Genomic DNA, 107500 nt, shown 5'->3' with positions numbered 1-107500 from the left:
CTCGCTGATGTTGAGGAGGACCTTGCTCTAAGTGATGATAATGTTGAAGAACATCTGCTTACACAGGAACATTGGCCACGACTTGTCTCTACTAAATCTCATAAGTTGATCCCTGCTGGTGCAGCTCCTAGTCTCATGGACCATACCTACACCTCCAACAAACGATGTATGGAGCATGATTCAGATAGCAGTAACGAGCCATCATCCCCTGCTGCTAAAACTACAAAGTGTGATGCTTCCTCTCAAAATAAAGTTCTAAATAATTCCCTGCCTAGACCTGCTTTTCAGATTATACCTACCATGGCTACAAAAACTGTTCTCCCTGCCTTTGCTCCACGTGCTGAATACATAAAGCTCTTATTTAGAGAGAATCCGGGGGTTAATGTGAAGCTTTGCTGGCTATCGGAGGTTACCAGATGTTCAGCCTCGATCGGGAATTGGCTGAAGTTAAAATGTCTGCGGTCACTTCTCGATTTGTATACATTTCGAGGCATCGCCTGGATATCATAAACAGGGTCAAGGGTGGTGAGGTTCTGTCACTTGTGTTAGATGTTCAGGATGATGTAAACAGACCCCGTAAGTTCCCTACATATCTCATCACTCGATATCCTGTGGATGTAGACCCTTCATTAGCTAAGGAACTGGAAGGGGTGCACACTGTACGTCGTTTCCTACAGGATGGGAAGTCCATCAATCGTATTGTCATTACTTGGAGCCACCCAGATCCAACCCCGCCTTTTGTTAACTTCTCCTTCCTCCCTTGTCTACCATCATGTGAACTACGCAGAATGCCAGACGAAAAGCCGTGGTGCTTCAAATGCTGGGGTATCGGTCACATCTCACGATACTGTGCTGCCCCTGAAAAGTGTGCATTTTGTGCTGCTGAGCATGACAGTCGGACCTGCCCTCATCGGTCCCCCTGTACCACCCACAGTGGTTGACAGTTCTTCGGCATCAACATCAAGCTCATTACCTCTACCTACACCGGACTCCTCGCATTGGAAATGCCCGAGATGTAATGAGCCTGGAGTCAATGTGTGGCATGGCTGTACCAGGCGTTCAGGCTCTGCATCGAACCAGCTTATTGCACAACAGCTTCCAGTGCCATCAATCAAACCCACTGTTACTGCCTCCTCACAAGTGACTACACTTCGTAATGCTGTAGATGTCCTCAAGTCTCGGTGTGACTCCCTTACATCACGTTTTGAAGCCATTGAATCTCGTTTAGAGAGCATGGACACTCGCATCGACAGTCTCGTAACCTCCTTTGACAATCTAACTTCTAAATTTGCTACTAATGATAACACACTACAATCTCTTGTTGAAGCTCAGCAGGTTGTTATCACATCAGTTACTACACTCACTGAGAAACTTGACTCACTTGCTACACGTCTGGAGAGTGTTACTAATCCCCATACAGGACCATTGCCACGTGATACACCACCAATTCATACCGGTGTTACCACTGCCTCTTTATCTAGTCGCCGTTCTTCCAAGGGACATGTTCGATAACCAAGTAAAGCTTAATATCATCTCATGGAATGCCTGTGGTATTACAAACTGGGCAAAACTTTCTGCACTTAAGGGAATTGTACATAGTCACCACCCAGATGTTATTCTAATTCAGGAAGCTTTTGTTGGTAATGCTCAGCCAAGGGAAGAAGCTCCCTCGCTCACTGGCTATGTGTCCTACGTCCATTTAGTAAGACATGGCCTCATCACCTATATACGCACTTCAATTCAGCATAGACCTCTCCCAAACTCTGAGGATGAAGATACAACATTTCAATTATTTGAGATTACTGTTGGCGGAGGCACCATACGACTGTGCAATGTATATGCAGCACCAGGTAGGATAAATACAACCAAGCTTCCAGCCCCAACCCTTCGTGGTATGGTTTACATGGGAGATTTTAATGCCCGTCATCCAGACTTGGGAGATCTTGCTGGCACTGTGAACCGCAACGGGAACCTACTTCTAGGATACATTCGTCGAAATCAACTGACCCGTTGGGACACTGGTGGATCTACGCATGCACGAGGTGGTACTTTGGATCACATCTTGACCTGTGGACTTGTACCTTCCCGAGTCAATTGTGTAACGGTTCCTACGCTCTTCTCTGATCACATTGGTCTCAGCATCCAATATTCCCTTCCCGCTACACCTACTCCAATGCACAATCGCACTTGCATCACAATTCCGCCTAAGTACCAGCCTACGTACATTTCATATATGACTAACCTTCGACCCACATTTGACCTCCACTGTCCGGAGAAACTTTACTCCTTACTTGTTAGTACCACACATGCTTTCCACACACAATATATCAGAAAGCCTCATATCAGGCATCGTGTTGGTGCTATGACACTGGATAATCGAATTTCTCAGGCAGAAAAGAAGGCGATGGATGATGGCCTTGCCTTTATGAGACAACCAAGTCCTGAGACTCTGCACCAGTATCAACTATCGAGAGATGATCTAGTTGCTCTACAGCAATGTGTTCAAACAGATTCCTGGCACAAATTAACAGACAGCATCAACCATCAAACAAGCATCGGTTCCATGTGGCACCTCATCAACAGGATTGTGAAGAAGAAACTCCCAAGTGTCCTCCACCACAGCCCTGCTCAGTATGCACAGGACCTTATTGATGAGTGGTCAGCACAGTCACGAACCATCAACCTTCCAGCTCATATACAAGACTCTCTCTCTTCACATAAAAACCATCGTGCCTTACGTCTCAGTTCCGCCTTACTAAGCAGTGATGAAGAGGACGATGTACCCATAACTAAGGGAGAGCTACGACGTGCCTTAGCAAGGAGTAAGAAGTCAGCTCCTGGTGATGATGGCATCTCCTATGCAGTCCTTTGCACACTCATAAAAAAAAAAATACCTGGCAACCCTCTCCTCCGGCTCTACAACCTCTGCCTCTGCCTGGGATATGTGCCCCTAGCATGGACTCATAGTACAATTATACCCGTTCCCAAGCCTGGCACTGACAAATTTCGTCCTATCTCCCTCACCTCCTGTTTCTGCAAAGTATTTGAACGTATCCTCCTCTCACGCCTTATGTTCCGGCTGCAAGATAAGCTTTCATCTAGAATATAGGCGCGATTCCTACCCCAACTGAGGAACACATCATTGTCTCATGGAGCTCTACACTCGTCTCTCCCCAACCAGTGTTGTAGCCTTCATTGATTTGAAAAGTGCATTTGATGTTGCAAATAGAGACATTATTTTAGACCAGCTTATTGATTTTGGAATCAAGGGAAACCTTTTGAGGTGGATACGTGGATATCTTCGAAATAGAGTCTCTCGTGTGCTGTTTAAGGGAGCATTGAGCACTGCAAAGGAACTTGAACTTGGTACTCCACAAGGGGGGGTACTTAGTCCGTTTTTATTTAATATCCTCCTACATCGCCTTCTTTCCTTACTTCCTAATACTGATAACACAACCATCACTTGCTACGCAGACGATATTTGCATTCATTCAACCTCCCCGGATCACTTGCAACGCTTCCTTTCTTCCTTCTACGAATCAGCATCCTCCTGTGGTCTTATCATCTCCCCAGGAAAAAGTAGAATCTTCTCCCCAAGGCCAGCAAGGAATTTACCAGAATTTACTGTGGGGAACAATGTTGTACCTTTATGCGCACAGTATATTTATTTGGGAGCGCCAGTGCGAATTACACCATCCATTCCAGCAAGACAGAGAGTACATCCCATTGTTCAAGATCTGCTGGCCCGGTTACAGCGACGCCTGACTCCTCTCAAGTGGCTTACTAATTATTCTGCAGGAGTATCTATCCAGTTGCCAGAAACATATATTGCTTTCATCCGCTCAGTGATAGATTATCTTTCCCCTGCACTATGTCAACTCTCCAGATCAACTCTACAGCCGCTTGAAAAATTCCAGAACCAAGCAATGAGATTCATTCTAGGTTGTCCAGCATCCACTAGAATTGTAAACATGCAACACGAACTCCGTCTCCCTCCACTCGTTGAGCGAATATACTCCAATGTCACCTACTTCAGTATCAAATTCCTGCCTATTACCCTCACCTGTCTCCTCACTATTCAAACATCATCAGAACTTCTCTGGATCTAGATGCACCTCGTCCACAACTACGCCAGGGGGGACGTACACTAGTTAGTACTGTCTGTTCAAGCATTCGGGGGCTTGACATCAACATCGTGGCAGAGAACGTGGATCATGGCCTTGCACCCTGGCAGACTCCTGTGCCAGCAATCTCTTACACTCCAGTCTCTAAGACTGACTTGCCTCAACTTCAACAACAACGTGCATTGGAGACCATCGACAGACTATCCTCATCCCTCAGTGTAGCCCATCACCTCTACACAGACGGCTCCCTACAGCAGGATGGCAGTGCTGGATGTGCTGTATTCTCCCCCACTTTGGAACCCCCGCCAGGGGGCTGGATAGGCCGTCGCCTCCCAGAGTCATCAAGCTCCACGTATTGTGAACTACATGGACTTCTAGATGCAGTTATTTTAATCACACGGACCAGAAACAACGGCTTGATCATCTGCAACTCGCAACCAGCACTCCAAGCCCTTTCATCACATAAGCCAGCATACCAGCCCCTGGTTACACAAATACATAGGCAACTAGACATGGCCAACATGAGCTCACTGGTAGTGCACTTCCTATGGATTCCCTCTCACGTGGGTCTTCTGGCTAACAACACCGTTGACCATCTCGCAAAGGCTGCCTGTCAGCTGGATCCTCCAGATGCTGATGCTCCCAGTCCATCTCTCCTGTGCTGCAGAAAAATGGTGCGCCAAGCTGCTCGCTCACCTACTCATCATCGTAGTAATGCCGAGAGAGCCACCAGTGTATCAATACAGCATTATGATCACTTCTTTCCAACACAAGTATCGCCGCAGAGGACTCATGGTTCGTCAAAATAACGTTGTTTGTGCGCGTCTTCGGCTGGGTTGGCGACCAGTTTGGCAGGTGGCTGAGCAAGATGGAGTTCCTCACTTCTCCTCCTGTAGGTTATGTGACGCACCCAAAGCCAACACCCTGGAACACTATTGCCTGGAATGTCCACTTGTTAGTGACATATTACCCCAAAGACTCACAGTAGTTGATATATGTAAAAAATTATTGATAGATAATAATTTGCTCGATGAGATCCTCATGCGCCATCCTCACTTTGGTGGATACTGAATAATCAGCTGTTATGTAATACTGATTAAAGATAGGTACACCTACCTACGAAATCAAACTAAATTTAATTTGTATTCCATATGAATTCATTTGTAAAACCTTAAGATATATAGAAATGAGCAATATTATTTTAATATGTACTAAATATCTGTCTATACTTTATTTTGTATTCCTTTGAGTAACCCTCATTATGTGCTGTAGATGTAAACAATACTGTTTTGATATGTACTTAAATGTCTGTATATACTTTATTTTTTTACTATTTTTTTTCTTTAGGCATAACTTAATTACAATGTAGATGTAAACAATATTACTGTATTACCATGTACTCAAATGTCTGACGCCAATGGGCGCAATAAATTGATTAAAACAAAAATCTCTCTCTCTCTCTCTCTCTCTCTCTCTCTCTCTCTCTCTCTCTCTCTCTCTCTCTCTCCTGAATCATTTGTTTTCCATTTACAATGACGCATGCATGAATGATATTAATGTGTATATACTGATATCGACCCCAGTGACCCAGACAGACGTCGATTCTGATAAGATTAAATTACGATGCGCAGTCTACACGGTGGTTACTTTAAACTTCATAATTTATGTATTTATCAGCACTAATTTGGTGAATAGCTTGCACGCGTCCTAATATTTAACTTCTTAATTAATACTATTATTAAATATTAATCATGATGTATGAAGCGCTCACAAAGGGGATAATGATATATTATGTAATGTTAATAATAATCTAAACATTCAACGGTATCAGGAACGCGGCTGATACCCCTGACCCACCCAGTGGTAAATATTAGCTCGACTGCACCCTGGTTTCGGCAAATACTGTCTAGATGAGTAAGTTTAATTATTCACACGTACGCAAACGCGCGGGCGCGCGCATACACACACACACACACGCCGTATATTATAAACTTTGGAAACCTGTCTTAACGGTTGCCACAAACTTGACCTTTTTCTGTGGCTGGTCAGTGAAATGGAGGCAAGAAAAGATGAGGAAAAATGGAAGAAGAAGAAGAAAAAAAGAATGAAGTAAATGGCTGGGAGAGTAGTACGCTCGTGACTTGCAGTTTAGAGGAATCCGCGGAAGATCTGCGAGGGTAAATGACCAGCTGGAGTCTTCCGTTAAACCCAGTATTGTTTTTTTCGAGGCAAACTTCTCTTATTATAAGCCTATGCTAGTTGGTGTTTAGTGCCTTCGCTTCATGATAGAAAGTTTAATTTATTTTTCTATTGGGTATTGACAGTATTTCCCGTGGCGGATTTAAGGAGGGGACCCCTGGTTACGTGCCTCACCACCACCATGGCTATGAATGATAGAACATTGTTTTCTTTCGATAAATCATTACTAGCAGCAAAAATTTGCTTAGTCAATTATTATTTTAGCAACAACAACTATGTGTGTGTGCATACATATATAAATATTGATATATTTACGTGCCATACTTATGTGCTACATATTTATATGATAATCTTATCTGTGATCCTAAGTGCCCCGCAATGGAAGATGTCTAGATCCGCCACCGAGATTATTTCCATAATGAATGCATTGCAACGCATCGAAAATCCCTAACGTCGAGTGTTCAGTTTTCGGTACAATGTTCAATAGATAATGCGAGTATGAAGGCACCGAAATATCAGTTGGTCTTTAATTAAATATTTGCTTTCGTTAGTTACATTCAGCTTGACATTTTTCTCCAGCAAATGTCGTTTAGGTTATCCTTAAGGCCTTCCACGTACTAAACGTTCAGTTATGCCTGTATAGTTATAACTGCGCAGGCATAACTAAACGTTAGTGGCGGTTGCAGCCCCATGGCCGATTCCCGCCCATTTAGCAGTCAACGCATACCCGGTGGAATTGTGTTGCTAAGGTAACCTAGAACAATGTCGAATGCTCCTTTGACCTTTAGGCTAATACGTTAAATCATTCTCGTGTCCGAACATTGAGGTTTTGTATATTTTTGGTGCCGGGAGGGGGGGGGGGGGATTTAATAACGCAGCTCACATACGAACAGATTGTCACGTTACAGTTATTACTAACTCACTGCTTATTTTTGTGATTTATATACATAGACATAATTTTTCTTATACCAGAATTAATCAGCGGCTATATAAACATTTTTTTTTTTTAATTTCATCCCCATACAGTCGTAAGGTTGAATTTCCGTAGTCTTCGCCCAAATTCTCCAAACATGGTCATGATCGCCATTATCTTTCAACCAGTGTTTCTTGAAGTGTGGTCCGCGAACCCCAAGGGGTCCGCGGAATGTTCGAAGGGGTCCTCAGGATAATGTGAGGAGGAAGCGTTGCTGTTAAGTTCACTAAAATTTGTGTGCAAAATTGCAAAATTAATAATGTTGTGAAAGTTATATTAAGTAAAATGTAAACATTGATGTTAAAGATAAGCCATTAATAAATAATTCAGTAGCAGTTTTAGTACTATATGTTATACCCTGAAAACACTTTTACTAAAACCAAGAGGGAAATTATCATAATAAGGGGTCCGCTACACTAGTCATTTTAATAAAAGGGGTCAGCAGCACAAGAAAGTTTAAGAAACACTATTTTAAACCCATACAAATCGACTGACATAGAAAGCAATATTAGACTCAACGGGAGACAACTCATCCTAATTAATTACGTAACTTATTGTGTAGACAAATTCCTTTCTTATTATTCGCACAGCGAAGATTTTCTTACATATTAACAACATAACCACAACTTCCTTTTTAATATGACAATTGACAACACTTTCTCTTTAGTTTACTGTTTCGTTTACGTTTATCCCGTAAGCTGTTTCCTATTTATAAACGTCTTAATTCCTTTCCGAATTAAGCACTTCATTAATCACCATATTAACCATGAGATTCAAATTAAGTTAAAAATAGCAATAATCCCCTACCATAACACAGCACATCTTAAGTATAGTACTACAAGGAACATTATGTAAGAGCACTGACACTAGCCTAGCTGCTACGGCCAAGGCACGGAGCCATACGCGAAGTGCAATGAATATTAATATGTAGCTGTTGTGCCATACACTAGTAATTAAGGCTTCACCACGTCATTCCCAGTTAATAATTAATGGCGTATTGCTTCTTCGCAATTGACCCTTGATTTCGTTATCAGGTTTTCGTAACGCATCGCATATCGATCTTTATTTGATATTGTAATATTTTTTCGAGTAACTGTCACAGAATATTTATTTGGCGCTCTTTGGTTCTTGTTGGTTTTTGCTGTAGAAAAAACACGGTAGAAGTCCCGATACTTGGGACGTGACGTACCATTCTGAAGCTGGGACGTCAGCTATAGTCCTACAGTGATGTTTGCAAATCCATATATATATATATATATATATATATATATATATATATATATATATATATATATATATAAATGCGTGTTTGTAGTATCAGCGCACACATCACTTGGCTTTGTAGCTACACGGTTATTTTTTTGCGATTGAGGGTGGGGGCGGGCAGGGGCATATCCAGGAGGCGGGACCCCCTTCCCTCCCATGTGAGTACGGCACCCCTAGGAAAGGTTAGATTAGGCTGCGTCCGTGTGAAAATATATCTTTGATCTACTTCAAGAATTGTGAAAGATATTATCAACTTCATTCACGTGAGGAAGGCCAAGGAACTCATCCGCCTTCTTGACCCACTAGGAGAGAAGAAAAAAAAAATAGACCGATGCAACAAAAACGGCCAAGCACCGTTTGATCCAACTGGTTTTTGTCTTGTTTTTTTTTTTAGACTTGCACGTTCCCAGGGGGCGTCTCTCTCCCTCCCTCTTTTTCTCTCTCTCTCTCCCTCGAGTACTTTGACGCACAGCTGATTCATGAGCAAGAAGCTCAGCTCATATGGATTTGGTGACACGCGGAATAGAAAACGAAGCTTACGAAGTCATGGTAGACTAGCGACTTTTATACTTACCGAATGATTTTTCTCAATAATTGTTGGTTCACTGCTGTTCTTTCGATAACAGATGTGATTCGTCACATTGTTTTCTTACATTCGTGTGAGTAAAGGTATTTTGATTTAATGATTGCCCTTTGTACGCAATTTAAACTTTGATTAGATTTTAAGAAAATTTATGTTCCAGCTGGTTAAGGCCCAAATACAAGACAGGATGCCTGCTTCAAGTCCATACTTGTGTGCAAGTTTTATATCCTATCTTTTGCTTACCGGGGGTTTCACCTTATACCACCTCTTTCCCACTGTAATTTAGAATTTTCTTGTGACCTTTTTTTTCATTGATTTAATAACTATCTCATTTATATTATAGTTTTATTTTTTTCTGTCTCGTATCAAGTGTTGTCAAGACTTTTTTTTTTTACCGTTAATACTCACTATCCCATATTAATTAAATTATTAAGCGAAAACAATTCCATTTGTTTAGTGACCCTTTAAACCATTTTCTAGACGCCTAACAACAAACAGTCTAAAGTTTAAATGTCTTTTTTTTCAGGCATATTAATTAAGATGTTGGCTCTCCAACAGACTTGTTGCAAAAACTGCTCAAGTGCATTACGTCCGTGCTGGCATAAACCCCATCGTATGTCAACATTAACAAATTCTCTTGTTGATTCATTACAAAAAAAAAAAAACGTAAAGTGTAATTCATATTTTTAGTTTGAAGTATCATTTAATGTGTACGTTTTTACTCAACAGCAATTTGAATTTTTATTTTGAAATTATCAAGCAACCATGCAAAAATAGCATATATATTTAGTGTTAACGCAACTTTAAAAAAGAAAAAAAAAAAAAACGTCAGCGCATTTTCCAAAATGGTAAGAAAAGGAAAGTCGTAAAAGTAGTATTACAAGTTTTGCCCGAGATCCGAGGAACGAACCCTGACTAGTTGTCCTTAAACTTTTTATAGCGTTTGCGTGGGCAACAGCTGTCCGCCATAGAAAACAAAGGACATCTAGCCAGGGCATCTTTTTACTACTCCAAGGGGGTAGCTAGGGCGCCACGAGGAAGAAGCTTGTTGGGTAGAAACTTTTGTCATTGTTTCTTCTCTTCTTTTTTTTTCTGCGGCGTTAAGATGTATTTTTATATAATGATAAATATGCATGCAGGAGACCTTTGGCTTATATACACACACACACACACACACACACACACATATATATATATATATATATATATATATATATATATATATATATATTATATATATAGTATATATGTGTGTGTGTGTGTGTGTGTGTGTGTGTGTGTGTGTGTGTGTGCCTATGTAGCGGTTAGTGCTGTAAACCTCTCTGCACAGGTTATTCATCTTGAATCTTTTAATCAATGAAAAATTGAATCTGGTGTTGTATATTTTGTTTTCTTTCGAGTCGCACACTTCTGTTAAAGGAAGCAAAAGTTTAATAATAATAATAATAATAATAATAATGATAACGGTAGTAGTAGTAATACTTTATAAGGTCGAAAACTGGACCTAAAAGGTAAAAAAGGGGGAAAACATTCCTGCCCAAGATTGCTCGGAACAAGGAAATATTACTTGACCCTACTAAAAAGCCGAATCAGTTTTTAATAAAAGGGCAGTTGAAGTGAAAACATGAAACAAATGTTGACCATATTCTTTTTTATCAAGACAGTGCATTGCCATTGTATGGTAACGAAGCTATGGCCGTGAATTGTACCTGCATAAAAAAAACAAGTATCGACGACGGTGAATCGTCTACGAATGGAGACGTCATCTAGGAGCGCTAGTTTTAAGAATAAACTATGTACTGCTCCTTAGCTCCTCCCCCCCGAAAAAGGGGATGCTTTTGATAAGTTTGGATAAAATTCATAATTTCACCCGTTTTATATTAAAAAAGGCTTTGCCATTGTATGGTAACGAAGCTGTCTAAGGCGACGAGGAAAGGTGTACTAGAATTGAGGCGCCACGATCGCCATCTATGAACAAGTGTTACAAAGGGCCAAGGGGACCGCCTCCATCCCCCCGTCACCCCACCCCCAGAAAGATGAAGAGGGTCCCGTCCCTCTTGAGAGAATGTGACCGATCTCCGCACCGCAGGACCTTCACCGTAGTGGCAAATAAACACTGCAGTGAGAGACCAGAGTAGAGAGACGATGACTGAAGAAGAAGAAGAAGTCCCATGACACCTGCCAGTCTTCAGTGCGAATGTCTCCTCCGTCGTGCTCGTTCGTCCGATCTGGAATTCTCTCGGATGTGTGATGTGAATTCTCCTCCTTTTTTCCATTCGGATTGTGTGAGTGGTTTCTGCTCGCTTTTATTTGACTGCCATTATCACTCATATTTTTTCATATGAATCGCAGTTCAGTGAAAGGAATTTTGCTGCATAGGCCTATAGGCTACATGGAATTCTCACGTGTCAGTTCTGTCATTTTTCTAACGATAGCGTGAGGGGGTCGACGTGCCCCTATATTTTCCATTATTGCACAATATATATTCTTGCAAGCAATTGTGGGTCAGTGAATGGAATTTTGCTGCATAGGTCTATATGCCAAGTAGTAGTCTAATCCTGAATATACTATTTCTTGCCAGTTCTGTCATTTTTCAAACGATAGCGTGAGGGGTCGACGTGCCCCCCAATTTTAATTTATTTTCCATTATTGCACAATACTTATTCTTGCAAGCAAATTGTGGGTCAGTGAAAGGAATTTTTGCTGCATAGGCCTGGAGCTATGTGCCAGCCAGCCGAGTGAAGGGGTTACTCGTATCATTCTTACGCTTAAATTATTTAGATTAACCTAATTATTGTATTTTATTAGTTTTGAAATATGAATAATATTTGCAATTGAATATTTACTTAGTGTTGTGGCCACTAATTGGAATGTGTTTCAGTAGCTATAACCGATCTGTTGATATAGGTAAAGATTCCCATAGGCTTATGTAGGCCTAGGTTATGATGACAATTATTGTCATTAGAATGTAGTTTAGGCATAAGGTGAGTCAAAATGCTTACCTTAGCCTCAGTTGTGACACGGCTAAATAAATTAACCTACATTTGATCGTGCAGGAGTAGGGTAAAATGAAGGTTGATCTACGTCATACCTCCGTGTCAGGCCTATTTCTGTGGAAATTACAGTTTCCTTTAGTAGTATTTTGGTTACTTAGTATTAAGAATTTAGGGTAATTCTACAGAATAGTTCCGCATGGACTGCAAGGAACGCAACCGTGGATACGACATCCACTAGGGATTGGGGCGTCCAATGTATTTCGCCGTGTTTAGTACTGGCCCCCGAGGGTTAATTACAATCGTCCGAATAAATATTACTTAAAATTCTTGTTCAGGAGGTAAAACTACATAGAAAACCGCAACTGCCATAGTCTAGGCCGCCGCAGAATAGTACTGTAGATCTACCGAATTTAGGTTGATCTTTATATAACTCAAAATTACTAGAATTTACCGTTATTTTCTGGGGGTCAACTGTAAGTAACCCCCAGGGGCTAGTGCTAAACACAGCGAAATACATTTGATGCCCAAATCCTTAGTGGCTTTTGTATTTGTGGGAACGTTCCTTGCAGTTCGTGCGGAGTTCTTGCCCAGAGTTACCGGAGCTGGTACTAATCGCAGCGGCCTTTTTGAATGTAAACTGGTACTCACTGAACCAGGGGGATGTGGTAGTATCCTTTTGTTTTACCAAAAAAGTTAATGTTTTGATTAACACTGTATAATGTTATGAAATTTCCCGCCAAAGTGGACTGTGCAATATACCTTCAGCTTTTCTTGTCTTTTACTCTATATACTGTTCATTTTCTACCATTTGGCCTTTAGTTGGTGGAAACCTTTTGTTTTTCATTTACTCCCATATGTAACAGTTGGAAACTGGTATATGGCCAGGCATTAATAAAAGAATCCCCTAAACAGAACTGGTAAAGAGAGAAGAAGGTATGAAAAGTGATAGAACAAATAGTTTATGTATGCAATCAGTTTTACAAGAAGAAAAAGATAGGAAGGCAATGATGCATGGTATTTTGGCAAGAGGTTGTTATTATTGTACTTGAAGGAATATGGCCTTATGTAGGCTATATCCTGACCTAACTAGTATGGTTTTTCTTGCTTGAATTGGGAGGAATGTGGAAGATCTCATTTTTTTTTTTTTTTGAAAAGCCCACTAAAAATTTTTATACCTGGTTTTTTTAATGTTTTATCACAAAAAGTAGATTTCATGATGAAATTGATAAAAAAAAACAAGAATTTGTGGAGATTTCTCATTGGAAAAAATACCACGAATAATGATGGGAAATGTTCCAGAGATTTATCCGCAAATGTGTGAGTCCGCGAATACGGTGGGGTCAGTTGTTCAGTGGATTTTGCTTTGTATATATTTCATATGACAGCTGGGTTGGCAATCATTATTGCATCCACTTCTGCCCCTGAAACATGCACAATTCTATTTTTCAATGTTGGATACTGTCGTAGTGTTTCCAGTCAGCCAAAAAGTCACAGGAATTCACCTTCCTGGGATATATAAAGTCACAGGAATTCACCTTCCTGGGATATATTAGGCATCAGCCAAGGTTCTTGTTTTGGTAATGGACCATTCTGTGGCAGTTGTTGTTAACTTATGGGAGGTTCTAGAATCTTTTATGTTATCCTTTGGGATTACTCATGAGCATCCCTTCTGTATGCCGAGAAGGTTGTCTGTTTAGTCGTAAGGGTTGGGAAGTAACAGTCGGCCGAAACGCTGCCCTCTGAAAGGTTATACCTGTCTCTTCCTTGTAGTGTCTTTAAGTATTGCTGGGAAAACAGACCCTTCCCTTTAGCTTACTTTCCTAGTTAAACAGTTTTTATATTTGTGCCTTTTTTTTTACCTCCCAATTTTGATTTTGGCTGCACTGGATCAGACAGTAGGTAGTTTGGTCGCATTAACTCCATATTCCACCTGAACTTTTTGTTAGGTAGCTACAACCATTACCATGCTGAAGGGATACCTTTTCAAAGGACTTTTATTCAAAGGATTCTTTTTAATGGTTGTAATAAATCCAGTGTGCATACTCATCTCATTGTGGTTACAGTAACTTGAGTCATTGCGCTTCATTCTAGTACCTTGGTGCTTGTGTTTGGTACTCACCCCATTACAGTACTTCGCTTATCCTGTATTACTGTGATTTGCACGATGTACTATGTGGGCACTTTTTAGTGCACTGCACTGTATGCTTCTTTCTTTTTTATGTAATCAATGTCCCTAGAACATCATGAGGAGATCACAAATGGAACCATTCTTTGGTTACATGATTAAAGTAATTAAAGAATTTTAGAGTTGGCAAATGATGTGCTCATCATCTGTGCTTAAGATATAAAAAGGTGGGGGTGTTGAATATATCTAACTACCTTTGGACTGATATACAATGAATGCCTTATTTTTATTCAGTGCTTTTCTGTCAATATGGCTTTCAGTTTATGGTAGCAAAACCTACAAATAAACTGCAAACATTTTTTATTTTATGATTCAAGAAATGTTTATGAACATTTCTTTTTCGTATGTTTATTGAGGGGGGGTGTTACACAAACTTGGAGAGAAGTTAGAGTATGATCTCTGCATATGCAGTGTTACTGTGAGAGTACTCCTCTGTTTTGTATTATTGACTTGCAGTATGGGTTAAGTTCAAGGTTGCAAGTCACTCTTCCTGAGTTAAGTACCTTGATGGATTATGTAAAAGGCTAAGAGCTTAAGAATAACAAGTGTCAAGTTTTGATATTTGCCGGTACTAGTAATATTCCTTTACTTCCATATAGTATTACTCTGTTCTGCCAGGCAGTAATATTTTTTCTTTTTCTTTTTAAAGATCAGAGATATTTTTAGGTTAGCCCTGAAGGTGATGTTGTATTTGAATCTTAAATTGAGTAGTACTATCAGAATTACATTGAAGAACAGTAGGCTTTCTAATTTCATTTATGTAGAGATTCCTAAAGATCTACTGAGGAAATGGCTAAGTGGTGAGGCTTTTGCACCCCAAGCACTTCCAAAATATGGATTTTTTTTCTTTATTTCTGTAGTGTGATCTTGCTTGATTTGACAATCCACACTCACCAATGTCTTAGTCATAAAAGAAAAGCGATTAATATTTCAGAGGAAAAAATAGCACAGTACTGTATGTGGGGGATTAAATGCCCATACCCCCCCTCAAGTTGATGCCCATATTTACCATACAGTATTTTGATTATCAGGATCTGTTGAAGAAGACCATGATCCTATTATTGCATAAGTCTTCAGGGGACATAAAATTCCATTCTGGTAACATCTGGTTATCAGAATTAAATCTGGGCATGTTCTGGTTTTGATCAGGTTTATATCTTAGTACTATCATGTCTGCGAATTTAAATGGTTATTTGGAACTTCAACTGTACACAGTTTTGCATGAGTGACATTTTAAGAATTTGTTTGTGTAATAGCCAATTTTGTCAGAGTAAAGAATGTACCTTGTTTAAAGGTAAGGTGTGGTATATGGCAGATTATTAATGAATAATGTTTAGTTGTATATTTCTGACATTACACTAAGGAGACTTGGCTTTTTCATCAGGGAACATCAGGTTATCTGAATTAAATCTCAACATGTACTGTCTTCTGATTAAATGCTTCAGTAGATCAAGCAGATATGTCACTGCATTTAGACCTTCCTCCTGGAACCCATTCCCTCCACATCTGACATTTTGAAGTACTATTTGGCATGCAAAGAAAGAGTGCATTTAAACATAAGATCCGAAGACTAGAGTTCTTAGCTAAGTGAATGTTTTGTGTAAGCAGTTTTATATTCTAAGAACATTTGGATGCTTCATGGATGGATATAAACCTGCTGAGCTAATAGTGATATCTAGAAGTTAAAGAAAATATATGAAGCAAGAATACTGAATAACCTTTGAAGCAGTTCAGAATAACTTTTAAAGCAGTTCAGAAATTTTCAACGGCTCGTTTGTAAATCATAACTGTAAGGGACTTTCATAATGTATACAACCTAGATAAGGGGAAATTATGCAGTTCATTACTTTACTGTTGACTGTAGCCACTTCCTTTAAACATGTTGAAAATTTAAAGAGTACAGATTTATGGAGCTAATAGAAACTAGAGCATGGTATTTTAAATATTATCTCATAACAAAGACTGGGTGAAAATATGCTTACAGAACTAAGATATCAATAAAGTACTGCAACTTACTCTATAGAAAGTATTTGGTGGGTAAGAGGTACAGTATTCCATATGATGTGTTGTGTTGCCACCATGGGAACATCCTTAATTATTCTCGTGATGTAGTTAGTTGTAGTATTGTATTGCTAAAAATTTAGCACTTACCATGGCTATACTACATTGTACACAACATTAAACAAGCAGATTCTTGATACATTGACTACTTGGACAGCCATCAAGTTTCCCAGAAAGCAGTGATGGAAGTATTCCATTTTGATTGTACAAATTTATCCACACTGGACTTGGTGTATCCTTTGGGCATCTGTCTGCATGTTGTACCCTACCAAGTCTGTGTTTGTATTGTTGTAGTTTATCTGCCCGTAGTTTGATAGTACATATTCATTTTATCAAATACAGTGCCCTACTCTTGTTTACATGTTGTGATGCCATTGCATTTATACTTGAAACTTGATAATTTATTTGTAAACTTATTTTTTTGGGGGGGAAGGGGGCCGAGTTTCCTATCTAAGAATAATTTATTTTTAAGCTTTATTTTGGGATGGGGTGGGGGGTTTCCTATCCAAGGTTAAAGATAATGACCATTTAATTTTTATCGTGGTGTTTATCTAAGACCATTCTGGGGACCAAGGTGTAGGAAATTTAAGTGATAATATACTACCTGAATTTAACTCTGTTGTTTTTATTGTATATTTAGTTTCAAAATAAGTAAGATTTCAGTGTATTGTGAAAGTTGGCATGTTCTGTTCAGAGGTCGTAACACTTTGTAATCTTATTAAAATCCCTGTTGTTCAATTTTAGTGTTGCTTCAGATATTTATAGAATTGCAAAAATTTAAAGATGATCAGATTGCCTAGGACAGAAATGCAAAATTTTTAATTTAATTTAATATTTTTTCTTTCTCTCTTTTTTTTTTTTTCCATTCACAGGCTGTGCCTTGAGTTGTGATCTGGTTAAGGAGGGAAACTGGATGCTGCATCTACGTCTACTTGTAAACGATAGTGTCTGTGGGAGGAATTATTGCTAAAGTTTCAAGTTTGCTACAAAAGTAGAGAAGATGAAGTGATTGATCAACAATGGTATTTATGATCAATTTTTGGAAATATCTCGTTGAAAAGTGTCACAAAGACACTGTGAGGGATCTTTGGATGCAAAAGAGAATATTGTACAAGTAGATGATAGTTCTGTGATGTAGCTTTATGTATGGAACTATGTGATGGTTTGGCTGATGTGTTATGGATGGATGTTGGTTTGCATTCTGTGGTGGGTGCTCTTTGGTGAAGTCAGTGCCTCATTTCCTGATGACCTCCTGACCATCACCGTCCTCATGACCCTCCAGTATTCTTTGATGCTGCTGTTCATCATATCAGCCGCTCACCTTTACCACACTGTCCTATCTCATCCTGTTCGGGGAATTGTGTCTATTGGTAGCTGGTTGACGTGATTGTCTTTTCCGAGTTCTGTAAGTCTTAACATCCAACCTGTCAATTTATTGTCTTTCATGAACCTTTTGTGCTTTTATCTTGAAGAATTATGAATCCTTATATTATGTAGCTTGAGGAAATTGGTAAAAAAGTTTTTTTTCCTTTTCTAGGAACATCGAACACCATTGTTCACTTTAGTATGGTGGTGTCTATGGCTGGTGTGTTAGTGGCCCTGGCAGTTGTGGCAGGCCATGTGTGGATAGTTTATGTTTCAGCTCCACATCTTTTGCCACCAGATGCTTGGCTTATCACAGCCCTGGACCTTTTAGCTCATTGGGCATTAGTTTGGGAAATAACCGCTTTCTGCAGTTTCTTAAATGATGTTGAAATAAAGGGTAGTGGTGGTGGATTTGTTGCTGAACTTCAGAACAGTTGGATATAGACTTCACCTCATTGTCCTTCAAGACTGTAAACTACAAAATTTTATGTTGAAAAAAGTTAAGATGGGTAAAATTGGAAACCCGGAAAACATTTTGGTGTGGGTGGTGCTGTGTGTGCATAAATTGTAATCATAAGCCTCTTGTTGGTTCTGGTAATTGCAGAATTTCAGGAATGGCAGAAACAAAGCTTGCATCTCAGGAAAGCTTGAATGGATCAAAAGAAATGCACTCATTAGAAATGAATTTGGATCCAGGTCCTCCAGACTCTGATTCTGTCACCTTTGGGAGTTTTAATGACTCACAAGGTGGCTTCTATGCCAGGAGGGCCAGTGAGAGTCGAGTTAATCATTCGGTTCAGGAATCCAGGTCATCCACTCCTACCTCAGGAACAGATTATCAGTCTTGTAGCAATCCATCCACGCCTGAAAAATCTCGGTCATCTGAAAAACTTGATCCACCAACTGCTACTTCGGAAGCAGTCTCTAATGTGAAGATGAGTGCCAATATTGCTAATAAACTTAGTCAGATGCGGGTCTCAATGGAAAACTTGGATGACTTGTCACAGAGTAGTTTTGAGGAAGTAGACTCACTTGAAACTCAAAATTGTGCGCGCCATCGTGATTCTTTTTCGGGAGGTGGCTCCCCTCTGGCATCACGGAAGCAGTCTCTGAAGGCGACGCTTCGTCAAGTTTTCCCATATGTTTCCTGCCTCCCTTTTGAAAACAACATAGTATTTTGTTTTGTTTTATCAGTATGGGATAATATTGTTGGCCCCCAAACAGTGTATGTGTGGAAAAGAAAGTCATTTCCCTCTCAGAAAACATTTGATGGCCTTCTAGATGAAAGTGAGGGAATAGAAATAGCTGAGGAAAGTGTAGAACTAGAGAAGGCTAGAATGCGTTTGAAACGGATGTCCAAGCAGTTGGAAGGACAAGAGTCAGCCTCTAGTTCTGGGAAAGAAAATAGTAAGCATGACCAGAAAAGTCATTCAAAATACAAGCCCCGTAGAATGAGTGGTTCATCTAGTCATTCAGAAAATCACTCTCCCTCTCATTCTGAAAAAACTTCTGGTCCTGCAGGGACAAAAACATCTGCTAGCAGGAGAGAGCAGTTTTTCTTGCGTAGTAAGCCTAGAACTTCAACCCCAGAAATGAAAATAGAAAGTGGAAGCTTTAGCAACTCCAACAATGATTGTGTTGGATCTAGAGTATCTGTATCACCTGGGGATGAGGTTGGTTTTGGAAACAGAACCCCCCCGCAAGCGTCTGGCTTTGTGGAGGAAGAAAGCATAGACTGTAAAAAATCCAAAGCTCCATCTCTAGTGAATTTCGAGACTACATCTGTAGACAGCACCAGTTTGTACGATTCTGATGGCCAAGGTAAGTTTGTGTTTTAAAACTTCAGTTGTAATTCAATGATTATGATATCTTATGTAGTTTCAGGAATGGTTGATCTCATTAGTCTTGAATTTTACATTGCCACTATTACCCACACCTTTAGATTCGTGAAATTACCAAATGATCAAGTACATCAAAAAAATTAAGCTCTATAACTGTTCTGTATGTTAATTATTCATGGTTATTTCGAAATGCTTTCAAAATAGTGTTACATGGGAAGGTGGTAGGTTTAAAGAAAATTCTGTACAGCACTTCCTTTCCTCAGATATTTTTGTTCAGGGTCTGAAAGTGAAATAAGAGGTTTTACATGTAAGCAAGTGCATATGTTTAGTTGCAAATGTTGGTTTGTGGAATGACTGTTTTCAGAAGCACATTTAGTTTTAAATGTGATCATTGTGCACTACTAAGAAATTATGTAAAATTTTTTAATTTGAATGGCTTTTAATCCTGAATAACAACCCAATTTTTCCGTAGGTTCAGTGAATTTAACATGGTTTTGGTACCCTATTCATGCTCAAGTCCGTAGACTCATTTAAGTTGTAATTATAGTCATCCATTTATGAAGTGCCCATTGCCCATTTCCTTGTTCTTGCCAACCTATCATACTTTGTTCCTGTTGGGTCTTATTCCTTTTTGCAAAACAGGGAAAAGAGATAGTTATTACTGATTAAAAGATCATAGCTTTTACCTATTTAGATTTTTCTGCCTACGAGACTGTTACAGACTTGGGACATTTACACTGAATAAGGGCTCTATATGTTCGGTAGATTAGTATGAAAAATTATTTTACATTAGAAAAATGAGTACATATCATATTTCTGCAATTTTCACATGAAGTGACAATCATGTTTTGTAGAGTTAATGAATACATGTTAGAAGGAAAAGTGTAACATTTTAATGATTTAATACTTTGGCTTTGTAAGTTTACAGATACATGTATTTTCATGAAGCACAGATTGCTGCTTTGTGAAACAAAATGTTAAGTGAATTTTATAAATTTTAACCCTTTAACGCCGATTGGATGTATTAAATGTCGACGAAAATTGTCTGTCGGGTGCCGAACTGACGTATGGTACGTAGACGAAAAAAAGTTTTTTTTAAATTTGCAGAAAAATAGTTATAGGCCTACTATGCGAAAACTTTTGAATCACACGCCTTGGGGGATGCTGGGAGCTCACGAATCAAGGCGTTGTTTTGTTTACAATCGTTACCCAGGCACGCAAACGCGAATTTCTTTCTTCTCTCACTAAAAAGCATGAGCAACACATCTCGGAAATTATTTCGTCACTTTGACATAATTTTTGCACCATTTTATATTAGCCGTTACATGTAGTATTATATATAAAAATGTGTGCAATTTCATTAGAATACAACAAAAAACAACTCATGGTTGTAGCTTTTATCAGTTTTGAAATATTTTCATATAAATAACAATAAGAGCCAAAATTTCAACCTTCAGTCAGCTTTGACTCTACCGAAATGGTCGAAACACGCAGTTGCAAGCTAAAACTCTTATTTTGTTCATGAAACTTACCTGTCAGATATATATATAGCTGTATTCTCCGAAGTCCGACAGAATTTCAAAACTCCCGGCACACGCAGTGGGCGGCCAGGTGGTTAGTACCCATTCCCGCCGCTGGGAGGCGGATATCAGGAATCATTCCCATTTTCTATTCAGATTTTTCTCTGTCGCGGTAGTGAAAACACCTGTTTCCACTACCTCCGCCTAGGATTTTGAAACTTCATTAGCCGCTTAAGTATCCTACTTATTTTTTTGAATGATTGACTTGGATTTGTGGCTAGGCATACGCTATCATAAATTAATTAAAATTTTTTCATTGCATATGATGTCTGAATCTAGGTAGCCTAGTTTCAGATTTTGTTGTCTGCAACGGGTAAGGGGAGGCTACCGAAACCTTCGGTAGACACTCGTTTAGTATACATGACGTTTACATGTTTTCTCTGTTGAGAGATCAATGTAATTAGTGTAATGTTGACTGATTCCGAAAGAGACGTATGATTCGTATGTACGCAAATTAGAGCGTGATAGAATCAGGAGGTCTTCCTCCACAGTAACAGAAGTTAGGATAATGAACCTACTAACCTCCAGTAGACTTTATTTTGCCTAACCCTGTGGTATGGCTTACGGGCCTAGAGGAAGTTCTGTGAGAAGTAATGCCCTTTCTATTATTGTGGATTACATCAAGTAAGCTTGAAAAAGTGCTCGCTCTCCAATCAGTGTTGTGAGTGTAGTGATGTTGATTTTGCCCCTAGTGTTGTGGAGGGGGCGTCAGATCGGTCCTATAACGCCTCTAGGTCTAAACCTCTGTCGGACTCCCAGGACCAGGGAGGGGGCAAGTTGAAAACCGAAGGAGGGTTACGGGAACCCCCCCACCGATCTGGCGTCCCTTCGGCAGGATAAGGCTGCCAAAGATCGTGCACGTGCCCCGAATCATGAAAGATTGCTTCTCGTCCTCCGAGGCGTCCTCCCCGCAAGGTTGGAGCTCTCGGAAGGACTCGCGCCCGCCCTCTAAGAAGCTTTAGAGAAGAGGACGCTTCACGTCCTCTCTCTCGTCAGGAGGGAACGTCAGATCCGCCCATAACGCCTCTAGGCCTGGACCTCTGTCGGACTCCCAGGACTAGGGAGAGGGCATGTCGAAAGCCGAAGGAGGGTTACGGGGAACCCACATCGATCTGGCGTCCCTTCGGCTTGACTTAATATCGATAAGCGTGACAAAGACGCAAAATGTCGCACAGGCGGCTGTCGTCTTGGTCAAGAGATTAAAAATGTCCTTAAGGCAGGACCCTCACAAGGATGCCTTTCGAGACATTCAACGCTCTATCGAGAGGAAGGAACGTCTTTACTCTTGTAGCAAGGATTGTTTTCTTGCTTTCCAAGACGCTCCACCTTCACAATTTGCCTCATCGAAGGCCAGGAAGGCTCCTGGCTTCGTTAAGATGGCCACTTCGCTCTCTGCGAAGAGAGCGTTTAAGAGAGTCCAGGATTGGATGGATTCAAGGAAGGTTAAAGGGAAGACTTCGTTTGCACTTCCTCATCTAGACTGAAAGGGAGAGCTGGGATCTGGTACGAAACAGGAGAAGAAACAGGATTGAAAGCACCGTCTTCTTCTCAAGGAGATTTCGCCAATTTGGTGGACGCTCCAAGGAGGTCTTATTTGTCATCGGCTAAGGTTTCCTCCTCCCCTCATGGCGCTATGTATACGTTATGTGACGTTCGCTTTACTACGAAACGGGATATTGTTCAAGCTCATAAGATTGACGTCCGGCAAGCTGATTTGCATAGTCAAACAGCTCGCCAAGAACGCATCTTACTCGTCCCTAAGGGACGCTCTGTCAGCGGACAGAGATGACACTGGACAGACTATCCTAGTTTTCGACAGGAGAAGGGCAAAGAATTCCTCATACCCAAGAACACACAGGCGTCCTTTTAAATGCCCTTCTGCAGTGTCGATGAGCGTGACAAAGACGCAAGATGTCGCACAGCCGGCCGTCGTTTTTGTCAAGAGTGGCGAACGTCCTTAAGACTCGTCCTGATGACGATCACCGTACTTATGCTTAGGACGCTCGCGTTTCATGAGCGGTCTCTCCCCTCGCCAGGAAGCCTCTCAAGTTACTCGTGTTGACGCACGTCATTCACTATGACGCTTCCCTTGATGTTCGTCGCTCTTCTATTCCGGACGCTCTTCAAGACGCTCAAAGAATGCAATCAGGACGTTCGGCAAGCACCTCGCGACGATGCCTTTCGGAACGCTCGGCGTTCCTTTTTTGAGCGCGTGTCTGGATATGTTCATTTGCATTACTAAGACGCAAAATGTTGCACAGGCGGCCACCGTCTTTGTTAGAAGGTAACGAAAGTCTTTAAGGCCGTCTTGGAGACGATAGCCTTACGTCTTCCTATAGTGCTCTCACACTTCAGGAGCAGTGTGCGGCTCTCCAGGACGCTTTTCGGGTGGCCTTTCAGAAGACGCTCGACGTCATAAACATTGATAAGCTTTTTGGAAGACGCTCGATGTCTTACACATATGGACGCTCGCCAGGACGCTAGCGAGGACGCTCGCCAGGACGCTAGCGAGGACGCTTTTGAAGACGCTCGGCATCCTACACGTCATGACGCTCGGTAGAGCACTTGCCAGGACGTTCTTCAGAACGATAGGCGTCCTACGCATCAAGACGTGCGGCAGGATTCCTGCAAGAACGCTCTTCAAGAGGGCGTCGTCGAAGTAGAGGAAGGAGTTTGGTCTCGTCAAGATGTCTACTTCGCTTTCTACGAAGGGAGCGTTCAATAGAATCCATCACTTGATGAATTCCAGGAAAACTGTAAGCAGATTTCGGTGTCATAAAACGCCTCGTCTGCTTTCGGGATTGCGCTGCCGAAGGGGAACATTAAGGTCCTTCCTGTCGTAAGCCCAGTCTCTAATCAGGAATCCTGCCCCTTCCTCGATTTCTGCGGGAATCGGGAAGGCTATATGCTCGAATTCCTGGATTACTTTCCGTCATGCAATTGGGTTAGTTCTCATTGACAAGGTTCTTAATAACATTTTATCGCATAAGCGGATAAGTAACAAAATTTCGAAAGAGCTCTCATTCATTAGTCAGAGGCTCATCCAGGAAAAAGACTTATAGACTACGTCCATGAAGTCTTATGTCAAGCTTACTTTTGCTAAGAAATTTTCAACAGAGATATCTCTTAGACATGTTCGGCGCTGCTTACCGCACTGTAACAGAATTCTGTACGAGTCTACCGCAGCATAGCACTATAATAATGCTCTCCTGCTTATGCAAAGCGCAGCCTTATTAGGGAAGGAAGCATGCTTAGTGAGGGAATGGATGAGTCTGCTGGGGACCATTTCCTCGCTGGAGAAGCTTGTTTCCCTGAATAGACTGCAATTCAGACCTCTACAGTTTTCCTACAGGAGAACTGAAATAACATCAAAGATCTAGAGATAATTCTAAACGTCTCTCAATGGGTTAAGGATCACCTCAGGTGATAATGAGAGGGAGCCAGGCATCCGGACAGAGGTCCTGGCACATAATCTAAAAGAATTGGAAGCAATTTGGTTGGCTCTCCAGTTCCTCGAAGAGTGAGGTTTTGGTCGAGTGGTCCAAATCATCTCAGATAATTCCGCAGCTCTCTCATATCCCAAGAAAAGAGAGATGGTTATCGGCATAGGCACGGAACGTAACGATCCTTAAGAGGTTCGTTACACGATTGCACGTCCGTGCGGATCTTCTCGATCGACGGCAGCAACTACTGACGTTTGACTTTTGAGTAATCCTCGCTTAGAAGTATGTCGAGAGTTGTGGAGACTTTGGGGACGTCCTTTCGTAGATTTTGCAATATTGAAGACGAAGAAGCTTCCTCTACGTTGCGCCCTTATTCTCGATCCGAGAGCGGTAGCAATAGACGCCATCCTATAGTATGGAATGGGGATAGTTGGTTAGCCCTTTTCCCCTATTCAAAAGCTTAGGAAATGTAATAAGATAATCGCTGGCGTCAGAGGGAGTGAGAAAGACGCTGATCGCCCCATGTTGGCCTTCGAGAGGCTGGATTCACAGAGGTCACGTCCTTCAGAGAGCACTTTCCAAGGACCCTTCCCGAGAGAATCGGTCTACTCTAACAGCCTCACTTCGAGAGGTACCTAAAATCTCTCCGCTCTGAGTCTGAATGCGTTCAGACTGTCAAGAAGCGAGAGGATCTTCAAGATTAATTGCAAGTCTCATTGCCAAAGCAAAGCAGTGCTGCATATTTTGCAGTGTACCAATCGGAGTGGGCCGTTTCTGGACATAGGGCAGGAAGAATGACTGTTCCTCCACCTCTGACCTCTGTGAATTACTTTACCGCCTTCCCATTCCGTCTGAAGTATGGGATAAGCTAGCAGTCCCAACTATTGTAGAATACGGAAATATGTTGACGGCCTCTAGGCTCAGAGATTCGGATCTGTCAAACAACAAAGCCCTTCACGATCTTTGAGGTCTGTGGAAATCTTGAAATTTTTTAGATCGAAGCTTCCGGCATGGAACTTAGATGTAGTCTGAAGTTCCTGCTGTCAAAGCATTTCGAACCTCTCCTTTCTGTAAACTTAATACACGTAACCAGAAAGGCTAATTTTCTAACCACTCTAGCTGCGGCAAAGATGGTAGTGAGGTTTTAGCCATCATCAGAGGTTTTGGCTTTAGAGGACATAATTCGGTGTCCTCTAAGCCTTCCGTTCTTGCTAAGAACGAAAACCCGTCTAACCCTTGGCCCAGAGACCTGGAGATCAAGGGGATGGCACAAATTTTTGGGCAAGAGCCACAGAGAGTCCTGTGCCCTGTCGGGACTCTCAAGTTTTATCTTGATAAAACTAAAGAAAGTCGAGGTCATTCGGACAATCTGCGGTGTTCCGTAAAAAAGAACCAGACTTGCCCATGTCGAAGAACGCCCTGGCGTTATTTTTAAGGAGTCTTTCTGAGAGGCTCATTCGTCATGTTTGAACAAAGATTTGAAACCTTTTAAAGTAAATGCTCACGAGGTGAGGGCGCGGCCTCGGAAGCATTTCAACAGAGCATGACACTACGGTAATATCCTGAGTGCCACGTTTGAGCGAAGCAACTCTGTGTTCGCTTCACACTCCCGACGGGATGTGAAGACGACATATGAGATCTGCGAGTCGCTAGGACCATACATATCCGTAGAAATATTATTGGAGGCAGGAAGCAGCACGAATCCTATCCTATAGAAAAGGGATAGGTGTGCTTTTAACTTTGAAGGGTTGGTCGCTTGAGGCGCTTTCCCTTTCGTTAGCCTAGAAGTTATGGGACTAACTTCGATAGGTTAGGTCAGGTGGTGGTTTTAGCTTCGTTGCCCTCACAGTATGGTCAATATGGTCTAGTCACATTGTGGTCACGCTCCCGTTGACAGATCATCTAGAGCGCACCAACTACACAGGTCACTACCTTGTTGGCAACTCTAGTAAAGCAAAAGCAGACTTCGGTGATAGTAATCAAGAAGTCAGCTATGCTAACAGGTAAGGAATCAAGATGTCAATCATCTGCACTTGAGGTGTTTCCTAATCCTTCTATTCTGTCCCTTCCCACCTCCAATGGTGGGATTCAGCTATATATATATCTGACAGGTAAGTTTCATGAACAAAATGTTATTGTTATGATACAATAAAGTTTGTTCATACTTACCTGGCAGATATATATAATTAAAGTACCCACCCACCTCCCCTCAGGGGACAGGGGTTGGGTATGAAAAATCTGAATAGAAAATGGAATGATTCCTGATATCGCCTCCCAGCGGCGGGAATGGGTACTAACCACCTGGCCGCCCACTGCGTGTGCCGGGAGTTTTGAAATTCTGTCGGACTTCGGAGAATACAGCTATATATATATCTGCCAGGTAAGTATGAACAAACTTTATTGTATCATAACAATAACATATTCTAGTAGTATTCAATCATTTACCTTCATTTTGCAACAAATTGGAAGTCTAGCACAATATTTTGATTTATGGTGAATTTATGAAAAAAAAACTTTTTCCTTACATCCACGCGGTAACTCTTCCGAAAAAATCATAAATTTTTTCATCCGATTGTCGTAATGTTTGCACCATTTTAAATTAGCCGTTACATAAAGTTTTATATATGGAAATGTGCGCAATTTCATGTAGAATACAACGAAAAACAACCCATGGTTGTAGCTTTTATCAGTTTTGAAATATTTTCATATAAATCATGATAGAAAAAATTCGTCCTTCAGTCAACTTTAACTCGACAGAAATGGTCGAAAACTGCAATTGTAAGTTACAACACTTATAGTTTAGTAATATTCAATCAATTACCTTCATTTTGCAACAAATGGGAAGTCTAGCCCAATATTTCAATTTATGGTGAATTTTTGAAAACCTTTTTTTTACGTCCGCGCGTTACGAATTTTTACATAATTTTGTGATAATATTTTCTCTGTGTTGCCTTGATCGTTTTACAATGTGTTATATACCAAAATGATCGCAATTTAGTGTACAATACAACGAAAAAAATTAACTTGTTAGCTTTAACCGTTTTGCTCACAGCGTGATTTGTATACAATTATTTATGAAATTTTTTTGCGCTGTCATATATCCCAATATTTATATATGATAATGATATTATTTTTCATTTCTGATGATTGCATACTAAACTTCAGACAATGACAAAAAAGGAGCCAAAAATGAACTCTTAATCTTGAAAACTAAGCGTGCTGTGATTTTTTGAAAAAAACATTTTTTTCGCTTCGGCGCTCACTCGCACGCCGCTGGTATACGGGAGACGATTTTTAAAATACTGCTTCGTCGTTTAATGGTTAATATAGTACTCTTTGATAACACTGTATGATTAACCATTAGTATAATATATACTGTTCCTGTTCACTGGCACAGGTGAGGTTACATTCTAACCCCAAGCTTTTTGGATAGCATCCTTGGATTCTTTTGGCAGCTTGAGTATAGTATCCTTTAGAATTACTTATGGCAGGTTGAGTATCAGCTTTCGTTAAGAAGGGTGATGGTAATCTTACATTATTATTGGTAGTCTGGATAGTTGTATTTATATGGTATACCTGAATGGCAAAAAACAATAAATTTAGTTTGTGTGACAGAAAGCCAATAGGAAAGGAAGTAATATAAAAAAGTAAAACCCCATGAAATCTTTGTTAATGTTACAAATAAGCCAATAGGAAAGGAAGTAATATAAAAAAGTAAAACCCCATGAAATCTTTGTTAATGTTACAAATAAGCCTAACCCATTGGTTGCTATGTAAACAAAGTAATAGAAAGGAATGAGAGAATTTCATCCAAAATTTGCATGTTCTTGTTTTAGACAATTTGTATGAACATGAATAGCCTCCCGAAGAACTTTTCCCCAAAATCAATTTTTTTTCTTATACTGGACACTAATACGTATCCTATTTTTGTTTCAGACCACTCTCTTCCCAACCATTGCTTTCTGTATTGAAGGTTCTTTTGCAGCATCCTTTTATCTTCCAGCTGCATTGCTTTCCCAATTTATCATTAGTTCCCTTTTGTTTCTTCCCACCTAGTTGTCAAACTTTCTGTCTTGCTTCAATTTTTGTCCCTTTAATGTGGTAATTTTTTCTTTTATAAAAAGAAAGCTTCTGAGCATTTTTAAGTCTTTTTAGTGGTCCAGTTAAACTATAGTATTGTTGTAGTACTGTATCTTTATTGTTGCTTTTTATTAAATGTGATGTACTATTGTTGAAAAAACATAGAAATTTTCACATGTTTGGTAGAGGTCTGGTTTTATCCTTAAGGGGTTGCCTTCTGTTGGTACTATATAAGCATTAACCAGTGTAAGGCCATTTTAATCAAACTTCTGCATATGGATTAATAACTTTTGTAGTTCATTTATTTCTACTCACAGTGATTGCTTGCTATGAAAACTGATTGGATCATTTTGTAACAAAATTTTCAAAAATATCTTTGTGGAGTCAGTCTTCTCATTTAGTGTTTTGTAACCAATATTAGAAGTCATTTCTTGCAAGGCTGTATCTTGTTTTTCTGTACATGTTATTCTTATTTCCAGTAGTTACAATTTTTATCTTTTTGCACTTTGCACTATGCCACATCTACTACCCCTTTCCTTAGATTAGTGGAGCTGGTAACTGGCATTTCCAAAATCCTCGTGCTCCAGCTACATTAGTACAATATTTTGTAGTAGTTGTCCTCATTATAAGTGTTCTTAAAAATTCAGCATTCTCACTCTGAAGAGTTGAAACTTCTTTAATTATGTTTAATACTCTTGATACACCCCAGTGAAGTTTAAAATCGTAAGAATTAAATCCATGGCTTTAACTGGTTTCTGGAATTCAAAATAAAACCACTTAACATTTATGGAGGGGTATATTCTGCTGCATACCCAGTCTGCCAGGAAGGGGGCTGTTCTTGAAGTGATAGTTCCAGTGTAGGGGATCTCTAGTGCCATTTTTCTGGATAGTTCAGTTGGGGTTTTCAGTGTCTTAAATGATGGGGTTTTCAATGTCTTAAATGATGGGGTTTTCAGTGTCTTAAATGATTCAGTGCTAATATTCTAATTGGTTGCCTTACATGCTGTATTATATAGCATTTGTTTTTATTTTATACTTGAAAATAACCTCTTGTTTATATAAATAGGTAATTTGTTTACCCCGTTTATGGATTTTATTTGCATGATTTGGTGTAGTAAGGAGCACAATCCCAGAATTGTGCAGTATGTACTATTATGAAATGCCTCTTGTCATCAAAAGTCTCTTGGTTGTCTTCTGTGGGACTTGAAGTTGTTGTGTTGTCATACTAGCATCATGGCATGTTTTGCATCGTCTTTTTCATCCCTTGTAATTAGTCTTTTATTTCTTCCTAGTCTTATAACCTTGGTGCTCAATACCTTTAATTTTCTCTTGCTCAAGTTTTCATTCCTTATTGGAGAACAAATCCTTCAGGCTGGCCCTTATTGGTTTGGAAGTATGAAGGAATGGTCTGGTTGAACTACTTTATTACAGTAGTTTGTTTGAGAGGGGAGCTGTAGTATACATAGTAACTTCATTTTGAAATTAGAGTAGATTATTAAGTTGTAAGTTCTGGTTTATAAGAGCGTACTAACTGTTATGCATTTTGCATTTCAAATGTTCATTAATAGAATTAACTGGAAGTTGGGCGTGTGGTCGTAGCCGGTTGCGAATGGCAACAGTTGTACGGTATGTGACGGAACACAGTGTTGCTGTGGGTCAAGTTGGCCTGGCCTCGGAAAAAATCACATCGTCGCTTCTGGTGGTCCCTCATCAGGGCATTATTATTGTAGCAGCTCGGTGAGTAAACAGAATTTCATACCTTGGAGTCAATTTAGTGAAAGGCTGACAAAGTCTTGAAAGTTGTCTGCATTAAACCCTCTTGCAATATAAGCTGTGAATAATGTTTCAGAAGTCCTTTTTGAAGCACTGCTTCCATATTTAATAACTCTATCTTTATTGATGAATGTACTGTGTCCTTATTGAAGAAGTGTTAAAAGTCACCTGCACTCTCATTTGGTGCGATTTAAATTAACAGTGTGTACATTTTTGTACATGAACTTCCCTGCCAGATATATACTTAGCTTACGTCTCTGACGTCACGACAGAAAATTCAAAACTCGCGGCACACGCTACAGGTAGGTCAGGTGATCTACCTTACCCGCCGCTGGGTGGCGGGTGTAAGAACCAGTCCCCCTTTCTTGTCAGATTTTTTTCTGTCACCGGCTGGACAACACCTGTTGTTCAGTCCTCCGATAGTTAGATTCTTTCTCGTTGCCGACGAATTGGATTTTGGTGAAGTACCCTTTGTCTGTTGGCTTGGCATACGCTTTTTGGATTGTTTATTTGGATTTTCTTTTGGATTTTTCTTTGGATTAATAATCATGGATGATTCTGAGGTTAAGAAACCTGCTCTATTTAGAGGTTGTTCAGTGAGTGACTGTAAAGTGAGGCTTCCAAAGGCTGCTTTGGATCCTCACTCCGTATGTATGGTATGTAGAGGGAATGAATGCTCTTTCGTTAACCCTTGTAAAGAGTGCGAGAGTTTGGATGAAGATGGATGGAAGGCTCTATCTTCTTATTTAAGGAAGTTGGAGAAGCATAGGGCGCGCAAGGCTTCTTCAATGAGCTCAAGTAGATCGAGAGTGAGTGAAATGGACGTTGAGAACCCTGTAGCAGAAGTAGTTCCTTCTCTTGTTTCAGCCCCTGCGCCCAGCTTTGAACCCGAAGGTTCGTTTTCGGGAGTTGCTTCCGGGAGAGCCTCGATCAGGAGTAAGGAGAGCTTCGCTCGCTTTCTACAAGGTAAGAGTGACAGTGCAAGTGATCAGTGCAGTGCCCCTAGTGCAGTGGAAGGTGCGTCTGACCGGTTCACTAACGCTTCCAGGCCTAGACCTCTTCCAGACTCCCAGACCCAGTTGAGGAGGAAAGTCGAAAGCCGCAGGAAGGTTAGGGAGAACCCCCACCAGTCAGGCGTCCCCTCGGCAGATCCTGTTGCTCGTTCCCAGGCTGCCTTGGATCGAGCCAAGAAGGAGTTATTGCGCCAGTGTTTCTAGTCATCTTCGTCGCCTTCTCCTAAGCGTAGATGGAGCGCCTCGGAGTCGTCTCGCCCTCTCAAGAGGCCCTGGAAAGTTCCTCGCGCCCTTTCTTCCAGCCCTGAATCCTTTGCGGAAGAGCCTGAAGTGGAATGCAAGAGAGCCAAGAATTCTGCAGTTTACGCTTCTGTTCGGTCTCGGACTAAGTCTCCTGTAGAGGAATTCAAGAGATCTCCTGCGCGCATCTTGGTGGATTGCGGCTTTAGCAGATTCTATTGCCGGATCTTCTCATCGTCGGAAGGACGCCTCGCTTCTGGTGAAGAAGTCAAGGAATGTCTCTTCTGCTCGCTCTCCTCCTGCTAGAGAAGTTCTTGAGCCTCGTAGTAGGACGTCAGAAGAAGTTCGGGATCGCTCTCCGTGTAGGCTCTCCTCTCTCCCCAGCAAGTGTATTGAGTATGTCAGGCGCAAGGAGCCTGACAGGCGCTCTCCTCAGGATTTCCGCTCTTCTTCGGTTAAGCGTCAAGAGCTTGACAGGCACCAAGAGCCTCATACTCGTCAAGAGCGAAAGAGGAGTTCTTCGCCTGGTAGCCGCTCTCCTTTTGACGGGCGCTCGGAGCCTAGTAGGTGCTGGTTTTCTCCAGTGGCTCTTTCCCTCGCCAGGGATTTCTTTGTTCGCCCTGGACGAACGTACAGAAGTTTTGTAGGCGCCATTGGAGTCATTCCTCTCCTTTTGATCACTCCCGATTGGATAGGCGCACAGAGCCTAGTAGGTGCTGTTCTCCAGTGGCTCTTCCCTCGCCAGGATTCTGTTCGCCCTTGGTCGAACGTACAGAAGTTTGTAGGCGCCATTGGAGGCATTCCTCTCCTTTTGATCACTCCCGATTGGATAGGCGCACAGAGCCTTGTAAGCGCCGTGCTTCAGACAGGGACTCTTCCGCGGAAGTTTTTTCTCCCCGTGGCAAGCGCCAAGAGCCTGGTAGGGGTTTTGAGTCTGACAGGCGACAATAGCCTGGCAGGCGTATTGAGGCTGGTAGGCGCCAAGAGCCTAGCAGGCGCAGAGAGCCTGATAGGCGCTCATCTGTGGACATGGACTTTGCTTCCGACAGGCGAGCTTCCACTAGTAGGCACTCTCCTAGTAGGTGCTCTCCTAGTAGGCGCTCTCCTAGTAGGCGCTCTCCAAGTAGGCTCTCTCTCAGTAGGCGCTCTCCCTGTAAGCGCTCTCCCAGTGGACATTCTCCCAGTAGGCGCTCTCCGAGGAAAAGCTCTCCTCCTTGCAGTAGATCTTCTAAGCTTCAGTATCTTGGGGGTTCGGAGGAAGATTTGCCTAAGGATGCTTCAGTGTTGTCGTACAAGAGACTGACCGACCTCCTCTTGCAAGATTTTGGGGAGTCTCTTTCGGCCGTTGCTCCTCCGTCACCTCTGTCCTTATTTTCGACGACTAATACATCGAAGAAGTCTTCAGTCGTTAAGATGAAACCGACAGTGTCGATGAAGAAGGCTCTCAAGAACTTTGACGATTGGTTGGTCTCGAAGGAGGAGAAAGGGAAGACCGTCTTTTCTTTTCCCCCGTCCAAACTTATGGGAAAGATGGGGTTCTGGTACGAATCAGGAGAGCCCTTGGGTCTGACTCTTCCCTCTTCGGCGGACTCGGACTTCTCTTCGTTGGTTGATTCCGCACGTCGCTCGGCGCTTAACTCTGCGAAGACGACGTGGGGTATGAGCGAGTTAGATCACCTTCTGAAGGGAATGTTCCGGGTCTTAGAAGTTTTTAACTTTCTTGACTGGACCCTTGGAGTCATGGCTAAGAGGACCCAAGATCAAGACTCTCACCTGAAGATCTTCACGCGGTGCTGTCTTGTATGGACAAGGCAGTGAGAGATGGATCCGGGGAGATAGCTTCCCTTTTTGGGGCAGGAGTAGTAAAGAAAAGGGCAGTTTTCTGCTCCTTTCTTACCAAGGCTGTTTCCCATGCACAGAGAGCTTCCTTGTTGTACTCTCAACTTTCTCCGCAGCTCTTCCTGAAGAAGATAATAAACGACATTTCCAGCTCGTTGTCAGCAAAAGCAACGCAGGATATGCTGGCTCGTTCAGCTAGGATCCCGAAACCTTCGTTCCAGCAGAAAACGAAGAAGGACAATCGGAGTAGGCAAGAGCCCTTTCAAGGAGGCCCTTCGTCCCGCACTTCTTCCTCCAGAGGTTCGAGACCACCTAGAAGAGGAAGGACCTTCTCTCGGTCTATTAGGGCCAAGAAATAGCTCTCGTGTCCTCCAGACGACTGTGGGTGCCAGACTTCTGAATTTTGCAGACGTCTGGGCACAGAAGGGGGCGGACAACTGGTCCCTCGCTATCATCAAGAGGGGATACCTCATTCCCTTTACCTCGAGGCCACCTTTGACCACCACACCAAGGGAGCTGGTGGCCAAATACAAAGACCCACTCATGAATCAAGCCCTCGCTCTAGCAGTAGAGCTGATGTTGGAGAAAGAGGCAATAGAGATGGTAGAGGACCCTCTTTCCGCGGGTTTCTACAACCGTCTGTTCCTAGTTCCCAAGAACTCAGGAGGATGGAGGCCGGTTCTGGACGTAAGCGCCCTGAACGTCTTTGTGAAGAAGAGGAAGTTCGCTATAGAGACGACTTCTTCAGTCTTAGCAGCTCTTCGTCCCGGGGACTGGATGGTGTCACTGGACCTTCAGGACGCTTACTTCCACGTGCCGGTCCATCCTTCGTCATGCAAATTTCTAAGATTCATGTGGGGAGGGAACGTGTTTCAGTTCAGGGCCCTATGCTTCGGCCTTTCCACAGCCCCCCAAGTCTTCACAGGGCTGATGAAGAACGTTGCTCAGTGGCTTCATCTCGAGGGAGTGAGGATTTCCCTCTACTTGGACGATTGGCTAATCAGGGCCAAGTCGAGGGAAAAATGTCTGGAGGACCTACGCTTAACGTTGAACTTAGCAGCTTCTCTGGGTTTGCTAGTGAATTTCAAGTAGTCACAACTAATCCCCAGTCGAGATCGTATCTATCTGGGGATTCGGATGGCTTCTCAGGCTTTTCGGGTGTATCCTTCCCCAGAGAGGATAACCCGATGTTCAGAGAAGGTCGCAACCTTTCTAGGGAAAGATGTATGCACAGCGAGGGAGTGGATGAGTCTGTTGGGGACACACTCCTCGCTGGAGCAATTCGTTTCTCTAGGGAGGTTGCACCTCAGACCCCTTCAGTTCTTCCTGACGAGGAACTGGAACCGAAGATCTCAGGGTCTAGACTTTGCGTTCAAGATTTCGCAAGTGATAAAGGAGGATCTCTGTTGGTGGCTAGACCCTCTCCTGTTCAAGGAAGGCCTTTCCTTGCACGTTCAGAACCTCAGCCTAGTGTTATATGCAGACGCGTCGGACATAGGTTGGGGAGCTACTCTCGGGTCGAGAGAAGTGTCAGGCACCTGGATGGGGGATCAGGTGTCCTGGCACATCAACAGGAAAGAGCTGACGGCGATTTGGTTCGCTCTCAAAGCCTTCGAACCCCTCGTGAAGGGAAAGTCAGTTCAGATCAATTCGGACAACACCACAGCCCTGGCTTACATTCGGAAACAGGGGGGACTCACTCTTTCTCCCTGTACGAGACAGCGAGATCGCTCCTCCTGTGGTCGGAGGAAAGGAAGATAAGTCTCCTCACCAGGTTCGTACAGGGAGAAAGAAATGTCAGAGCGGATCTGCTAAGCAGAAGGAATCAAGTCCTTCCCTCAGAGTGGACTCTGCACTCGGACGTATGCCAGGAGCTGTGGAAGACGTGGGGCAGGCCCCATCTCGACCTCTTTGCGACCTCCAGGAATGCGAGGATAGATCTATACTGCTCCCCTATTGCGGACCCACGAGCAGTGTCAATAGATGCATTCCTGATGGATTGGAAAAACCTGGATCTTTACGCGTTCCCGCCTTTCAAGATTCTAGGGGAAACGCTAAGGAAGTTCGCAGCTTCAGAAGGAGCCAGGATGACCTTGATAGCTCCGTTCTGGCCCGCCCACGACTGGTTCACAGAGGTACTGGAATGGTTAGTGGATGTTCCAAGATCCCTTCCACTAAGAGTCTATGTGCTCAAACAGCCCCACTTCGACAGGTTTCACAAGAACCTCCCCGCTCTCAGTCTGACTGGATTCAGACTAGCAAGAGTCTTGTCAGAGCTAAGGGATTTTCGGCAAAGTCTGCAAGGGCTATTGCCAATGCACGTAGACCTTCCACCACAAGAGTCTACCAGTCGAAGTGGGATGTTTTTCGACGTTGGTGCAGGACTCATAAAGTTTCCTCCTCCAGTACCTCTGTGACTCAGATAGCAGATTTCCTTCTCTTCCTGAGAGAAAAATGCTGGTTAGTAGTCTCTACCATCAAGGGCTACAGGAGCATGCTTTCTTCAGTTTTTCGTCACAGAGGATTAAACATATCCGAAGATAAGGACCTCCATGATTTAATCAAATCGTTTGAGACGGTTAAAAGAACCTCTTGCTTAGTCCCTAGCTGGAATCTAGATGTCGTACTGCTCTTCCTGAGGTCCTCAAGATTTGAACCTCCCCATACAGCTTCGTTCAGAGACCTCTCGATGAAGACTCTTTTTCTCTGTGCGTTAGCCTCAGCGAAGAGAGTCAGCGAGCTGCAGGCTCTAGAAGGTGAGGTAGGTTTCCAAGGAGGCTCCGCGGTTTGCTCTTTTCTTCCGGCTTTCCTGGCCAAGAATGAAAATCCATCTTCACCGTGGCCCATGAGCTTCGAAATTAAAAGCTTATCCTCCTTAATTGGGACAGAAGAGGAGAGATCTCTTTGCCTGGTGAGAAGCCTTAAATTTTATCTTCAGAGGAAGAGAAGACTTGGGGCTAATGCAAGAAATCTCTGGTGCTCCGTAAGGGACCCCAGTAGGCCCTTATCTAAAAATACCCTCTCATTCTTTATCAGGAATGTTATTAGAGAAGCCCACACATCGTGCAATCAGGAACAGTTTAGTCTTCTGAAAGTCAAGGCGCACGAAGTAAGGGCCATCGCGACGTCTTTGGCTTTCAAGAAGAATATGTCATTGCAAAACCTCATGAAGGCCACTTTTTGGAGGTGTGAATCAGTCTTCTCCAATCACTACCTAAAGGACGTAACGATTATGTATGAAAAGTGCTTTGGGCTAGGCCCCTACGTATCGGCGGATTCAGTGCTGGGGCAGGGAGCTGAAACACATCCTTTTTAATCTTTTTCCCTGTTAGTTTTTGGTATTGAGTTTTTGGTTGTACGAAGGAGGTTGCAGGAGGCAGCTCCTTCTTTCGTATACTAATATTTGTAATTGGTTAGGTGATCGGTTGTGCTTGAGGCTCCTTGCATTTGGTAGTGATAGGCTCTGTCAAGTAAGTGGACTCAGTTCCGCAGACTAAGAGACAGTAACTATGAAGTCTTCTGCCTAGATCAGGTAAGAACCAAGGATATATATTTTATTCCTTTAACATGTGTTGTCCCCACTTTCTAGGTGAGTATGTCTCTCTTTCCCTCCACCAAGGGTGTCAATCAGCTAAGTATATATCTGGCAGGGAAGTTCATGTACAAAAATGATATTGTTAGTATACAATAAAGTTTTGTACATACTTACCTGGCAGATATATACGATTGATGGCCCGCCCAGCCTCCCCTCAGAAGACAGGTGGAAGAAAAAATCGACAAGAAAGGGGGACTGGTTTTTACACCCGCCACCCAGCGGCGGGTAAGGTAGATCACCTGACCTACCTGTAGCGTGTGCCGCAAGTTTTGAATTTTCTGTCGTGACGTCAGAGACGTAAGCTAAGTATATATCTGTCAGGTAAGTATGTACAAAACTTTATTGTATACTAACAATATCATATTTAGAGGAACTGGAAATGTGTGGAAAATAACATTAGAAATGGCCATGAAAAATAAGGGACAAGTGTGATAAATTGGTTCTCAATGACATTTGAGTAAGGTATAAGCAAGTTAAATGATGATCAGTACCATATGGATATCCTCAGATGAAAGCAGGCAGGAAATGGGACAAAGATGCTTACAGGATAACAGAGGAGGGAGGTCAAAAGGCATTTGTCAAGAGAAAATAAAGAGGAATTGGGAGGAATATAAATTTAGAATTGCAATACATACACAGAGGGAAAAAGAGAAATCATCCAGGGGCAAAGGGGCTTGGGAAAGGTGGATGGGCAAAGAGTATGAAAGATGAAATTGGAGAAACTAAATACTGGAGCAGTTGAATATGTATTTTTAAAACCTAAATGAAGAAAATGTATGTGAACTTGAGAGCAATTGACATAAGGGGAGAGACAGAGAATGTAACCTCGGAAGAACTTGAAAGAACTCTTGGGAAGATGTAAAAGGAAAAAAACTAAATGTCCTTCCTGAATAAAAAGTGATCAATGAAATCAGCAGGAGAGCTGGCCATCCAGAGCTTACTAGACAGTATGAAAACTGATAAAGGAAGAGAAGAAACCATAAGAGCAGAAGAAGCTTTACAGCTATGGAATAAAAAAAAAAAAGAAAGGAATGTATTGCAGTACTAAAGTTACAAAGAAATATGACTACTTGAGCTTGTTAGGAAACTTGACAAAGGTGGCGGAGAAAAAGAGAATTGCCAGTTTGGCTTCATGCAAGAGATCAATAGATGCAGTTTTAACAATGATGGAATTGCTAAAAGTACCTAGTGGAGAGGGTGAGATTATATCACATATTTGTAGATCTTGAAAGGCATTGGACAGTATACTGAGATAAGTACTAATTAGATGAACTTTATGAAGGTAAAGGCCACTAGAAAAACTAAAGTGGTTTTGATTCCACCATTATACTAGATCTATAGATTGAAATGCAGTTGTGGGTGTATTAGGAGAGTGAAATAAATGTTTGTTTCAATCAAGGATCAGCATGATCCCTTTGCTGTTTATCATAGTATAATGGAAGAAGCTTCAGATGAGTGTAGAAATGGGAGACCCCTGAGAACAGCCTTATGCAGATGACTTCATGCTCATGTAAATTTCTAAGAAACAGGTGGTAGAAATGGTTAAAAGTTAAAAAAAGTGAAGTTGAGAGAAGACTGATAAGCAACATAAACAAAACAAAACTTTTCGTGACTGGAAGGGAGACCAAGGAAACATGCAATCAGGCAATTTGCCATATGTTGTGGGAAGGTTTGAGAGTGAATCCTGTACAATGTTTCGAATATAATGGATTATGGTACTATAGGTGCTTAGAATTGCAGAATATACAGTACTTAAGAGTAAGATCTTCAGTGCCCAAAAAAGTATTAGAAGAATAAATGGTGAAGAGGGGGAAGTTGAGTTGAGAAGAGTAGAGCATTTCACCCATCACAAATTTATTTGCCACTAAAGATTGTTGACTTAGTGCAGTATCTCCTATATACTACAGTACTCAGGTTTACTTTTTAATAGATTCACCGTTGTGGAAGATGATTGTGCTGTACCTTACTGCTTGTCAATGGTTGTCCCGTTAGAAGAATATGATTACTTCCTTCCCCTCACTCAGCCAGTTACTACTTGGCTTATTACAATTGCTGCTTCTACCAGATTGCTCATAACAAAGGTAAGTGGTGTTCATAATCCCCTTCTTAATGTGTGCTAGGTACACAAATAATTATTGGTGACCCAAGAACTTTCCCCCCTTTATAAATATTTTACCCATAAAAAAAGAAAATTATACTCCTAACATGAAAATGCTCGTTGCTAACTAAAAAAATACAGCACGGTAAATAAATACAAGTACAAATAGAAACCAACTTTTAAATGTGAACAAAAATACTATTGTCCTAAAATACAGTTTGAATCTCTTTATGCCTGTTGGGAGAGCTAGTATCCACTTACACAGTCCTTTGATGTCTTTCCTTAGGTGACTAACAAAAACATATAACCTGCATGATATACAGTTGAGAATTGCAACTAATTGCAGTGTAAACACACTCGTTTATGCCATTATGGCTAGCAAAATTTGTTGCCATAATTTCTCTGTAGCATTATAACATTTTCTTGACCAAGAAAGCTAAAATGAAAGCAATCAGTATGGCAGTAGCACAAATGTGACAATTGAAACTTTTGTTATAGAATTATCAAACATTCTCTTCACAGAATTTACCTTCGTTCATATATGAAACAAACTTTAGGTCTTAACATTAGGATAAATCTAGTGCCAGCTGGAAAACCAATAAAATTAATAAAAAAATTGTGTACACAAGGAACTGTTAACATCTATGCTTGATCACGAGGTCTGTGGGATCTCCCACAATACATCTGATCACATTATTTACTTTCTTATGGCCTTTAAGAGACCTTTGTACTAAAATTAACATTCTGTAAGTATATTTGTCAATGCTTGTAGGAGGGGAGAAATAAAGCATTGATACGTATAGAGATAAGGTATAAATAGTACTCTGTATGACTCCCTGACATTTAGGTTTATGTTTTCTAAGCTGCTCACACCATTTAGTTGGTTTTTACAGTATTACTTCTGAACTCTCAGAAATATCCAATTTAATTATTCATCATTAGAACCCTTAATGGAAGAATATAAAATTGCAAGGGATGAATGTAATTTATTGTTTTATTGTAGTGTCTTACCGAACAATTATAGAGCCGTGATTTCCACGAGCGGCAGGATACTAAATTCAAATTTAGCGCGTCGGCGTCGCCAACACTGGTGGTGATGACGTCATCTCCCTCCACTCGCGGGAGAACCAGGTACAACTGCCCAGGTGAATCCAATTCTTTTCCTGCCGGCGTCCGGTGAACATCGGTGGTCGGTGCGGTTGGATGACTTTGCTTCGCTTTTTTCTTGTGGATTTGATCTTCAGAATTGGTGAAGTACTCTTTTTTGGCGTTGTTGTTATTTTGCTTTCTATTTAGGCGTTGCCATGTCGGATTCTAGTCCGTCGGGAGTTAGGTTTTGCATCTCAGGATGTAAAACTAGATTATCCAAGCTAGAGTATGATTCTCACACTAAATGTGTTAAGTGTAGGGGACAGGTTTGTTCAGCAGATCGAACATGTAACGAGTGTAGTGATTGGACTGATTCTCAATGGAAGTTTTTTAGTTCATACTCGGAGAAATTAGTTAAAGACAGAATTAGAAAAGCAGCGCTTAGGGAAAGTAGACTTAGCTCTGCTTCGTCTTGCGATGCATCTGTTCCTTCTGTTTCTCCTCAAATTGTTATGTCTCCTTTAACTACACCTCCTATTCCTCCTACTAATCCCACCTCCGGCTTCCCGTGTAGTTTCTTCCGACACCATTGCCAGTCTGGAATCGAGGTTAGATCAGAAATTTTCGGTACTAGCGAATACGGTTTTGCAACTTGGTAATTCAGTTAAGACGTTTTTGGAGAAAGCGGCTTCAGGTAAGAGTGTAGTTGAGGGTGCGTCTGTCTGTCCTGACACGTCTCCTAGACAAAGGTCACTGTCCAGCTCCCCCGCACCGGGGAGAAGACATACCGGAAGTCCAAGGGAGTCGATCGGGATTTGCCCACAGACAGGCGCCTCTCTTGTTGAGCCTGTTGCGCCTCAACAGGGCTCGGTTAAGCGTTGGAAAGGTGTTGCGGTCAGACGCCTTTCAAATGATTCAAGCGATTCGTCTCCGGTCGCACGGCGCTCTTGGCGAGATTCGCCCGTTTCGCGTCCCTTAAAGAGGCGTTCAGGCGCCGATTCTTCGCCTCCTCCAGTCAAGCGGTATAAGGAGCCTGAGAGTAGGGTTGCGCCTCGGCCGTTAGCGGCTCGTTCGTCGCCTCAATCTGTGCCTTTTTCGGCTCCATCTACTAGTAGAGATTGTGGTTTTAGCGCTGTAGCTAGCAGTTCTAAGGGTGTTTCTTTAGGCGCTTTTTCGTCTGTTACGCCTGATGCGCCTGTTTCGCCTCGAATTTCGGCGGCTCCGAGCGAGGCGCAAGTAGTTTTTCCGCCGCCTGCGGAACATTTAGGCTCTTCCAAGCCTACGTTAACTGTTTTTGATTCGTCTCTGGCGCCTTTGCGCAAGCAGTTAGAGATGTTAACCAACTGGATGAATGAGTCCAAGGGTGGTTCGAAACCTTCAGATCCGGTTGTAGTTCCGTCTACTTCTTCGGCGGTATCGGAGAATGAAGAAGAAGTAGAGGAGGAGGATTCACATCACCTCTCGTGTTATTCACGTCTCCTTAGATTTCTTCTGGTATCTTATCCAGATTATTTTGAGAAAGCGGCTCCGCGCTCCCCAACTTCGACTTTTTTGATGAGGAGGAAAACTTCAGACCCTCTCCTCCCAAAACTTGTTCTATCTAAAGCGGTTAGACATTCGTTGAAAGAGACGGAGAAATGGATGGCTATGAAAAGAGACTTAGGGAAGGCTCTTTTTGCTTACCCTCCCTCTAAGTTGCTTCGTAAGAGGTATAGGTTTTATGTAACTGGGGAAGCTCCTTCTCTGGGAGTTTCTGCCTCCTCCCAGGGAGACTTCTCCAGTTTAATCGACTCCTCTAGAAGATCTGCTTTCGCCGCAGCGAAAGTCTTCTTTACAGCGCCTGAGTTGGACCACGTTGTAAAGAATCAATTTAAACTTTTGGAAGTCTTTAGCTTCCTTGATTGGACTATTGGCGCTTTAGCGGCCAAGATCGAAGACTGTCCTTCTCTTTCTCAGGAGTTAGCGGAGGATTGGATTGGTGTTCTGTCCTGTGCGGACAAATCCATTAGGGATGGATGTGATGAGTTAGCTTCGCTCATCGCCTTTGGTACCCTTAAGAAAAGGCAACTTTGGTGCTCCTTTGCTTCTAAAAGGGTTACGTCCCAACAGAAGTCTGCTCTCTTGTTTGCTCCTTTTGTGAAAGATAACCTCTTTCCAGACGATGTAGTGTTGTCAATTTCGTCTGCGCTAGATAAGAAATCTACTTCGGATTTACTGGCACAGTCTACTAAGAGACCTAAAGCTCCTGTGGAGACTGTTCCTTCGGTTTCTCCTCTGGCCCAAGCGCCTTTTCGAGGGAGAAAACCCAAGCGCTTCTTTCGGCCGAAATCGAATTTGCGACCTCAGTCTAAGGCCTCGGCCAAGGTTAACAAACCTTCCAAATGAAAGCTCGGTTCTTCATGCACCAGTGGGAGCCAGGCTGGCTCTGTTTTGGGAGGAATGGGAAAACAGAGGAGCAGAAGCCTGGGTAGTGCAAGTACTCAAGTTCGGCTATCGTATTCCTCTCGTTTCACCTCCCTCGCTCTCACCTGTGCCAATTCCATTCCAGGCATACTCTCCGGGCTCAGACAAATTTCTGGCGCTAGCCGCAGAAGTGGAAGCGCTTGTTCTCAAAGAAGCGATAGAACAGATAGAAGGGGATTTTCCTCCAGGCTTTTACAATCGCCTTTTTGTAGTTCCCAAGTCATCAGGGGGCTGGAGGCCGGTTTTGGATGTGAGCGCCCTGAACTTGCATGTCCAGAAAACAAAATTTCATATGGAGACCACTCGGTCGGTTCTGGAGTCCATCAGACAGGGGGATTGGATGGTCTCTCTGGACATGCAAGACGCTTATTTTCACATTCCGATACATCGCGAATCTCGGAAGTACCTGAGGTTCATGTTCGAAGGCAAGGTGTTTCAGTTTCGGGCGCTTTGCTTCGGACTAGCGACCGCTCCTCAAGTTTTCACCAGGGTTCTATCCCCGATAGGAAGCTGGCTACACATATTAAGGAGTAAGAATCTCCCTCTATCTGGACGATTGGCTTCTCCGGTCGGAATCAGAGAGTCGGTGCATGAAGGACCTTGGAACAACTCTGGATCTTGCCAGAAAGTTAGGAATTCTGGTCAACAAACAGAAGTCCCAGTTGGTTCCATCTCAGAGCATCCTGTATTTGGGGATGATTCTGAATGCTCAAGTTTTTCGGGCTTTTCTGTCCCCGAAGAGGGTTCAAGGCTGTCTGGAGACAGTTCAGGAGTTCTTGGACAAAAAGGTAAGTTCTGCCAATCAGTGGATGAGGCTCCTGGGCAAATTGACGTCAGTGGAGAAATTTGTGACGTTGGGAAGACTGCACATGAGACCTCTGCAGTTTTTCCTGAGAGCCTCTTGGTGCAGGAAGACACAACCAGACTCGATTACCTTTCCTGTCACAGATCAAATAAAAGAGGACCTAAGGTGGTGGCTCTCTCGAGCAAGGTTGGAAGAAGGGTTAGATTTACGACCCATCCTCCCGAACCTACAGTTCTTTTCCGACGCATCGGACACAGGTTGGGGAGCCCTACTGGGAAATCAACGGACTTCAGGAGCTTGGTCGGAGAAGGAGAAGAAGTTCCACATAAATGTAAAGGAACTGTTAGCAATTTTCTTGGGGCTCAGACAGTTTCGGAGCTTAGTAGAAGGTCGAGTAGTGGCAGTGCATTCCGACAACTCCACGGCTCTCTCGTACGTGCGGAAACAGGGGGGACTCAGTCTTTCTCTCTGTACGAAGTAGCCAAGGATCTCCTCCTGTGGTCAAACGAAGCGAAGGTTCAGCTAGTCCCGAGATTTGTTCCGGGAAAGATGAACGTCCTGGCGGACGAGTTAAGTCGTCAACAGCAAGTGTTACCTCTGGAGTGGACTTTGGACAACAAGATTTGTCAGAAACTTTGGCGCCTTTGGGGACGACCGTCAATAGACCTGTTCGCGACATCAAGGAACAACCGTCTTCCTCTCTTTTGTTCTCCAGTCCCAGATCCTCTAGCTTGGTCGGTGGACGCAATGCTGTTGGATTGGTCGGGTCTGGAAGCTTATGCATTCCCTCCGTTCGGTCTAATAAGAGAGGTGCTGAACAAGTTCATGTCGCACAGCAATGTAACGCTAACGTTAATCGCTCCCTTTTGGCCCAGGAAAGAGTGGTTCCCGGACCTTCTCCAGTTGTTAGTAGACTTCCCCAGACTTCTTCCTCCAGAGAAGTGGCTTCTCAAACAACCTAACTTCAAGAGGTTCCATCAAAACTTGTCCGCTCTAGCTCTGACAGGGTTCAGACTGTCCGGAATCTTGTCAGAGCGAAAGGATTTTCAAGAAGAGCTGCAGAAGCTATCGCTCGTTGTAGGAGAGAGTCTTCTAACAAACTCTATCAAGGGAAGTGGAGAATCTTCAGAGAGTGGTGTAGAAGTGCTAAAGTCTCTACTTCTGCGACCTCTTTAACAGAAATAGCAGATTTTCTTCTATTTCTTAGGAACTCTAAGAAACTGGCTCCTTCGACGATCAGAGGATATAGAGCCATGCTCTCTTCGGTTTTTCGACATAGAGGTTTGGATATTTCCTCCAATTCAGATCTGTCGGACCTCATTAGGTCTTTCGAAACCACTAAGCTCCCGCAAGATACAGTGGCTTGGAACTTAGATGTGGTGCTTAAGTTCCTCATGGGGCCACCGTTTGAGCCTTTGAAGTCGGCTTCACTCAGGAACTTGACTAAGAAGGCACTCTTTCTTATTGCACTAGCTTCTGCTAAGCGTGTCAGCGAATTGCACGCTATAGACAAAAGAGTCGGTTTCTCTCAAGGCAATGCTGTATTTTCGGTATCTTTGACCTTTCTAGCCAAAAATGAAAATCCTTCTAATCCTTGGCCGAGGAGTTTTGTGGTAAGGAACTTATCTGATTTGGTTGGACATGAGGAGGAAGAAAGGCTCTTATGTCCAGTCAGGGCTATTAAGCAGTATCTGTTTGCCACTAAGGGTATTAGAGGACAATCTCCTAAGCTCTGGACCTCGGTTCAAAATCCCTCTCGTCCTCTTTCTAAGAATGCTATATCGTTCTTTATTAGAGAGCTTATCAGGGAAGCTCACTCGCAGTCCGAGAACGACAATCTTTCCGTTCTGAGAGTTAAAGCTCACGAGGTTAGAGCAGTGGCAACTTCTTTAGCATTCAGAAAGAATTTATCTTTAGCTTCGATTCTTCAGAGCACGTTCTGGAGATCGAATTCGGTTTTTGCGAGTCATTATCTCAAAGAGATAGAAACGGTTTTCGAGAATTGTAAAACGTTAGGTCCGGTGGCGGTTTCTGGCATGGTGTTGGGAGAAACGGCACAGGGGTCGTCACCTCTATGCTAACTTTTCACCTTGAATAGGTTGTCGAGTTCAAGGGAAGCTGGGGGTACTGAGTACCTGGGATACTCACCAGTCTGTTAGGTCAGATTTTACAGTGGTTGGGTATATATGTTTTTAAATCTGGTGTTGGTGACAAATGTTTTGTATGATTGAATTTCTGGTCTTAGCCCAGGGCAAGGGCAATCTTTGTTGTTACTATCCTCCGTCAGTCAGCCTTGACTCGCTTGAACTACGGAAGGATTCCACTCCTGTAGAGGCTAACTTTGGTCAAATTCCAATTCCTCTACAATAGTAAGAAGAGCACCGACCAGAGGCAGTAACAGTCTGCTGTAGCTCTCTTACAAGGTAAGGTACAACAGACACCTTGAGTGTTTACTGGTATTGCAATAAATGTAACCATTTAAAAATACTAGTGGTCCACTGAATCCCACCTTCCCATAAATGTGTAATCAGCTCTATAATTGTTCGGTAAGACACTACAATAAAAATGAAATTTTCATTATTAAAATGAAGTTTTATTGTATACTTACCGAACAATTATGATTATACCCACCCTCCTCCCCTTAGGTGGACGGACGGGCAGAAAGAATTGGATTCACCTGGGCAGTTGTACCTGGTTCTCCCGCGAGTGGAGGGAGATGACGTCATCACCACCAGTGTTGGCGACGCCGACGCGCTAAATTTGAATTTAGTATCCTGCCGCTCGTGGAAATCACGGCTCTATAATTGTTCGGTAAGTATACAATAAAACTTAATTTTAATAATGAAAATTTCATTTTTACTGTACTGTATGTCTATAAAGGCAGTCAGGTTATCTAATCAACTTACAATTTTAATATTTTACCTTTTGATAAAGTGATCAGTGTACCTGTTCATTTGCCAAACTTTTCCAGCTCAAAAGGAAGGAAGAAATGACAAGCATGCTTGGCACAAAATTAAAGCTTAAAATTAGGTACATAAAATATGTGATGTGTAGACATTTTGTAGTCCATATACGTACTCCTATTTGATTTTTAGCCGTTGTTTAGTGCTACAGTATATAAACTTCAAATGAGTAGATTTTAGTCTGAAAATGACCTTTATGAGATTTTACAAATCGTGAGCTGTGAAGGAGCAGTTGCATTATATATACATTGTAAAGGAAATCTCAAGAAATACAGTATACTGTGCTAATTTTTGGATGTACTATTTTAAATGTGTTTAAACTCATTTGTACTTGTTAGCATGGCCTTGAGGGTGGAGGTCGTGTGAAGAGCAAGCTGGTCGAGCTCTGTGATGTTTTAGTGGCCTTACGCAGTGCTAGTCTGGATCAGTACCCACTCACCCCTGCTGGCCGGCCTCCAGATGACCGACGATTAGCTGAAATCATCCTCACCTCTCATCTTCAAACTTTAGGCTCAACAGTGGTTGTTGCTGATTCTCCAAATGCAGCTAACAAGGTACAGCAATGTCTTCAGTTTCCTCAAGTGTGGTTACGTGTACAGTATTTAAATGGTTTATTATAAGCAATTTTTTTTTCTGCTGGAAGTATATTAGACCTCTATATGTCTATGGGTCTCAATGCCATCAAATATGATACGTAGTTAATTTGCACAGAATTTACAATTGCAAGTTCTTATTTATAAAGTTACACTATTATAGTAGTATACTTAATTTGGTAGTGCATTTTTTTGTTTGATTTGAGGGGCGTCCCGACTGCCGAATTTTAAGGGATTATTGAATTTTAGTTATTAAAGTTTCCTGAAGGTTACGATACATATAGTACTAAACTATTTGGGAATGTTTTACAATTAATAAGCATATTCAGAAACTTTGTTGGTTAAAAAAAAAACAGTTTAGATTGGTTCATGACAGCTTTGTTGATCACTTTTACAGCATTGTGAATGACAAATTATAAAAAAAAAAAAAAAAAAAAAGCATGGAAAACAATTGTGAACAAAAGTTATTCAAAAATAATTGTTCCCCATTAGAGTATCCATTTTCTCTAGCATTATAATGATATAGGCATAACTGGCTTCAGGAAACCAGATACTATTACTGATTTATCTCTTGTTTTTGAGCCCTGAATTATTTTTCTCTTACTGTTTCCTGAAAAAAAAAAAATTTCACTCTCAAAACTTAATGCTTTAATCTCCAAGATGGCTGAAACAAGACTTTTCTTATTCAGTATTTGTAGAGTAAGTGGTAAAAATTTGAAGAAAGGAACCTTCGGTCATTAGGGAGAAAGTCATGTACTACTTTATAATGTGGCTTTATGGCATCGGCACTCCCCATAAATGCAAATTTTAGGTAACATATGAATCAAGAGACAGTAGAGTTCTAGTTATTTGATTATGTACGTTTCAGGGCATATTTCTTATATGAAAAAAATATTTTTAGTGCAAAAATCAGCTTTGTAACTGTCACAGTTTCATAGTTATTACAAAATAAGGTATAATTTCTTTTTCTTTTGCTGTTTTCTCAAAACTTACTTATTTCAAAAATAAATGCTTCAATCTCCAAGATGGCTGAACTAAATTCAATGAAACTTTTACAGACTGTATAATACCTATACATGTATACTGTACTTATATCAGGTCCACAATAATATTAAGTCGTGAATAATGTTAATTTACTATAAAAAAGTTACAAGAGCTTTTGAACCCTGTCCTGGGTTCATCTTTAGTCTGAACCCAGGACAGGGTTCGAAAGCTCTTGTACCATTTATATAAAATCAACATTATTCACGGCTGAATATTATTGTGGACCTGATATACAGTTTTTCCCGTTCTTAATCTAGAGGAGAAAGACCTAATTACGTATGTACGTATATCTATAATTACGAGTGGGGAAAATATTTTTGAGAGCAACTTTTTTTCCCCATATTTTTGAAAGTTTCAAAATGTTTTTTTCAGTTGCAAAATTTATGAACTTTAAGAGGTCAGATATCTTTATTTCCCTATCTACATTTTTTCGGTATTACCTGTATATACGTACTATAGTAGGTGGTAAAAATTTTGAGCAAATCCCTTCAATCACAAGGTAGAATGAAGCACTTACTTTATATCGGGCCTTACATGGCATCTACGTGCCCCTTAATTTGGATGTAGTATACATTAGTGAAAGTTTCTTACTTTCTGTGTATTGTAATGTTACAGAATATTTTTTCTGCAATGTACATTTTTCTATATATATATATATATATATATATAGATATATATATATATATATATATATATATATATATATATATATAATATATATACTATATATATATATATATATATATATATATATAATATACATATACATATACACACACATATATATATATATGTATATATATATATATATATATATATATATATATATATATGTATATATATATATATATATATATATAGTATATATATATATATATATACATATATACATACATACACACACATACATACACACACATACATACACACACATACATACACACACATACATACATACACATACATACATACACATACATACATACATATATATATATATATATATCTATATATATTGTGAGTTGGTGATGAATGGATTTATAGTAGTTATGGACATTACTGTATAAGGTAAAATACATAAGGTCATTTAGTATTGCAGTATTTTTTTGGATCTACTAATAGTTACTAAAGTTATTGTGACTTGTATTTAAGTAGTATGGTGTTTAGATAAGAAAAGGTGACCTCTCTAATTTTCCTTATACTCTACTGATAATCCATTCTAGGTGGTCATGTGGATTGCTCAGTTTTCTGATCCTGCAGACCTGCATATTTCTCGACTTTGCTTATCATATACTCAGTGGCCATTCCATCCAGGATTATCCATCCAGGTAAATATTTGAGTATAATAAATATTTTTCCTGTTGACTTTTCCAGTACAGTTTGTACTGTACATTATACTAACCTTGTGTGATGGGTTTTATGTTAAATCTTTTGGGCAGACTTTGTCACATAGTGTATATCTTCAGCTCATTAAAGAAAGTTAACCCAGTCACCTAGTTTAAAAGTGTGTATGCTTGTGTATAGTGTTTCAAGAATTAAAAGTAAAAAAAAATTAGGGAACTAGACATTCAGGCATTCAATAGGCTGTTCATGTCAACTGGAAAAGTGGTTATGAAATGACAAGAAAGATGATGAGCACATTACTGTGACAAATAAAAAGAGGCACTAAGTAACCAACAGTTTTTTTTCAATTAGGGCTTTCTTGATAACTGTAGACATTGTAACTATGCTTTATGACATGTATAATGTGTTGTGGGAGCTTTGAAGTCTCAAAAGTGACCTGTATAGAGTAAGCTGGTAATGCTTTTCATTGAAGTGGACTTTTATGCATTCCACATTTATAAAGAAAACAAAAAGTATACTGGACCTTTGTTCATGATTTATCGTGCAGGGTATTGTAAGAAGTGCTAATGGTGAAGTCAATTTGACGGCTCAAAAGTTAATCCAGTCTTCCCGTCCACTGACTGTGGTAGACATTAATCGGGGCACGGTCAAACAAACTGGTGCCCCTGACGTTCATGCTCGTCGCAATTCCTCTGCCTTACACCAAGAACTTCTTTCCCTCTGGCATGATCTGCCAGATGTATCCGCTCCCTCAGAGTAAGTACATTTTTGTTATATTTTCACAGTCAAGTCCTGATAAACTATCACTGCTATTACTATATACTACTACTGTGCTAAATAATAATAATAGTAATAATAATAATAATACATAATAATAATAATCAGGCAATCTCTGGATCCCACAGGACTTGAGGGACTCTGGTTAATGGAGAAAATTTGGGTACCAAACACTAATTAATAATTGTGGGGTTAATGAAATAAACCCATTTTAATCTTCATCTTGACAGTGTTGTATTTTTTAATAAATTTTAGTCGTACATTGTCATTTCTAAGTGGTAAAAAAGTTGGCTCAAACCCTGTGGAATTTCATGAAGATCCAGATCTTTGCAGTTTTCCTTTTCCTTGGTTATTGATAATGATGTAGGGAAAAATTAAAATACCATCCACAAAATAATTTTTAACCCTTAATGGACGGATTGATCCTCGGGAGTAGTAATAACAGGTTTGGGGTGGTGAACGGATTGATCCTGTAGACAAAAAAATATTAAGCGCCATTGATTTGGAAAGAATCGAGCAGGAAAGAGGTGCCAATACTTCTATAGCCCATAAATTCACTATTGGCAACTTTTTACACTGGCTAAAACCAGACTCGGGCGTCTCAGGGCTTCAGTTTGCTTGTAACTTCAAGGGGGAATGTATTACGTGTGTTTTACATGACGTCTTTTTGTAAATTTGCTCGTAAATATACCAAGGGGATGCTGTTGGTTTTTGCTCGTCTTTTACAATAGTATGTCAGTTGTAAATGTAATTTTCATACATTCAACTTCCCTGGCAGATATATACTTAGCTATAGACTCCGTCGTCCCCGACAGAAATTCAAATTTCGCGGCACACGCTGCAGATAGGTCAGGTGGTCTACCGGCCTGCCGCTGGGTGGCAGGAATAGGAACCATTACCGTTCTAGAACCAGATTTTTTCTGTCGCTGTATTGTAAACATACGTTTGCGGTACCTCCTGACTTGATTTTCGTGTTTCATCGCCATCGATCTTCTGGGCTGTCTTTTGCAGGGAAGTACTAGGTCTTTGGCTCGGTATACGCTTTTATTAACTTTTATTAACTTTTTAATGAATTTGGCTTCGAAAATTTCAAAATATATGACGTGTAACTACCGAAATTGTCGGTAGACACACACATAGTTTGCAAGAAAGGGAAATATTAATATTTATTCATTAATACGTGTAATAAGTGTTAGAATTGATTGAGGAAATATACTGACTTTCTACTTTAGGGAGTCAGAAAAGAATATAACTAGATACGCTTCCTTTAGAAGTTTTATTCGCTACTCGTACTAACGAGCAGTTAGAGTATTAACAGTACTAGTAGTTTTGCATCCTCATCACCTTCTTATTTCACAGAAACTTCAAATTCATAATTGCAATTTGAAGACAAGGGATGTAGCTCAAAATGCGAGCTATTAAAAGGTAAGAAGTGATTACAGTGTTCCCCATTGCAGTGGAGGGTGCGTCTGATCGGTTCTGTCTCGCTCCCAGGTCTAGACCTCTTCCAAACTCACAAGCCCAGAAGAGAAGGAATGTCGAAAGCCGCACGGAGGTTTCAGAGAATCCCCACCGGTCAGGCGTCCCTTCGGCAGATTCTGTAGAACGTCCCAGACTGCCAAGTTCGCCATTGGAAAGGCGTCCTAAAATAGTGGAGGGTGCGTCCGATCGGCTCTGTCTCGCTCTCAGGCCTAGACCTCTTCCAAGCTCACAAGCCCAGAGGAGAAGGAATGTCAAAAGCCGCACGGAGGTTTCAGAGAATCCCCACCGGTCGGGCGTCCCCTCGGCAGGTTCTGTAGTAGCGTCCCAGACTGCCAAGGATAGCCGTTGGAAAGGCATCCTAAAACAGTGTTTTTCGTCATCCGATTCTTCATCGAAAGGAAAAAAGGGTGGAGTTCTGACAAGCTATCGAGACCTCCTAAAAGAAAATCTCCTGCTTGGGATTCTAGCCCGGAAAGTTTTCCGGAGGACTATCCACCTGAGAAGAAGAAGAAAGAGAATTATTCATCAAATCCTCCTTCCCCTAGATCGGATACGGAGAAAGAAGACGCCACTACGAAGATCCTAAGAGAAATGCAACAACAGATATCTTCGTTAATGGGAGTTTTGAAGAAGGATCCTCCCAGGAGGAAGGATCACTTTCTTCCCGTTAAGAAATCCCGTCCGTTAGAAGTCTTTGACAGCTCGGACGAGGCGCCTGCCAGTTGCAAAACGCCGATGGCGAGAGGATTCTAAAGAAAGACCTGAAAATCCTACTAGGCTCAAAGCGCCTGAAACGAGGCTCAAAGCGCCTGAAACGAGGCTCAAAGCGCCTGAAACGTGGCGCAAAGCGCCTGAAATGAGGCGTGAAGCGCCTGAAACGAAGCGCAAAGCGCCTGAAGTACCAGGAGCCAGGCTCCAGGCACTATGAACCAGGATCTTCATCGGAAATGGAGTTAGAGGCGGACCGAGAGGCTCCTCTTTGGGAATTTTCGCAGAATCAGTTTTCACCTGACAGGGTCTCTAGCCGTAGCCCTTGTCAGGATATGCCTGATTCTGCGAAAGGTGAAAGACATTCGAGGCCTTCTCCTGATAGGGACGGGAGTTGTCGCACAGGCGGCCGTCGCCCTTGTGAGGAAAGTCTTAATGCAAGTAAAGGCAAGAGCAAGATCGGCCTTCTCCTGGCGGGGACTCAAGATGTCGCACAGGCGGCCGTAGCTCTTGTCAGGTAAGAGTCGGTACTGCTAAAAGCCCTTCACCTTACGAAAGGAGGCGCTCTCCTCCGGTTGCTAATTCTTCTCCCAACTTGGACAGGAAATGGAAGATAGATCGGAATTGGAAGCCAATAAGGGGGCAGGTCTCTCAGTTTATAAGACCTTAGCGACCTTTTTTATTGAGAGAATTAGTTCATTACTAGTAAGAGGATATTAAAATCATCCTCCTTCTAAAAAATAATGCAACCAACCATTTACAGAAAGAGTGGCAATAGTTTGGAAATTGAACAAGATTCGTACGAGCTCTCATTCATTGATTAGAGGCTCTTCCAGATAATAGAGGCGTAGAATACGGCCTTATCTCCAAGAGAATAAAAGCTTGAGAGATTCTCTTCGATCCTCGGTTGTCATTTGCGATCTCTTTCGACTAATACTAATTCGGGTTTATTGACCAAAAGAACGAAGAGAGTAAGATTTCCATTCTCTCTCTGCATCGGAGAGCAAAGAATGTAGTAAGAAGATTCGGTGTATACGACTACTGAATGACAAGTCATATACGCATACCATAGTTGCCTTTGTGGTTCGCTACGGAATTATCTATATCCTTACAGGAATTTCCTAGTAAGGACTTCGCTTAAAAGGTTTGTTACGACAATACCTACTCAGCTTCGGTATTTAACAAAGGTTGTTGGGCTTAAATATGCAGTATTGAGAGCTTCCTTAGGCTCGAGAATAATTTTATTATATTCCTTCATTGAATGGAGTAACTTGCAACTCAGGAAGAATGCAGCCAGGCAGCGAACGAGACGGCTGTCATTGTAAGCCAATACAGTACCATCCAGTTCTCAGTCAGGAGCAGTTGGTTACATCTCTCTCTCCAACGGGATCGAATGGTTAACCGTATCTTCCCCCTACAATCATGGACTTAGCCTCGATTTGAGGGGATTTATAGGCAAACATGAATAACATGGTATTCGTTTGATGCTTTCATGCTTACGGAAGCAAAATAATGGACTTGCTAACTTTTCGATATAGCGAGTTATTAATCGAAGGGTTCAGTAACCTCTCTGACAGCAGGCTCGGTAACGGCACGGTTCGTTCCTGATTTCGTTCCCCGTCTAACTGGAGGGGTGTTCGATCCCAAGGAGGGACGAAATGATTTTTTCAAATCAATTTGACTAATTCCACAGCTCTCTCATATCTCAAGGAGCATCGAGAATCTCTTTGTTCGCCCATGTTCGCGTTAACAAGAGAGAACCTGTTTGGAACACAGACATGGAACGTAACGATCCTTAAGAGGTTTGCTGCATGATGTTGCACGTCCGTGAGAACCTTCTCGATCGACGATATAACTATTGACTTATGTCTAATCTTAGTTGGAAAGAGAGTTGTGGAAACCTGCGAGATGTCTTCTTCATAGATCTCTTCGCAAGGTGGAAGACAAACAGGCTTCCTCTAGACTGCTTCCTTATTCTCGAACCAAGGGAGGTAGCAATATACGCCATTTTTAGTTTAAATGGGGAATAAACTTTAGTCTTTTTTCCCCTAGATATATAAATTCTTAACAGATATTAAGATAAATGGGCGTCAAAGGAAGAGAGGATGATACCTTATGCCTCATTCACAGAAGTCACGTTCCTCTCACAGCATGTTTTGGAAGGCTTTTCCAAGAGAGTCTGGAGATTCTATCAGCATCTATTATAATTGGACCTTAACAACCTCTACAATGTAAGTCTGTCTGTGTGCAGACTGACCAGAAGTGGACATGAATGAGAGGATTTTTCAAGGTAAATGACAATAGTCATGGCCAAGACATCGAATTGCTGTAGATTGTGCTAGATGGAATGAGGAAACTGTCCTCTTCCGATACCTCTGTGAACCACATAGCGGTTTTTTTTTCTTACCTTTCAGAGGGAAGAATCACCTTTGTGTATATCATATCTGCTATCAAAGAATGCAGTAAAAGGCTATATTCTGTCTATACAAGGGGTATTAGAGATAGCAGAGGATTAAGATCTTCGGGATCTTATACGATGCCTCAATATGACAAGAGTAGGATATCATGTACTTCGAATGGGATCTTTTGTGGCCTCAGATTCCGTGTTCCGACAAGATGGAACTGCTCCTCATCAAACTTCTTTGAGAAATTTTATAAGGGAATTCTTTGTTTCTCTTGGCCCTAAACGACCAAGAAGACAAGTGAATTTTTTGTGCATTGGAATCTCACATCAGATTCAATGGAGACTCGGCAATGGGTTCTTGCCAGCATAGTATGTCTGGCAAAAGAACTAAAACCCTCTATTCCTGACTCAACGCTTTCAGATAGAAGTTTCGTTGCCCAGGCAGGGTAGTTACGTTTTCACTTACAGAAGAAGAGATGGTTTAAACGTTTGCCTACAAAGTCTTTGGGATGCAATGAGGGCTCGAAATGCTTCCCAGAAGGTATTCAGAGGGATACAATAAAGAGCTAGAAATCAGGAGTCCTCCCAATTTCAGCTCGGAGTCTCCTTCGACTTCCAAGCTCCTTCTCTTCCTTCGGACAAGGATAGGGAAGATTCTGCAACGAGGAACTTCATCAACAAGTAAGAAGAGATCTCGTTAGCAACGGAAGGATTCAAGAAGGATAGGAAGACTCTTATCTCTCGTACTGTTAGATGTCCTATCGTCTAATGGATGTAGTTTACTACAATCACCTCCCCTTGCCAGAGAGGCCAAAAGCTCAAAGTGGAAGAATTTCTTCCACCCTTCTCCAATCTCCTGATAAACTATTGTGGAGGTTCAGGACTTTCGGACAATGTAGCGCCAACCAGGCGCCAAATGCCAAAGCAGGCTTGAAAAATGCCAGAGGCAGACAGTTTCAAGGAACACTGTCATTGTCTGATGAAGAGAAAGAGGGGGCCTTCAACCTAGCACAGATGCGCTAGAGGCAAACAAATCGGACAGATAAGAGTGTCCGATGTGGACATCGCCAGACATCCTCGAGACTCTACTAAGCTCGAAGCTCCAGCAAGTGGAGAGGAGTCAGTCAGGCGCCAGGCACCAAATAGTGCCAGTCTGGAGCCAGGCGCAAAGCTACTTCCAGGCGCTAAGCGCCAGCCAGGAGTTAGGCGAAAAGCGCCTTCCAGGCGCGAGGCACCAGCCAGACGCCAGCCAGGCTCTAGGCTTCATCCAGAAGAGATCCATTTCAAAGAAAGCCCTGGTCTTCTTTGAAACAAGTGTGATGGCTAAAGTACTTCATGAGTAACTTGATGATTCCTTCAAACAGCTGAGAATTAAAAGCGCATGAAGTGCGAGCTTTTATGAATTCTTGTTCTTTCCATAACAATATGTCATGGGGACATATTAGCTGTCACTTACGGGAGATGCAACTCTGTGTTGACTTCCCATTACACGAAGGAGGTCAAGTTGACCTACGAGAGATCCTTCTCTCTTGGTTATACGTGTCTATGGATACGTTGCTGGGATAGGGAGCCGACACTGAAGTGTTGTTGTTGTTGTTGTTGTTTTTTTTTTTTTTTTTTTTTTTTTTTGCGTTGTTTGAAGGGAGTTTGGGGATAACTCTTTTCAAATTAAGCACAAACCTTCGTTTTAGGATCAGGTGATCGGGATCGGTGTTGTGCTCCTTAATTATGCCACTAGGCATAGGTGTATTGTCATGTAAGTGGATAAGACCCCATTGACAAATGACCATTAGATTCTGTCGAGTAAGTGGATAAGACCCCATTGACAGATCTACAAGAACTCTTAGCCATAGGTCACATCCTCGCTGAGGCTCTTGAGACGAAGCAGACTTCTAGCAATAGCTAGGAAGTCAACCCTTCGTCTAAACACATAGGAACCAAGGTTTTATTTATTTATTACCTACAACGTATGTTGTTTACCTGTCTAATCAGTAATTAGCTGTCTCTTACCCTCCACCAAAGGTGCCAATCAGCTAAGTATATATATCTGACAGGGAAGTTGAATGTATGAAAATGATATTGTTATTGTACAATAAAGTTTCATACATACTTACCTGGCAGATATATACGATTAAATGGCCCACCCAGCCTCCCCTCAGGAGACAGGTGGAAGAAAAAATCTGGTTCTAGAACGGTAATGGTTCCTATTCCTGCCACCCAGCGGCAGGCCGGTAGATCACCTGACCTACCTGCAGCGTGTGCCGCGAAATTTGAATTTCTGTCGGGGACGACGGAGTCTATAGCTAAGTATATATCTGCCAGGTAAGTATGTATGAAACTTTATTGTACCATAACAATATCATTTTACAAAGAAAAGTGCTAAGAAATATTAGAAAAACATGTAAAAGTAAAAAAAATTTACTGAATCTTTGTTTTCTGTAAATTTACATAAATATTTTTCAACAAATTGCTAAGTATTTGTTACTGATTTTATTTCTTATCTGTTTTGATATTGTGTGAGCTGTAATTATAATTTTACAAAATAAAATAATTTATTAGAAAAAATATATATGTAAAAGAGGGCCCATTATGGGTTGTAAATAGTAGTCATTTTCAACTTCTCGTGAAAGGTTGGGAAAATTGGGAGAATTTTTTTCTTTCACCATGTACATTTGCATATCTTCCTCTTTCGATTGATGTGTTTTTTTCGTAAATTGGCCAACCTCAATGTTTACCCGGCCTGAGGAGCTGCATATCGATATATTTACCTGTCCAGTAAGGGTTAAAGCTTGTGACTTAGAGAGAATGCATACACTGTTTTATGTTGGTGATTTCGTAAAATTATTAATGATGATGAAATGTATATATAGTATAAACTACTTCAATAGATTTATGATAAAATTTTGGAAATTTATTTTGAGAAGTGTAAAAGAGATAGAAAGCTTTTCATAATGTATAAGGTAGAAAGCTTTTCATTTAGAATTAAGAAAAAATAGTGAGAGAGAGAGAGTTTATTGATATAATAAGTTACAGATTTCCATGCAAAATTTTAAAAATAAATTAGGAAAGGAGTTATAGACAATACATTTTATTTTTGCTTGGTGATCTGTATGATTGTTTGGCATTGAATGATTAAAGTTTCACTAGCAAATCTGTTTTGCTAACATTTATAGATAAGGATGATTTTCAAGGATTTTGCACCCTACCCAGTTCCCAGTTGATTTTTTTTTTTTTTTTTATACTTTGTAGAAGTCTGCTGGAGCCTGTGCGAGGAGCATCATCCTTGGTGAAGAAGTTTTTGCAGGATTATGATCGTCTAAGCTCCTGTGATAATTCTGTTCGTCAGACTTTTATTCAAGCCTTCCTGCGGTCTCTTCAGTACACAGCACTAGCTATAATCACTTGGACTCAGCAAGAATGGTATTTACCAAATTTTTTCTCTTTTTAAAAGTATTGCAATTGTATTGACATAAAGATTAACATCATGTGAGCAGTAGTATGTATCACCATTTCTAGTTTTACTGGTTTTCAAGTTTCATTGGCAGTGATTACTAGTACCAAAATGCTTTTCTGAGTAAATTATCCCTCAGCGTGCTATATTGATTAGCGTCCGCTTCTCATTTAGAAGTTGATTGTGAGTTTGATTCCTTGCATGCTGTTTGGACAATACATATGAAGATTGTCAATTTTGAATTTCTGCCTTGATAAATCATCTTTTCCTGCTTCAGCAAATTCTTGGCATTTGGCCTCCATTAATCAAGAACTAAGTAACCAAATACTTTGATTGTAATGAAGATGTCTTCTTTTCACCATAGGGCAATCCAGCGAAAACGTTCTGGTTATGGGTCATTAAGGCGAGCTCTCTGCTCTATTTTTGATTTAGACGAGTGTGATCTGCGAATCCTTCTGGCACAGGCAGAGCTCTTACAGCCTGGATTTTATACGTACGTCATGATGTAGATGGTTCTCCATTGAAAGAGTGGTCAAGAGTCCGTAATGTTAAATGCAACAAAAATTGAGAATGGAAAAGTTTCCTTTTGTTATTTGTTTTTGGATATAAATTTTTACTCGTGCAATTTTTCTGAGAAAGTATGAACTGGATTTTTATGCTTTTGGATGCTATCTTTTAGGATTTGCTTGCCATGCTCAAAAGTTTATAAAGCAATTCTAAAACTAGTTTATGCAATATTAGATTTAAGTAGATAGTAAGGACAGAAATTTGGCCTGAACTCTCTAAGTCAGCAAAATGGCGTTTGAATTAAACGGTGGCATGTTAGTGTTAAGTTTTGAATTTAAAGAGAGCTCTATTTCTTTAGTTTTTCTAGTTGTTATTAGTAGATTGTCATCCTTTCAAAAGCATTTTTACTGCAATTGACAAATTTTATTTACTTTCTAGGGTAGGTCATCACTCATTTTAGAGAGATTCATTTTAATGAAGCCACGTTGAACCTGATGGTAGTTTTGTAAGTGGAGTTGTAGCCAAGGTCATCTTTTAGTGTGCAGAGCAGAAACAAACTTTACCAAAGAAGTAAATTAATGGATAGTTTCCTTGTTTGCTCTGCCATAGCTTTCTTGGTACGAAATGTAGTTCCTTTGTGTATACACACGGTTTTTTCACTAGCTTGTTTTAATGCTTAATTCTGTTGAGGAAATTGCACTTTCTAAGACATTCCTTCCATTGCAGGCATGCATATATACTTTACTGTACGAGTAGGTTTTTACAATTACTCTTTTTACACTTGCTGATGAGAATTTAATTTTATATGTAGAATATATATATATGAAATGTTTAAAGACAGTCCTCTTTGTTTACAGAGTGTAGGGCACTCATGGTCCATAGAAAGTGTGCTGTGTGAATCTAGATTTTTACTTGAAAATTTCACAGTAAAAAAATAAGCTGCAATATTTGCTAAAGGTCACAGTATGGTAAAAATATTTAGAATTAAGATACTTTTGGTGTAGTGTACACTATTTTGCTGAAGAAAATCACTCTCTACATTCACCAGGAGTAGCGCATGCATTTAATTGTGGCTTGGAGATTTTATTAGTTTTATGATAAAGTTGGCTATAAGATGTTGATTTAGTTAAGGTAGATTTAATTGCTTAAAAAAGATTTTAATTAGGGACCTAACTAGCATATAATTTAAAAACTTGATATAGTAATATGAGAATTCGAAAAGAAAACTAATATTTTTTTTTATTATTTTTCCTTGTTCCTAATAGTATGTGCAAATGCTTAGTAGTACTTTCACTTTTGATGCTTGACCATTAATTTCTTCTTATGAGCTGATGATTGAGGTCTTGATCAAAGACTACAAGAATGAGCTGCAAGCACGGCCAGCCAGACCTTGACAAGTATGCCAAGGTGGATTGATGTTCAGCATAAACAAATAACATTAGGGTCGACACAACATGAAACAACGCTGCCCAAAATTCACCAGCACCAAAAGCAATTCATTATAATGTCACTGTTTATAAGTTATCAGTGTAAGTCACAGATTCACTGGTTATCAAACAGAACAAGTGAAAACATGCTCTAAGTACAGTGGAACCCCCTCCCCCACCCCCGCATTGGCATTCGCGTTCTCCCAATTCACTGACTCCAGGATTTCTCCCATTATTCGCAGGAAATTTGCTAGTTTTCTATGAGAAATATCCACAAATTCCTAGTTTTTATTTTTTTTATGTATTTATTTTTTTTTTTTTTTTCATCATAAAATGCGCTTTTTGTGATAAAACTATTAAAAAACCAGGTATAAAAAATTCTAGTGGGTTTTTCTTGAGTTTTACCTACCAAAATAGGCTGTTTTCAGCATTTTTATAGGGGTTCCAACTATTTGCGGATTCTAAACTTTCACGGGGGGGGGGTTTCAGATACGCATCCCCCGCGAATACGGGGGACCACTGTAACCCAGTTTTATTTAATTAGGGCTTTCTTGAGTACAATGTTAAATATATTGTAATAAGTGAAGAACTAGTATACCAAAAGTGAAAAAGTAATGGCTCAGACTCTCCTAAGAAACAAAGTTGAAGTTATTCTCCCAAGAATATGCGAAAAGGATGCAAATGGATTAAATGTGGAATCGGTAACCTTGCAAGAGGAGAGTATCACAAGACGACAACCAAACTCTCATTAATAAAGAAAACATGGTGACTATTTCAAACAAGGCAATGAACTGAATGAACAAATGAAAAATTAGGAAAATAGATCCAAGCTTGGAAATAGGGCATGTGAATTCCACTGTGCACATCAGTATAATCCATAAAGGTGTTCTTTTCCATTTACTACAGAGTTAGATGTGAAAGGAATTTTATCCATTGAGACACTGTGCTCTTTTGTAATTAATGATTATCCTGTCAGGTCTTAATCTGTGCCCTATTTCCATGATTTCCTCGGCTTTCCTATGGGTCCTTCATCCAGCTAATTTCAGGTTGACTGCCTCTCTGGCTATCAGTTCCTCATCCTATCACCTCGTATATCTAAACCGTGTCAGTCCTTGAAATGTTTTTTTCTTGCAACTCAATAACATATTGCTTCACAATTTCCCAGTTCATAATGTAAAAATCTCTGCTTTCTGTCGGTGACCATGTTTCTGCTTCATAGACTAGTACAGACTAGATACACATTCTTTCTGATCTCTTTCAATGGGATATTTCCACTAATCTAGCTGTCTTAGGTAATGTAAAAAATGTGGAGGTCTTTCATTGTAATGATATTTGTCCCTACAAAACCTGGCAAAAAATTGTCTGTTGGCTAAATTTTCATATTACAATTACGTACGTATTTAGTTTTCTTCGTCTTCCTTTCAACTTGCTGTGTTGAAATAGCAGCTACTATTTATATTAGGCTCAGAGGTGTAGATAAACTAATCCTTTATAAAATAATATTTTTATCCCATTAAATTTTGTACAGTATTTCTTTTTAGCCTTCCCCATTGAAATACTCTGTTAAGATACCATTGTGTTTTGTTATTCCCATCTGTAATGATGATGCTGTTTGATGTATTTTAGTTTTTTCTTCTGTGGTTTGGACAAGATTCTCTTAAAAATTTCTCTAACCTCATTGAAATTTCAGATACTGAAAGCATTCCACAAGCTGTAAAACGGGAGCATTTTTGTCATTTGCGATTCCTCTTAATACTTAATTGCATGTGTACCTGATCAGTAACCAAAGTAGAGTTGTCAGTTTTTTGGGAGCATTTATGTCATTTGCGATTCCTCTTAATGCTTAATTGCATGTGTACCTGATCAGTAACCAAAATAGAGTTGTCAGTTTTTTGGCATGTTCGGGATACCATGTACATCATGTAATCCAGTGAATATTAAAAGGTTAGGTTAATTTTTGCAGTGGTAAAATTAATATTAGGTTCTTTACCAGAGTAATTGGTTTGGGAGAGGCTGCTGTAAATCAGGCTTTCAACAATCTGGTTCAGTATCCCTAGTATAGTTATGAACTTTTCTTGTAGGAGAATAAAAACTTATTTTTGCCTCCATCATTACCCAAAATCCAGAGTTTTGCTTGAAAAAGGCTTGAACCAACTACCTGGATAGGTCCAGGCCTATATCCATTTATAATTTCTTTGACTGCTCGATGTGGGGTATGTTGTACGTATTTGATTTGTAATGAGTTTTTAAATCTCTCTACTTTTTCTTGCATTTTTCCTCCTACCATACATGTACCAAAAAGAGAGTAATTAGTAATTTACAAAATATCAGGCCCAAAAGTACTCATAGAAATTGTTTATAAATACTTGTGTATAGATGTGATGTCATTCCTTTGGAAATTTCTCCTCTTGCATTTGTTAGCTTCTTACAGCTAGCTGTTTGCTGTTTGCAACTGAAGCTTTCTTTGTCCCACAGCTCATTTATGAAGAAATATTGCTGGCCAGCCATAGCTATCTAGACAAATACTGTATGCAGTTGTATAGTTCAACTACTGTACTGCTGTAATAATTGGAATGGATTATTTTGAAGTACTTTTGACTTTGGAAAATTCATTCACTGTGATGTATGGTCATGTAGCATGAGTAGTGTGTTTACACAAGTCTTTTCCCAAATTTAGTTTTTTTATCCAGTGTAAAATTTGCATTGTTGGAAGAGTTTGTAGTCTTTACTGCAGCCTTCTTTTAAAGACAAATTGAAATTTGGAATGTGTACATAGAGTGTGATGTATTTTTGTAGACTTTTGCTTATGTATCATGTTTAGGTTGTTATAAAGTATGTAGTCACTCCTTGTTGGTAGTGGCAGTGTAAGAGAGGTTTCAGTACAGTTACCATATTATGAACCATTTCACCGTAGTAGTGCATGGTGTTAAAACAATCTTGGCACAAGTAGTCATTAAAACTAACTTGCATCTTTTTTTGGGTCAGCTGCTTTCCCTTTTTCTCTTGAACTTAAAAAAAAAAAATTCTTACTGTCCCAATAACTAGCATATCATAGGCAAGTTTTGACCTTTTAGTGCAGCTTTTCCATAACATGATTGCTTAGTTGCTTTACCTGCAAACTTTCAGATATGCAACGTTGTCTTGTATTAGGATTTGGATTAATGTTGGCGACATTTGGCTTTTCTTAAATATGCACCAGCCTATTCTATGATTTTGCCTCCATTATGCAACTGAATTGTATAAGCATTGTTACTGTAAAAGGGATCGTGTAAAATGAGCAATTTCATCTTGTTATAAAGTTATGGGCATAAGTTGAGAGCTTACCATCAAGAGATGTTAACTAAGGGAGTAAAAACTTATTTGCTCTTACAAGTAAAAATAATTTCTTTTAACAGTAAATGTCTGCTTCATGATCATCAAATAAGAATGTCAAAAAAGTGTATCCTTGTGGAAATGAATACAAATTGTATTTGGTTATATCTGACCTGGTAAATGTTTTCAGATCTTCCTTGGAGAGGGTTTTAGCATAAAGGTAATCTCATTTCATTAGACCTTTTTCCTGTCATGTTTTCCTGCATATTTTATTGTCTTTTACATGAGCTTTAAATATTCTTTACATTACTTCATCTTTTCTAATTGTTAAGTTTGATAAGAATTTTATTTTTTCTCGTATGTAGTGTAAACATTCAAAATTTAATGCTGTAGTGAGCATTGTAGTTTTTTTCACTGAAGGAACACTAGATATCTTTTGAGAACTTATTTTTTCAAAATTTTAAAAATCTTAGGTCCCTTCACACTGTATTTCAGTACATTTCTCAATATAAGATATAAATAGGATAGGTGTTGCAAAATATTACTTAGAAGAATTGTAAAGTTTAGCAACATTAAATTTGTAAAGAATTTTAGTGCCAATTTGGTGTATTCGTATTCAGTACAATATTTATGTCTACCAAAGATTTTAATTATAAAAATGTAGATCTCTTCATTACTGCAGATATCTATTTGCATGTAGTCATTACTACTACAGGTTATTATCTTAAGGTAGTTTAACCAGGTATTGGTAATTTTATTGGCTTTCAATTGGGTTTGGGTCTTGATTTTCTATTGATCATACAAATGACTATATTTTCCCTTTACATACAACAAGTTTTTTTAGTAGTACAGTTCTAGATTCAGTTTCAAAATTAACTTTGGAAAGAATTTGACAAATTATAGCTCCTGTCTATTTTGAGCCTTGCCAAATCTTGTGACAGCTCTAGTTATGGTTTTAACACTGTTGATAGGTTTTCCAACCAATAGTTTTTTTTCTAATCTCGAAAGATGGGTATGAAAGGTTCCACACTTGCTTGTTTAAATGTGATACAGGTGAACAGAGTAGACTGTAATATGAATACAAAGATGACATTGCTTCTTGAAAATGTAAAGTATGTGGCTAAATGTTTTACAATTTAAGAGATCAAGGAGGATCAACCTTTATTTCATCTTGACTTCAATATTGCAGGGTTTCAGGGTTCCCATTATTTTGTGTGTCAGCATGATTTTAAAAGCACTTTCAACTTTTGTCTGTGAAATATATATGCATAAAACAGTGCCACATTGAAAGCTACCGTATTGTTCTTTACGCAAAGTACTGCACACTGCTATGTGGGAAGCAATGCAGAAACTCCAGTTTTGTTATCACATAGGTGGAATCACGATGTTATTACGACGTGTTTGATGTCTTTTCATGAATGCTAATTCATTTAAGTTTCCTCCTTACCTTGACCTGTTTCAAACTTTCAGTATGTATCTAGTTTTAGAAATTAGGCATTGGCTATGACTTCATAAAGGGTATTAAACCTTGAAGTACACAAGTTGTATAATGAAATTAATAAATTCTAGATTACATGAATAGCAGATAGTTATCATGGCAAATTAAATACCCAACAAGGTGTTAATTCATGTTCAGTATTTCCTCATTGCTTTGTAATTAGCATTACACTATTTTAATTAAAATTTTTATATGCATAGCTGTTGTTTTGATGATGAAGAATGGAAGTAATTGAAATAGTTTAGATACAGCCTGGCGCACTTATGTTTCGAGGGATCTACTGAAGTTAGTGGTTGGTTGTGCAATGAAAGTAGTGTGTTCTTGAGCAAATTAGTATTTGCTTGCAAGTTACATGTGCAGTTTGAAAAGTCATGAATAGTTTTGTAACATCAGGGTCATTTCTGTTACACAGTTTTGCTATTTTTTTGTTTATTTTCATCAATTTTATATTGACATCACATTCGTTGTAAGAGGAAGTAAGCTAGATTAATTCTGCTTTGTCAAAATCTTTTAGAGCCTGTTCATTTTTTAAAAATTTCATATATATCAACCTGTGGTGCACATTTTTTCATTTTGTGATCAAATTTCTTTATAAAACAGTAGAAATTGAGAACTGTAAGTAACTCCTATATTACGTTAAAAAAATAAAGCTTGTTTGGATGATATTTTAACATTCAGCGTGAGTTATTGCTTGCAACCCAGATTATAAATGAGCGTCCTAATTTCATTTAGAATTAGTTTTGTTGAAAAATTTTTTCCTGGCCCTGATATGACCCAAACTGAACTGAACTTGCTTCTGGGCTATGAGAGATTATCCCCATGTTTGTTATAGGGTGGTTATCTCTTACCAGATAACACTCCTGGCTTGTCCCACAGCAGTAATAATGCCCTAGTTGTAATTTCTTCTTATCACCATTGAAACTTTGTTGGTAAAAGCAGTCCGCTACAGAACTTAAACTCAGCTTACCTAGATATGACATATCAACCCCTACTGCTCTCTCAAATACTGCCTAACAAATAGTTGCAAGCTGTGTAATACTTCACGTCCTCTATTTTATCTTGTGTAGAAAAAGATTAATTGCAGTTTTGAATCTCTCATTTTTATTGGTTCTCTTTACTGTCATTGGGATACTAACTGCAAAAGGATCCCATGGCAAGTAGCAGAGGAATCCTTAATTCCAGTGAATCCTGACACTATGAAGGTGCATGCAGATTTTTTAATAAGTGGGCAAATATTCTGTGATTATATGCCTTACATCCACTGTGAAGTTCTGCCCGTTGAGCTTTTGAATATTTTTTTTAATTGTAGGATTTAAATAGCATAATCATCTGCATTGTTCTATGGCTTGTAACTGCAGTTTGATGGCATTCTTGTTTATCTCTTGAGAAATAAAAAGTTGTTATTGTACAGGATGTTTTCCTAACAAAGGATATACTACACCTCTCATATTCAGGAAGAATTTTCAACACATGGTGAAGCACACAAGGTTCTCTGGCAATTGAATTACAATTTAAATAAGTGTGTGTTCTCTGGCAATTGAATTACAATTTAAATAAGTAACATCTAAAATATTTGCCTTGGTTACAAAACTGAGAGTAATTTTAGTAGAAATCCGTTTGTTTTTAAAAACACGTGCCTGCCTTATTTCTTAATTATATTAAATAATTAGTCATTTTGTTTTTGTAAATTCATAATTTTTCTAATTGTTATTAATATGACAACAGTTTTCAACCAGACTATGCACATTAGGAAACTGTGTGAAAAGATAGTGTATCTTTATCCTTTACAGAAAAAAAACATGCAAATCACCGAAGGATGAAAGCCTTATAACCTGAATTTTTATTTTTTCAAAAATCTAGCCCCTCTTCCAATAGTCATATATATACTCCAATCCTACAACAAACTTTGGACTATGAAACTTTTCCAAAAGAATCACAAAATGCAATTGCTAATCAACGACCAAGCTAAACAAAGATCCTAGTAATCGATCAAATGATGGCTCAATATCTTTAACAAGTAGGCAATTCAGTGATTGCAAAAAGGTGAACTCGACAAGGATATCACCCCAACTTGATGTGGGTCACAATGAATAAGTTTACATCATCAATTGAATCATATTCCAAAGGATTTGAACAAATCATTTTTTTTTTATGATTACCTTGAGACATGCAATATTCAAAACCTTATTCAAATTGGTATTTAGAGCAATCCACCTTATACATACTAAACAAACCACATTTCTCAGCTGCCAGTAGAAAGCATTTTTCAATTGCACATAAATTGGAAAATGGCAGATTACATAAAACTATATTTCATATGCTATTGCTAGAAAATGCCATCAGAACAGAGAAATAGTAGAATATAAATGAATGAATAAACAGCAGCAGCACACAATTCTGAAATATGACCCATTATGTATATAATGTAATGCATTTTGATATACCGTACAATATTTCCCATTGTTAAGGCAATAATGGAATGTGCTGCCTACGCTAACAACAAAAGCCAGCTTTTCTAAAAATGCCACCAAAAGAGATCGTGTCTTGCATCAAAAGCAATGGAAAATAATCTCATAATCCATACCATTCCTAAATAAATTAACACAAACTTTAAATGTCAGTCTGGTTACACCAACTTGTAGAAACTAAATACTTCATAACTAAAAAATTGTTCAAACTTACCAATCAAGGGTAAAATAAATCCATCACTGAATTACGTATTCATTTTGAAAAGTATCAATTAACAAATCTTGAGGCTTTACATTACACTCCTTGATAATATATGCAATATATTTTAAAGAAAGGGCAAGATTCAGTAATAGTAAAATTGAATGATACACTTTTATAAGTGAATTAAACTGTAATGAAATCTAAATGAAATATGACATCAAGTGAAATTCAACCTAAAATTGCTATCTGGGAAACTTTAGCAAGGCCCTGTCAAAGTGGAACAAAAACATGACAATGTAACTTAAAACTATAACTCCTGTTCTCATATTAAAAATACTCCTTACCAAAAAACACTGAGTGGCAAATTGAATAAAAAAAAAAAAACCGCTGAACAGACAATAATGATTTCTAAAGGTTAAAAACAAAAATGATGCTTGCTAAAATATATATGGTGTCACATGTCTCACCAAGCTGCCTTACACAAAGTCCAACTTTTCACATTAAAAAAAAGCTACATTTGTAAAAAAAAAAAAAAAAAAAAAAATAACTACATTTCTTGGAATGAAACTTACTTGTACATCTCCTAAAACAACTTAGAATTTGAACTATCACAGTTTTCTACTTAATATAGTGTATTGTACCCTACCTAGTATACTGCACAAGTTGTAACAGCTCAAGTCTCCCAGCTATCAATACTTCCGGTTATACTGCATGTAAAATATACTTGCTAAATAACCAATTCCCTATATTCATGAGTGGTAGAAAAAGAGCAAGGAAAATATATGTAGATAAACTTCTATGATTTGAAGCTCTATTATACTGTATAACGTATTCCATTGTGATAAAAGAAGTACTATACATTTTCTTATAATCTCACCAAGGCTTGTGAGCAAAATGAGGCTATTTGCAATGTTCCTTCAGCCCCAGGCTGCATTTCTTTTCCATTCCATGTGGTCCACTTTTAACTTTTAACTTGGCTGTAACTTTCACATCTCATTAAAACCAATTTACTTTAGCAAAGCAGTACGTACAAGACTAGAAAAATGACTTAGTAGTCTAATTTGACTTAATAATACCAACATGACCTCACTGGGCTAATAATAATATTAAGAAATCAATGTCTCATGAACAAAAGCACGCTTGAGGGCTTATTAACAACCTAATCAACAGTATACTTTATGACTATTAGTTTCTTTGAGCACTTAAAAAATACAGCACTAGTACTCTCCCACTCTAAAACGACTAACTTTTAGCTCATGCAGTTACAAACCTGTGATGATGTAAAAGAATCTTGTAATACTTAAAAAAGATAAACTCCAAACATTACCCAAATCTAACTTGAGCATGTACAAACTTCTCACTATATCAGTGAACTTTCCAACTGGGTGTTAATCTATATAACAAAGACTATGGCTATTAGTACGTAGGCAGAACCAAGTGATTAATTAGTAGAAGAAAGTGTTCTACAGAATTATCTGGTTTTATGCAGGAGATATGTGCTTGTAAATACCAAACTTATACGACAAACTTAAGATAACACTTCCTAATCAACTTATGTTCTACAGAAAGAAAATTACCACTAATGCTAACAATGTTCTTGTGAGCCTTACCAAAATTTTAAAAAAGAAGAAAAATCCCAAGTAAATCTATAGATTATGACAAGATTTTCACGTTTGTACTAAGTGTTCATATAATTTCCAAGTAAACAGGTTAGAGGTTTACACAAACCTGTCTCAACACATGAATATGATGTAAGCTATCTGCAAGTCCCAAAATTGTCTACCTTCCAGCAGATAGAAGCTTTCTGAAGCCAATGATGGATGATGTCAGTCCAAGGAGGCCAACCTGTAAGTGAAAACACTTATTTAACTAACTCTGCAACACTTTTGTTGACATGACTGATTTTGAACTATATGTATGTAGTACATTTGATGCTCCATGAGATAATACTTGCTCAAATTTGAGCTGAATAAAGAAATGCTTTAGATAATTGAAATTAAAACAAAAGTGAATTGATTATTATACTAAAGTAGTAATTGCTCTAGACCAAGAGTTTTGCAGAATTACTACTTATGATTTGGTTTAACAGATAATCAATCATTAATTGCAGATTGCCACAAAGCAAAGAATACAACAAAATGAGAACATCACCAATACTTTCCCTAATGGTTAGGGCTCAATTCATTTCTTCTTGTAAACAAACTTGCACCAGTACCACATTTTATATATTTTATAGAATACAATAACAGTTTCCAAGCATTGCAGAATAAACAAAAATACTCATACAATGGAAATATCTGACACACGTTACTTTCCAGTACAGAATGTAAAGTTCAAAAACGTTAGCTTTCCAATACAGAATATCAAGTTCATAAATAAAAATTCACAATGGGGGAGACTCATCATAGCTACTTACAGTCTTTGGCTAGTACACAGTCTTACCTGCCAAGAAGCAAATGGCTTGCTCCAGGGTCTCCATGGTAACCAGTTAATGGCATTCAGGAGATCCGATCCTTGCATTATCACAGTCAGATATTCCTCCACATGCCTGGCCTCAATTCTCCTCCTGTAAAGTAAATATTCCTAGAATACTAACAGTGGTGTACTCAATACTGTAAGCCTAAACAATAATAAGACTTCAGTTTACCCGTGCTAAGGGAAATCCTTTCAACCACAGTTTTCACAATTAAAAAATGACAAATTTTTAACCAATTTGTATTTTTCATAACTAACAAACCTGAGGTTTTAACATTAGGATAAATAGCGCCAGCTGGAAACCGGTAAAGTTTAAAATAATTGTGTACGCAAGAGACTATTGGCATCTGTGCTTGAAGGGGTTCCAGTAATTAAGGAGGACCCAAGATGAGTGACTGATAAAGTTTATCTTACCGCAATCATCTCTATCAGGTTCGTGTGGGGAAGAGGCACCACCGATAGGTAGAATTAATATCTCAGGTCTGGAGTTTGCCCAGTATCCCTTTTCAAACTAACAGTTTTAAGATTTTGGGTGTAGAGCATCAGCTCGAATGTAACACGACTTCAAAGTTCTTCGGCTCACATATACAAAATGACACTTTGGGCGTGACTGCCTGTATAGGGGAGGTTTCTGTCCATGAAAGGCATTCTGTCAGTAGACAATGATCTTGTGGAGCGGTTGTCAGAACAGAGGGAAGTCTCTCTCTAATTACCTGTATGGTGATACACATTGGACTGGTGATTGGGTATGTGAATATCACATCACCAGGAGCATTGAACTGGCTGGGGCACATAAGAAACTCCGATCTGATAAGTGAAAATATACTCTGTATCAGAGTAGACTCACTGGATTACCACCGGGCCCATGCATCAGTCACGTTACAGGAAACAGACTGTGGATTGTTGTCTTCCTCTGACCTTGGTAGAGTGGGAGTACTAAATAGCCAGGTTTTTGACGTAGATTCAAAAGTAGTTGGGAACAACAGTTTCCAATTTGCCCCAGAATCCGGGATAATAAGTCAATGCAGCACAAGTCATGATGACAGATACGTTTTTTAGTCATGCTCAGTACAGCGTGAGTTTGCATAAGAGGGGAGTATTGGATAATATTACGTATGCCCTTTTGCACTAATTGTGGCCTAATCAGTCATATGTATGGTAAACAAGACCATTTCAGGATTAATGTGCTACTTTGTTATTTATGTCCTTGTAGTTTTATTCCTATTTGACAACAAAATGTGAACATATAAGACATCTAGAAAACTCAGGCAAACCTACTATAGCTGGTTCACTTAAGGTAGTTTCTTGGATGAGCCGTATGCTTACGAGACGTTTGTTTGGCGGCCACTGATTGGCTGGTACCGGGAGGTAGGCAGCTCCCAGCCAGTCAGAGCCCGCCAAACAAACGTCTTGTAGTTATAGGGCTCACCCAAGAATCTACCTTAGGTGAACCAGCTATAGTTCTTTGCAATGGTTCTTCAGCACCCAGCTGCAATGCTCACTGCCTTTGACCCTTTTATTCAAGCCAACTCTCCCAACTTCATATACTACAATTTTCAAACTTCATTCAATAACAAATCTTTCAGGCTGGCCCTTGATTGTCCAGCAATATCACAGTATATACCAGTCAAACTACTGTACAGTACTTCAGAATAAAAATCCAAATATGTGGTTAAGCTTCCCAGTAAACAATTAAGCCTGGGATTTCAAGAGGCCACTGCCATCCTCCTTAAATGGAATTAAATTAGTAATAAAAAGGAGTTTATCAAACCAATGAGTAAAGAATAAAGATAAAGTAGTACATTCTATATAAAGAACAAAAACTGATAAATTTTTATCAAGCTTATAAAAGACAATATCCTTCCCTCCTCCCTTTTAGAATATACAATATATGGAAAGAACAATTTTGCATTTTTATGCATATTCCTTGGACATAGGAAATGTAGTTATTAAGATCAAGAGCATGCAGTTTTATGTATTCTTCAATTTTTCTCATTCACAGGGCATATCTTTGTACAGTAATACTTCAAGACAGGCAGTGCTGCAGAAATGGGCAAACATCTCTCTGTAAACTAGGATAACATAATGTTAATCTATGCAAATTTGTGGCTTTGCACAAAAATTACTAAAAATTAAAATATAATGACTTACTGAGAAACATTTCTGGATTCTTACAGGGTTGTTTCAAAGGCTTTATTCTTGAATGAGTCTGCAAAACTGGATAAATACAAGATTTAATCATTTAAAGTTAAAGTTATAAGATGTCAAAGAAATTTGTTAAATTATAAGAATTCAAAGAAATTTGTTAAAAAGTAAAAGGAGGAAAGCTAAAAGCAAAGCAGCTGGTGCTTCAGTGATTCTGTAAAGAATCCTCTGCACTGCCTACATTGCACTGCTCATGGCATGATGTTGACAGCACCCTCCCGTCAGACTAACCTTTCTTCATCTGAAGTTTTTGCCTTTTGTTGTTTTAGAATTGAAATCTGATGAAGAGCTCTGTAAGAAAAAATTTTGTTACAATCACCATAAAAAGTTTTGAGGAAATATATTAAAAATACAATCAACAGAATTTATCATCATTCCACATGCTGTTATGTCAGCTTTCCCATTATAGGTTTAGAAGTGAAATGGGTCCTCTCCACTCTCCTCTGTCCTTTGCCCTTTTTTTCTGTGTCTAATCCCATCAGGTTTACTAGGTCATCATTTATGTCCTTGATCCATAATTCTCTTGAACTTCCATAACATGTTTACCAACTGACCTCAAATAAATCATATGAACTTACAAACTGACACAGCAGCTGCCAAACAACCCGAGAAGCATTTCACATAAGACAACATCCTAGTTCAGATTAAGACAGTCTGAGCATGTGATAAAAAACTGAGAAGCAATCAATTAAGAGAGGCGGCTGATTTGGACGTAGCAAAAAAGGAATGATAAGACGTGAATAAAACTGTGAAGAAGGAGCAAAGGTGTGGACTTTTAGCACTTTGCAGTTCAAGCAGTGTGCAAGATGAAACAGTAAAAAAAATCATCGATAATAATAATCAATTGGAATAAATTTTATAACTACTTCCACAAGAAATTACAGTTCAGGCAAAAAGACCACAGAACAAAAGCAAGTGGACAGAGTTCATTCCATATTTAACCCTACAGTAAAGGGAAAGCTGACATAAAGACGTTTGTAATGATCAGTTTCAGTTGGAATTCTATGCACTCTAAAATATAATACGATTTTAAATCTTCATATCTACCACCTGTACTACTTTGGACAAACTTTAGTAGCAATTTTTTTTTCTGAAGTATCAAGTCATGGATCTGTTTAAGACTAATCGCTTTAACAGAAACATCAATGCAACACCATTTACTAACTTTAAATCAAATAGCTCAAAATTTGTGGAAAATTGTCTTAAATTTTCTGTATATTTATAAATATCATCATAATTTAGAATAATACAATTAAATATTAGTATATAATACACAAAAAGTATTTCTTTTTAATAAGACCACTGAGCTGATTAGCAGCTCATCTAGGGCTGGCCCGAAGGATTAGATTTTTATTTATATGGCTAGGAATTACTTAGTGACGCGACATACAGCTTATTGTAGGATTCAAACCACATCATATGGAGAAATGAATTTCTAACCACCAGAAATAAATTCCTCTGTTTCCTCACTGACAGCAGCGGGAAGCAAATTTCCACTACCAGATTGATAGGCGAGTGCATACCATTCATTCACTGAGGAACTACATAAAAAACAGCAAAGGATCATATCTTGTGAAGATGACCAGGTTCTTCTACAGCCTTCTAACAATTCACAGATAGAGGATAATTGCCATACTTATCCAGGCACTCAGTGAGAGGTCAAACTCCCATGTCCACAAAACAAGGAAACTCCACCAACTAATTCAATACAATCAAGGAAACAATGCTAACATGGCTAAAAGTGTGATGATCAGCCATGTAAAACTACCTTCTCAGTTCTCAAGGCAGTTTTCCACTACTGTCCTTACCCCAAGTGACATGAGGCAAAGGGTCTTATTGCCTGGGTTGCAACTTTACCCCTCATGTCAAGTAACATTATTATCCTTTGTTTTTATATAAGGTTTTCCCTTAATAGGGTTAGACATGTAAAGGGTACTCTCTCTTTACTCTCTTTTTCTTGTGCATTTTCTACCAAAATGTTACCACTGGGTTCAGGTTGCCATCTATCCCCTTTCTCCATGACTTTCTGGGCCTTCCTACTGATCTTCATGCTATTTTCCTATCTACTAGTATATATATTTGAATAAGTGCTCCTTTCCCTTTCTCTTAATATGGCTAAACCATCTCATTCTTTGAGACTTCAATCTATTTTTCAGCCTCTAGACACCACATCTCCAGCCATAACTCAGCATATAGTGGTCACTATCTATTCCATTCATTTAATGTCCATCTCTCCTGCATAAAAAAACACAAGTATTATTAAATTGTCATAGAATTTTGTCATGTTTACAAATGGAATACCTTCAATGCCAGTGATCCAGTACAGTAATCTCCTTATACTTCATCCATGCTAAAGAAAAAATGGCAATCATAAAGAACTTTTCTCCTTGTAGCAATTAGTACTATTCAAGAACTGCTGTCACTTGCTTCGAGAAAAAGTCCCATTTTCCACTGCTTATCATTTGGATGAAAAATCAGTGGTGTTTCCACTCCAATTAAGGAAGATCAATCCATGAAATCATGGAGAAAAATCATAACCTAGATAAAAAAAGTAGCCCAGATGGCAATTCAGGCAAAAGTGCACAGGTCAACTACAATTGAGAGGACTCTTTTACACCTAATCCATGAATGTTGAAGAGGAGCAACTCTAGGTTTCAATCATGGGAACAAAGATTGTTCCAGAGAAATAGCATAAAGGCCATTTTATGTTGACCTAGGGGAAAAAAAGAGCCACTACTATTCATGTTTTAAAGAAACCATCAAGTACATTCTTCTCTAAAAAAAAAAAAAAAAAAAAAAAAAAATCCATGCTCCTGACATCACTCATGACAGTACCCTATGATCATCAGTACAATTTCATCTGATAAGTTTCACAATTTTTACAAATCAGTCTTGCCCCTTATAAGTTATTCAAAAGAGCTTAGTCATCCATAAAAATATCTTCCCCACTGGAACACTACTATTTGTGTCTAAATCAGTCAAAGAATAAAGGTAGAACCATTGTGGTCATTACTTTGTCATGAGCTTCAAATCTACAGTATAATCTGGAACTTCAAAAACACTACCTTTTCAGTTAAATTATGTACTTTATCACTCTTTACTGGGATAACACTAAAGTAATTTACTCAAAGAATTATTTCTTAGTTTCATGATAATTCTGCCACAAAAGTCAAGAAAGAAAGTCATTAGGAAACTGATGGACATTACCTTACTATCGTTAAACTAAGTGAAATAGCCCAAATCACTATGCAGAGATTCCATAATCCCTGAGATTTCCCACGAAGAACTTTCATATCCTGAAGCCATGCTATGTGTTCCACTGGGTAATAAAGCATATCAAAAATGTTATTAACCAATTTAAGCAAACGCTGTGTCCGGTCTTCACCCTGCAACATAAAAACAAACATTTTTCTAGACAGCTCATGTTTCATAGACACAAGCTATTATTACTTTGCCATTTGCAAATCCTGCATGCTAAGGAAGATACAAAGTTCTAAACTACTAATTAATAAATATCAATCAGTAACAACTATAGCGGCTGAGGCCTTTCCAACCCAGAGGTAAGCCCTCTATCACTAGCCACAGTTCAAAATTTTTTCTTGCATCTGGAAATTGAAAAATAACCTTTTGTACCATTTACAATGCACTGGTCAAATCTCACAGTAGGCAGTATCCCCTACATGACATTGCTAATTTATCAACACTCCATTTTTCTCAATTATTATGATGCTGTAAATTCAAGGAAAAGTTATGACTTGTGAAACATGGGTGCTCCCTCACAAACCTACAAAGCATCATTTAACAAAAGATAAAACAAAGCTTTTAAGAACTAGTCTTGTTTTGAGATTTCATAAAACTATCAGACTTGAAGATTTCACTTGATTACATATGTATGGCCTTAAATTCATTTTAAATGGAAATCTGGATGCAGAATACATACAGACATGCTCTAGTGCCTATTCTTTTCCTAAAAATACAACAAACAAAAAGAACTTTTGTAACCTTCCAATTAACAAAAAAAATACTATGTGCAAAAAATTCAAATCACTGACATTACTTGAATTCAGTATCTATACTAGTACACCAGAGAAGAAATATGAAACTGAATGTGTATGAAGCACAGAAATTTTGATTTGTTGACTCCTCTTACCCTCTTTCCCAAACCATATGATAAGGAATACTGAAGCATAGACAGGTCATCAAACAACCTCAAAATCACTCTTGCCGATCCTAACTGCGCACTGATGGCTTCAGCAGCAACTCTGAAAATAAATATGAATAGTTGTTATGCATTAATTTGTATATCTTTAAAATCTAATAAAAATGTTCGTTACAATTAAGGAATAATACCAAGATGTGGCGTTCACAGGTTGTAAAATGGACTCTGATGGTTTGGGTATGAGTCAAGAAAGGGAGAAAACCATAGCATGTTCCTGGAGGAACATGCTATGGTGATAGGGTACATGTGGAAACTCTGACAAGATATGAATAAAGGCAGCAAAAACAAAAGACAGGCGAGAGAGTGGTATGAACTCATTAAACGTCTAAACCTGCGGAGGACAAATCTGGCATGAAAATGTTGTTGATTAAAGTACATGAGAGGTAAAAATTTAAGAATCAATGACCTTCAGTCAGACCTCCAACTTCATACCATCCACAAATAATGCTGAGTCATTTATAAATATCTGACCTCAAGTCAGAACCCCTCCTTAATCCCATACACAAATAATATTGAGCCATTTCATTTACAATTTGGTCACTCTTATACATGAGAACCTTCCATCAAATGATGATTTCCAGAATTACTATTTATTTCCAATTACAGTACTGTTACATGAGCAACTTGAAATCTTTACTTCTTTAACATGACTTTGCCAAATTTTCACCTCATTCAAGAAAAATTCCATTGGGTGGCATGAAAGTTTTGTTACAGCAATCTTATTAAAGATTTCAATCTTTCAAGTTCACTGTTGCTTCAGTTACGTAACTAGAATCTTCTTTCTATAGAGGGCTGAATCCAGAAAGCTAGACACATTATCAAAATATATCTCAGTTTTGAAGGCCAATAACTATCATACAGCAGAACATCATCATTAATTGACTCCCTGAGGGATGGTCAAAAGATCTGTTCTTTAATGAGAGGATAAATCTGAATTTAGACAGAATTTTGGAAGAATGGACAGGGAGATGAGAAGAGACCTAGAGGCATGGACAATCTTAGATTTACATTTTTTTATTCACAGGGTGAAAATATGATGTTTGGGTTTATGTATTCATGCAATAATGCTGCCGGGGCCTAGAAGTATAATAAAAAAAAAAAAAAAAGTAATCTGTACTTTCCCTAAAATACAAAACTGAGGTCCTTATATAAGGGATCAACTTTCAGTGCAAGCTGGAGCCAGCTTTTTAACTAAAAACAAGGTTGAATGCTATTGACAGGGTGACATAAGAGACACTGTAAAAGAGCAAATGGGAAAAAGAGGTTAGTGATTAGTGAGGAACTTGTCACAGATGTGGAAGAATTAATGAGAGATTTTTATTATCATTACGACCTATTGGACAGTAAATTAGGAATTAATGGGCTGTAAAAAGAATAACATAGCTGCTGCCATGATGAAATGCAGAGACTAAGATATGTACTACTAAACTACTACGGTAGTAAATATGAATATCCCTTTAGTAGAAAGAGCAAAGACTTATGATGAAGACTAAGGCCTGTGATATGCTACACAGCAGAAACATTGACACTAACAAAGAAAATGCAGGGAATCTTTAAAAGGTTTAACTCCAGAATGTTAAGATTCATGGCCAGAGTGTGATGGGAAGATCATATTAAGAATGTCACTGTGGAGATATGTGGTATCCAACGGGTGAAAAGAACAAGATCTTAAATACCGAGATGGTTTTCACACAAGAAGGTGTGAGGCAAAGTTAGTCAGAAAAGCAGGGAGACATGGCAATAGTAGAGCATAGACCATGAAAAAAATTATTGACCAATGGAGACCTATATTTAATATGAGTTCTGACAATGGAAAAACTCAAGTAAAAAATGCTTACGATGGTGATAATGAAGAAGCAAGAAGAAAGAGTAACTGCTTAGAAAAGTGATATATAAACCCTAGAGTACAGAGAGGCTGCGGGACACTGACTACGTACATGAGAGGGCACAGGAAATCATGGTGGAAAGTATACATGCGTCATTGTACTAGATGAAGACAATTTTGAAATAAAACCATTCATAAGGATTATGAATATATATACTGTAGTAAGAAAATCTATGGTAAAAACAAATTAGTACAAAACAAATCCTGAATGTCTATTAAATAAAAATCTATGAAAGCAATACTAAATACATAAAAATTGTAATTTACCTCGTATTTTTCTGTGTAAAGGGTGTCATAAGGAGTAAACCATACTGGACAGTTCGCATGGTTTTCTCACGTCCTCGGTAGCTTTCCAGCACCGATACAAAGTCTTGCAGACTCATTTCTGTTTAAGAAAAAACCATGTATATAAAGATTTACCTGAAAATATACAAAGCTCTCTAAAGTCCACAAACCTATCTAAAGTGCATTAGTATACAGCTACAGTAATGCCATACATATTGGAATTCTTTTTGACTCTACATGATACAGCAACATGTTTTGAATATCAAGAGATAAACATAAACACCATTAAATTACAGAGATTTACAACAAATATGAGATAAATATCATAAATAAATTCAGAGCAAAAATTTTCCCCTGACTAGCTTGCTTAACCTACCTAACCTATCTCAGCCACAAAGCCAAGTCAGGGAATGGCACTCTAAGTGAGAAGAGGATGGTAAGGTCTGGTTAGGTCAGGACATGGTAGGTAATCTAAGAAAAGTTAAGTCCTACTAGTATATTTTTGTCTGTGAAACCTTTCCCGTTGTTCTACACTCACAACTTTAACTTAACCTTTCCTAGAGGCTTCTGCCCTGATCTAAGCAGAACTTAAGTACCTCCCTAACCCAAATTTGGGCGCTATATACCTAGTACTTAGCTAACATCGAACACGTGGACTGACCTAGACTGTACCTTTGTCGTAGTAGGTCCAACCTTAGCTACTAGGCTAGTTTTTTTTTTTTTCCTAAAAATTAAAAAATGGTCGATCGACAAACTGGCAGAAACTAGGTAGTACTATAGGTAGGTAACAAGGTAAGTTACTACTTATACTGCTACACATACTACTCGACTGGCACGCTGCTAATGGATTAAAATAAGGTATTTCTATCTATTTGGTATCAATCCATCCCTAACTACCTGTAGCTACCTTGGTAGGTAGGTAATACCGGGAGGCGATGATCGGCCTGTCTACCTAGGCTACCTAGCCTAGCTAGGCTATACCTAGTAGAATCAACTCAAGACCCCGACACAAAACTAAACCTACTTAATTAATTCGGCACTGTAGGCAATAGATCTGTCGTCTTCCAGTCTCCTCAGTAAAGTATAATACGAGGTCGATATAAAATTAAATAAGTGAACGGTCACGTTGTACACAGAATAAATTACCAAAACAACCAGTCAACCACACAATCTAGAAAACACGTAACGTTTCTTGCAAAACATTATTTTGTCTTTCATTGCATTGTAAAGATTTTCTTTTTTATTGCAGTAGACAGTGAAATTTAAATATAAAAAATTAAATCGTTAAATAGAGCGAGTAAAATATTAACAAAATTATACTGTGTGTCTTGATTATGCATAGGTACGTGTTGAGAACGACGCCATTTAACTTCCCGAGAGTAAAATGTAAACAAACAGGTGGTCATACGATATAAAAACATATGGTCCCTATCCATGTAGGCATCTACTCCTACAACCTAAAAGAAAACTGGGGGAATATATAAGGTTAACCCTGAAAATTGAGAATGTTGTTAACATGGAGAGCGATGGATGTCAAAGTTAATAAATAGCATGGCTCTGCCTCAGTTACAAAAAAAGAGAAGAAATGAGAGGAGGGTTAACAGTAAAGTAGAAATATTTTGTTATCTAGTTTAATTAAAAACATATTTGATTTTTCGGGTTATTGTTGCTGAAAAGGGTAACGGACAAGAATAAAAATAAACATTTTGAAGTACTATAAAGTAAAGTAAAGCTAAATACGAGTAAAATTGAAAACAAGGGAATAAAGCTCTGCACATTATTAGAATGGTATAGTGTGCCCGCAACTGTGTTTATAGAGTGAGCGCTTAGGAATCAGGCAGGAATTAATAAAACTGAAAAGTTTTTCTGCTAAATGTAACCTTTGCATATAGTCTTCTTATTATTTTTGGTGCTGAGTTTTGCAATTTCACATCTCATGACTAATTTAGTGATTCTACCTAATTAGTCAATTATTTTTCATGATATTGTAGAACTAATGTTTTGCACGTGTGCACATATACCTCTTTTATTTATAATTTGCTTAAATTTCAATCAACGTGCCAGCACACGGCTGACTTAATCCATCCATCCATCGTATACTTATTTCCATAACGTTGGTTATGATTTACTTTCGAAGATTCATTCCTTCTTCTCAGGTGTCTTCAAGTTGATGATGGCACTGTCCCCCCTGAAGGTTATTGTGTTTTCATTCATGATCCTCACTGCCTGAAACATTTTCTCCAACCTAAATGTTCATTTCCTGCTTTAACTATTAAAAGGTGTTGCTCCGCAGGACAAGAGTATACCCCTGTCTTAACTGATTTGCACTGGCTTCCGGTGAAGGCCAGAATAATATTCGAGCTATGTGTTTTGACCCATCAAAATAAGATCGACTCTCCTCGGTATTTGAGGGACCTATTACAGATGATACAACCAGACTACTTGTAGTTTAAAGTTGATTTTTCCTCAGTCGGTGAATCCGGACCATTTAAATACACAGCTTTTACATTATATAAAGAACTTGCTCTTGAGCTGAGGCAGATTCAGGATTTGAAGTCTTTCAAAAAGAAAATTAAAACCTTCCTTTTTAATCGATGCTATGATATGGAAGATCAAACAATGAATGTGCAATTTGCAGAGTGATGAAATCCATCTGATGAAAAAAACTATTAGTTTGTTAATGAAGGCCCTACGAGCACTTTGGAAGCAGTGCGGGGACTGGATATGCCGTCAACAACAATGATTGAATGTAATAAACCAAACAAAAACTTTTCAGTTTTCTTCTGAAGATTGAAAAAGAAACCCAAAAAATCACTTTGTAACTTGTTTACTTCTAAGTATTTACATTTAGTTTTACTACACACTCGAGTACTTTCAGGCCCTATCTGTGGCCCATTTTCAAGAGATGTTTGGGATGTTAGCCTGGGTCAAGGCCCAGCAGTCTTCTGGAACTTCCTCTCGTTGAGCTGTCATTTATGTGATGGCTGTTCTGGTTTCCTTGAGTGTTGCCAATCCCCTCTTGTCGCTCTGATACCCTGAGCTGATGGTCAATGAGATTAATCCTTGAGGAAAGGGTGTGGTCACCAAAAGTCTGTTGGGCAGGAAACCTAATCTCCAGGTCAGCAGGGTCAATCTTGGCTTCTTTTAATATCAAAGCTCGGCTTATGGGATCTTCCGAGGTAAAACCTTTGTTTCCTTCTATTACTTTAATCTCTCTGATGAATGCACCTTCTACTAACCTCCTGTGACGGTCGTTTTCCCAACAATGCCTAGCTATAGCACTCCCCTGAGAGTTAAGCTGTACTGCCCTTCTATGTTCTCGGATTCTAGTCCTTATTCCCCTTCCTGATTCCCCCACATATCTGTCTCCACAATTGTTGCAATTGATTATGTATACCCCCACTACATCATCTTTATTACTGTCTTCTCCTTCCAAGAGAAGGTATACATAATCAATTGCAACAATTGTGGAGACAGATATGTGGAGGAATCAGGAAGGGGAATAAGGACTAGAATCCAAGAACATAGAAGGGCAGTACAGCTTAACTCTCAGGGGAGTGCTATAGCTAGGCATTGTTGGGAAAATGACCATACGATGGATTTCAAAAACAGTAGGCTTATATACAAAAGCAACAAAATTAGTCACAGGAGGTTAGTAGAAGGTGCACTCATCAGAGAGATTAAAGTAATAGAAGGAAACAAAGGTTTTACCTCAGAAGATCCCATAATCCGAGCTTTGATATTAAAAGAAGCTAAGATTGACCCTGCTAACCTGGAGATTAGGTTTCCTGCCCAACAGACTTTTGGTGACCACACCCTTTCCTCAAGGATTAATCTCATTGACCATCAGCTCAGGGTATCAGAGCGACAAGAGGGGATTGGCAACACTCAAGGAAACCAGAACAGCCATCACATAAATGACAGCTCAACGAGAGGAAGTTCCAGAAGACTGCTGGGCCTTGACCCAGGCTAACATCCCAAACATCTCTTGAAAATGGGCCACAGATAGGGCCTGAAAGTACTCGAGTGTGTAGTAAAACTAAATGTAAATACTTAGAAGTAAACAAGTTACAAAGTGATTTTGTGGGTTTCTTTTTCAATCATTGAATGTAATGTAATACATTTTCTGTGAACACTAATTAAGTAATATTACACTGAGAATTATGAAACTAAGTATAATTACTTACTTCTCCCTTCTTCCGGTTCCATTCCAACCACTACGTAGCCTGGATAAGCCGTCAACAAGTAAGTAATAACTACCACTAACTGGGCTCAGCCTGGCAATCCACTGACAGCCTAGTTTGGTTATCGTTTCTTTCTTAATGCTTTCAAGTTGTAGTACTTATCAGATAAGTGCTATCAAAGTGGCTCTTGTATCACTGAGACGGTCGCCAAACAGCAAGTCATCATCACCTTTGGATGTTGTCTAGTACTGAAATCAGCACAATATTCGCGTGTCGCTTAGTTTCGGACCCAGACTCGTGTCCTGAAAAGTCTTGCGCACAAACCCAGTAAGAGATTTTTTTTTTTTTTTTTTTTTTTTTTTTTTTTTACTGTGCAAGGCTCCTCGACTTAATTATCTTGTTTTTCCCCTGTCGATATAGTAGCACCAGTGTTTTCTCTGAGCACAACTTTTGTTGATTTGGTCTCAGTAAATACTAACCGAATTATGTCACTTTTCGTTTTTTTTTTTTTAATAACTTTCCTCTCTGTCTAGATTTAAGCAAAACATCTTATAAAAGACGGACACTTCATTTCCTTTGAATAGGAACCTTCATCAATGCCACTAATTAAGTATCTGGCTCTGTGTCTCTCTTATAGCCTGGGCTCAATGAGAGAAATTAGCACGGTCCAGTATCTAGACCGTAGAATTAGTTGGCCGTCTTCTCACACTTACGATAAAAAAGACATATTTATTTTCAAACTAATGCAATCAAAACAGGATTGTACTTTTTTTACCATTAGATCTCCAGTGGCTCGTAGACCTCACTGTGACCAGTTACCATTCACACCAGACAGCTATATCTAGCGTCATACCAATCGAAGTCTGGAGGCTGTAGCTAAATGAGGTTACCACACTTTTTGTTATACTTGGCTAGGTCGTGGCTCAAGATGAAAGATAAAGTTACTTCTTGAAGCGAGGATTAACCTGACCTTACATCTTGTTCGGGTTGCCCCAGGTCCCTCAGTGTGAGGCACCTCTAATGTCTACCAGAGAATTGCTAATGCATCTTCAGGTATATTTTGCATCTTCCAATCTTGGATGGTTTGGGATGCAGCTTAGATATTTGTCGAGCTTATTCTTAAACACATCTACGCTCACTCCCGATATATTCCTCAGATGAGCTGGCAACGCATTGAATAGACGCTGCATTGTCGATGCTGATGCGTAGTGTATTAATGTCCTATGTGCTTTCCTTAGTTTTCCTGGTATAGTTTTGGGCACTATTAATCTACCTCTGCTTGCTCTTTCTGATATTTTTAGCTCCATGATGTTTTCGGCAATTCCTTCTGTCTGTTTCTATTCCTGAATTATCATGTAGCGTTCTCTTCTCCTTTCTAGACTATATAATTTTAAAAATTGTAGTCTTTATCAGTAGTCAAGATCCTTAACTTCTTCTATTCTAGCTGTAAAGAACCTTTGTACACTCTCTATTTATGCAATATCCTTTTGTTAGTGTGTACCATATCATATTGCAATATTCAAGTGGACTACGAACATACGTTTTATAAAGCATAATCATGTGTTCAGCTTTTCTTGTTTTGAAGCGCCATAACAACATTCTCATTTTTGCTTTGCATTTTGCCAATAGAATTCCTATTTGATTATTGCATGACATGTTCCTATTTAACATCACACCAAGGTCTTTAACTGCTTCTTTATTTGTGATTGTCTCGTTATTAGGTCCCCTATATGCATATAGCTTTCCTTCTCTATCTCCATAATTTATTGATTCAAATTTATCAGTTAAATACCATCCTATCTTCCTCACAAGTAATTTCTCTACTTATTCTTGTGTCATCGGCGAAACTACTCACTACCGAGTCCTTAACATTACTGTCTATGTCTGCAATCATAATAACGAACAGCAGTGCAGCTAACACCGTACCTTGTGGCACACCGGATATTACCTTAGCTACATCCGATTTCTCATCGTTTGCAACAACTATCTGTTTTCTGTTGTGTAAAAATTCTTGTATACATCTTCCTACTTTGTCCACTATATTATGTTTTCTAATTTTCTTCACTAATATATTATGGTCTACCTTGTTGAAAGCTTTTGCAAAGTCTAGATAAACCACATCTGTTTCTTTTCCGTTTATCATATTTTTATATATGTTCTCATGGTGAACTAGCAGTTGGGTTTGTGTACTTTTTCCGGGTACAAAACCATGTTGTCCTATATTAAACACATTATTCTTTTATTAAATGTTTCATAATATTTTTCTTCATTACCCTTTCATACACTTTCATAATATGTGATGTTTGACTCACATGTGAGAGGTGGACAAAGAGGCAGGTAGAAGTGTACTGATTTTTATTACAGTCAAGGGAAATATAAATATACAGCATGCGGACGGAAATGTGGTCACCGACCCGCGAGAGAGTAAAAGTGGGTCGGCGAGACCCGATTTGTGTTTCTTGAGAGACATAAAATACAAAATATAAAAGTACACAATATGTGGTTATACAAGCTTTATACACTGACGAAAGCCCGCTGAATGCTCTCTCAGGGGGAAGTAAGAACAACGCGAATGATGAATTATATACAGAGAAAATTATGAATAAGCGTTGTCCTTACAAATACTCCCCCCCTAAGACAATAATTAGGTATGATTGTTGGCTGACTTCTTTGTACTTCGGGTAGTCACTCGCGGAAGCGAGCTGGACGGCGGAGGCGCCCTCGGGTGCGTGATATTAGTTGCTGTGGTAGATCCTCGGGGGTTTCCGGGGACGGGATGCCTCCCCTGAGGTGATCCTCGGGGGGTTCGACCGTCTTTCGAGGGCGGCCGCGGCTACGGCTAGGAGGTTTGGCGATCGAAGGAGTCGCTTTTTTCCGAGGAAGATTGAGGCGCCCTGTGGAATCCGCGTCTGCGAGGTCCTCGTCCATGATGAAGGCTGGTTTCAGGCGATCGATTGTGACCCAGTCCTCGCGACCGTTGATGGATAAGAGATATGCCTTGTCAGTGCGTCGTAGGACGCGGAAGGGACCGCGGTAGGGTCTCGTTAGAGGCGGGCGGCGGGCGTCATCCCTGACGAAGACGTGCTTGCACGATGATAGGGCCTTCGGGAGGAAACGTTTGGTTCTGTCGGAGAAGGTTTTGACGCAGGGCGTGAACTTCCCGGCGGATTCCCGAAGCCTGGCGATGGAGACGTCAGCGTCGTCGGCATTGGTCGGGAAGAACTCGCCAGGGACTGTTAATGGCTCCCCGTATACCTTCTCCGCGGGTGATGCCTCGCCGTTTGCCCGCGGGGCAGTCCTGAGACCGAGGAGGACCCACGGTAGTTGGCTCTTCCAATTTTCGTCGGTGCAGCGCGCCATCAGGGAAGCCTTGATCGAACGGTGGACTCTCTCCACCATGCCGTTAGCTGCTGGGTTGTAGCGGTGGTGGCATGTAGCGACGTTCCCATTAGCGGGCCAGGGCAGTCCACAACTCCGACAGGAAAACTGGTCCGCGGTCTGTCGTGATTTCGTCTGGCACTCCGAATCGACTGATCCAGCTGGCGAGGAGTGCTTCGGCACATGCTTTCGTGGTCGCCTCCGACATCGGCGTTGCCTCGGGCCATCTGGTGAGCGATCGATTACCGTCAGGAGGTACCTGGCGCCATCCGACGGGGGCAGGGGGCCAACGACGTCTATGTGGATGTGGCCGAATCTCTCCGTTTCGGCTGCGGAAATTTCCCCACGCCTGATTCCATGCCGACTGATTTTGCTAGTTTGGCAAGGCACGCAGGTCCTGGCCCACTCGAGGGAGTCCTTCCGAATTCCATGCCAGACGAACTTCTCCGTCAGGAGGCGCACCGTCGTCCGGCCCGAGGGGTGCGAGAGTCCGTGTATGACGTCGAACACGGCTTTCCTTCGGGAGGCTGGGATCAGCGGGCGCGGGCGGCCCGTGCTGATGTCGCAGAGGAGCGTCATGCCTGCGGGTCCGAAGGGCACGTCTTCCCACTTGAGGGCGGTGATAGCAGTGCGGTATGCGGCAGTCTCCGGGTCGGCAGCCTGTTCCCGGGCGAGGTCTTCGTAGTCGACCCCGAGACGCACGGCGTTGATTTCTATCCTCGATAGGGCGTCTGCCACGGGGTTCTTCTCGCCAGGCACGTACTGGATGGTGCAACCCGAACTCTGCGATGGCTGCTAGGTGCCTCTGTTGTCTCGCTGACCAAGCGTCGCCCGCCTTGGTGAAGGCGTGTACCAAAGGGAGGTGGTCCGTCCTGATCGTAAAGGGGGAGCCCTCGAGGAGGTAGCGGAAATGTCGCACTGCTTGGTACACTGCCAGGAGTTCGCGGTCGAACGTGCTGTACCTCGTCTCGGCGGCTGATAGTTTTTTGCTGTAGAAGGCGAGTGGCTGGGGCTCGCCCTGGACCATCTGCTCGAGGACAGCCCCGCAGGCGACGTTGCTGGCGTCGGTGGTGAGGCTAAAGGTGCAGCAGGGTCTTGGTGGCATAATGTCGCCGCTCTGGCGAGGGCCCTCTTTGTCTCGTTGAAAGCCTTCTCTTGTTCGGCCTCCCACGTTAGGGCCTTTGGTTTCCCCTTCAGGACCTGTGTTAGAGGAGACATGGTGCGGGGCGGCGGCGGGGATGAATCGGCGGTAGTAATTGACCATTCCGATGAACTCCTGCAGGGACTTGACCGTGGTTGGTGTTGGGAACTTCTGCACCACGCCTACCTTCGAGGCCATGGGGCGCACGCCCGTCGCGGAGATCTCGTGTCCGAGGAAGTCCACCTTCTCGGCGCCGAAGGTGCATTTGTCGAAACGGACGACCAGCCCGTTTTCCTGCAGGCGCTTCAGGACCGCTCGGACGTGATGTAGGTGCTCCTCCAAGGACCTGGAAAAAATCAAGATATCGTCGACGTAGCAGACGCAGAAGGGCAGGTCCCCCAGGATGCTGTCCATCAGGCGCTGGAAGGTGGCCCCTGCATTCCTCAGGCCGAAGGTTGAGTAATGGAAGACGAAGGAGCCAAAAGGCGTGATGATGGCAGTCTTGGGGACATCCTCGGGGTGCACTGGAACCTGGAAATAGGATTTTAAGAGGTCCATTTTTGTGAAGACCTTCGCCCCATGAAGGGCCCCTGTCAATCCTGCATGTTTGGCAAGGGGTATTGGTCGGGGATTGTAGCGAGGTTGAGTCTTCTGTAGTCTCCGCAGGGCCTCCAGGTGCCGTCAGGTTTCTGTACCATGTGCAGGGGCGACGCCCAAGGGCTCGATGCTTTCTTGCAGATGCCCATTCGTTCCATCTCCGAGAACGCCTGCTTCGCCTCCTGGAGGCGGCCTGGAGGGAGTCGTCGGAACTTCGCGTGTGTCGGGGGGCCTGTGGTGGTTATGTGGTGGAATATCCCGTGCTTGGGCGGCGTCCCTGCCGCCTGACGAAGTTCCGGCTTGAAGACTTCGGGGAACTCCTGCAGGAGGTTGCCGTATTTGTGGGGGGCGATGGTACAAATTGTAGGGGCGCCCGGGCCTGCTGCCAGTGGAAGGGAAAGGCATGTCCCCGTGTTGAGGAGGCGTTTGCGGCCCACGTCCACCAGGAGGCCGTTCTGCGCCAGGAAATCTGCCCCCAGTAGCGGGATCCTGACGTCCGCGATTGTGAATTCCCAGACGTAGTTTCGCCCCAGATGGATATCTCGAGGGGCTTCGTGCCGTAGGAACGGATGGGGGTCCCGTTGCGGCGACCGAGGGAGGTTGTTTTTGTCGGGCTCGCGGCTACGTTCTTTTCCTGACGGCGGGAATATCGAGTGCATTGCCCCCGTATCCACCAACATCCTCCGGCCGGAGATCGCGTCGCGGACGTAGAACCCTACGTGTGGTTCCGACGCGGCCGTTGCCACGGGCGGCCTTGGTTTTGTTTGCCGTCGCCGTTTTTTGACTGTTGGAAGGTGCAAGGGCTTTCGCACCTCTTGGAGAATCTCCCGAACCTCCGGTGGAAGCGGCACCAGGAGTTTTCACCTCGCTGCGTGTGGGAGGACTTCCCTTGGGATACGGCGCCGATCTCTTGCGTTGGGTCGTCGTCGTCTTCTTCTCTCTCTGCGGCCAGGCACACGGAGGATCGGGGGGGGGCGGCGAGCTTCGCGGCATTGTTCGACAACGTCAGCTTCTTTGCCTTCTCTAGTAGTTCGTCGTCCTCTAGGGTGTACGCGTCGGTCAGCTGCTTTCGGACGTCCGGCTCGAGTTGCCGCAGGAATATTTCGCGGCTCAGGCTGATCTCTACCTTTTTTCCGTCGGGGCCTATTTCGGGCAGACGGACGAGGCCCATCACAGTGTCCCAGGCATCTTGGGTGTCGGCGCCGCGCATGGGGTTCGCGACTAGGTCGAGGGCGCGGGCGGCCCTTTCAGCGATGGGCACGGAATAGGCTGTCAAGAGCCTTTCTTTTATCTCGTCGAGCGTGACAAGTCCGATTCGTGCTCGACCGGTCAGCCAGTTAGATATTCAGTCGAACACCTCTGTCGGGAGAGCCGCTGCGACGAGGTCAGCCTGCAGCACTTTGTTTATGAGCCCCGCGATCCGGAATTGCCCTTCGGCTCGGAAGAACCAGGAAGACGGGTCAGCCGTTGTGAAGGGGGGCAATTTGATAGCTTGAGCGGCCGCTGTGTCAGAGTCCGTCGCTGGGGCGGGGGAGGCCCGGGTTTCCCGCGAGGTACTGTTTGCGCCCATTGTCCTCTCTCACAAAACGGTCGACAGAGTCGTGAATGGCGGGCCAAACCGTTTGAGGAAACGCCTGAACACACCTTGGGCAGGTATGCCGTATTTAGTCCGTTAGAGGCGTTGGTTATTTCCACGGTAGGAGCTTTCAGAGATCTATACTGAGGCGCCGTATGAGTCCGTTAAAGATCTCTGAAGGTGAGCGGCGGTAGTGAGTCCCTTAATGGCTGAGCCAAAACCGCTTGGGTCACCGTCCAAACCGGGAGGTCACCAGTTGTGAGAGGTGGACAAAGAGGCAGGTAGAAGTGTACTGATTTTTATTACAGTCAAGGGAAATATAAATATACAGCATGCGGACGGAAATGTGGTCACCGACCCGCGAGAGAGTAAAAGTGGGTCGGCGAGACCCGATTTGTGTTTCTTGAGAGACATAAAATACAAAATATAAAAGTACACAATATGTGGTTATACAAGCTTTATACACTGACGGAAAGCCCGCTGAATGCTCTCTCAGGGGGAAGTAAGAACAACGCGAATGATGAATTATATACAGAGAAAATTATGAATAAGCGTTGTCCTTACACACAGGCCTATAATTACTTGCCTCTAGTCTTGATCCACTTTTGAAAGTAGTGGTAATATATGCTAATTTATGCTCATCCTAAAGCTTGCCTGTATCTACACTTTGCCTTAATAAAATTGCAAGGGGCTTTGTGATAGAATGAACTACTTTCTTTAACAAAATAGCAGGGACACCATCAGACCCAGCTGCTGATCCATTTTTTATTTCATTAATAACCTGCACAATATCGGCTTCATTAATATCTGTCTGATAAATATTCATCATTTTCATCTCCTATTTCTGTATCATTCTTCATCATCAATTCTAGGGGTAAATTCTCTCCTATATCTTTCTGCCAATAGGTTGCATATTTCCTTTTTTTCATTCGTTAATCTCCCTTCATTTCTTAGAGGGCCTATTTCTATTCTTCTTTCATTCATCTTTTTTCGCATATGAGTATAATAGTTTGTGGTTTGGCTTGATATTTACTAAGGTTTTTTCTTCCAAGTTCTGTTTTTCATTTTCTATACAAGACCTTTTTTTCACTTTCTGATTTTCTGGAACAAGATCCTTCTGTCTCTTGGTATGCATGACTGATGTTTACTTTTCTTCTTCGGTATATATTTATCCACTATTTTCTCTAATATTTTATATAATATATCCATATCTACCTGTATATCATCACTAATGAATATGTTATCCCAATCTTTGTTTAATTCTTCATTTATTTCTGGCCATTTTATATTTTTACTGTAGAAATTGGTAGAAATTGTATTTTCCGTATCCTTACCACTTTTTCATCTCTTGCTTATCTCTGTTTTCACTTGCTTTGGAATAGCCTGTTAATTCTATGACATTATGGTCTGAAATACTCGCATTATAAACTATTATTTTTTTAACATAATTCACCCCGTTCCCAAATACTAGGTCTAAAGTATTTTCCATTCTTGTTGGCAGGTGATTTATTTATTGAATGTTGTATTCTAGTAGCAAATCTGATAGCTTTTCGAATTGCCTCTTATCTTCTGCACTACTATTACTCTCTTTTCTATATGTATAAATACAACCACAATCTCCTATTCGGTCTTTCCAATCTACAAAAGGAAAGTTAAAGTCTCCGGATAGGAGAATAGTCCAGTCTTTGTGATTTCTACATATATCATCCAATTTTTCTATTATTGTGTCAAACTCTTTAGTATTAGGGGGTCTATATATTACTATGTTCATTAATTTTTCAGATTCAAATTCTACCGCTATTATTTCACATTCTGAGTTACTATATTTCTCATATATTTTTCCTTGTTTTATGTCTTTCCCATATATCGCGGTTCCCCCTTGATTCCTATTTTTTCTATCTGATCTATATGTTTGGAACCCTTTTATTTGATCATCATTCCCAGTCTCTTGGGAATACCAGGTTTCACCTATTCTCATTATATCTATTTTCTTTTCAATTTGGGTTAGTTCTTCTAAGAACTCTATTTTTCTTTTTGAGTTACTCATAACTAAACCCTGCGCATTCATCACTATGATGGTTTGCGTGTTATCCCCTTCATTTAATATGGGTAATAATAAGGATTTTCCCATGTCTCTTTCCTTTTCTGGCATGTTGTTCTTTTCTTCATTTCCAGAAATTCTGACACTAAAAAACCCAACTTTTCCAATATATTTGATCTTCCTTCATCATAATTATTCATTTTGTGTATGAATCTGCAATTTTCTCGGTATCTGCACCATCCCCTGCCATTGTATATACAGTACTTTTCTCTTGCACTGTACCTTGGAGCTGATGCTTGCTTTCATCTTCGTTGCTGACATTCCATAGTGCGGTGATGGCTTGTTTTTTTCCTTCACCTCATGTTCTTTGTTCCTTTCTTTATTTGTTTCTTTTCTATTTTGGATTTTATTATTTGATTGATTTTGATTCATGGCTACAGGGTGCATATATTTACTTTCCTTCTTGAACTTACATCCTTTTCCTTCTTATAAGTTTTTGCATATTTTTGGATGTAGATCTCTGCATTCATCCTCATAGCCGTCTAGGTATGCACATATGCCATAGACCTCATAATTGTGACATACCTTGGGATGTTTGTAGTAACATTTTTCACCAAATCCGCAATTCCCTCTTGTCAAAAGGATGCAGACTGTCTTTCTTTTCTTTTTTTTTTCTTGCTCTTTCCCATCAGTATGCAGATCTGGGTAGAGCCTCTTCGGGATTTTATTTTGTGTTGTCATGTCGTAATTTATTTCTTCGTATGTATGCTGCTTAATTGCCTCATATGTAGTATCGATGAGTATCTCTGCATCCATACTCTTGTCCTGCTCTTTGTTTTCATTATATTTTTCTGTCATTTCAGTTTTATTTTCTTCTTTTCCCTTTTCCTCTTCTGCCTCTTCCTCATCTTCTTCGTCCTCTATTATTTGCACATTAAGACTCGATTTAATAACATTATCTATCCATGAGAGACATGTTGAGCAAAATACTCTTGTATCCTTACTTGTACTTTGCTGAACTTCTGCACATTGGGGATGCGTGGGTATGTTGCATGCATAACATTTCCTGGTCATGCCATACCACACCTTACACAGTTTGCATGCTTTTTCCTATTGCATCAATTAGTATATTCACAATGTTCACCTTATTAATTTTCTTTGTTGGGATGTGTTGATTGATGTAAATTTTCTTTATAAGTCTCTTGACCACTTGAATTTTATTTGGAACTCCTTCAATTATTTTCATGATATTTTCTATTGAGTTGTTCCGGTTTGAAGGATCATGTCCTTCCAATATGTCTATGAATACTTTTGTATCTTTTTGGCTAGGGCTGTTATTGATCTCATAGATGAGAAATGCCAGCTCCCTTCCTGCTAACTCATCATATTGCATATCTGCAATGCAAGCAAGATTTCGCCATTTCTTGCCACAGTCGGAGCTTACTGCTATCCTGATCGAATTTACAATAATTCACTCGATAAACTAACTTAGTAGACTCTTTATCCTACTATTCTCATAATAATCTTATCACCGACAAATCACGAACACTTCGTTTTCTTGTTGTATGTTAAACGCGCAATATCGGTTGATTAATCAGACTGCGCACAGGCGTCTCACCAAGCAAAATGGCACTACTAGAGAGAGAGAGAGAGAGAGAGAGAGAGAGAGAGAGAGAGAGAGAGAGAGAGAGAACTGAAACAGAAATTGAGACTAAAAGGTTTGAAAGGTGTAACCGGAGGAAAACCTCGCAGCTGCACAAATTGTAAGGCGCAAGTGGAAAATAAGATGGAAGAAAGAGAATATGGAAGGAGATACAATAAAAGGAACGAAAGGGTTTGCAGCTAGGGGCCGAAGGCAAGCTGCAAAAAAAACCTTAAGAAATGCCGACAGTGCGCCAATATTTGACTAAAGGGTAAGGAAATGGCATAATCGGTTATTATCATTTATTGGAGTCCAATAATCTTTATAGAATATACATACTATATCAGTCATCATTGCATGGCACAAAACAATAAAGCTCCCAGTCACGATTCATATAAAAATAAATTTGCGACATTTTATGGCCAGAAAGAAATTAAATTTTTTAATTCCTTCGTTCACTCAATCCATTCATCACTATACTACATTTGAATATTATGCAGCTTTTAATTAGAGAAGAATTTCTTCCCCAGGTTAAAGGCAAAAGTTGAATGGAAAAAAATTTATTTATAAGGTCGGTTAAAAAAAAAGCAAAATACTTTTTTTCAGAGAATACTAGTTTGAGGTGGAATGAAAGAAGCCCAAAAAACTACGTTAATTTCCCCAAAATGGCCTAATTTAAACTACACCTAAAGCGTGTTTTTGTTCATCAAAATCGCAGGAAGGACCGGAAGGAGACCAAAGGGTCTTTCCATTAAATAAGACTTGGAAATCTGAAAAAAAAAACATTGAGCTCTCATCCAGTTACCGAATTTTCTGGAAGCCATCTAGAATAAAGCTATAAACCCAGTCCCTGTGAGCACACTTACTAGAAACCAACTTCAATTGATTTTCAAAGACCGAGCTTTGCAGTATAGAGGTTAGTGACAAAAAACACGATTCCCCTTCCAGAGGACAAACTGGAGTTTCTGAGGTTTCCTTCCAGTGACTAAACCTTTTCTAGAAGCTATGTAGTCTAGAATAAAACTTCAGCCCTATCCCAATGAGCAAATCTTTTGCACAAAGCCCCTTCCAATGACAAAATCTCCTGGAAGCCCTACAGAAGAAAATCCTGGTGCCTTTCTAGTGTGGCACCTTTGAGCTGTTGCTTGCCAGAAAACTAAGAGTCCTCTCTAATTATCAAACATTTCGGAGGCCAAGCAGAAGACAAAATACTGGTCCGCTTCTAGTAACAACCATTTAACAGTTATCTGTCGAATTGCAGGTCCCATACCAGTGGCAAAATATCTGAGGAATATCCTTTGGTTAGTTCACGTTTAAACCGACCTCGCATTGTTAGTTTTGCTTACCATAACCCATTTCCCCATTAATTGGATTTTGGGAGACGATTTCCTCCTGTTAGACTTGATATTGGGAGACAGCGTCAACGTTCTTATTAGATGCAACGTCAGGTATGTAATTAAATCAATAAGTTAAGATTATCTGGCGTTACGGTCTGGTGCTTCTGTATACTGTATTGCATTGTGTGTTGATGGGCTTATCCTAGCACGGCCACTTGTACCTTAGACAGCCTGCTGACAACATATTTATAAATTTTGACACAACTTTTGCATTTACACCGTGAATTGATGGCTTTATGCCAGCACAGTTTCTTTTTTCTCTTGAGCAACTTGTTTTTAAATATATGTGTATATATATATTATATATATATATATATATATATATATATATATATAGATATAATATATAATATATATAATAATATATATTATTAGATATATATTAACCCCTAACTGTCATCTATAAGCTTACTGAAAATGTCCCAAAGGCTCCTAATATCTGTTGCAATCTCCATCTAAAAGATTTTCTTGGCTTATTTTGAGTAAGACACTAAATCAGAAAATGAATAGGCTAACATTGCGTCAACTGTCACTGCAATAGTAATGACCAACATAAACAGGAGGCTCCCGTAACTGTCACAACACGTCAAAGATTTAGTCCAATTTCAGAAACGTTGAAATATAAGCTTGGATAGTCCCTGAAGGAAGGCATTCATTTTACTGCTTTGCGAGTTTCTTGTATTCTTCCTGCGTGACCTCTTCAATGTGGGCGGCTCCCGCCTTTTTCTTGTTCTTGTCCCTCTTGATCGAATGAACTGGAAAAGGTAAATGTCATTATAGCCACTAAGGTCTAGAGTTGCCTGTCTTTAAAACGTCTCTGTACGAAAACAAAAACTATTTTTTCATGACTGCTGTTATCAATATTATCACTGTTATAACAGCTGTTATCGACACTAGTACTAATTTTGCTTCTATCAGTACACGATGTAACTGTTTTTGAAAGATGGAAAGTTTTCACCTAAGAAACAGGTACGTTTCATAAATTTCATGTCATTTCTAAATTATTTTTTCCAAATCATGTGAGAGGGAGTTATAGGCCTACTTACTGGTGATCAACTTCGTAGGTTCATCTGGTTTGAATATTCCCGGTGCCTGGGTCACAACATGGATACCAACTCCCACTCCGACTTGGTAGACGGGCAGATCATCCAAAGGGATGACGGTGGATGAGACAGGAACCAAAACTGTCGGAAACAAGACAGCAAATCGATCGGTTTTAGACGAATGGGGAGCAGTCACAAGATAAAATTACGTTGCTACTACTAATACTAAAACAGTAGTACAACTGGAAAGCTAACATTGTTAGAAATGAACGCAATTATACAGATGTGTCTGCAATAACCACAATAACATTTAAGTTCTCTGTACTTTGTGGATACGCTTATCACTACAAAGCATAGGATCCACATGAAGTAATTTTAGCGATTGCTAGTACGTGTGAGTGTGAGTTTGTACTTCTTAATATTTCAATGTTTTTTTCCACAATGAAAACGAAGGAGAAACCACAGATGAAGAAAGGAATTACGGAACTTAATTCGTTCCAAAAGTTTCCCCCTCCACCAGGCCTCTTCCGGGGAACTTCAATATTATTGCCCAACCATTATAAGAAAAAAAAAATATTTACCAGACATATGTTTATATTGAACTAGTTCTCGTATGTCGCAATCCACCTAAAGAATAAGTACCACAGGAGAACTAATGATCGGGATAACTTACCTGGCTGGAATTTTTCATTGTCGGATTTCTCGTACATTTTCATGGGTCCAGCCGCTACGGCTGTCATGACAGCCACGATGACAGCAACGCGCAGCATCTGAGGAATATAAAGATAATAGGAATATATGGCACATTTCAGAAGCATCTGAGGAATATAAAGATAATAGGAATATCTGGTATATTTCAGAACCATAAATAGATGTTTGTAACATATAAACGATGAAGGTCCTAATTTCCGGTGTTGCTAAAAATACAAAATAATAAATTCCTTTAAAAAAGTTTATTCCCGCCAAGACAAATACTAATTCGGATTTTTAAGAATTTTCCCGATTGCGCCATTGTCAGTGTTTATGTCCGCTTACGTCATCTTTTGCGGTTTCGAGTTCAGGAAGTCGGCATTTACTCCTGTAAATCAAATCGTTCCTCGTCCGGGAACGATTGTTCTCATTTTCTTTGATTATAAGGCATTTCTAAAGCATGTCAGATGCTATATATTATCTTTATCATAACCAAAGAAGTAGAAACGATCTGATTTGCTTTCAAGAATATTTCAACGTACGCAGCAAATCCAGATATAAAACTCGCTATGAACCCTTGATATTTCCCAGACCCTAGCTAGTTTTTCTTTTCACGTTCGACCCTGGGGGGTGGGAAAGACTACGTAGTAACGCTTTTAGGGGCTTTGTATTTCACGAAGAGTCCTTCAACCAACGCTTAGGGGAATCACATCCTGTGGGAGTATTTCTTGTGACATGTCCTTGGTAGCAACAATAATAGATACTAATTGTCATATTGATGATGGTGGGCTTCGCGGAAGTCTTGGGAAATGTGGAATTACGAGTTCCTGAGAGAGAGAGAGAGAGAGAGAGAGAGAGAGAGAGAGAGAGAGAGAGAGAGAGAGAGAGAGAGAGAGATTTAAAAGTTATCAAAAGCAAATGAAGTCATTATAATAAGTTTACCTCTCACGAATGATTTATTTTTAATTTTTCGAAATACACACGTTACAGAAATTAGTTTTCGTGTTGATATAAATCTAATGGAAATATAATTTTGCTACGAGGCTTTGTCGCTCTCATCATCCTTCCGTTTTCCCTAGACTGATAGTCCTGGAATGTCCCACTGACCTCATTACAATTATTTCCCCTAAAATTTTCAAGGTTATGTGTTATTTACAGGTCGAAATACCCACGAATTTTCTGCTTAGATTTCTGGTCTTCGAAATTTGAGGTCAAATCATAACCTTGGTTAGTCAACATAGTCCAGAGGTCCACACGAGGGCTTTTATTCCCTTTAAAACCTTGACCCACTTACAAGTTGCCTTTTGGAAATGGATTAATGGTTGTAACAATCTTTAACTTGAAAGGGTCTGCGCCTCTTGAAGAAAGGAAGGTTATACGAGTCGTGGAAACGCGAGAATGTTGAAGATAGATACCATTGTTTCCTAAATGCTCTCAAGGTCCCTCCCCACCCCCCAAAAAAAGGGTATGTCCCTCTCCCCCACCCCTTTAAATGTAGACAATCATTCCTCTTGTCTTACCTTGTTCGTTGACTTAGACTAGATTGATGGAATTGAACGCCTTTATTTTTATTTACATTTTTGGCATTTTTCCTTCTATACTACTACTACTACTACTACTACTACTACTACTACTACTACTACTACTTATAATAATAATAATAATAATAATAATAATAATAATAATAATAATAATAATAATAATAATACATTTCCTCTCGTCAGTAGAAAGGTGAGCAACTGTTAGGCCTAGGTAGACCCCCAGCCGGTTTCTTCTTCTCTTCCACAGCAATTTCATTGTTTATGAACCCCGTGTGTTTGTTGCACAAATCCAGCGCTGCGCAAATTGTTCCCGTTGGTGACAATAAAAACTACAATGACGCTATGCATTCCAGGCATAATTTTCGCATTGTTTTATCATATACAGAGAGGCTTTGTCGAAAGGTCACTGTAACATTCATGACTTATTCTCTATCCACTCGGCGTCACCCGCGGTTATTACCATGCAATTACGTCATTTTCATGACTTTCACCACCAATTGTCTCCTGCGACTTATCGCCATTATTATTATTCAAGACGAGAAAATACTCAAATGCCTTAAAACAAAAAGCTTAAAAAAAGAAACGAGCCGTTAGACCTAACTTGTATATCGGGATTTCTAAGAATTATTTAAAGGATAAATGATGACCATGGAGAAGAATGGGAAAAACCAAAAAATGTGACACAACAAACGAAAAGACTTCGTCATCTTGCCATCATCTTTTTCAACAGCAAAGAGACAATGGGACGGCACGTTTACTAATATTATTAATATAGCTATTTATATTATATATAATATATATATAGATATATTATTTATATTTTAACTATTTATATTTTATATATATGTGTGTGTGTGTTTAGAAATGGAAAATTAACTCAAGAGAAAAGGGCGTGGTACTTTCATCTAACGTGGCTCTAGAATAAAACAAGACCGCTTGGCTACCACACCCATTATTAAACTTAGTAAGCCATGATGAATCACCTATATATATATATATATATAGTATATATATTATATATATATATATATATATACATATACATCCATATTGTCATAAATATTCTCTTATATATACATATATAATATATATATATATATCATGGAAGGAATATGGCTTTCAGTTTTTCACCAAAACTTCTAGAATGTGGGTGCTAGACCCATAACTTTCTTCACCCTCCAACCACTGCAGTCGACTGACAACCAGGTAAACTCACCCGAGTATCGAACTTGCGAGACCAGAGTAGTAACCATTGGCCATTTAAGCGTTCTCTTGAAGCATTAACTTAGTTATTTGAAGTTTAGAAAATAGGAAAAATATAAAAACTGAGGACAGTTATATTTTCCATAAGATTTCAGTGAGTTGAAACCTATTTCTTTTTAATTCATTTAATATACGTTTTATAACTTACGAGCAAATCCTAAGAAATGTTTGCCCTTTCCGGTCAATCGTAGGATTAGACCCAAATCTCATTTTATGGAATGGTCCCGCTCGAGAACTTTTTTTTTCTTTTTTATTCAATTCCTACAGCCTAGCAAAGTTTGACGGTTTCATCTTATTCTTAAATATACCAATAACATAAGAGAAAGTATTCATACTCTAACCCTTATTGGGTAATGTCCGCTGCATGTATATATACATACGAAACATACATGCATAAGTACCGGAGTCTCGTTATCACCATACTCACATTTCTTACCCAGGCGTGATGTGAATTCATTCCCTTTTATCGACAAATAAACGTCCATTCACGATAGTGTGTATATTTAATAATGATATATATATTATCCACAAAATTCATAAAAAAACTATATAAGCGAATATTTATGACATAATCAATACGAGTTTTACAAGACTATAGGAACAACCTTGAAGACGCTTTGCATTATACTGCGATGTCGCAACAGAAACCAGCTGGTTTCTATTTTGACATTAAGAGATCTTTCTACTGCCCATTGATCTATCCCGAGCGGCCTACAGGAAAAGGATAATCTTAAATGACGGAATGCCTCTGTAGAAAGTGCACTTTTCCTTTCAAGTTACGAGACTAAGAAGTGAAAGCGTTAGTGTCAAAACACACTTTCTCCGTTCATTTTCGGACAGCCAGAAAACTACCGCTTTTCCCCGCGTTTAAGTTTTTTTGCCACTTCTCAAATAAAACGTTAAATTCAACATACCTTTCCTCGCTATCTTTGTTTATCCCGAAATGTAACAGGTAGGAGAATAATTTCCCAACGAGTGGAGACGTTCGTGCAGGACTGAGTTCCCTTCTCCGATTCGACTCCTACAATCAAAGGTACCTGTTTTCAGTTGACAATTTGGGGTTTTATTAAACAATTTTAATGCCTTAAATGCAGCTAGATCAGTCGTTGTTTGAGTACGTATCTATAAATCTGCGTCATCATTATATTGATATACGAGCGGTTTAATATTTGTGCATTGAATAAGGTGGATTAATAAAAGAACAATTGGCAACTTGTAAGACTGGAAGAGATATGGTAAACCTCAAGGTATCGGCCATTTCCAGAATGTATCGTCTCGTTTCTGCGTATTAACCTGATTAATGTTAGTTTTGATGTTTATATCTTAAATTATAACACATTATGAGTAAAACACACCGGAAAATAGCGCTTAAAAGGTATAAATCAAAGAAAAGACGAGAAGGGAGAATACGCATCTAGCGCCACTCCTACGATGCTTTAAGGGCGAGTGGGATCCATGTTGCACTGGCCCTATCCTGGCCCTACCCACATGGAGCCCTGGAGAACCATGTGGGTGTGAGATACCCGTTTTAGGAATCCCGCATAGGAAGGCCAAGCGGACTGTTAGAACAGGGAATGGCGTTTTTACCTAAGTAACGGTAAATGTACATGACAATAATTTTAATAATGATGATGATAATATTAGTCCAAAGCAATTTTGGCTTTATTCTAGATTCCCAGCAGGAACTTTGGAATGAGGTTACGAGTACCATGCCTCTCCGAACGCTTGTTAATTGTGACCCATCACAGTCGACCAAACACCTGGTATAACATTCATTAGCTAGGTCAGCATTCTCCTTCCCGTAGGATCAATCTTGGGTCGGTTAGTGGGACATGGAAAATTCTGCAAGATGACCCGTTTAATAGGCTTACACAGACAGGCTCAGAGTGGCAAGTTTAAAACACCCACAGACAAATTTGCACCTGACTTCTATCTTGCATGCATTCTTCTACTTCCAGAACATAAAGACCAACACGTTTCAATACAATTTATTGTAATTATTTTAAAAAATTTATGGGCATTCTAGTGGGACAGACATTGACAACCATTAATTGACCATGTTAACTGCGTTTTTCATTCGTGAAAGAAAATGTAAATTTTGCAGAGTAATTGGGCAAGCAAGCTAACTGTTTTGGTTGAGATTTGCTTTCTAGTACTAGTCACTTATCTTGGAACAGTCAATTATTTCTGTTTATTCTTTATCCTGCCAGATATGTAGTTAACATGTACGTAAATTTCAAGTTATTTTTACGATGTCAAACTCAGAATGCACGGAATTCTGAACAACATAATTTTACTGTTGAACATGTTTGATGTTGCTACCCAATTTTCCACCAGAGACGAGCCCAGATTCTGAACACAACTCCTTTACGCATTATTTATTCAGATTCTTCATATTTTTCAACTTACCTAACTGATGAATTTTGAAAGGGCAGAAATGCATCCAATAAACTTGTCATTTTCATTAAGGACGAACCCTTCGGGCTATAGCCTTGCAAGAGTTGGGAGAGCGAATTCTCCGATCTGGCTAAATTATTTAGTTAAACAGCAACTAATTCGTCTCGATAACATTTCTTAAAAGTATCCGTATCGTGGTTCTGATATTTTATGTCTTTGCAGACCACTAGGGACAGGGAACAGCACGGTGTTTCTTTAGACTAATAATCCTCGCTGTACTTCTTTGGAAAGCCGTTAACAGCGAAGATTATGTCTAAAAACTAATTAGTACTAGTTAATATTTATACAGAATATGATGTTGAATTACACTGTATCTTCGGCTCAATAGCTCCTGGCATTCAGAGGCGACGAATATTAGTCTATAAGTATAAACAAAATTCCGAAGGGCAGCAACTGCTCCCTACCTCCCCCCACCCCTGCATACCATCCCGGCTACATGGTCTCGCTACACTCGCCAGGACTTCTCAGTAATTAGGAAACCGCTTTGTTCAGTTCCTGGGAGCTCCCTGCCATCAACTGAAATGGAAATATCAATGCAGAGAGAGAGAGAGAGAGAGAATAATTATTATCGCTGAGTGGAATCAACCGTGCTCGGGTTCTGGCGTTCTAAAGGTAAATTGTCGGAATTACTTTCATTTCCTAGTCTTGTTTCTGCGACCGTGTTTCGGATTTGTTTGGTTTCTCAAGAGAAGACTACGGGCTGCTCTGTGAGAAAGAGCCCGTGCTGGCATAAGGCCAGCTTAATCTCAAACAGCATAGAAGATAGTGAGCAAGTATTGTCGCAATTTTGACTGATTGTCGAATCTCTTTGTGTCCCATTGTTAGACTGATGTCTGAGATAACTGTACAGAAATGTCTGAGGTATCTGCATTGAAATGCTTAGCATATATGAAGTAAATTCACACTCGAAATATATCATAATAATATATATTTATGGATACACAAAACATAAAGTATGTGCGTGTGCACACACGCACAAAGACTTACTATAAGTACCTATTATGATGAATTTGTTTAATAAAAAAAAAATAAATAAAATCTAAGCAAAGACGGATGGAAAATAGAACTCGCGAAAGTCCCGGGGAACTGAATCATTAGCCACTGCCATACCTTGAAGTGTGTGAAAGCGAAAATATTACTTTTTTCTAAGCCTACTATCTACATACAACCACAAGGAGCAGACGATATATTGATGATTAATGAATACTTTGTGGCTGTCAGGGAAAGTTAATATCTGTGATGATTCTTGATGACTACCCGGGTTGGCTTTGAGAAGGTGAAACTGTGGTTACGATGAATGAGGTGAGATCCAATGATGGAAGGCAGAGAGAGAGAGAGAGAGAGAGAGAGAGAGAGAGAGAGAGAGAGAGAGAGAGAGAGATTACAGACCTTACATCTTGTTCGGGTTGCCCCAGGTCACTCAGTGTGAGGCACCTCTAATGTCTACCAGAGAGTTGCTAGTACATCTTCCGGTCTATTTTGCATCTTCCAATCTTGGATGGTCTGGGATGCAGCTTAGATATTTGTAGAGCTTATTCTTAAACACATCTACGCTCACTCCTGATATATTCCTCAGATGAGCTGGCAACGCATTGAATAGACGCTGCATTGTCGATGCTGGTGCGTAGTGGATTAATGTCCTGAGTGCTTTCCTTATTTTTCCTGGTATAGTTTTGGGCATTATTAGTCTACCTCTGCTTGCTCTTCTGATATATTTAGCTCCATTGTGTTTTCGGCTATTCCTTCTATCTGTTTCCATGCCTGAATTATCATGTAGCGTTCTCTTCTCCTTTCTGGACTATATGATTTTAAGGATTGTAGTCTTTTCCAGTAGTCAAGATCCTTAACTTCTTCTATTCTAGCTGTAAAAGACCTTTGTACACTCTCTATTTGTGCAATATCCTTTTGATAGTGTGGGTACCATATCATATTGCAATATTCAAGTGGACTACGAACATATGTTTTATAAAGCATAATCATGTGTTCAGCTTTTCTTGTTTTGAAGTGCCGTAACAACATTCCCATTTTTGCTTTACATTTTGCCAATAGAATTGCTATTTGATCAATGCATAACATGTTCCTATTCATCATCACACCAAGGTCTTTAACTTCTTCCTTATTTTTGATTGTCTCATTATTAGGTCCCCTATATGCATATAGCTTTCCTTCTCTGTTTCCTTAATTTATTGATTCAAATTTATCAGAGTTAAATACCATCCTATTTACCTCTGCCCAATCATATACTTTGTTAAGGTCTCTTTGTAGCGCGTTCCTATCTTCATCACAAGTAATTTCTCTACTTATTCTTGTGTCATCGGCGAAAGTACTTACTACCGAGTCCTGAACATTACTGTCTATGTCTGCAATCATAATAACAAACAGTAATGCAGCTAACACCGTACCTTGTGGCACACCGGATATTACCTTAGCTTCATCCAATTTCTCATCGTTTGCAATAACTATCTGTTTTCTGTTGTGTAAAAATTCTTTTAACCATCTTCCTACTTTATCCACAATATTATGTTTTCTAATTTTCTTCGCCAATATATTATAATCTACCTTGTCAAAAGCTTTAGCAAAGTCTAGATAAACCACATCTGTTTCATTTCCGCTTTTCATATTTTTTTATATGTTCTCACGGTGGACTAACAGTTGGGTTTGTGTACTTTTTCCGGGTACAAAACCATGTTGTCCTATATTAAACACATTATTTTTTATTAAATGTTTCATAATATTTTTCTTCATTACCCTTTCATACACTTTCATAATATGTGATGTTAGACTCACAGGCCTATAATTACTTGCCTCTAGTCTTGATCCACTTTTGAAAGTAAGGGTAATATATGCTAATTTATGCTCATCATAAATCTTGCCTGTATCTACACTTTGTCTTAATAATATTGCAAGTGGCTTTGCGATAGAATGAACTACTTTCTTTAACAAAATAGCAGGGACACCATCAGGCCCAGCTGCAGCTTCATCTTTAATTTCATTAATAGCCTGCACAATATCAGCTTCATTAATATCTATGTATGCTAAATATTCACTATTTTCATCCCTTATTTCTGTATCATTATCTTCATTATCAATTCTATGGGTGAATTCTCTCTTATATCGTTCTGCCAATATGGTGCATATTTCCTTTGTTTTATTCGTTAATCTCCCTTCATTTCTTAGAGGGCCTATTTCTATTCTTCTTTTATTCATCTGTTTTGCATACGAGTATAATAGTTTAGGGTTTTGCTTGATATTTACTAGGGTTTTTTCTTCCAAGTTCCGTTTTTCATTTTCTTTTGATTGTATAATCTTTTGTTCTGCATTTTCTATCTTACTTTTTAGTTCTATCACTTTCCATGCATTCTTTTCTTTTGCAAAACCTTTTTTCCACTTTCTGATTTTCTGGAACAAGATCCTTCTGTCTCTTGGTGTGCATGACTGATGTTTACTTTTCTTCTTCGGTATATATTTATCCACTATTTTCCCTAATATTTTATATAATATCTCCGTATTTACCTTTATATCATCACTTACGAAAATGTTATCCCAATCTTTGTTTAATTCTTCATTTATTTCTGACCATTTTATATTTTTACTGTAGAAGTTGTATTTTCCATATCCTTCCCACTTTTTCATTTCTTGCTTACCTCTGTTTTCACTTGCTTTGGAATGGACTGTTAATCCTATGACATTATGGTCTGAAATACTCGCATTATAAACTATTATTTCTTTAACATAATTCACCTCGTTCACAAATACTAGGTCTAAAGTATTTTCCTTTCTTGTTGGCAGGTGATTTATTTGTTGAATGTTGTATTCTAGTAGCATATCTAATAGCTTTTCGAATTGCCTCTTAACTTCTGCACTACTATTACTCTCTTTTTTATATGTATAAATACAACCACAATCTCCTATTCGTTCTTTCCAGTCTACGAAAGGAAAGTTAAAGTCTCCGGATAGGAGAATAGTTCAGTCCTTGTGACTTCTAAATATATCATCCAATTTTTCTATTATTATGTCAAACTCTTTAGTATTTGGGGGTCTATATATTACTATGTTCATTAATTTTTCAGATTCAAATTCTACGCTATTAGTTCACATTCTGAGTTACTATATTTCTCATATATTTTTCCTTGTTTTTTGTCTTTCCCATATATCGTGGTTCCCCCTTGATTCCTATTTTTTCTATCTGATCTATAAGTTTGGAACCCCTTTATTTGATCGTCATTCCCAGTCTCTTGGGAATACCAGGTTTCACTTATATTCATTATATCTCTTTTCTTTTCAATTTGGAATAGGTCTTCTTAGTACTTTATTTTTCTTTTTGAGTCACTCGTAACTAAACCCTGCGCATTCATCACTATGATGGTTTGCGTGTTTTCTCCTTCATTTAATATGGGTGATAATAAGGATTTTCCCATGTCTCTTTCCTGTTCTGGTGTGTTGTTCTTTTCTTCATTTCCAGAAATTCGGACATTAAAAAATCCAACTTTTCCAATATATTTGATCTTCCTTCATCATAATTATTCATTTTGTGTCTGAATCTGTATTTGACTCCGTATCTGCAATATCCTCTTGCATCGTAAATACAGTATTTATCTCTCGAGCTGTATCTTGGAGCTGATACTTGGAAACTCTTTGCTGACACACCATATCTCGGTGATGGCTTGTTTTTTTATTTCACCTCATATTCTTTGTTCCTCTCTTTATTTGTTTCTTCCTTATTTTGGATTTTATTATTTGATTGATTATTTAATTGATTTTGATTCATGGCTACAGGGTGCATATATTTACATTTTTTGTCGAACTTACATTCTTTTCCTTCTTTTAGGTTTTTGCATATTTTTGGATGTAGATCTCTGCAATCATCCTCATAGCCGTCTAGGTATGCAACATACCTTGGGTTGTTTGTAGTAACATCTTTCTCCGAATCTGCAATTCCCTCTTTTCAAAAGGTTGCAGACTTTGTCTTGTCTATTTTTTCCTCTTTCCCATCAGCGTGCAGATCTGGGTAGAGCCTCTTCGGGATTTTCTTTTGTGTTGTCATGTCGTAATTTATTTCTTCGTATGTATGCTGCTTGATTGCTCTCAAGAGAGAGAGAGAGAGAGAGAGAGTATCAGTTTTCCATCGTTTCCATGTTTGTTTAAAGCATTTACAAGCAAAGGCCGATGATGTTGGCACGCAATGTCCATATCTAGCCTATAGACCAGAAGAAACTCAGGAAAACTGCATGTCTTAACCCCTATAGGAATCAGAAAGGGCACCTGCACAAACTTCCAAAGTTTTGAAGTGGTGGGAAAGGAACAGTCACGGAACCGTGCAGTGCATGACATTGATCAAATTACCTGCCATGATTAAGCGTGTCTGCCATGCATGTAAAATGACTGAAGGTGAAATACTTACAATAATGCCATTGTTATTCTGAAGTGCTATTCATCATTGCCTTCAGCTGTCCTGATCGACTTGCCTAGCTGAATTTGTATGTATGTATTCACTTCTGTTGATTGACCTTGTCTATTATTATATTTTTTTATCTTTCTCTTTGTCTTCTCCACACACATGAACAAAGTTTGCTCATTTTGAAAACAAGTAGTAATAAACACAACGTTTTGTGTAAAGCTGCCTACAAAGACAAACAATAAAGAAGGTCACATAAAAGAATCCTTGCCAGAGTGAATAATAATAATAATAA

At 39.7% G+C, this 107500-nt stretch overlaps 4 protein-coding genes and 1 pseudogene across 9 annotated transcripts; 4 read left to right on the top strand and 1 right to left on the bottom strand.

Moving 5' to 3' along the window:
• The first annotated feature begins 416 nt into the window (after positions 1-416).
• Positions 417-2865, top strand: LOC135202773 (uncharacterized). Its single transcript, XM_064232236.1, has 2 exons — positions 417-913; positions 945-2865. The coding sequence occupies exons 1-2, from the start codon at positions 417-419 to the stop codon at positions 1510-1512; spliced, it is 1065 nt and encodes a 354-aa protein (XP_064088306.1). The 3' UTR covers positions 1513-2865.
• A 272-nt stretch (positions 2866-3137) lies between these two features.
• Positions 3138-5195, top strand: LOC135202699 (uncharacterized; annotated as a pseudogene).
• A 5969-nt stretch (positions 5196-11164) lies between these two features.
• Positions 11165-66529, top strand: LOC135202961 (uncharacterized). Of its 3 annotated transcripts, none has more exons than XM_064232475.1 (10): positions 11166-11430; positions 17260-17409; positions 17925-19573; positions 30265-30433; positions 39087-39237; positions 46913-47128; positions 49435-49539; positions 50103-50311; positions 58176-58346; positions 58742-66529. In XM_064232475.1, the coding sequence occupies exons 3-10, from the start codon at positions 18367-18369 to the stop codon at positions 58884-58886; spliced, it is 2373 nt and encodes a 790-aa protein (XP_064088545.1). In that variant the 5' UTR covers positions 11166-11430; positions 17260-17409; positions 17925-18366; the 3' UTR covers positions 58887-66529. The 3 variants fall into 3 exon arrangements, 2 of the variants coding, with proteins under 2 accessions (XP_064088545.1, XP_064088544.1); XM_064232474.1 differs by having other exon boundaries at positions 17260-17792; XR_010311834.1 differs by lacking the exon at positions 50103-50311 and having other exon boundaries at positions 11165-11430; positions 17260-19573; positions 58742-58879.
• On the top strand, positions 30786-38138 carry LOC135202963 (uncharacterized). Its single transcript, XM_064232476.1, has 2 exons — positions 30786-32289; positions 32436-38138. The coding sequence occupies exon 2, from the start codon at positions 35426-35428 to the stop codon at positions 36875-36877; it is 1452 nt and encodes a 483-aa protein (XP_064088546.1). The 5' UTR covers positions 30786-32289; positions 32436-35425; the 3' UTR covers positions 36878-38138.
• Positions 50607-83259, bottom strand: LOC135202964 (peroxisomal membrane protein 11C-like). 4 transcript variants are annotated; one of them, XR_010311835.1, is made up of 8 exons: positions 83048-83259; positions 78843-78960; positions 76622-76733; positions 75679-75857; positions 72703-72762; positions 70234-70357; positions 69520-69636; positions 50607-50802 (listed from the first exon to the last, which is right to left on the bottom strand). XR_010311835.1 is itself a non-coding variant. In XM_064232477.1 (7 exons), exons 1-7 carry the CDS (start codon positions 83067-83069, stop codon positions 69571-69573), a joined length of 681 nt encoding a protein of 226 aa, XP_064088547.1. In that variant the 5' UTR covers positions 83070-83258; the 3' UTR covers positions 67830-69570. The 4 variants fall into 4 exon arrangements, 3 of the variants coding, with proteins under 3 accessions (XP_064088547.1, XP_064088550.1, XP_064088549.1); XM_064232477.1 differs by lacking the exon at positions 50607-50802 and having other exon boundaries at positions 67830-69636; positions 83048-83258; XM_064232480.1 differs by lacking the exons at positions 50607-50802; positions 83048-83259 and adding an exon at positions 80007-80025 and having other exon boundaries at positions 67830-69636.
• Between the last annotated feature and the right edge of the window lie 24241 nt (positions 83260-107500).

The sequence above is a fragment of the Macrobrachium nipponense genome, chromosome 33 (assembly GCF_015104395.2).
Source record: "Macrobrachium nipponense isolate FS-2020 chromosome 33, ASM1510439v2, whole genome shotgun sequence".
In the NCBI taxonomy this organism is placed as follows: Eukaryota; Metazoa; Arthropoda; class Malacostraca; order Decapoda; family Palaemonidae; genus Macrobrachium; species Macrobrachium nipponense.
Note: the sequence above shows the minus strand (reverse complement) of the source record. Positions and strands in the feature narration are given on the sequence as shown.

Bases quoted from the DNA above. Each gene is read 5' to 3' on its own strand.
- LOC135202773 (XM_064232236.1), top strand. From the start codon at position 417: ATGTTCAGCCTCGATCGGGAATTGGCTGAAGTTAAAATGTCTGCGGTC. The intron at 914-944 runs GTCCCCCTGTAC...AGTGGTTGACAG, and splicing joins AGTCGGACCTGCCCTCATCG to TTCTTCGGCATCAACATCAA.
- LOC135202964 (XM_064232477.1), bottom strand. From the start codon at position 83,069: ATGGAACCGGAAGAAGGGAGAA. The intron at 75,858-76,621 runs GTAAGAGGAGTC...TTTATGTTGCAG, and splicing joins CATATGGTTTGGGAAAGAGG to GGTGAAGACCGGACACAGCG. The intron at 72,763-75,678 runs GTAATGTCCATC...TTTTTCTTACAG, and splicing joins CTTAGTTTAACGATAGTAAG to AGCTCTTCATCAGATTTCAA.
- LOC135202963 (XM_064232476.1), top strand. From the start codon at position 35,426: ATGCCAGGAGCTGTGGAAGACGTGGGGCAGGCCCCATCTCGACCTCTT.
- LOC135202961 (XM_064232475.1), top strand. From the start codon at position 18,367: ATGGCAGAAACAAAGCTTGCATCTCAGGAAAGCTTGAATGGATCAAAA. The intron at 19,574-30,264 runs GTAAGTTTGTGT...GTTCATTAATAG, and splicing joins GTACGATTCTGATGGCCAAG to AATTAACTGGAAGTTGGGCG. The intron at 39,238-46,912 runs GTAAGTGGTGTT...TGTACTTGTTAG, and splicing joins CCAGATTGCTCATAACAAAG to CATGGCCTTGAGGGTGGAGG.